Source organism: Thalia democratica, chromosome 7 (genome assembly GCF_965202585.1).
Source record: "Thalia democratica chromosome 7, ktThaDemo2.hap1.1, whole genome shotgun sequence".
NCBI lineage: Eukaryota > Metazoa > Chordata > Thaliacea > Salpida > Salpidae > Thalia > Thalia democratica.
Window position 1 is genome coordinate 39595324 of NC_139171.1, and position 144179 is coordinate 39739502.

Here is a 144179-nt window from a genome sequence, read left to right on the forward strand (position 1 = left end):
ATCTAATATAGATATTTGTAAAGGAGGCGTTATATTACTGATTAAGAATCAGATTAGAAAAACTTGCAAGCAATCATGAATCTCATCCTTCACATTATATTAGACTTCAGTAGCAGACATTATTTTATAAAAGTTTTTTTATTTTATTTGATCTTTAAAATTCTTCTTATTTAACCTGGTTTGTATTGTATTTAAGTAGTCTTTTTATAATAAAAATTTTATTAAGTTATTTATTCTACAACAGGTTTGCATAATGCCTAATAATATTAATTACGATAAACTTCCTCTTGAGTTCGCACTTTTTACCCAAAAAATAGTGCAAATTTACATTTTCCAAAATTTAACTTAAATAATGTCTATTACTAACTAAGTATGAATAAAACAAAAAATACATAATATTTAATAGCTATATAGATCTATTTTGTTAATGAATGTTAGTTTTATGTTTTAGTTGATTTCATGTTTATTCCTAACGTTATTGCATATAACATATTTAAATTTATCATTTTGTAAAAAAAATGGTAATAATTTTATAGTTTGCACTTTTTGATTATTTTCAAAGTGCGTACTCAAGCGGAAGTCAACTATATTTATTAAATAATTTATGTTTAAAATCTGTTAATAGTTTTATTTTGACCTGGTTAATTTTTTAGTTTATATTTGTTGTTTACATTACACTAAAAGTTTTTAAAGCATAGTGTTTTTGTTTAAAAGAAATTTATTTGACATATTTTTGTTATTACTTGTTTAATCTGTATAAACAAAAAAATCTTAATAACCATTAAAGTTTTTATTTCAAAAATTTTTATTTGGTTTCAAAAGAGTACAAATTTGAGGTCTCTATTTGAAAAGACTTCAAATTTTTATTTAAAAGGTTCTTAAACTCAATTTTATTTTTTAACTTGTTTTGTTATTGTTAAAAAATTTATATATTAAGGAATTTTAAACTATTAATACAACTGTTTTTTTGTTTTATCTTAATTTTAAATATATTAGCAATTAGAAAAGGTTGTTTATTTTAATAGTTTAACTTTAGCTTTTAGTTTTTCACTATTTTCTTCTGGTAAATTATTGTAGGCTAAAAACTAGAAAAAAAATATTTAAATATTATTAAATAAGCCATCAAAAAGACTGCTACAGTTACAAAATTTTTTTAACCTAATTAAAAGAAATTTTAAATCAATTATTTTCTGTTCATAGAATTAACTGTAAAATTTTTGATTTTTTTTAAAATTAAATTAAGAAAAAAGATAATGTTGAAATCAAGGTTTAGTTTCCTAAAGGTTATTCCAAGTCAAATACTATTTAATGGTATTCTACTACAAAACATATAGTTTGAAAAGTTTAAAATTAAGTTTTTAAGTTTACAAGTAACTTACTTATAATATATCTTTGCATTGAAAATGATAATTTTACTGCATTAACTGAAGCTGTTGATGAAACCACTTTTAACGTGAGATAATCAACCAGTCGATTAAACTTTCTCCATCTAGATAAGAAAATATGTTTTAATATTTTTTTTATTTTGTGTAAAATAAACTGTTCATTCTTTTATAGTTTTTTAATCTCTGGTATAGTAATTTTAGAATATGCCTATTCATAAAAATAATTCAAGCATTTTGTGCGGCTTAAATAAGTTACTTAGTATTAACTTCTAAATTTCCGAAATTTGTTATATGAGAGATTATTATAATGTCAGATTTCAGTTAAGATTTCAGATGGGTAACGTACGGTTAAGATCCAGTCAAACTTTGACCCGCTAAGTAACTTGAAAACTACTTGTGCAAAATAAATAAAATTTAGTTTTTTGATACTCAATATTTTGAAATACACTTACAATATTGTTTTCAGTTCACAATAGTATTTCCTAGATCACAATAATACTAAATTATTTTATTACAATTTTGCTGGAGTTATTTAATTTTCATATTTCATATTTTTTAAATTATGCAGCCTGCAATTACATTTTTTACGAATTGAAACTAGAAAATTTTTTATAGTAAATATGAATTGCTGACTACAAAAGGTGCCCACCACTACCCTAAAAGTTTCATTAACTTCAAAACAATTTATATCTAAACAGGATTGATTACAGATTACAAAAGGCTTTTTAATAATTAAGTATTTTAATACACTTTACTGGGCTTATAAGAAAACAAATGTAACTTATTTTCTCAAGCCCTGTAAACTACTTTGGACACAGCCCAAAAGTGCGTGCATAAGAAGTACCAGACTAAATTACATTTCGAACACAACTTTTTCGGCTCAAAAGTTTGTACTCAAGAGAAAAACTACTTTGTAAAATCGTGGGGGGCGATTATTTTTTTAATTTCTGAAAAAGGGGCGATTTAGAAAATGAGTTTGGGAAACTCTGCTTTAAATGATAATAACTTGTTTCACATAAGATTTAAATTATTAAATTTTTTCAATCATAAGTTTTACTTATTTTGATAGTATATAGTTTACTTTTGCCAAACTTTTATATAATTGAATACCTTCAATTCAGGGTTTCCCAAACTTTTTTTCATAATGCCCCCTTCACAGAATTAAAAAAGCTATTACCACCATCAACAAGATTTCCCCCTAAGACCTTTTTTTTTTGCTCTTTATCGTCAACTTCAGAATATCTAGTGTAAGTTTCAAAACTACACCATAATAGGCCTAAGACCTTTTTTTTTGTTCTTCATCGTTAACTCCAGAATATCTCGTATAAGTTTCAAATTATGGCCTCACCGCCCCCTTGTAGGCCTTTGCTGTCTCCTAAATTTTTGTAATAACCCACAATAGAGTTATACGACCTACTTTAGGAAACCCTTCTTTAAGTCTTTCAACTTATGTTAGCTTACTTAATGCAATTTACTAATGAGGTCATTGTTGTAATCAGAATTTTTGTGCGATCATAATTTACAGCAAAAAAGTTTGGATTCATTCACAGCCACAAACATAAAGTTACAGTATATTATAGTAGTTACAGTTACAAATACAAAAATATGTTTTTAAAATAGAAACTCATCGCATAAAAGTTTAAAACTTCACGATTTCTGTAAGCATTTTGATTTGTAAGCTAATCTGTTTGACATTATTCTGAAAAGTGTTTTTATTAAATTTCGACATATAAATCTAATTTTACAACTTAAATTATTATTTCCATAATCAACAAAAAATTGCTGGAGCTTCCGCTCTAAAATATATTCTTACAAAACTTAATGCGTATAAAAACAATCAAGAAGAAGCCAATTGAAACCATGCTACATCTTGCCGAAAAAATTTTCCGCTATCCATTTTTCAAAAATTTAAGTTATCACTTACAACTTATATGAAACTATACTATAAAAACTAAACTGACAACACTTAAACCGACCTTGTCGTTGTTATTTAATTTGTTACAGTTTGAACTATTACACGTGCAAAAAAAAACATGTTGTTACATTATTTACAAAAAACATCTTACAAATTTATAAAACAGAAAAATTATTCGTGAAAATTTTATTTGAGTGAATTGTCATATGCAGCAATTTAATAAACTTCTAAACTAATACACTTTTTTTTTTACAATACATATCAAAACTTCAGAAGCTTTTTTTTATCTATAGTATTCTGTAAAACTTTTTATGCATGTAGACATAAAACAAAATAATCTTATAAAATCAAACATTACCTAAAAAATTCTTAACTCAGTTTAAAAAATATACTTCTCATAGAAAAAGATAACACAACTGGAATTTTGGTACTGAAATACTTCAAAAAACAGAGAAGAGACAAATAATGGACAGCTAAATGAAATTAAAGTAAACTATTTATAACTTATTATTAACTGATTGAACGATCGTCACTGTCTTTAAAGTTTTGTGTAGCAGCAGCTTTTTCCGAAATGTTTACTTGGATTCTTTTTCATCCGAGTGTTCGGGAGAAACTTCCTGCTCGTAAACCTCCTCCTCTACATTCTCGTCATAGCGACTTTCTCCATCCCCTCCGGAATACTCGTTGTCCAACGACATCACTTCCTCCTCGTGACTCACTTCCGCTTCCGAGCCGGACATGACGTCATCGCGGTATTCCCGCTCCTCTTCGCCTCTCTCGTCGCGCGACCTGTTGTCGTAGTAGCTGTCGCCGTCTTCCTGGAACTGACGTCGCTCGTCGTGATATTCTCCCTGTGACGTCACAAGGTCGCTTATGCGCTGCTCCTTTTCGTCCAGCTGCCTCTCCAGGTCGTCGATGAGCTGGTCCTTCTCGGTGATGGAGTGCTGCATCTCCTGGATGGTCGACTGCATTCCCTCCACCTCCTCGTCCAGCTGCTCAACAAACACGTTCGTTTCTGAGAGAAAAAAATGCTGTCGAAACACTAATTGTTGTTGTATAATAATTGTATAATAAACTGTAACGTATTAATTTTTGTTTGTTTCAAGTTAATAGTTTCGCGCTTAATTAAATAAAGAAATGCCTTGTCACGTATATGATAATGATTGCTGATAATATTGAAATATTTTAAGTTTTTATAAGTTCATTAGTAACAAGATTGTAAGTTAAAAGAGGATAACTGTACAGAACACAAGCACTGTTGTTGAGAGTTGCTGGCAGAGAACATAAGTGCTTGAATAATAAATATATATTGTAATAAATTAAAGTTTTACGAAAAGTAAGGTTATTCAAAGAATTTTAAACCTTCCTGGCTCAACTTTAGTTCTTCATTGCTTTTCTTCTGAAGAGCAATTTCAGCTTCCAATTGAGAAACTCGACCATCAGACAGCTTTATGCCCAGTTCTTTGTTCTCTGCCAGCAACTGTCTACAGCGAGCTATCAACCTTTTACCCTGCTGGCTTTAAAAAAGTATGAATTAAACTTACATACAAGTAATTATTTTTTCGTACATTTAATAAAAATATTTCTTTACCTTTCAGTAGTAAATTTCCACGCACTTAATTGCTCCTCAGTTTCTTCTAGAGTTTTTTTCATCTTTTCACTTTCTTTCATGACTCTGTTGAAAAGCAATGAAATACTGGGGTCGAGAAAAGATTTGTGTATTTGAGATAGTTGGGAGTTTAATGTTGCTTTTTGAAGTTGGTAGACCTGAGCCTAAAAATATAAATCTAATTTTATAAAGAAGACATAAGGAAAATGATTAAATTTTTTTAATTATACAAATAACTATCTCTAAAAAATTTCACAAACAGTTTTTTACAATTATACATAATACAAACAGTTTTCTTTAAACTGCTTTAAACTTTTATAAAACTATTTAACTTTTTACACAGTAAATTTTTCAATACCAACATTACCTTACATTTATAAAAGTAGTAAACTAAACTGACATGTATATACATATCAGTTGAAAAGATTTTTTTTATCAATAATAATAATTATATGTATTATAAGTTTGATTGACCAACATTAAGTTCTTGAATTTGCTGCTCCTTTGTGGCAATTTTCAATATCAAAACTTCTTCTTTTCTTTTTGTTTCAGACATTTTTTCACTAGAAGTACCTACAAATTGTACAATAACCTTATACACACAAACAATAATACTTGACTACAAAATCCTTTTAAGCAAACTAGCATGACTAGTGCAAAATAAATAAATATATAAAATATCTTTAAAAATATGTTTTTTAAGAAACTTTAAAGATATGAATATCATTTATTGTAATGAGAAACATAAGTTGAAAATAAAACAATACAAATTTGTTTAAAAACTAAGTTTACTTCAAAAAAAAGTTTCCAAAAAATAATCAATAAAAACTTTAATTTAGGTCTACAAAGTTATTTATTTAAAAAGATATTATTTATAATACTACACTAGAACTATTGCAATATAACATTAAGGCAGAAGAGGTGTTTATTTTTGCAAGCTAACTTTGCTATAAAAATTTTCATTTAAACTTTTTTTTTGTTACTGCTTTCAAATAAATAACTTGTTTCAAAAGTAGTACATGATTAAGAACTTAAAACCTTTGTTACACCAGAACTTAATTTAAAGGTATATTGCACTATAATAAAAATAAAAAAACCTTCAACAGATTGTATTTTTTTTCTTAGTGAGGTCTACAACAGTGAATACAAAAAAAAAAATTTTTTTTTAATATGTATTTACAACCTTATTTTTTAGAATTTTACTACAAAACTAAAGTTTAAATCTTTATAAATATATATATCTTATTTTAGATTATAATAAATAGCTTTAAAAATATAAGAGAACTTTTTTAATTTATATTTAAGATTAAAATCTATTACCCTAAAGTTCGTACTAAAATATTTAAGCTAACTATATATTATAAAAACTAGACATATATAGATGACTATACATATATTAGGAATATATTTTTTAAATCAACAAATGTCAAAGTTATCTATGCAAACTTCAGAGATGAATATTTACTTTATAAAAAACAAAATTTTTTTATTTGTTTACAAAATAATGTTTATTAGCGCAACTTTTAAAAAATTACAAAAAATTATTGTTACATAAATATACTTAAAAATATTTGGATTAGCCTATTTAAAAAACTTTTTCTTTTGTAAAACTAAATCCTATGTTTTGTGTTGTTGGTTCTTATTTTTAGTTTAATTTTGGGCTATCGTTTTTCTTTTTAATATGTACTCAAAAAAACAAAAAAAAACAAAAAAAGTAAAATAAAACTAAAATAAGAACAAAAAACACAAAACAAAAATTTACTTGTACAAAAAGTGTTTTTAAATAGGATAGTCAAAATTTATTTAATATTTTGCAATATGGATGATTATATAGATATATATATATAAAATTAAAATACACAAAATAAACTTTAGCTTGGGACAACTGTTTCTGCATTCAATATGTGTCTTCAGCCAAGTATTTTATTCAATGAAAAGCAAACTTGTAGAAACAGCAATAAAATTATACAAAATTAGCCTTAGGTACTACTTAATTATAGAATAGTTAGTTGATTTCAGACAAAATTATTGATAGAGTTTTTAAGTAAATTGTTTTCGGTAATGTAGACAGCTAGTTTGTAATTCATTTCTTTTGTTTAGAGATTTTGATTGTTTAATGTTTAAAATTTTTATTTTTTCCACATTGCATAATTTGTTACTGTATTTGTTTTTAGTTTATGTTAATATTTCCCAGTGAATTTTAGATTAACTTTGTTATTTTTTAGTTTCCAAATATACTGTGATAAATTTGTTGCATTTCTATGTTTTTCATGTTTAAAGCTGTATTGTGTACATATAAGTGTATCAATAAGAAAGAATTTATACCTTAATTGCTTTATGTATAATTTTTTGTAAATTTTGCAAAAGAAATCATGAACTAAATTGTACTAATCCTAGAACAGTTTTAATTTTTAATTAGTTTTCTTAAGTTTGATTACAAGTACATATTTTTGATTTAAAAAAACTGAACTTATATATAACATTTTTAAACTATTTAACTTTATAAGAATTTGGTATTTTGGATAAAAACTCAAATATTTATTTAGAAAAAAATTACTATGACATTCAAAATGTTTGATAAGTTATAGCTATTTTTGTGGAAAAAAAAAGCTTCTCTTAAAACAAATTAACATAAGAATTTATTTTTTTATTGTAACTAAAACTAGACTATTTGAAATTGCAAAAATTGTTGGAATGTTTATTTAATTTTTTCATTGATATTAACTTATTAAGCTTTATAACTTATGTGAAAACTTAGTAAGTTGTTAAAAAATCATAAACTAAAAAAAAACCTTTTACTGCAAGTTTAGTTTCTAATTCTTTTATACTTTTTCTTTGCTTTTTGACTATGTTGATTAATTCACTCTTATCCATTTCTTCCAATGGAGTTGCTGGTTCAACCTTCACCCTTTTTTTAGTAAGATTTGACATGTTTTAATGACCACAATCTAATACAACTAAAAATCTACAATTTTAAAAAAAATATCGTTAAACATCAAGGAACAAAATGTTGTTTTTTAGTTAATATGGATAAATTTTAATTAAGTAATATTAAAATTATAAAACAAGCGTGTAATAGAGTTTGAAAAAAATTATAGAATTATAAAATTACAGTTGAAAATTTATAACTAAATCATGGTTGCCACTGTCTGAGTCATAAAAACTGTCCTGAGTCATCTTGAGTTTTTTGAAATTCTTAAAAAAAGACTTTTAATCTTTTAAATTATAAAAAATCTACTTCTTTAACAAAATAAGTTATAAAATAACAAAATATTGCAACTAAGTTTCATTCAAAATCTAAAACAACTTTCCTGCGATTTTTTCAAATTCTTAAAACTATCTGGAGTTTTTTTTTTTAATATTTAGCCACCGTTTGAAAAAAAAATCTAGACATCTGGAGTTTTGATGAGTCATCTTGATATTTTTAAAAACTTTAAAATACCTTAATTTTTCATAAGTAGGTGGAAAACCTGCTAAAATTACTATACTTTTAAAACACAATTTTAGTTGCAGCAAGGTTAAGGGGAAATACTATTCATAACTTTAAAATTTATCCTATTTATTTATAGCTAAAAAGTTAGCCTGATTTTTTCAAAAGTGTGCTACTAGCCTGAGTGTGTGGTAACCATGTAGAAGGTATTGGTCAAGCCTGGGGAGCAATTTTTAGTAGTACAATTTATTGTCATTTATAAAATGTTTTTGTTTAAGTCAATTTTCAAAGTTATGATATTATTAAAAGGTTGATATAATTTATAATTAGTAGTGTTTTATACTAAACTTTTCTTAAAATAAATGCAAAACACTATTAATTACGTTACTTTTAGTTTTATTTTTTTAATCTAGTTACTATTATTAAATTTACAGCTCAACATGTATTATTAAATACTGTAAAAACTCAAGTTCAAAAATATTTTTTCTTACTGAAAGCACATAAGTATATAATTTTTAGAATTGAACTAGAATAGTTAATGTGCTTAACTTAATCATTTTAACAGTTTATTACTTTTTTCTGCTGTTGTTATAGAGATGGGTGTTGCATTTTTTTGGTTGCTTTTGTTAAAAGGTCAATAGGAAAATATGAATGTTATGGAGGATTTGGTAGATTTTGTAGTTAATATATGAAAGTGCTTACTATTTTTTAAGTACAAACTTAAAACAAGAAAGAGAAATAAAATTGCGAACACTCACAACTAAGGTCAATGGATTACTGTGGAAAAAACTATTGATAATTACCTAGCATGATGTTGCACCAATATCAAACTGAAATTTTATTTTATTCAAGGTCCATTTTAACAATAATTTTACGCTAATAATGACATGTTATAAATACATAAATAATAAAACAAAACTAATTTTTCATAAAAAAATAAAACTTGACTATTTAATTGTTTTAATTTTACAATATAAATCGATTATATCCATACAATATTTTATACCAACTACAGTACTGTAAAATTAAAGCAATTAAATGTTTATAAGTTTTATTAGTTTATAACAAAAAAAAATAATTTTACTTTTGTATTTATAAAGCTTGTGCAAAATAAAGTATCAATTTAGACTAAACATATTAGGTTTTAAACATAGATTTTTAGCCTAAAGTTATGGTTAAAATAGACATTGAATATAATGTAATTTCAGTTCGATATTGGTGCAACATCATGCTAGGTAATTACCAAACTATTTAGCTATTAAACTACACAACACTTGCTTGTAAACAATGTTTTGAGCTACTTTAACTTTTTTAGTTATAAAAAAGGCTTTAATATTAAACATTTATTTTCTCAAAATAAATAAATCAAGTAATAAATTTAAAGAGTAAAATTACATACACAAGGTCCTTGGACCAAATATTTGAGCACTTATTTTTTCGTTCAATAAACATTAGTTACATACACTCTTTTTTTAGACGAATTATTGCCAGTATTAACCTTGAACAAGAGTCTACCATAAGTTTTCTCTAGGTTTTAATTTTTACCACCATCAACATTCACATTTTTCTTTTTACTCATTTTTTTCACCAGAAATAAAAACAACAAACAGTTTAACAAAAAACAAAAAAGAAGAAATAGTTATGTCAATAAAAACAAGATTTTTTTATATAAGTGTCCACCATGGGTTTTGATCTTGAAACATTAAACTCAGATAGTTTTCAAAGCTGCATCAGGCCACTTAGATGTTCAGTGCAAATATTTCAAAGTTTAAGAACATTTATTTTTAATTTTTTTTGTAGCAAATGATATTTATGTATAAAGTTATATAGATCCATTGACAAGTTGTAAGCTTCTACTTTCCTTTTTATGATAAAAGAGATAGTAGTTAAATCTATGATTTTTTAAACTTGGGATTAGGAATACGAGTGTGAAGTTAGCTTGGTAACGTTTTTCAAGAATTTGCAAAAAATGTCCAAACTTTAAATCCAATTATTTTCCTTATCTTAATAGCTAAATAAAAACTTTTTTTTTATTCTAGAGAACGGTCCTAGGTGTTTAATTAGAAAATTCTATTGGATTGGGGCTTGACTTTTAGTGTGTGGCCCCTTAGAAAAAATGATTTTTTTTTATTAATTTTTACTTAGCTCGAATTAAAAAATATCCAGATCAATGTTTAAAAGTGAAAAATTCCCTAGAAATTACTATAAAATGTTTACAATGTCTAAATCAGGGACTTTTTGTTACGAACATCACAATTAAAAACTTTCCTGTCGGATTTTAAGAAACAAGTTATTAACAATAATGCATGTTAAATAATAGCACAGTATTTAAAAATTGAAAGTCTTTATTTTGTTAAACTTATTTTACTGAATCTAAAATGTTCTCATATCTTCTCTAAACTAATAGAAACCAAAGAGATAAATAGACTCTAAAACAGGATGTCTCAAAATTTATTTCGGCTTTCAATTAGCAGGCTAAATAACTAGTAAGGGAGTAAACAGTTAAATGAACTATTAACTCTTAATAAAAAAGGTGAATATTATTATTTTATGTTTTGTCAAGGGGTCGATTAGGAAAATGAGTTTTGGTAACTCTGTTTTAAAACTAAAACACATAGACTCTTTGCAACGTCAGTTATTTTTCTTCCTAAATCTTAACTTTTAAACGCAATTAATTTTTCGAATTTAATTTTTTCAAGAGCTGTTTTTGCACATTAGTTTTTTTTTCTTCTTGGGCAAGACGTTAAAAGGTATCCAACTCAACTAGTGTGCTACTTGACAACCTAAAGGTTTTTTGTGCACTAGTTTCTAGAACCAAACATTTTGAGCACTTTTTTGTCGTTGAATTCACTATATATATATAATCGCTTTATAAGAAAAAAATTTAATTAAGTTTTTCTTTTGCAAAATTGTAATAAAGTTTTTACATTCTGTTTACAAACAATGCTTTTAAAAAATAAAACTTTTCTGTTTTAAAAAACGTTGTTAGAATTGATAACTTCTATAAAATATAGTTTATAATACAACTTAAAACTAAATTTATTTGCTAAAAATTTCATTATAGTAAGTCCTAAACTCAAAAATCGTTATTACAAGAGCTAATATTTAAAATTTGCTTTATTAATATTCATTAAAAATATATAAAGTTTCTTGTCATACTAAAACAGATTAGATAAAAAGAAACGTAAACTATAATAAAATAAAACTGCTGGTTTAATTCTTTACATAGACTTCCTTGAACTAAATCAATTTAATTTGAACTTAAAAAAAACATCAATAAAAATAGTTAACTATTTCATATCTAAATACAAACATTTAAGTTATTCTAAATACTAAATTTAACAGTAATAAAAATTTATTAAAAAAGTATAGAGATTTAACCCAAAACTTTAAGTATTCCTTAGAGATATAAAATAATTATAAAGTAGTTATTTCTAGACTTGAATTGAAACTTAATTAGTAGTAACAAAATAAAAACTTAAATAATACGAACCATTAAAAAACAAAAACAAAATGCATTTGTAGTTATTTAAGAATGTTTTAATTAAGATTTGTATTTAGTTAGTTTAGCTTAGTGCACAAAAATCAAATTATACAAACAAGCAAAGAACTTTCCTTAAGATAGTTTATTTACAAATTGTATCTTTAACAAAATGTATATATTTAATTTTAATTAATATTATTGTTTTAACTACAACTTTAAAAACACTACAAGTTTGAAAATTACTTACACATTGTTTTAAGAATTTAAAAAAAAAACAAAGACAAGAATTGAAAGCAACTAAACGATTGTTACTAAATGCCTTGGTGTAGTTTAAATGAGACACGCGTAACGCCTGCGAAGCGAAGTATGGCAGTGGAAGAAAACTTAAAAAAAAATGTTGAAACTTTATTTTCTTTTTCTATATCAAAAAAAAAACCTGCCATTGTAGCTTACAGTTACAAAGTTGAGCCTCTTTGGCTGTATAAAATATATAAAAAGTTTGAAAGTCATAGTTGACAGCTAGAGAATCTTCAAGAATAAGCTTAATTTTGAGGACAAAATTTACAATTTAAAAAAATGCTTAACTTAATTTATGTGTAAGTTTAATTTAGTTTCTCTAAGCAAACTTAGAGTTTAATATCAATTAGTCTAGAATAGACTTAGTAAAAAGCAGTGTGTTTAGTGTTAAAAATCCCCGCAAGTAGCATTTAAATTAGTTTCAGTACTTATTACTAATATCTGTATAGGAGTTAAGTTGAAAAAATTGACACAGCCAAATCATTTACAGCTCAACGTCTAAGGCGTTTTCAGTTTATTGTGAAATTATAGTGTCTGCTCGGTTGATCAGTTTTAACTAGTGATGTACCGGACTCACTATCCGGGTCCGGGTCTGGCCGGATATTGCCATTTTTGTCTGATATCCGGATCCGGCCGGATCTTAATTTGAAAAAAAAGTCCGGGTCCGGTTCCGGCCGGATTCTAATTTGAAAAAAAAAGTTCGGACCCGGATCTAGTTAGTAAAAAAGAGCATACTGAAGAGTATTTTTTCAAAAACAAACCCTGTGTAAATTAATAAGAGTCATTTTCGTCAGTTAAAATTAAACACCTACCGTGATTGGCTCATTTTGTACACGTGACTAATTTACATTTGTTTACATTTAAACTATGAAATAAACATTTCATGAAATGCAACTCTTTACATATGTTGTAAAATTGAAAATTTTGGAATGAATACTTGCATTTTTTATTGTTTAAAGTTGAGCTCAGAGAATATTTAGAGTTAATACGGTTTAATGTACGAGCTAATGAGAATCATATGACGAAATGTTTTAAACTAAATACTGATGCAACAAAACATCAGAACATGACAGGCAGTTTTTATGTAACCAGTTAGTTAGTTTGGTGTGTAGCTTGAAGCAACAAAATATCTTGAACGTTTTTGTGAATGCTTATTGTAAGTAGTGTTTTGTTTTAAAAGCGAATATTTCAACAGATGTTTAATTGTTTAAATATTTAATCCAGGTTTATAGTTTAATAGTTTATTAAAAATTTTACAGTTACTTGTTTACTAATAGTTTAAATAAATTTTTAGTTTTTTGTTTTAAGTCTTTTGATATAGATTTAAATAGCTTCCAGTTTTTAAAGTGTTACCAAAGTAGTTAATAATTTTATATATGCTAGTATTTCTTGTTGTGTTTTATATAAAAGATTCATCACTCAAAACTGTCCTGTCTGATTAAAGAAAGTAGTCTCAGTTATAATTTATTATTTGTTAGATATTAATTAAATAAGGTAGGATTTAACTATGATGGGTAGTACTAATAAGTTAAGTGTACCACAATCAGTCCACAACTTTACTACCAAATTGTCAACCCTTGCTAGCTGTTCTACTGATTATTAGATTATTAGACCTCATTCTGACTCAAGCTTGTTTATACTCACTCTAGCTAGTTTTATTGACTTAAACAGTGGCAACCCTGCTAGTTTGAAAATTTTTGGGAATTTTAGAAAATCTTGGACTGCCTCAGGCTAGTTTAGTTTTATATAAAAACTCAGGCTAGTTTTTTTTTGATTTTGAATGAGTTTGAGCTGATCCAGTTTTAAATATTTTGTAATTTTCTAGTGTATTTTGTTCAAGAACTTGATTTTTAATTGTAAATAACACCTAAATTTGTAAACCTTGTGGCTAGCTGTTCTACTTATTATTAGATTAAAGTTCTTTTTTTCAGTTTTTAAAAACCACATTCTGACTCAGGCTAGTTTATTCTAGTGATGTACCGCACTCACTATCCGGGTCCGGGTCCGGCCGGATATTGACATTTTTGTCCGATATCCGGATCCGGTCGGATTCTAATTTGAAAAAAAGTCCGGATCCGGTTCCGGCCGGATTCTAATTTAAAAAAAAAGTCCGGATCCGGGTCCGGTACATCACTAGTTTTAACCAGTATTTATATCAGCTATCATCAACAAAGTTGAGATTTTACGCGCCACTAATAACAAGTAACAAACTTTACCACACTACCAACAACAACAGCATCCGAGACAACCTACGACTCACAACTTTACCTACAAAAGTTCGCTTCAGTACTTTGTATTTAATCCCGCTCTGGTACATCTCACCAGCAGTTTCTTTGCGACTATACGTGCCTTATGTGCCTTAGCAAGGCCGAAACCGGTCGTAGGTTGTCTCGAATGGTGTTGTTGTTGGTCTGGTGGTAAAGTTCATTTTTATGATAAAATATAATTGTGTAAGAGTTTTATTGTTAAACAAACATAGTACTAACTTGAATACCAATTTCTAAATAGCGTCTGCAAGGAAATCTACGAACTGTAGTTGATATAGTACGCATGATCAAACAAACTTTTGTTATACTTCTTTTGTTTTTTAAAAGCTATACTTTCTACATTAAAGGTGGTAAATTAAAATAAATAGTCTTAAAATGTTAGTAACGATTTTATAATTAGTTTTTTATGTTAACATAAAATAAATAAGTAGTTTAATTTAAGAGTAAAAACCTACTTAATTTTATAAATCTGTTTTACCCCTATTACAAAAGCTTCTAGAGCCGCCTGTTGAATATGAGTCTTTAAATTGAAAAAAAAAAACAAATACTTATTAGGTATACAGTACTCAAATTTTTTTTTTTAAACAACCTTATTAAACAGATTAAGAAGTTTAGTTAGGCTAATGTTTAAACTATTTTTTATTATACTGGTAATTTTTAGAGCATCTTTGTCCCTTGTTTCAGAAAATCTAGTAGAAGAACTTATTGAATCTTTCGTTTATTTAGATTATTGGTATGAAGTTATTAATGAAATGAATTGGTTAATAAAATTAAAAAAAAACAGCTTTTAAACTTATTAGCTTTCATAAGAAACTTTTTTAGAACACATACCTTAGTAAAAAAATGTTTAAGCTGAATTAAAAAAATCATAAAAATAACTTTTTTGACTTTAATTTCTAATACGAAACTCAAGTGTTTTAAGTAAAAATAAACAATTTAATATTTTTAGACTCTACAAACTTTTCTGACTACAAACTTTTAAATACTTTTGAAACTTTTTGTTCAGTTGTTGCTTGTCGAAAACTAAAACGTTTCAAACTTAGTAAAGCAATTGCAAGTTGATAATTTTTAAACGATTTAGTTTAGTTTAAAAACTACGTGATAATATTTTGGTAAAAACCTCAATTAACTTTATAAAAACAAATATTTTTCTTTGATGTATATTTTTTTTCAAGTTCTTACAAAAAAACTATTTATTTTTGATTTTGATGCTCTTTACATATCCTGTCTTTTCTGATCGAAGTTCTGTATGCTAGACGAAATGTTTTATTTTTCCACTACCACTGCTTGTGGTGTGCTTTCTTGCTTTTTCAACAAGCGCTCTCTTTTCCTCGCCAACTCATTTACCCCCTCCTCTTCCTTTGCACTCTCCTCTTCTTTTTTCTTCTTGTACTCCCCGTAAACAAACCTTGCCTCCTTCCTGACCCTACAAGCAAACAGTGCCGAGTGGAGGAAGGAAACGACGCTGCCTAGCAACCACCAAACCTCCTTTTCCTGAAGTTGCTGCTCGACCAACGCGACCATGTCGACGATTCCTTCGACGAGCATGCCGACGCAAAACGAAACTGCGCCAACTAGCGAGAACAACTTCCAAAACCTCGGGTCGCCACCGAAGTTGCACTCGAAGGCCGCCATCACTAGCAGGCTGTAAACAGTGACTGACAAGGAAAAGCCTCTGAACTCTGCCTTGGATTCGGTGTAAAAAGCGTCGAAGATTGTAAAAATTATCGAGAGGCAAGCGAGAAGTAAGCTCAAGCCATTAAGTTTCCCTGTAAAAGATATGTAAACAAGATATAGAAGTTTTTTTTTCATAATTTGGTGTTTTAATTAATTTAAAAAAATTCCAATGACCAAAGAACATCTGCTAATCAAACTTTGCAAACGCTTTTTTACACAATATAACGGCTTTATCTTTATTTTTTATGCTGTAGCCGGCTAAATTTTGAGTACTTAATTTGAATAACATTATTTGTTAGTATGTACTTTTAAAATTAATAACTCAAAAGTATGTTTTTTTAATTATAGTCACAGAAATGACCACACTAGTAATAATAAGCAGACTGTTTTATTTTGTATATTATACCTATACATAACACTTTACATATGCTTTTTAAATTCAGATTTAAGGAAAAATAAACTGTTTGAATTTATTTGCTTTATTATTATCTTAAGCCAAAACAAATCGTATACAAACTAACTTTTGCAATTATTAACATTTTTAGTGACTAGTATTTTGTAGTTACTTAAAGAGTCTTACTTGAATAAAATGTTTCTTCTTTTTTGTAACTAATCGCTTGTTCTTGAGATTCCATTTCAATGTTGAAAATTGTCAAGATTTTTTTTTATAGTTGACACAAAATTTATTTATTTAGGATACTTAAAGATTGTGTTAAACTAGATTATAAAGTTTTTATGAAACATTGTAAAACATTTTTGTCACAAATTAATGAAACTAGTGCGTAATAATTCTGAACGTAATTTTAACGATCAATAAATTAAATACTTTTTACAAAAATAATTATTCAGTTCAAAACTAACTTTTTACATTAAATTAATTATAGGTTTACACCTGATAAAACTTCTCGTATTTCACCATGGTGTGCGCTTTAATACAGAAATGGTGACCTGGTTTTGAATAATCATTTCTCATCATTCCGTATTAGCATAACTTCAAATTTTTGAGTCAACATAAAAAATAAAGTTTTATTTGTTACTAAATTAGTAAAAATTATAAATAAATTTAGTCTAACACTTTAAAACTTATTTTAAAACAGTTAAGAAAAAGTTTGCAACTAATGTTTTAATATTATTGCAACTGTTAATAAAATTGTGCGCCAACTCTTTTTTGTGCATAATAAAAAGTTTAATGATTTTGTAGCCAGTTATTTGTAAATGAAAAATAAAGCAAAATATATACAAATTTTAAATGGATTAAATTTTCTATTGGCTTAGTTATGTATAATAAAGTTTAGTTTTTGCTTTTACCACATTTAAGGAACATAAATGTTAAAGGGTAATTAATATGTAAAGAGGCGATATTGTAAAAATTAATTATTTTTGAAGTTCTTGAATAATCATTATGAAAATTTAGTTTTGGGGACCTTTATGAAAACGTTGCAGAAAATATTAATTATTTATTAAATTATATAAGAAAAATTGTAATTTTATTTCGTTAGTATTAGTAAAATATATGTTAAAATAAACCATAGAAAAAAGCATTGCTGTAACCTTATTACATCAATGACATGAAATTAAGGCCTACATTAAGATAAGCGCATTCACCACGCATGCGACAGGCACATTAATGTTATACTAATTATTAGTAAATAAATTGCAGTATATTTGTTTAGAACTAATAAAAATTGACGAAAGTCAAAATGTTAGCATACTCTGGTAGTATTTTTTATTATACTGAAATATTTTGCAAAAAAGATAGCGTTTTCTTAATTTAAAATAAATAATTTTATCTAAACTATCAGTACTACTTAATAATGAAAAAATATTGATTTGTATTTGAAATAAGTGTTTGGAAATTGTTTGTTTAACAAACAAGTTCTTTATTTCTTACTCGTACTAGACAGCAAACATTTTTTTATATTAACAACATCCATTACCAATTGAAGGTACCCAGAAGCTAAATTAACTATTATTAAAGCTATTTTTAATGAAACCTTAAATTTTTAAACTAATTTTTTTAAATATTTCGAACTGCCTAGTTTGTCGTTTGTAAGCGGTAGTATTTCGATAAAAGTCTTTCTATGTTATTTTCAAAATAAATTTTATTTAATTAATGTAAGCTACCATTAAATATAACTTTAAACATAATGGACTAAAGTTAAACAATATAACACAATGAATATAATCTTTGAACATATTTTATTACAAAAATACTCCTACTACAAATAGAAGTGAAAAACTTTAATATATACATAAAACACACATTTGAAATGTTAGGGTAAACCATGGAAAAGAAACTAATAAAACTTATAACTCATCAATAACACTGCTTTTAAAATTAAGTTAAGCGCGTTCACCACGTATGCGACGGGCAAGTTGGATGTCCTTTGGAATGATAGTTACTCTCTTGGCATGGATGGCACACAAGTTGGTATCTTCGAAAAGTCCGACCAAGTAAGCTTCGGCAGCTTCTTGCAGAGCCAGGACTGCAGAGCTTTGGAAACGCAAGTCAGTCTTGAAATCTTGAGCGATTTCGCGAACTAGGCGTTGGAACGGCAGTTTGCGGATCAAAAGCTCAGTGGACTTCTGGTAGCGACGGATCTCACGAAGAGCCACTGTTCCCGGGCGGTAACGATGAGGCTTCTTTACGCCTCCAGTTGTTGGTGCACTCTTGCGTGCTGCCTTCGTGGCAATTTGTTTCCTGGGTGCTTCTCCTCCAGTTGTTTTTTTCGCAGCTTGTTTAGTACGAGCCATCTTTAATTTTAACTAAATAACCTTTTTTATTAAAATGCACTTATTATTATTTTTTAGCTTATTTCAACTTTATAAAATATTATTAATTTCTTATTTTTCTGAATATATTTAAAATTTAATAGTTTTCATTTTTTTACTGTCTAGGAACAAGAAGTTAAGATTAACATAATTCAAATATTAAAATATTCAATAATAATTGGTCAATAGGCATCGAAAAAAATACAATTTAAGTTTTTTAATTAAAGGTAAAACAAACTTAGCTAATCGGCGTTTTGTAATACAACGAACTTCATAAAATTAACATAGAGTAATACATCTTTAAAATTATTTAAAGTAACCCTACTAATTAATAACTATAACTTAAACTGTACATGGATTAAAGTCATTTCTAATTATTAAGCCCCTGCAACTTCTATATAGTTTAATTTATATCAATTACTCATTTTAGCATATATAGTTAAACTTGAAGTAATTATAATCAACTGGCTCTGATATTAATTGCATTTGACCTAAAATACATACATGAGCAAGTATATCATTACTGCTAACGAAAATAATGTGTAGTACTATCATAGCTAATATGGATTTTTTTCAAAGTTACTTTCGAAAAGAAATACAAGTTTAATTTATTTTTATTATAGTTTGTTCAAGTTTTCCAAAACAATGTTTAAACGTTCATTCAATGTAAATAAAATAAAACAAACATACAAGATAGTTTTTTACAACCTTTAAAAACAGATGTTTTATTTTTAGTTGCTAAAGCTAATAGCTATTGACGCATTGATAGGATAAAAACTTAATCGTTCTTAACACGTTGTTTATGTATTTAGATTAGTCAGTCAAAAAATTAAAATACTAGTAGTTTTGAATATATAATTTATAGTTTATTTAGTCTAGTGTGCACAGTTTTTTTTTAAGTAATTTAGTATGATTTGCTTTTGAAAAGGTTTAAGACCACTGATTAGCTGAATATCATTGATACGAGCCTTCAAGTTAGAAATACAGCTGTACTTTTTAAAACTAACAAAATAAAATATTGGTGCGAAAGTATTAAAATTTTGGAACAAGTTTATGATTCAATTCATTATCTCAGTCTTACTGAAACTTTTACGAAATTTTAGTAATAAACTACAGAAGATTTTTAAACGACAATATTAATAAATATTTTAAAAAATGTATTGATAAAACTATGAAAGATATTAATCTACTAGATGCTACTAACTTAACTAGTAATTTGAAAAAATATATGACATAATTAAAATACTCCCGTTAAAAACGCCTACATTACGGTTAAAAACCATTAAAAAAACTTCTAAACCCCCAATTGTAGATTAATCAACATTTCTAAGTCCGAGGTAAGTCGTGTATGTGAGCTTGAATTTAACTGCATTAATAAAGCTGTGCGTTTAATATCTAAAATTAAGCAGTGGACTGATACAGACCAAGTACATTGTCTCACTGGTTTAGAAAAACAAACGTTAAGCTTTTCCAAGTTTGATGTAGTATGTTTTTATCCTTTTTTCAGCGAGGAACTAGTAATAAAATCACTAAAATTCACTGGTAATTATACTAGCGTACCTAATGAAGACTTAAGTCTAATAAAAAACGCATGTAGGCAGTACTTTATGATCAAGGAAACCTAAGGTGCAAGAAGAGAGTAAATAACACCAGCTTTTTTTTTGATGCAGCGTAGGGATAGTTTATGGGTGGAGAATTTTGCGGATTAGTAGGACTTTTTTCATTAGTCGGGTTGAAAAATATAGTTGGTTTAGAAATAATTGGGTTGTACAAGGACGATGGTCTAGTTGTACTGCCTAATTCTTCTGGCTTTTAAGTTGAAAAGTTTAAAAACAAACGCACGCTTTCTTCAAGTCTAAAGGGGTTACGAGTCACTGTTTAATCACCAATGACGACAACTGACAACCTGGATGTGAAACTCAACTTGTATGATCTCTCTTATATGCTTTATAAAAAGTAAAGTTCAAAAATTATGTTTATTAACAAAAATTCTAGTCACCAAAAAACTTTAGAAAACAAATACCAAATACAATTAATCAGTATTTGTTATTAATTTATTTATAATGATTCTAGTTATCAAATAACTTTAGAAAACAAATACCAAATACAATTAATCAGGGTAGGTGTCAAATATGCACGAAGGGACGTTTTTACGCAAAGACACTTTTGGATGACGTCAATTTTGCATGACTGGTCACTTATGCACGAAAACACTTTTGCACAAGATAAAACCTTTTTATTTTATATATTTTTTGATAACGTAATGTTTTTATTTTTACTGTTGTTGTTTAAGACCCGTTATATTTAAAATCTTTGTAATTAGTTCAAGTTTGTGAACAGTATAACTCATTATACAAATGTTTAACGTATTTGTTTTACAATCAGCATACTGTAAATAAGTATTCTAAATTTTGATAAGTTTTATTGTAAAACCACAGTTTTTTTTCCTTTTTTTTTATTGTTAGCTATAGAAATAAAATTTATCAGTTTTAAGAATACGTATAGCTATCTTACTTTCAAAATTTTTTCTCTTCAATTTTGTATATCTTTCAGTATTTCGAATCGAATAAATTTGCTGTTTTTATTTTCAATAAAAAAAGAGAAAATTAAAGTTAATAGTTCATTAAACATGTTAAGTAAAAACGGAAGTTTTAATCTTCATGTCAGCTAAGTTTCGATACTTTGTGTAATGTAGACTATGGTGTATAATTAATCAACTTCAAATAAAACATTTCGTAGAAATAGAGTATAGGAGTTAAACTTTTTAAATATTTACTAAATTTATAGTGTAACTTAATAATATCAGATTGATAAAACGGCTTAAATGTTTTCTCTGTTTTTAAGTATTTAGCTTAGTTCAATTTCAAAGTCCATTAAGCAATTAAGTATTAGTTAAAAATCAAAAGGAAGTATAAAAAATAAAGCGAGATTGGTTTCAGATAAGTTAAGTATAGTAAATCTTAGTTTTTGTTATTATATAATAATCATGGAGAAAATTAAGTAAATAGATATTTAAATTTCGAAGATACTATATCTTAAACATAATTCAATTCTTAATTTCTGCTATAAGGGAATTTCTGAAAAAACCTGTTAGAACTTAGCAGAAAACACTATTTATAAAATAGTTGAAGTGAAACTAGTTAAGCTTGGCTAAACAACTTAGTAATTTTAATTGATAGTAATTCGACAATTGAATTTGCTTACGTTTAGCTTAGGTTAAACAATATAACACAATGAAAATAGTCTTTAACGTATTTTATTACAAAAATACTTCTACTACAAGTAGAAGTGAAGAATCTTTAATATATACATGAAGCACACAAAAATAGAAATGTTAATATAAACCATAGAAAAGAAACTGGTAAAACTTATAACACTTATTTAGACAGAATATAAGCGCGTTCATCACGGATGCGACGGGCAAGTTGGATGTCTTTTGGCATGATAGTCACTCTTTTGGCATGGATGGCACACAAGTTGGTATCTTCGAAAAGTCCGACCAAGTAAGCTTCAGCAGCTTCTTGCAGAGCCAGGACTGCAGAGCTTTGGAAACGCAAGTCAGTCTTGAAATCTTGAGCGATTTCGCGAACTAGGCGTTGGAACGGCAGCTTGCGGATCAAAAGCTCAGTGGACTTCTGGTAACGACGGATCTCACGAAGAGCCACTGTTCCCGGGCGGTAACGATGAGGCTTCTTTACGCCTCCAGTTGATGGTGCACTTTTGCGTGCTGCCTTCGTGGCAAGTTGTTTCCTGGGAGCTTTTCCTCCAGTTGATTTTTTTGCAGCTTGTTTGGTACGAGCCATCTTTAATTTCAACGAAATAACCTATTTTATTGAAATATTTAAATTATTTTTAATTTATTTAGACTTATAAAAATTTAACAGTTTCAATTTTTTTATTTTTCCTGAATATATTGAATAGGTAATAGTTTTAAATTTTTTATTGTATAGTCATTATAGACTATATATAAAAAGTTTTGATTAATAAATTTTAAAAACATTAAAATAATCCATTTGAATTGGTCAATAATCACGGAAAATTACTGTTTTGGTATTTCAATTAAAGATCATACAATCTTAGCTAAACGATGTTTTTCTAATATAAAGAACCTCATAAAATTAACATGAAGTAAGACATCCTTAAAATTATACTATATAACCGTATCAAATGAAAACTTAATTCGTATATGGATTAAAGCCATTAGTAATTTATAAACCACTGCAGTTTCCAAATGTTTAAGTGTGTACCAATTATTCATTTTAGTATATATAGTAAAATTTTAAGTAATTATAATCAACTGGCTCTGATATTAATTGCCTTTAACCTAAAATACATACATGAGCAAGTTTATCATTGCTGCTAACGAAAATAATGTGTAGTACTATCATAGCTTATATGGATTTTTTTCAAAGTTACTTCTTTCGAAAAGCAAAAACAAGTTTAATTTATTTTTATTATAGTTTGTTGAAGTTTTCCAAAACAATGCTTAAACGTTCATTCAATGTGAACAAAATAAAACAAACGTACAAGATAGTTTTTAAAAACCTTTAAAAACAGATGTTTTATTTTTACAGTTTCTAAAGCTAATAGTTATTGATACATTGATAGTAAAAAACTTAACCGTTCTTAACACGTTGTTTATGTATTTAGATTAGTCAGTCAAAAATTAAAATACCAGTGTTTTCAAATATATAATTTATAATTTTCGTAGTCTAGTGTGCACAGTTTTTTTTTTCAAGCAAATTAGTATGCTTTGCTTTTGAAAAGGTTTAAGACCACTGATTAGCTGAATATCATTGATAAGAGCCGTTAAGTTTAAAATACAGCTGTTTTTTTTAAGACTAACAAAATAAAATATTGGTGCGAATGTATTAAAACTCTAAAACAAGTTTATGATTCAATTTAATTTTATAGTCTTACTAAAATTTTTATAAATTTTTAGTAAGTGACTTCAAAAATTGTTAAATAATATTTTAGTAAATATTACAAAAAACGTATTGATAAAACTATGAAGATATTAATCTACTAGATGCTAATAATTTAACTAGTAATTTGAAAAAGTATATGACATAATTAAAATACTCCCGTTAAAAACGCCTACATAATGGTTTAAGACCATAAAGAAAACTTCTTGACTCCCAATTGTAAATTAATCAACATTTCTAAGTCCGAGGTAGGTCGTGTATGTGAGGTTAAAATTGACTGCATCAATAAAGCTGTGTGTTTTAAATATAAAATTAAGCAGTGGACTGATACAGACCAAGTACATTGTCTCACTGGTTTAGAAAAACAAACGTACAGCTTTTTTAAGTTTGATGTAGTTTGTTTTTATTATTTTATCAGTGAAGAACTAGTGATAAGATCACTAAAACTCGCTGGTATTTATACTAGCGTACCTAATGAAGACTTGAGTCTAATAAAAAACGCATGTAGGCATTACTTTATGATCAAGGAAACCTAAGGTGCAAGAAGAGAGTAAATAACACCAGCTTTTTTTTTTATGCAGCGTAGGGATAGTTTATGGGTACAGAATTATGTGAATTAGTAGGACTTTTTTCGTTAGTCGGGTTGAATAATATATTTGGTTTAGAAATAATTGGGTTGTACAGGGACGATGGTCTAGCTGTACTGGCGAATTCTTCTGGCTGTAAAGTCGAAAAGTTAAAAAAAAAAACAAACGCACGCTTTCTTCAAGTCTAAAGAGGTTACGAGTCACTGTTTAATCACCAATGACGACAACTGACAACCTGGATGTGAAACTCAACTTGTATGATCTCTCTTATATGCTTTATGAAAAGTAAAGTTCAAAAATTATGTTTATTAATGAAATTTCTAGTTATCAAAAAACTTAAGAATACAAATACCAAATACAATTAATCAGGGTAGGTGTCAAATATGCACGAAGGGACATTTACGCAAAAAAATTTTTGCAGGACGTCAATTTTGCATGGGTGGTCACTTTTGCACGAAGACACTTTTGCACGAGACAAAATATTTTTATTTTATTTAATTTTTGATAACATAACGTTTTTATGTTTACTGTCGTTGTTAAAGAACCGTTATATATATATTCTTTGTAATTATTTGAAGTTTGTGAACAGTATAACTCATTATATAAATATTTAACGTATTTTTTTACAATCAACAAACTATTAATAAGTATTCTAAATTATGATAAATTTTATTGTAAAGACAGTTTTATTTCTTTTTTTTTCATAGTTAGCAAGAGAAATAAATTTTATTAGTTTTAAAAATACGTATAGTCAACTTATATTCAAAATTTTTTCTCTTCATTTTTTTATCTATTTAGTATTTTGAATTGAATAAATTTGCTGTTTTTATTTTCAATAAAAAAAGAGAAAAACTAAATTAATAATTAATTAAACATGTTAACTTAAAACAGAAGTTTTTATTTTCATGTCTGCAAAGTTTCGATACTTTGTTTAATGTTGACTATGGTACATATTTAAAAAAACTATTACATATTTAAAAAACGAAATATTTATAAAAGTAATTTGAAGAATTTAGAGTATAGGAGCTTTACTTTTAAAATATTTACTAAATTTATTGTGTAACTTAATAATATCAGATTGATAAAACGGCTTAAATGTTTTACCTGTTTTCAAGTTTTTAGCTTAGTTCAATTTCAAAATCCATTAGGCAACTAAGTATGAGTTAAAAATAAAAAGAAAGTAAAGAAAAAAGCGAGATTAGTTTCGGATTAGTTCATTATAATAAATATAAGTTTTTGTTATTATATAATAATCATGGAGCAAAAAAGTAAATGGAAGTTTATATGTTAAAGAGGCCATATCTTAAACGTGATTTATTTCTTAATTCATGCTATAAGGAATTTATGAAAATAAGTTTTGGTAAACCTGTAAGAACTTAGCAGAAAACACTATTTTATAAAATAGTTGAAGTTAAAATAGTTAAGATGGACTAAACAACTCAGTAATTTTAATTGATAGTAATTCGACAATTGAATTTGGTTCGGTTAAACTTAGGTTAAACAATATAACACGATGAAAATAATTTTTGAACATATTTTATTACAAAAATACTTCTACTAGAAATAGAATTGAAATATTTTTAACATATACATAAAACATACATAAATAGAAATGTTAGAATAAATCATGGAAAGAAACTGATAAAACTTATAACACGCCAATAACACTGCTTTAGACATTAAGTTAAGCGCGTTCACCACGGATGCGACGGGCAAGTTGGATGTCTTTTGGCATGATAGTTACTCTTTTGGCATGGATGGCACACAAGTTGGTATCTTCGAAAAGTCCGACCAAGTAAGCTTCAGCAGCTTCTTGCAGAGCCAGGACTGCAGAGTTTTGGAAACGCAAGTCAGTCTTGAAATCTTGAGCGATTTCGCGAACTAGGCGTTGGAACGGCAGCTTGCGGATCAAAAGCTCAGTGGACTTCTGGTAACGACGGATCTCACGAAGAGCTACTGTTCCCGGGCGGTAACGATGAGGCTTCTTTACGCCTCCAGTTGTTGGTGCACTCTTGCGTGCTGCCTTCGTGGCAATTTGTTTCTTGGGTGCTTTTCCTCCAGTTGTTTTTCTTGCAGTTTGTTTGGTACGAGCCATCTTTAATTTTAACTAAATAACCTATTTTATTGAAATACACTTATTATTATTTTTTAGCTTATTTCAACTTTATAAAACAGTTTAAATTTCTTATTGTTCTGAATATATTTATAACTTAATAGTTTTAATTTTTTATTGTATAGTCATTACGGTCTAAGAACAGGAAGTTTAGATTAACAAAATTCAAAAACATTAAAATATTCAATAATAATTGGTCAATAGGCATCGAAAAAAATACAATTTAAGTTTTTTAATTAAAGGTGAAACAAACTTAGCTAATCGGCGTTTTTTAATACAATGAACTTCATAAAACTAACATAAAGTAATTCATCTTTAATATTATTTTTAGTAACCCTACTAATTAAAAACTATAACTTAAGCTGTACATGGATTAAAGTCATTTTGAATCATTAAGCCCCTGCAACTTCCATATGGTTTAGTGTATATCAATTACTCATTTTAGTATATATAGTATAACTTTAAGTAATTATAATCAACTTGCTTGATATTAATTGCATTTGACCTAAAATACATACATGAGCAAGTATATCATTACTGCTAACGAAAATAATGTGTAGTACTATCATAGCTTATATGAATTTTTTTTAAGTTTCTTTTAAAAATCGAAAACAAGTTTAATTTATTTTTATTATAGTTTGTTGAAGTTTTCCAAAACAATGTTTAAACGTTAATTCAATGTAAATAAAAAAAAACAAACAAGATAGTTTTTAACACCTTTAAAAACAGATGCTTTATTTTTTAGTTGCTAAAGCTAATAGTTATTAATGCTTAGATAGTCGAAAACTTTAACCGTTCTTAACACGTTGTTTATATATTTAGATTAGTCAGTCAAAAACTAAAATACTAATAGTTTTGATAAATAATTTATAGCTTTCGTAGTCTAGTGGGCACAGTTTTTTTTTAATAATTAAGTATGCTTTGCTATTGAAAAGATTTATGACCACTGATTAGATGAATATCATTGATACGAGCCTTCAAGTTAGAAATACAGTTGTACTTTCTAAAACTAACAAAATAAAATATTGGTGCGAAAGTACTAAAACTTTGAAACAAGTTCATGATTCAATTTAATATTATAGTCTTACTGAATTTTTTACGAAATTTCAGTAAATGACTACAAAAGATTATTAAACGACAATATTAGTAAATTACAAAAAAAATACTGATTAAACTATGAAACCTATTAATCTAAATTCTAGATGTTATTAATTTAACTAATAATTTAAAAACACATGACGGAATTTAAAAAATTCGTAAAAAACGCCTACATAATGGTTAAAAACCATTAAGAAAACTTTTGGACTCCCAATTGTAGATTAATCAACACTTCTAAGTCCGAGGTAGGTCGTGTATGTGAGGTTAAAATTGCCTGCATCAATAAAGCTGTGCGTTTTAAATCTAACTTATGCAGTGGACTGATACAGACCAATTAAGTTGTCTCACTGGTTTAGAAAAACAAACGTACAGCTTTTTTAAGTTTGATGTAGTATGTTTTAATCCTTTTATCAGTGAAGAACTAGTAATAAAATCACTAAAACTCACTGGTAATTATACTAGCGTACCTAATGAAGACTTGAGTCTAATAAAAACGCATGTAGGTATTACTTTATGATCTAGAAAACCTAAGGTGCAAGAAAAGAGCGAACAACAACAGATTTTTTTTGATGCAGCGCAGGGATAGTTTATGGGTGGAGAATTTTACAAATAGTAGGACTTTTTTCGTTAGACGGGTTGAATAATATATTTGGTTTAGAAATAATTGGGTTGTACAAGGACGATGGTCTAGTTGTACTGCCTAATTCTTCTGGCTTTTAAGTTGAAAAGTTAAAAAACAAACGCACGCTTTCTTCAAGTCTAAAGGGGTTACGAGTCACTGTTTAATCACCAATGATGACAACTGACAACCTGGATGTGAAACTCAACTTGTATGATGTCTCTTATATGCTTTATAAAAAGTAAAGTTCAAAAATTATGTTTATTAACAAAAATTTTAGTCACCAGAAAACTTCAGAAAACTAATACTAAATTAAATTAATCAGGGTAGGTGTCAAATATGCACGAAGGGATATTTTTTCGCAAAGACACTTTTGCAGGATGTCAATTTTGCATGGGTGGTCACTTTTGCACGAAGACACTTTTGCACAAGACAAAATCTTTTTATTTTATTTAATTTTTGATAACATAAAGATTTTATGTTTACTGTCGTTGTTAAAGTCCCGTTATATTTATAATCTTTGTAACTAGTTTAAGTTTGAACAGTATAACTCATTATACAAATTTTTAACATACTTGTTTTACAATGAACAAACTGTAAATAAGTATTCTAAATTAAGATGATAAGTTTTATTGTAAAAACATTTTTAATTCTCTTTTTTTCATTATTAGCAATAGAAATAAATTTTATCAGTTTTCAAAATACGTTTAGTCAACCTTTTTTCAATTTTTTTCTCTTCAATTTTGTAGCTCTTTCAGTACTTTAAATCGAATCGAATAAATTTGCTGTTTTTATTTTCAATAAAAAAAGAGAAAAGCAAAATTAATAGTTCATTAAACATGTTAACTTAAAACGGAAATTTTTATCTTCATGTCAGCAAAGTTTCGACACTTTGTTTCATGTAGACAATGGTATATATTTAATCAACTTCAAATAAAATATTTCGAAGAATTTAGAGTATAGGAATTATACTTTTTAAACATTTACTTAATTTATTGTGTAATTAAAGAATATCAGATTGATAAAACGGCTTAAAATTTTACCTATTTTCAAGTTTTTAGCTTAGTTCAATTTCAAAATCCATTAGGCAATTACGTATTATTTAAAAATCATAAGGAAGTATAAAAAGTAAAGCGAGATTGGTTTCTGGATTAGTTCATTATAAAATTCTAAGTTTTTGTTATTATATAATAATCATGGAGCAAAAAAGCAAATGGAAATTTATATGTTGAAGAGGCCATATCTTAAACGTGATTTATTTCTTAATTCATGCTAAAAGGAATTTATGAAAATAAGTTTTGGAAAACCTGTTAAAATTAAGCAGAAAACGCTATTTTATAAAATAGTTGAAGTTAAAATAGTTAAGTTGGACTAAACAACTCAGTAAGTTTAACTGATAGTAATTCGACAATTGAATTTGGTTCGATTAAACTTAGGTTAAACAATATAACACTATGAAAATACTTTTTGAACATATTTTATTACAAAAATACTTCTACTAGAAATAGAAGTGAAATATCTTTAACATATACATAAAACATACATAAATAGAAATGTTAGAATAAACCATGGAAAGAAACTGATAAAACTTATAACACGCCAATAACACTACTTTAGACATTAAGTTAAGCACGTTCACCACGGATGCGACGGGCAAGGTGGATGTCCTTTGGCATGATAGTCATTCTCTTGGCATGGATGGCACACAAGTTGGTATCTTCGAAAAGCCCGACCAAGTAAGCTTCAGCAGCTTCTTGCAGAGCAAGGACTGCAGAGTTTTGGAAACGCAAGTCAGTCTTGAAATCTTGAGCGATTTCGCGAACTAGGCGTTGGAACGGCAGCTTGCGGATCAAAAGCTCAGTGGACTTCTGGTAACGACGGATCTCACGAAGAGCCACTGTTCCCGGGCGGTAACGATGAGGCTTCTTAACGCCTCCAGCTGATGGTGCACTCTTGCGTGCTGCCTTCGTGGCAATTTGTTTCCTGGGTGCTTTTCCTCCAGTTGATTTTTTTGCAGCTTGTTTGGTACGAGCCATCTTTAATTTCAACTTAATAACCTATTTTTTTTAAATACACTTTTAATTATTTTTTAGCTTATTTTAACTTTATAAAACATTATTAACTTCTTATTTTTCTAAGTGTATTTAAAACTTAATAGTTTTCATTTTTTCATTGCATAGTCATTACGGTCTAAAGAGAGGAAGTTTTGATCAACAAAATTCAAAAACATTTAAATATTTTGTTTTAATTGGTCAATAGGCACCAAGGAATTACAAATTATAGTTTAATTAAAGGTGAAACAAACTTAGCTAATCGACGCTTTTACAATACAACGAACTTAATAAAATTAACATTAAGTAATACACCTTTAAAATTATACTAAGTATCCTTACTAATTAAAAACTACAACTTAAACAATATATGGATTAATGTCATTATTAATCTTTAAGCCACTACAGCTTCCATATGGCTTAGTGAGTTACAATTGCTCATTTTAGTATATATAGTAAAACTTTAAATAATTATAATCAATTGGCTCTGATATTAATTGCCTTTGACCTAAAATACATACATGAGCAAGTATATCATTACTGCTAACTGAAATGATGTGTAGTACAATAACTAAAATGGATTTTTTTTAAAGATACTTTTGAAAGTAAATACAAGCTTAACTTATTTTTATTATAGTTTTTTAAAGTTTTCCGAGACAATGTTTAACCGTTTATTCAATGTAAATAAATAAAAAAAACATTCAAGATAGTTTTTAACAAACTTAAAAACAGATATTTTTTTTTAGTTTCTAAAGCTAACAGTTATTGATGCATTGCATTGATAGTCCAAAAACTTAAACCGTTCTTTACACGCTGTTTATATATTTAGATTAGTCAGTCAGAAAATTAAAATACTAGTAGTTTTGAATATATAACTTATAGTTTTCGTAATCTAGTGTGCACATTTATTTTTTTCAAGTAATTTAGTATGCTTTGCTTTTGAAAAGGTTTAAGACCACTGATTAGCTGAATATCATTGATACGAGCCGTTAAGTTTGAAATACATCTGTACTTTTTAAAACTAACAAAATAAAATATTGGTGCGCAAGTATTAAAACTTTAAAACAAGTTAATGATTCAATTTATTATCTTAGTCTTACTGAAACTTTTACGAAATTTCAGTAAGTGACTACAGAAGATTATTAAATGACAATATTAGTAAATTACAAAAAATGTACTGATTAAACTATGAAAGATATTAATCTAGATGCTTTTAATTTAACTAATAATTTAAAAATACATGACAGAATTTAAAAAACTTTCGTAAAAAACGCATACATAACAGTTAAAAACCATTAATAAAACTTCTTGACTCTCACTTGTAGATTAATCAATACTTTTAAATCCGAGGTAGGTCGTGTATGCGAGGTTAAAATTGACTGCATCAACTAAGCTGTGCGTTTTAAATCTAACTTATGCAGTGGACTGATACAGACCAACTAAGTTGTCTTACTGGTTTGGAAAAACAAACGTACAGCTTTTTTAAGTTTGATGTAGAATATTTTTATTCTTTTTACAGCGAAGAACTAGTAATAAAATCACTAAAACTCGCTGGTATTTATACTAGCGTACCTAATGAAGACTTAAGTCTAATAAAAAAATGCATGTATGCATTACTTTATGATCAAGGAAACCTAAGGTGCAAGAAGAGAGTAAATAACACCAACTTTTTATTTATGCAGCGTAGGGATAGTTTATGGGGAGAATTTTGCGGATTAGTAGGACTTTTTTCGTTAGACGGGTTGAAAATTATATTTGGTTTAGAAATAATTGGGTTGTACATGGACGATGGTCTAGCTGTACTGGCGAATTCTTATGGCTTTTGAGTCGAAAAGTTAAAAAACAAACGCACGCTTTCTTCAGGTCTAAAGGGGTTACGAGTCACTGTTTAATCACCAATGATGACAACTGACAACCTAGATGTAAAACTCAACTTGTTTGATCTCTCTTATATGCTTTATAAAAAGTAAAGTTCAAAATTATGTTTATTAACAAAATTCTAGTTATCAAAAAACTTTAGAAAAGAAATACCAAATACAATTGATCAGGGTAGGTGTCAAATATGCACGAAGTGACATTTTTGCGCATTAACACTTTTGCATGACGTCAATTTTGCATGAGTGGTCACTTTTGCTTGAAGACACTTTTGCACAAGACAAAATCTTTTTTTGTTTAATTTTTGATAAGATAACGATTTTATGTTTACTGTCGTTGTTAAAGACCCGTTATATATATAATCTTTGTAATTATTTTAAGTTTGATAACAGTATAACTCATTATACAAATATCTAACATATTTGTTTAACAATCAACAAACTGTAAATAAGTATTCTAAATTATGATGATAAATATTATTGTAAAAACAGTTTTATTCCTCTTTTTTTCATTATTAGCAAGAGAAATAAATTTTATTAGTTTTAAAAATACGTATAGTCAATTTATTTTCAAAATTTTTTCTCTTCAATTTTGTATCTATTTAGTATTTTGAATAGAATGAATTTGCTGTTGTTATTTTCAATAAAAAAAGAGAAGCAAAATTATTAATTAAACATGTTAACTTAAAACAGAAGTGTTTATTTTCATGTCTGCAAAGTTTCGATACTTTGTTTAATGTAGACAATGGTATATATTAACCTTCAATTGAAATATTTCGAAGAATTAAGAGTAAAGGAGTTTTATTTTAAATATTTACTAAATTTATTGTGTAACTAAATAATATCAGATTGATAGAACGGCTTAAATGTTTTACCTATTTTCAAGTTTTTAGCTTAGTTCAATATCAAAATCCATTAGGCAATTAAGTATCATTTAAAAATCAAAGGGAAGTATAAAAAAAAACAAGATTTGTTTCGGATTAGTTTAGTATAATAAATCTTAATTTTTCTTATTACATAATCAGGGAGCAAAAAATAAATAGAAATTTACATGTTTAAGAGGCTCTATCTTAAACGTGATTTATATCTTAATTCATGCTAAAAAGAATTAATGAAAATGAGTTATGAAAGACCTGTTAGAACTTAGCAGAAAACATTATTTTATAAAACGGTTGAATTGAAACTAGATTTGACTTAAGAACTTAGTAATTTTAACTGACTGTAATTCGAAAATTGAATTTGATTAAGTTTATTTTAGGTTAAACAATACAACACAATAAAAATAGTCTTTGAACATATTTTATTAAAAAATTCTTCTATAGAAATAGAAGTGAAGAATCTTTTATATATACATTAAACACACAAAAATAGAAATGTTAGAATAAACCATAGAAAAGAAACTGATAAAATTTATAACACTGCTTTAAACATTAAGTTAAGCGCGTTCACCACGGATGCGACGGGCAAGTTGACTATCCTTTGGCATGATAGTTACTCTCTTGGCATGGATGGCACACAAGTTGGTATCTTCGAAAAGTCCGACCAAGTAAGCTTCGGCAGCTTCTTGCAGAGCCAGGACTGCAGAGTTTTGGAAACGCAAGTCAGTCTTGAATTCTTGAGCGATTTCGCGAACTAGGCGTTGGAACGGCAGCTTGCGGATCAAAAGCTCAGTGGACTTCTGGTAGCGACGGATCTCACGAAGAGCTACTGTTCCCGGGCGGTAACGATGAGGCTTCTTAACGCCTCCAGTTGTTGGTGCACTCTTGCGTGCTGCCTTCGTGGCAATTTGTTTCCTGGGTGCTTTTCCCCCAGTTGATTTTTTCGCAGCTTGTTTAGTACGAGCCATTTTTAATTTCAACTAAATAACTTATTTTATTAAAATATAATTTAAACTATTTCTAGTTTATTAAAACTTTAAAGAATTTAAAAAGTGTATTCAATTTTTTATTTTTCCTAATAAAAGTAAAAAAGGTAATAGTTTTAAATTTTTTATTGTATAGATTTTAGACTATACTTAAAAAGTTTTGATTAACAAAATTTTACAAACATTAAAATAATCCATTTTAATTGGTCAATAAGCATCGAAAAAATACTGTTTTGGTTATGTCTGTTAAGCTGGGCTAAACAACTTAGTAATTTTAATTGATAGTAATTCGACAATTGAAATTGGTTAGGTTAAACTTAGGTTAAACAATATAACACAATGAAAATAGTCTTTAACATATTTTAGTACAAAAATACTTCTACTAGAAATAGAAGTGAAACATTTTTAACATATACATAAAACATACATAAATAGAAATGTTAGAATAAACCATGGAAAGAAACTGATAAAACTTATAACACGCCAATAACACTGCTTTAGACATTAAGTTAAGCACGTTCACCACGGATGCGACGGGCAAGGTGGATGTCCTTTGGCATGATAGTTACTCTCTTGGCATGGATGGCACACAAGTTGGTATCTTCGAAAAGTCCGACCAAGTAAGCTTCAGCAGCTTCTTGCAGAGCAAGGACTGCAGAGTTTTGGAAACGCAAGTCAGTCTTGAAATCTTGAGCGATTTCGCGAACTAGGCGTTGGAACGGCAGCTTGCGGATCAAAAGCTCAGTGGACTTCTGGTAACGACGGATCTCACGAAGAGCCACTGTTCCCGGGCGGTAACGATGAGGCTTCTTTACGCCTCCAGTTGTTGGTGCACTCTTGCGTGCTGCCTTCGTGGCAATTTGTTTCCTGGGTGCTTTTCCTCCAGTTGTTTTTTTCGCAGCTTGTTTAGTACGAGCCATCTTTAATTTTAACTAAATAACCTTTTTTATTAAAATGCACTTATTATTATTTTTTAGCTTATTTCAACTTTATAAAATATTTTTAGTTTCTTATTTTTCTGAATATATTTAAAACTTAACAGTTTTAATTTTTTTACGGTCTAGGAACAGGAAGTTAAGATTAACATAATTCAAATATTAAAATATTCAATAATAATTGGTCAATAGGCATAGAAAAAAATACAATTGAAGTTTTTTAATTAAAGTTGAAACAAACTTAGCTAATCGGCGTTTTTTAATACAACGAACTTCATAAAATTAACATAAAGTAATACATCTTTAAAATTATTTAAAGTAACCCTACTAATTAAAAACTATAACTTAAACTGTACATGGATTAAAGTCATTTCTAATTATCAAGCCCCTGCAACTTCTATATGGTTTAGTGTATATCAATTACTCATTTTAGCATATAAAGTTAAACTTGAAGTAATTATAATCAACTGGCTCTGATATTAATTGCATTTGACCTAAAATACATACATGAGCAAACATATTATTACTGCTAACGAAAATAATGTGTAGTACTATCATAGCTAATATGGATTTTTTTCAAAGTTACTTTCGAAAAGCAAATACAAGTAAAATTTATTTTTATTATAGTTTGTTGAAGTTTTCCAAAACAATGTTTAAACACTCATTCAATGTAAATAAAATAAAACAAACATACAAGATAGTATTTTACAACCTTTAAAAACAGATGTTTTATTTTTAGTTGCTAAAGCTAATAGCTATTGACGCATTGATAGGAAAAAAAACTTAATCGTTCTTAACACGTTGTTTATATATTTAGGTTAGTCAGTCAAAAAATTAAAATATTAGTAGTTTTGAATTTATAATTTATAGTTTATTTAGTCTAGTGTGCACAGTTTTTTTTCAAGTAATTTAGTATGCTTTGCTTTTGAAAAGGTTTAAGACCACTGATTAGATGAATATCATTGATACGAGCCTTCAAGTTAGAAATACAGCTGTACTTTCTAAAACTAACAAAATAAAATATTGGTGCGAAAGTATTAAAACTTTGGAACAAGTTTATGATTCAATTCATTATCTCAGTCTTACTGAAACTTTTACGAAATTTCAGTAATAAACTACAGAAGATTTTTAAACGACAATATTAATAAATATTTTAAAAAATGTATTGATAAAACTATGAAAGATATTAATCTACTAGATGCTAATAATTTAACTAGTAATTTGAAAAAATATATGACATAATTAAAATACTCCCGTTAAAAACGCCTACATTACGGTTAAAAACCATTAAGAAAACTTCTTGACTCCCAATTATAGATTAATCAACACTTTTAAGTCCGGTGTAGATCGTGTATGTGAGGTTAAAATTGCCTGCATCAATAAAGCTGTGCGTTTTAAATCCAACTTATGCAGTGGACTGATACAGACCAAGTACATTGTCTCACTGGTTAGGAAAAACAAACGTAGAGCTTTATAAATTTGATGAGAATGTTTTTATTCTTTTATCAGCAAAGAACTAGTAATCAAAACACTAAAACTCGCTGGTAATTATACTAGCGTACCTAATGAAGACTTGAGTCTAATAAAAAAACACATGTAGGCAGTACTTTATGATTAAGGAAACCTAAGGTGCAAGAAGAGAGTAAATAACACCAGCTTTTTTTGATGCAGCGTAGGGATAGTTTATGGATGGAGAATTTTGCCGATTAGTTGGACTTTTTTCATTAGACGGGTTGAAAATGTATTTGGTTTTGAAAGAATTAGGTTGAAAAGGGACGATGGTCTAGCTGTACTGCCTAATTCTTCTGGCTTTGAAGTCGAAAAGTTAAAAAAACAAACGAACGCCAAATTTTCTCATTTCACACATAAATATACTATTTTGCCCAAAATAATTCAGAACTTAGTGTTGAAGAATTTTCTGTTTCAGTAATAAGTAAGCTTTGTTTAATAACTTTAACAGGCATCAAACAAGAATAATGTTTCTAAATAATGACAGCCATTACTTATTGCAATTTTCAGTTGCTTAATTAACTAATAAATTAAATATTTTGTGAAAACTTAAATGTTTTTCATCTATTATCTTGAGTAAGCTAATACATCGATTGTAAGTGGTTATTTTGTCAGGTGGATGTTTTTTTATCAACTTAAAAACCGTTCTTATTCAATTGAGTAAAAATTAATTTAAAAAATATATGACTTAGTTTACAAAAATACTTTTACTACAAATAGAAGTGAAGACTCTTCAATATATACATAAAACACACAAAAATAGAAATGTTAGGATAAACCATAGAAAAGAAACTGGTAAAACTTATAACACTTATTTAGACAGAATATAAGCGCGTTCATCACGGATGCGACGGGCAAGTTGGATGTCTTTTTGCATGATAGTCACTCTCTTGGCATGGATGGCACACAAGTTGGTATCTTCGAAAAGTCCGACCAAGTAAGCTTCAGCAGCTTCTTGCAGAGCAAGGACTGCAGAGCTTTGGAAACGCAAGTCAGTCTTGAAATCTTGAGCGATTTCGCGAACTAGGCGTTGGAACGGCAGCTTGCGGATCAAAAGCTCAGTGGACTTCTGGTAACGACGGATCTCACGAAGAGCTACTGTTCCCGGGCGGTAACGATGAGGCTTCTTTACGCCTCCAGTTGTTGGTGCACTCTTGCGTGCTGCCTTCGTGGCAATTTGTTTCTTGGGTGCTTTTCCTCCAGTTAATTTTCTTGCAGTTTGTTTGGTACGAGCCATTTTTAATTTCAACTAATTAACCTATTTTATTGAAATATAATTTAAATTATTTTTAGTTAATTTAGACTTTAAAAAATTTAAAAAGTAATTCTAATTTTTTATTTTTCCTGAATATATTGAAAAGGTAATAGCTTTAAATTGTTTATTGTATAGTCATTATGGACTATACTTAAAAAGTTTAGATTAACAAATTTAACAAACATTAAAATGGTCCATTTTAATTAGTCAATAAGCATCGAAAAAATACTATTTTGGTATTTTAATTAAAGATCATACATTCTTAACTAAACGATGTTTTTCTAATATAAAGAACCTCATAAAATTAACATGAAATAAGACATCTTTAAAACTATTTTATATAACCGTACCAAATTAAAACTTAAATCGTATATGGATTAAAGTCATTTGTAAATTATAAACCACTGCAGATTCCATTTAGTTAAGTTTGTAACAATTGCTTATTTGTAAAATTTTAAGTAATTATAATCAACTTGCTCTGATATTAATTGCCTTTAACCTAAAATACATACATTAGCAAATATATCATTACTGCTAACGAAAATAATGTGTAGTACTATCATAGCTAATATGGATTTTTTTCAAAGTTACTTTCAAAAAGCAAAAACAAGTTTACTTTATTTTTATTATAGTTTGTTGAAGTTTTCCAAAACAATGTTTAAACATTCAATCAATGTAAATAAAACAAACGTACAAGATAGTTTATAACAACCTTTAAAAACAGATGTTTTATTTTTTAGTTTCTAAAGCTAATAGTTATTGATGCATTGATAGTAAAAAAACTTAACCGTTCTTAACACGTTGTTTATGTATTTAGATTAGGCAGTCAAAGATTAAAATACTAGTGTTTTCAAATATATAATTTATAGTTTTCGTAGTCTAGTGTGCACAGTTATTTTTTCAAGTAAGTTAGTATGCTTTGCTTTTGAAAAGGTTTAAGACCATTGATTAGCTGAATATCATTGATAAGAGCTGTTAAGTTTGAAATACAGCTGTACTTTTTAAACTAACATAATAAAATATTGGTGCGAATGTATTAAAACTCTAAAACAAGTTTATGATTCAATTTAATATTATAGTTTTACTGAAATTTTTACAAGTTTTTAGTAAGTGACTTCAAAAAATTGTTAAACAATATTTTAATAAATACTACAAAAAATGTATTGATAAAACTATGAAAGATATTAATCTACTAGATGCTAATAATTTAACTAGTAATTTGAAAAAAATATATGACATAATTAAAATACTCCCGTTAAAAACGCCTACATAATGGTTTAAGACCATAAAGAAAACTTATTGACTCCCAATTGTAGATTAATCAACACATCTTAGTCCGAGGTAGGTCGTGTATGTGAGGTTAAAATTTACTGCATCAATAAAGCTATGTTTTTAAATATAAAATTAAGCAGTGGACTGATACAGACCAATTAAGTTGTCTCACTAGTTTAGAAAAACAAACGTACAGCTTTTTTAAGTTTGATGTAAAATGTTTTTATTCTTTTATCAGCGAAGAACTAGTGATAAGGTCACTAAAACTCGCTGGTATTTATACTAGCGTACCTAAGAAGACTTGAGTCTAATAAAAAACGCATGTTAGTCAGTACTCTATGATCAAGGAAACCTAAGACGCAAGAAGAGAGTAAATAACACCAACTTTTTATTGATGCAGCGCAGGGATAGTTTATGGGTGGAGAATTTTGCCAATTAGTAGGACTTTTTTCATTAGACGGATTAAATAATGTATTTGGTTTAGAAAGAATTAGGTTGTACAAGGACGATGGTCTAGCTGTACTACCTAATTTTTCTGCATGTAAAGTCGAAAAGTTAAAAAAACTACGGACGCTTTCTTCAAGTCTAAAGGGGTCACGAGTCACTATTTAATCACCAATGATGACAACTGACAACCTGGATGTGAAACTCAACTTGTTTGATCTCTATTATATGCTTTATAAAAAGTAAAGTTTAAAAATTATGTTTATTAATAAAAATTCTAGTTATCAAAAAACTTTAGAAAACGAATACCAAATACAATTAATCAGGGTAGGTGTCAAATATGCACGAAGGGATATTTTTTCGCAAAGACACTTTTGCAGGACGTCAATTTTGCATGGGTGGTCACTTTTGCACGAAGACACTTTTGCACAAGACAAAATCTTTTTATTTTACTTAATTTTTGATAACATAACGTTTTTATTTTTACTGTCGTTGTTAAAAAACCGTTATATACATATTCTTTGTAATTATTTTAAGTTTGTGAACAGTATAACTCATTATATAAATATTTAACGTATTTGTTTTACAATCAACAAACTGTAAATAAGTATTCTAAACTATGATAAATTTTATTGTAAAGACAGCTTTATTTCTCTTTTTTTCATTATTAGCAAGAGAAATAAATTTTATTAGTTTTAAAAATACGTATAGTCAACTTATATTCAAAATTTTTTCTCTTCAATTTTGTATCTATTTAGTATCTTGAATCGAATAAATTTGCTGTTTTTATTTTCAATAAAAAAAGAGAAAAGCAAAATTAATAATATATTAAACATGTTAACTTAGAGAAGTTTTTATTATCATCTCTGCAAAGTTTCGAAACTTTGTTTAATGTAGACTATGGTACATATTTAAAAAACTATTACATATTTAAAAAACATAATATTTAAATAAAGTAATTTGAAGAATTTAGAGTATAGCAGTTTTACTTTTAAAATATTTACTAAATTTATTGTGTAACTTAATAATATCAGATTGATAAAACGGCTTAAATGTTTTACCCGTTTTCAAGTTTTTAGCTTAGTTCAATTTCAAAATCCATTAGGCAACTAAGTATGATTTAAAAACAAAAAGAAAGTAAAGAAAAAAGCGAGATTAGTTTCGGATTAGTTTATTATTATAAATCTAAGTTTTAGTTATTATATAGTAATCATGGAGCAAACAAGTAAATGGAAATTTGTATGTTAAAGAGGCCATATCTTAAACGTGATTTATTTCTTAATTCATGCTAAAAGGAATTTATGAAAATAAGTTTTGGAAAACCTGTTAAAATTAAGCAGAAAACGCTATTTTATAAAATAGTTAAAGTTAAAATAGTTAAGATGGACTAAACAACTCAGTAAGTTTAACTGATAGTAATTCGACAATTGAATTTGGTTCGATTAAACTTAGGTTAAACAATATAACACTATGAAAATACTTTTTGAACATATTTTATTACAAAAATACTTCTACTAGAAATAGAAGTGAAATATCTTTAACATATACATAAAACATACATAAATAGAAATGTTAGAATAAACCATGGAAAGAAACTGATAAAACTTATAACACGCCAATAACACTACTTTAGACATTAAGTTAAGCACGTTCACCACGGATGCGACGGGCAAGGTGGATGTCCTTTGGCATGATAGTTACTCTCTTGGCATGGATGGCACACAAGTTGGTATCTTCGAAAAGCCCGACCAAGTAAGCTTCAGCAGCTTCTTGCAGAGCAAGGACTGCAGAGTTTTGGAAACGCAAGTCAGTCTTGAAATCTTGAGCGATTTCGCGAACTAGGCGTTGGAACGGCAGCTTGCGGATCAAAAGCTCAGTGGACTTCTGGTAACGACGGATCTCACGAAGAGCCACTGTTCCCGGGCGGTAACGATGAGGCTTCTTTACGCCTCCAGTTGATGGTGCACTCTTGCGTGCTGCCTTCGTGGCAATTTGTTTCCTGGGTGCTTTTCCTCCAGTTGTTTTTTTCGCAGCTTGTTTAGTACGAGCCATTTTTAATATAAACTAAATAACCTATTTTATTGAAATACACTTTTGAATTAACTATTCGCTTATTTCAACTTTATAAAACAGTTTTAATTTCTTATTATTCTGAATATATTTAAAACTTAATAGTTTTCATTTTTTCATTGTATAGTCATTACGGTCTAAGAACAGGAAGTTTAGATTAACAAAATTCAATAACATTTAAATATTCAAAAATAACTGGTCAATAAGCATCGGAAAAAATACAATTTGAGTTTTTCAATTAAGGTGAAACAAACTTTGCTAATCGGCGTTATTTAATGCAACGATCTTCTTAAAATTAACATAAAGTAATACATCTTTAAAATTATTTAAAGTAACCCTACTAATTAAAAACTATAACTTAAACTGTACATGGATTAAAGTCATTTATAATCATTAAGCCCCTGCAACTTCCATATGGTTTAGTGTATATCAATTACTCATTTTAGTATATGTAGTTAAACTTGAAGTAATTATAATCAACTGGCTCTGGTATTAATTGCCTTTAACCTAAAATACATACATGAGCAAATATATCACTACTGTTAACGAAAATAATGTGTAGTACCATCATATACTACCATGTGGACTATACTTAAAAAGTTTAGATTAACAAATTTTACAAACATTAAAGTTGCCCATTTTAATTGGTCAATAGGCATCGAAAAAATACTGTTTTGGTATTTTAATTAAAGATCATACAATCTTAGCTAAACGATGTTTTTCTACTATAAAGAACCCCATAAAATTAACATGAAGTAAGAAATCCTAAAAATTATTTTATATAACTGTACCAAATGAAAACTTAAATTGTATATGGATTGATGTCATTAGTAATTTATAAACCATTGCAGTTACCAAATGATTTAGTGAGTACCAGTTACTCATTTTAATATATATAGTAAAATTTTAAGTAATTATAATCAACTTGCTCTGATATTAATTGCCTTTAACCTAAAATACATACATGAGCAAATATATCATTACTACTAACGAAAATAATATGTAGTACTATCATAGCTAATATGGATTTTTTCAAAGTTACTTTCAAAAAGCAAAAACAAGTTTAATTTATGTTTATTATAGTTTGTTGAAGTTTTCCAAAACAATGTTCAAACATTCATTCAATGTAAATAAAATAAAACAAACATACAAGATAGTTTTTAACAACCTTTAAAAACAGGTGTTTTATTTTTAGTTTCTAAAGCTAATAGTTATTGACGCATTGATAGTAAAAAAACTTAACCGTTCTTAACACGTTGTTTATATATTTAGATTAGTCAGTCAGAAAATTAAAATACTAGTAGTTTTGAATATATAATTTATAGTTTTTGTAGTCTAAAGTGCACAGTTTTTTTTTCAAGTAGTTTAGTATGCTTTGCTTTTGAAAAGGTTTAAGACCACTGATTAGCTGAATATCATTAATAAGAACCGTTAAGTTTGAAATACAGCTGTACTTTTTAAAATTAACAAAATAAAATATTGGTGCGAAAATATTAAAACTTTAAATCAAGTTTATGATTAAATTTATTATCTTAGTCTTACTGAAACTTTTACGAAATTTCAGTAAGTGAATACAATAGATTATTAAACGACGATATTAGTAAATTACAAAAATTGTACTGATAAAACTATGAAATCTATTAATCTAGATTCTAGAAGTTTTCAATTGAACTAATGATTTAGAAATACATGACAGAATTTTAAAAATTCGTAAAAAACGTCAATAACGGTTAAAAAACATTAAAAAAACTTCTGGACTCCCAATTGTAGATTAATCAAAAATTCTAAGTCCGGTGTAGGTCGTGTATGTGAGGTTTTAATTGACTGCATCAATAAAGCTGTGCGTTTTAGATCTAACTTATGCAGTGGACTGATACAGACCAATTAAGTTGTCTCACTGGTTTGGAAAAACAAACGTAAAGCTTTTTTAAGTTTGATGTAGAATGTTTTTATCCTTTTATCAGCGAAGAACTAGTAGTAAAATCACTAAAACTCGCTGGTAATTATACTAGCGTACCTAATGAAGACTTGAGTCTAATAAAAAAAGCATGTAGGCAGCACTCTATAATCAAGGAAACCTAAGACGCAAGAAAAGAGCGAATAACTCCAGCTCTCTTTTTCATGCAGGGTATGGATCGTTTACGGGTACATAATTATGTGAATTAGTAGGACTTTTTCGTTAGACGGGTTGATAAATATATTTGGTTTAGAAATAATTGGGTTGTACAGGGAAGATTGTCTAGCTGTACTGCCTAACTATTCAGGCTTTAAAGTCGAAAGGTTAAAAAAACAAACGCACGCCTTCTTTAAGTCTATGGCAGGGGTTCCCAACCAGGGGTGCTCGCAGCCCTTGGGGGTGCGAGGCAACATTCCAGGGGGTGCGAGATGGCTTTTCATTTTTGTAAGATAAATAAGGAGATTATCACTCTCTGATAAAGTTTATAAAGTTAAAAAGTACATTTTGTTATGAAAAGAAAATGGCGCTAATTTTCTGATTAAAATAATTTTATTAATACGTCATAGATCAAGAGCGCTTTTCTAGAAGTAAATTCATTTTACTAATCTCATTTAATAGCTGTTAGTTTAGAATTAACATTGCAGTAAAGCTTTATTAGACTTTTACACCTGTGAGTTTTAATCATCTATTCTTTAAATATTTAGTTTTTTTAACTGGCCATTAGTTGTTTAAAACAGTTTATGAGCTAGCATCTATTTTAATAGAAATACGTAGATAAAAATTAATATCTCCAGCAGGTTTTTTATTAGCTGTTAAGAACAGATTCTATTAAGTCTATTACATTTATAATGTAATCTTTTATTAAGCTTAGTTGTGCAGAAAGTAGAGCTTAAAGATTTAACATCAGTAAATTGTGAAGTTCACATTAATTACTGTATATTATACTATTTAAGAAAACTTGTTTTTAGCTTTTGTGAAACCAATTTTTATAGATCAGCAAAAGTATTCGATGCATCATCTTTATTTCTATTCATTCCTTTTTTGAACTTAAACTGTTTACCTTTTTCAATCTAATTTTTTTCTATTTATCTAGTAAGCATACAAACTTTCTTTTTGTATTTGCTTTTATACAAATATTTTTACAATTTAAGACTAAATATCTTTTAACTTTTTAAAATCTTAACTCAAATCTCTATTATTTTGAAACCTCATAGCTGCTAATAGTTTCTTACGATTTGGCGTATAACGTAGCTAAATCAAAAAAACCTCATACAATTGCTGAAGAGTTGATAAAGCCATGTGTGTTACAAATGACAGAAGATGTTCTGGGAAAAGAAGCTTCAAAAAAGCTTTAGTTAGTGCCGCTCGCTATCTAATAATCTTATTGAAAGTCGAATTAAAGATTTAAGTTCGGTTTTGGATCTACTGGCAAACCTCTTTTTTTGGCTTCTTACCATGAGGCGTAAAACGTAGCTAAATCCAAAAAGCCTCATACAGTTGCTGAAGAGTTGATAAAGCCAGGTATTTTACAAATGACAGAAGATGTTCTGGGAAAATAAGCTTCAAAAAAGCTTGAGTTACTGCCAGAAATAGCTTGATAATTGTGCATGAACCGTTTTCTTGAAAAAAGAAAAACTCTTGAACAATATTGGTGTTGTTCAATGAATATGTTTCCAAAACTTGATGAAAAAGCACTAAGTACTCTCATTCCATTCGCGACGACTTACTTGTACGAGTCTGGATTTAGTACTGTTTTGTCAATAAAAACTAAATCAAGAAACCGCTTGAATGCACAGGCAGACATGCGAATTGCAATCAGCAACAAAATGCCACGTTTTCAGAAAGTTTTGTGCAACAAACAGGAACAAAAAAGTCATTAACTTTAGAGTAGGTTTAAAGTTAAGTTCTTAATCTTTTCAAAATAATATTGTATGAATAGAAGTTTGATAGTTTGTTAAATACCTTGTGAGTATAACGACGTGTTATTTAGGATTTTTTTATTAAATATATAAAAGATTAGTTTAGTATTTTGTTAATGTTAAATGAAAACATTTTTGCTTTTTATAAAGATAGATTTTTTTTTTTTGTTTAATTGAAAAGTAATTTATTTTTTTAGTTAGTTTAAAAAGGAGCATGTAAAATTTCAAGTGATGAGCTCGAAACTCACTTGCTTGACCTTCAGAAAACGTTTATCGTTGCAGAGGGAAGAGTGAGTTCTATTGTTTTCTCCCTTATAAAAAATAAACAAAACTTGTTCGAATATAGTATAATATTTTATTAAATTTCAAAGTATTTTATTTTTGTTAATGTAGTACACTACCATAAAAATTAAAAAACATATTATTAGTTAATAAAATCAATAGTTTTATAAACAAATTATTAATAAATAATTATAGCATATAGTGTTAGGGGTGTGAGATCAAATTAACAGACTTTAGGGGTGCGGGGCATCAAAAAGGTTGGGAACCACTGGTCTATGGGGTTACGAGTCACTGTTTAATCACTAATGATGACAACTGACAACTTGGATGTGATACTCTACTTGTTTGATCTTTCTTATATGCTTTATTATATTATATTATATGTTTCAAAAATTATGTTTATTAATAAAAATTCTAGTTATCAAAAAACTTTAGAAAACAAATACCAAATACAACTAATCAGGGTAGGTGTCAAATATGCACGAAGGGACATTTTTAAGCAAAGACACTTTTGGATGACGTCAATTTTGCATGACTGGTCACTTATGCACGAAGACACTTTTGCACAGGATAAAATCTTTTTATTTTATATAATTTTTTGATAACGTAATGTTTTTATTTTTACTGTCGTTGTTAAAGACCCGTTATATTTAGAATCTTTGTAATTAGTTTAAGTTTGTGAACAGTATAACTCATTATACAAATATTTAACATGTTTGTTTTACAATCAACATACTGTAAATAAGTATTCTAAATTGTGATGATAAATTTTATTGTAAAAATACAGTTTTATTCCTCTTTTTTTTTATTGTTAGCTATAGAAATAAATTTTATCAGTTTTAAGAATACGTATAGCTATCTTACTTTCAAAAATTTTTCTCTTCAATTTTGTATATCTTTCAGTATTTCGAATCGAATCGAATAAATTTGCTGTTTTTATTTTCAAAAAAAAAAGAGAAAATTAAAATTGATAGTTCATTAAATATGTTAACTAAAAAACGGAAGTTTTTATCTTCATGTCAGCAAAGTTTCGATATTTTGTTTAATGTAGACTATGGTGTATATTTAATCAACTTCAAATAAAACATTTCGTAGAATTTAGAGTATAGGAGTTATACTTTTCAAATATTTACTAAATTTATTGTGTAACTTTAAAATATCAGATTGATAAAACGGCTTAAATGTTTTACCTGTTTAAGTTTTTAGCTCAGTTCAATTTCAAAATCCATTAGGCAATTAAGTATTACGAGTTAATGATGAAAAACGCGGTTACAATGATAAACTTTAGTTTGAAAAAACGGAGAAGAGACTAAAACGAAAATTATAAATAAAAGAAAACGAAATATAGTTTGATATAATCCCCCATTTAGTAGTTCAGTTTAAACAAATATTGGCAGAGAAGTTATAAACCACTAGACTACGAAAATTATAAATTATATATTTAAAAAGACTAATATTTTAATTTTTGACTGCCTAATCTAAATACATAAACAACATGTTAAGAACGGTTAAACTTTTTGACTATCAATGCGTCAATAACTATTAGCTTTAGCAACTAAAAATAAAACACCTGTTTTTAAACGTTGTTAAAAACTATCTTGTATGTTTGTTTTATTTTATTTACATTGAATGAATGTTTAAAGATTGTTTTCAAAAACTTCAACAAAATACAATAAAAATAAATCAAACTTGTTTTTGCTTTTCGAAAGTAACTTTGAAAAAAATCCATATTAGCTACGATAGTACTACACATTATTTTCGTTATCAGTAATGATATACTTGCTCATGTAAGTATATTAGGTTAAAAACAATTAATATCAGAGCAAGTTGATTATAATTACTTAAAATTTTACTATATATACTAAAATAAGCAATTGATACCTACCTAACCATATATATACGGCGGTGGTTTATAAAGTATTAATGACATTAATCCAAGTTTAATTAAAGTTCTCGTTTGGTACGGTTATTTAAAATAACTTCAAGGTTTTAATTTATACTAACTTTATAAGGTTTTTTAAATTGTTAGCATCGGTTAGCTTAGATTGTTCTACCCTTGACTAAAATTGTATTTACTTCGATGCCTATTGACCAATTAAAATGGATAATTTTAATTTTTTTGATTTTTGTTGATCAAAACTTCCTGTCTTTAGTCCATAATGACTATACATTGAAAAATTTAAAACTGTTATATTCAGGAAATATTAGAAATTGAAACTACTTTAAAAAAATTTAAAGTCGAAATAGACTAAAAAATTGTTTATAATATATTTCAATAAAATAGGTTATTTAGTTGAAATTAAAAATGGCTCGTACTAAACAAGCTGCGAAAAAAACAACTGGAGGAAAAGCACCCAGGAAACAAATTGCCACGAAGGCAGCACGCAAGAGTGCACCATCAGCTGGAGGCGTAAAGAAGCCTCATCGTTACCGCCCGGGAACAGTGGCTCTTCGTGAGATCCGTCGTTACCAGAAGTCCACTGAGCTTTTGATCCGCAAGCTGCCGTTCCAACGCCTAGTTCGCGAAATCGCTCAAGATTTCAAGACTGACTTGCGTTTCCAAAGCTCTGCAGTCCTGGCTCTGCAAGAAGCTGCCGAGGCTTACTTAGTCGGACTTTTCGAAGATACCAACTTGTGTGCCATCCATGCCAAGAGAGTTACTATCATTCCAAAGGACATCCAACTTGCCCGTCGCATCCGTGGTGAACGCGTTTAACTTCATTTCTAAAGCAGTGATTAATGTGTTATAAGTTTTATCAGTTTTTTTTCTATGGTTTATTCTAGCATTTCTATTTTTGTGTGTTTTATGTATATATTAAAGATTCTTACCTTTTATTTGTAGAAGTATTTTCGAAATAAAAATTGTTCAAAGACTCTTCTCATTTTGTTATCTTGTTTAACCTAAGTCTTATATTTTTAAGACAGTTTTCTATTTGTTATTATTTTAATTAAAGAAGAAGGTTCTACTGTTGATAGATAGTAACATCCACCAGAAAAATTTACCGCTTACGAACGATATATTAGCCAACTCAAAATAATAGATGAAAAATTTTAAGGTTTTCACAAAATATTTTATGTCATTGAAACTTGTAATAGGTTATGGATGTCGTGAGTTTGAAACATTATTTTTGTGTGCTGCCTGTTACAGTTAATAAGTAAGGCTTACTTATTACTAAAACAGAAAATTCTTCAACACTAATTTTTAAACTAATTTGAGTACACTCGTACAAATATGTGTAAATCGAAGAAATGCTAATTTAAGTTTTAAAAATCTAATATATTAATAATACTTATGTTGTATAATTAATGTATATAAAATTTATCTACTATTAAATATCTTCTTTAACACTATCTTTCTGCGAAGTAATATTGCATAATAAGTAAAGCTATCATATTATATTATAAATCTTACCACTTACAATTGACTTAAGCCAAATTCAGTTGTCATTAACAAAATTACTAAGTTGTTTAGTCCAGCTTAACTATTTTCACTTCAGCTATTTTATAAAATAGTATTTTATGCAAAGTTCTGACAGACTTTTCAAAACTCATTTTCAGAATTTCCCTTTTAACATGAAATAAAAAATAAATCACAATCAAGATATCGCCTCTTTAACATGTAAGTTTTTATAAACTTATGATCCATGATCATTATATGTAAACAATAACTAAGGCTTATTATACTAATTTATTCGAAACTATCTTGCTTTTATCTTATAACTTTCAAATAATATATGATTGCCTAATAGATTTTGAGATTAAACTAAGCTAAAATACTTGAAGAACAGATAAAACATTTAAGCCGTTTTATCTACCTGATTTTATCTAGTTACTCAGTAACTTACTAAACAATTGAAAAATATAATTCCTAAACTCTAAATTCTTCGAAATGTTTTATTTGAAGTTGATTAAATATTTACCATAGTCTACATAAAACTCAAAGTATTGAAACTTTGCAGACATTAAAATAACAACTTCTGTTTTTAGTTCACATATTTTTTAAGTTGTTTATTTTGCTTTCTCTCTTTTTCTATTGAAATAAAAACAGCAAATTTATTCGATTTTAATTTGATTCAAAATACTAAAGATACGAAATTGAAGAGTAAAAATATTGAAAATGAAATGTAAATGACTTAACGTTTGTTTTTAAACTGATAAAATTTATTTCTACAGCTAAGAATAATAAAAGAATTGAGTCACTAAACCGTTATGATTTTAAAATAAAAAAACATAATTATTATTTATGCGTATTTACAATTTTTGAATGTAAAACAAATATGTTAAGCATTTGTATAATGAGTTATACTGTTCACAAACTAAAACTGATTACAAGTATTATATATATAACGGGTCTTTAACACTGATAGTAAAAATAAAAACATTATGTTATCAAGAAATTATATAAAATAAAAAGATTTTATGTTGTACAAAAGTGTCTTCGAACAAAAGTGACCACTCATGCAAAATTGACGCCTTGCTAAAGTGTTATTGCGCTAAAATTTTCCTTCGTGCATATTTGACACCTACCCTGATTAATTATATTTGGTATTTGTTTTCTAAAGTTTTTTGATAACTAGAATTTTTATTAATAAACATAATTTTTGAACTTTACTTTTTATAATGCATATAGGAGAAAACATATAAGTTGAGTTTCACATCTAAGTTGTCAGTTGTCATCATTGGTGATTAAACAGTGACTCGTAACCCCTTCAGACTTGAAGAAAGCGTGCGTTTGTTTTTTAACTTTTCGACTTAAAAGCCAGAAGAATTCACCAGTACAGCTAGACCATCTTCCCTGTACACCCAATTCTTTCTAAACTATATATATTTTTTAACTCGTCTAACGAAAAAAGTCCTACCAATTCACATAATTCTGTACCCATAAACGATTCATACCCTGCATGAAAAAAAGAGCTGGTGTTATTTTCTCTTTTCTTGCGTCTTAGGTTTCCTTGATCTAGGGTACTAACTTACATGCGTTTTTTATTAGACTTAAGTCTTCAATAGGTAAGCTAGTATAACTATCAGGGAATTTCAGTGATTTTATTACTAATTCTTCGCTGATAAAAGGATAAAAATAAACTACATCAAACTTAAAAAGGCTGTACCCTTTTTTTAAATCAGTGAACTAATTTACTTGGTCTGTACCAGTCCACTGCTTAATTTTAGATTTTAAACGCACAGCTTTATTGATGCAGTCAATTTTAACCTCACATACACAACCTACCTCGGACTTAAAAGTGTTGATTAATCTACAATTGGGAGTCAAGAAGTTTTCTTAATGGTTTTCAAACGTTATGTTTGCGTTTTTTTACGAAAGTTTTTTGATTCTGTCATGTATTTTTAAGTTATTAGTTAAATTAATAGTCTCTAGAATCTAAATAAAAAAGTTTCATAGCTCTATTAGTACATTTTTAGTAATCTTTAATAATATCGTCGTTTAATAATCTTTTATAGTCACTTTCTGAAATTTCGTAAATGTTAGAAGTTTTATCCAAAAGTACAATCAAATATGTTTTATTGTTTATTTTTTCTATCACTGTTAATCCTAACCCTTACTTTGTCAGTCACTTTTTTGTTATATCTTTTTGTTTTTTAAATATTATTTTTTTTCGTAATTTTGTTTTCAACTTTTAGTAGTTATTTTTATTTATTTTTTTACTATCACTGTTACCACCCTTATACTCAGTTTGTAACATATTTTTTCTTCTTTTTGCTTTTTTATATTTTATCTTTTTGTTTTGTTTTTGTTTTTAGTTTTAATTAAGTTTTTTAATTTGATTTTGTGCTTTTTTTCACTTTTGTGCAAAAATAACTCTTTGTAAAAAATGACTCTTCGTCCGAAAAGTCGTTGTGCAAAAATGTCCATTGTGCAAAAGTGTCCCTTTGTGCATATTTGGCCATATGTTCAAAAATATCTTCGTGCATATTTGACCCGTTTCCAATTGGTCAACGTTTAAATAAAAGATCTAGTGACAAAGAAAAATTTTTGAAGACAAAACAGGATTACGAGTTAATGATGAAAAAACGCGGTTACAATGATAAACTTTAGTTTGAAAAAACGGAGAAAAAAACTAAAACGAACATTATAAATAAAAGAAAACGAAATATAGTTTGGTATAATCCCCCATTCAGTAGTTTAGTTTAAACAAATAATGGCACAGAAACTATAAATCACTAGACTACGAAAACAATAAATTATATATTTAAAAACTCTAGTATTTTAACTTTTTGGCTCACTAATTAAATATATAAACAACTTGTTAAAAACGGCTAAACTTTTCGACTACTAATGCATCAATAACTATTAGCTTTAGCAACTAAAAATAAAACATCTATTTTTAAAGGTTCTTAAAAATTATGTTGTAAGTTTGTGTTATTTTATTTACATTGAATGAGTATTTAACATTGTTTTAGAAAACTTCAACAAACTACAATAAAAATAAAGTAAACTTGTAATTGTTTTCAAAAGTATCTTTAAAAAAATCCATATTAGCTATGATAGTACTACACATTATTTTCGTTAGCACTGCTAACTTAGCAGTTATGATATACTTGCTAATGTATGTATTTTAGGTTAAAAGCAATTAATATCAGAGCAAGTTGATTATAATTACTTAAAGTTTTACTATATATACTTAAATAAGTAATTGATACACACAAAACCATATGGAAACTGCAGTGATTTATTAATTACTAATAACATTAATCCATATATAGTTTATGTTAAAGTTCTCGTTTGGTATGGTTATTTAAAATATTTTTAAAGATGTTTTACTTCATGTTAATTTTATGAGATTCTTTATATTATAAAAGCATAGATTAGCTAAGACTGTATGGTCTTTAAATAAAATACCATAATTGTATTTTTTCGATGCCTATTGACCAATTATAATAGAATACTTATTTTTTTTTTGAATTTTGTTGATCAAAACTTCCTCTCTTTAGTCCATAATGACTATAAAATAAAAAATTTAAAACTATTATGTTTTCAATATATTCACGAAAAAAAAGAAATTGAAACTACTTTTTAAACTTTTTAAAGTCGAAATAATTAATTTTAAATTAAACTTGTTTTTGCTTTTTGAAAGTAACTTTTTAAAAAATCCATATTAGCTACGATAGTACTACACATTATTTTTGTAGCAGTAATGATATGTTTGCTCATGTATGTATTTTAGGTTAAAGACAATTAATATCAGAGCAAGTTGATTATAATAACTTAAAATTTTACTATATATACTAAAATTAGTAGCTGATACACACCTAACCATATATATACGGCGGTGGTTTATAAGTTACTGTATATTTAATGTTTTTGAATTTTGTTAATCTAAACTTCCTGTTCTTAGACCGTAATGACTATACAATGAAAGAATGAAAATTACTAAGTTTTAAATATATTCAGAAAAAAAGAAATTTAAACTGTTTTATAAAGTTGAAATAAGCTAAAAAATAATTAAAAGTGTTTTTCAATAAAATAGGTTATTTAGTTGAAATTAAAAATGGCTCGTACTAAACAAGCTGCGAAAAAATCAACTGGAGGAAAAGCTCCCAGGAAAAAAATTGCCACGAAGGCAGCACGCAAGAGTGCACCATCAACTGGAGGCGTAAAGAAGCCTCATCGTTACCGCCCGGGAACAGTGGCTCTTCGTGAGATCCGTCGTTACCAGAAGTCCACTGAGCTTTTGATCCGCAAGCTGCCGTTCCAACGCCTAGTTCGCGAAATCGCTCAAGATTTCAAGACTGACTTGCGTTTCCAAAGCTCTGCAGTCCTTGCTCTGCAAGAAGCTGCTGAAGCTTACTTGGTCGAACTTTTTGAAGATACCAACTACTGTGCCATCCATGCCAAGAGAGTAACTATCATGCCAAAAGACATCCAACTTGCCCGTCGCATCCGTGGTGAACGCGCTTAACTTAATGTCTAAAGCAGTGTTATTGATGTGTTATAAGTTCTATTAGTTTCTTTTCTATGGTTTATTCTAACATTTCTATTTTTGTGTGTTTTATGTACATATTAAAGATTCTTCACTTCTATTTGTAGTAGAAGTATTTTCGTAATAAACTATGTTCAAAGATTACTTTCATTGTGTTGTATTGTTTAACCTTAGTCTTATATTTTTAAGTTTACTAATTGTTATTATCTTAATCGAAGAAGAACGGTTCTGCTGTTGATAGATAATAAAATCCACCTGAAAAAATTACCGCTTACAAACGCTATATTAGTAATCTCAAAATAATAGATGAAAAAACTTATTGTTTTCACAATTTATCTTATGTAATTTAAAATTGTAATAGGTTATGGCTGTCATGAGTTTGAAACATTGATTTTGTGCTGGCTGTTGAAGTTAGTAAGTAAGGTTTATTACTAAAAAGAAGATTCTTCAACACTAAATTTAAACTATTTTGAGCACATTCGTACAAATATGTGTAAATCGAAAAAAAGCTTATGTTGTATAATTAGTGTATATAAAATTTATCTACACTTGATTTAGTTATACTGCGAAGTATGATAGTATTATGAAGTACTAAAAATCTTACCACTTACAATTGATTTAAGCCAAATTCAGCTGTCATTAACAAAATTATTAAGTTGTTTAGTTTAGTTATTGGCAGAGAAATTATAAATCACTAGACTACGAAAAATATAAATTATATATTTAAAAATTTCTAGTATTCTAATGTTTTGACTGACTAATTAAATATATAAACAACTTGTTAAATCAATGCATCAATAACTTTTAGCTTTAGCAACTAAAAATAAAACATCTATTTTTAAAGGCTCTTAAAAACTATCTTGTAAGTTTGTGTTATTTTATTTACATTGAATGAATATTTAACATTGTTTTGGAAAACTTCAACAAACTACAATAAAAATAAAGTAAACTTGTAAGTTCTTTTCAAAAGTTTTTTTTTAAATCCATATTAGCTATGATAGTACTACACATTATTTTTGTTAGCACTGCTAACTTAGCAGTTATACTTGCTCATGTATGTATTTTAGGTTAAAGACAATTAATGTCAGAGCCAGTTGATTATAATTACTTAAAATTTTACTATACATACTAAAATGAGTAATTGATACACACAAAACCATATGGAAACTACAGTAGTTTATTAATTACTAATGACATTAACCCATATTTAGTTTAAGTTTAAGTTCTTGTTTGGTATAGTTATTTAAAATATTTGTAAGGATGTTTTACTTCATGATAATTTTATGAGGTTCTTTATATTATAAAAGCATCGATTAGCTAAGATTGTTTCATCTTTAGATAAAATACCACAATTGTATATTTTTCGATGCCTATTGACCTATTAAAATGGAATACTTTAATGTTTTTGAATTTTGGTGATTAAAACTTCCTTTCTTTAGTCTATAATGACTATACAACAAAAAATTTAAAACAACTTTGTTACAACACATTCAGGAAATATAAGAAATTAAACTACTTTTTAAACTTTTTTAAGTCGAAATAAACTAAAAAATAATTTAATTTACGTTTCAATAAAATAGGTTATTTAATTGAAATTAAAAATGGCTCGTACCAAACAAACTGCGAAAAAATCAACTGGAGGAAAAGCACCCAGGAAAAAAATTGCCACGAAAGCTGCACGCAAGAGTGCACCAACAACTGGAGGCGTTAAGAAGCCTCATCGTTACCGCCCGGGAACAGTGGCTCTTCGTGAGATCCGTCGTTACCAGAAGTCCACTGAGCTTTTGATCCGCAAGCTGCCGTTCCAACGCCTAGTTCGTGAAATCGCTCAAGATTTCAAGACTGACTTGCGTTTCCAAAGCTCTGCAGTCCTGGCTCTGCAAGAAGCTGCTGAAGCTTACTTGGTCGGACTATTTGAAGATACCAACTACTGTGCCATTCATACCAAGAGAGTAACTATCATGCCAAAAGACATTCAACTTGCCCGTCGCATCCGTGGTGAACGCGCTTAACTTAATGTCTAAAGCAGTGTTATTGATGTGTTATAAGTTCTATTAATTTCTTTTCTATGGTTTATTCTAACATTTCTATTTTTGTGTGTTTTATGTATAAGTATTTTCGTAATAAAACATGTTCAAAGACTACTTTCATTGTGTTATATTGTTTAACCATTTTAAGATAATTTTGTCGTTATAATCTTGAATAAGAATTTTAAAGTTGATGTATAATAACATCTTCTTGAATAAATTACCGCTACAAACGGTATATTAGCTGATACAAAATAAGAGAAAAAAAATTAATTTCACAAAATATTTTAAGCAACTGAACACTTGCAACAGGTAATGGTTGTCATTAGTTTGAAACATTGTTTTTGTTTGCTGCTTGTTACAAATAATAAATAAAGCTCACTTATTACTAAAACAGAAAATCCTTAACACTAAGTTTTGAATTATTTTGAGCAAATTCGTACAAACATCTGTAAATCGAAAAATTGAGAAATGTGATATTTCAAAAACATTTATGTTGTATCAATAAAGTCAATAAATTTTCTACTACTAAATATCTTCTAGAACATATTTTATCTGCGAAGTAATACTATATAATAAGATTAGTTATCATGATGTATTAGAAGTACTACCACTTACAATTTATTTAAGTCAATTCAGTTGTCTTTACAAAATTACAAAGCTGTTTATTCCGGCCTAACCAAGTAGATACAGGTTTTACAAAACTCATTTAAAGAAGTTCACTTTTGGCATGAATTAAAAGATAAATCATTTTTAAGATATCACCTCCTCAACATGTTAATTTTTATTAATTATTGTATTATTACCAATCTAATTCGATCAAATCTTGCTCTATTTTTTATTGGGACACGTTCAGACTCCACCCGCTTTCAAAATCCACTCGATCAAAACCTACCAGTCAAACTCGTAAACTGATTACCGATCGAGGGTAAGTGTTAAAAATAACCGTGATAGTAAGAAAGAATAAATAATAAATAATGAGGATGCAAAAAAAATATAAAATAATTTAATAAATAAAGAAAACATTTAAATAAATTTGGTGGATTTTGAACGCGGTTGGATTTTGATAGTGTACAATTTTTTATACTTATTTTAATTTTTAAATAATATTTGAAGGCCAAATATATTTTAAAATTAAACTAAGCTATAAAGTTTGAAAAACAGGTAATATATTAAGCCGTTTTATCTATCTGATTTTATCTAGTTACTCAGTAACTTACTAAACAATTGAAAAATATAATTCCTAAACTCTAAATTCTTCGAAGTGTTTTATTTGAAGTTGATTAAGTATTTACCATAGTCTACATTAAACTAAAAGTATTGAAACTTTGCAAAAATTAAATTAAAAACTTCTGTTTTTTGTTCACATCTTTTTTGGGTTGTTTATTTTGCGTTCTCTCTTTTTCAATTGAAATAAAAACAGCAAATTTATTCGATTCTAACTCGATTCTAAATACTAAAAAGATACAAAATTGGAGAGTAAAATTTTTGAAAATAAATTGTAAATGACTATACGTTTCTTTTTAAACTTATAAAATTTATTTCTGCAGCTATCAATAAAAAAAGAGAAATAAAACCGTTGTGATATTACAATAAAATTTTATCATCATACTTTAGAATACTTTTTTACAGTTTGTTGATTGTAAAACAAATATATTAAATATTTTTATAATGAGTTATACTGTTCACAAACTTAAAATAATTACAAAGATTATAAATACAACGGGTCTTTAACAACGACAGTAAAAATAAAATCATTATGTTACCAAAAAATTAAATAAAATGAAAAGATTTTATGTTGTACAAAAGTGTCTTCGAGCAAAAGTGATCACTCATGCGAAATTGACGCCATACAAAAGTGTCTTTTCGCAAAAATGTCCCTTAGTGCAAAAGTGTCCCTTTGTGCATATTTGACGCTTGACCTGATTAATTATATTTGGTATTTGTCTTCTAAAGTTTTTTGGTGACTAGAATTTTTATTAATAAACATGATTTTCGAACTTTATTTTTTATAAAGCATATAAGAGAGATTATACAAGTTGAGTTTTACATCTAGGTTGTTAATTGTCATCATTGGTCATTAAACATAGATATAGAAGACTCGTAACCTCATAAATATAGAAGAAGGCGTTCATTTGTTTTTTTTTTAACTTTTTATTTTGAAGCCAGAAGAATTAGGCAGTACAGCTAGACCATCGTCCCTTTACAAGTCAATTATTTCTAAACAAAAAATATTTTTCAAGCAGTCTAACGAAAAGAGTTCTACTAATTCACATTATTCTGCACCTATAAACAGTCCCTACGCTGCTTCAAAAAGAGAGTTGGTGTTGTTTGATATCTTCTTGCGCCTTAGGTTTCTTGATCATAGAGTGCTGACTAACATGCGTTTTTTATTAGAATTAAGTTTTCATTAGGTACGCTAGCATAACTATCAGCAAATTTTAACTATTTTATTATTAATTCTTCGCTGATAAAAAAATAAAAATAAACTACATCAAACTTAAAAAGGCTGTACCTTTTTTAAAATCAGTGAGACAATTTAATTGGTCTGTATCAGTTTAATACTCAAGTTAGATTTTAAACGGACAACTTTATTGATGCAAGCAATTTTAACCTCGCATACACGATCTACACCGAACTTAAATTGTTGATTAATCTACAACTGAGAGTCAAGAAGTTTTCTTTATGGTTTTTAACCGTTATGTATGAGTTTTTTCACGAAAGTTATCTAGTTCTGTCATGTATTTTTAAATTATTAGTTAAATTAATAGCCTCTAAATTCTAAATTAATAAATTTCAGAGTTCTATCACTACGTTTTTAGTAACCTTTAGTAATAATTTCGTTTAATAATCTTTAATAGTCACTTTCTGAAACTTTGTAAATGTTAGAAGTTTTATCCAAAAGTACAATCAAATATGTTTTTTAAATTTTTACTATCACTGTTAATTCTAACCCTTACCCCCCGTCAGTAATTTTTTTTTTTTGTTTTTTTAATATTTATTTTTTTTGTAATTTTGATTTTAACTTTTGGTAGTCATTTTTATTTATATTTTTACTATCACTGTTACCCCTAACCCTTACCCTCAGTTTGTAACATACTTTTTCTTTTTTTGTTTTTTTAATATTTTATCATTTTGTTTTTATCTTGTTTTTAGTTTTAATTTAGTTTTTAAATTTGATTTTATGCTTCTTTTTCACTATCGTGCAAAAATAATCTTTGTAAAAAGTGAACCTCCGTCCAAAAGTGTCTTTGTGCAAAATCGTCCTTTGTGCAAAAGTGTCCCTTGGTGCATGTTTGGCCATATATGCAAAAATATCTTCGTGCATAATTGACCCGTTCCGAATTGGTTAACGTTTAAATAAAACATCAAGTGACAAAGAAAAATGTTTGAAAACAAAACAGGATCACGAGTTAATGATAAAAAAAAGCGGTTACAATGATAAACTTTAGTTTGAAAAAATAGAGAAAAACTAAACAGACCATATAAATAAAAGAAAACGAAATATAGTTTGGTAAAATCCCTTATTTAGTAGTTCAATTTAAACAAATATTGGCAGAGAAATTATAAATCACTAGAATACGAAAACAATAAATTATATATTTAAAAAATTCTAGTATTCTAATTTTTTGACTGACTAATTAAATATATAAATAACTTATTAAAAACGGTTAAACTTTTCGATTATCAATGCATCAATAACTTTTAGCTTTAGCAGCTAAAAATAAAACATCCATTTTAAAGGCTCTTAAAAACTATCTTGTAAGTTTGTGTTATTTTATTTACATTGAATGAATATTTAACATTGTTTTGGAAAACTTCAACAAACTACAATAAAAATAAAGTAAACTTGTAATTTCTTTTCAAAAGTATCTTTTTAAAATCCATATTAGCTATCGTAGTACTACACATTATTTTCGTTAGCACTGCTAACTTAGCAGTTATACTTGCTCATGTATGTATTTTAGGTTAAAGGCAATTAATATCAGAGCCAGTTGATTATAATTACTTAAAATTTTACTATATATACTAAAATGAGTAATTGATACACACAAAACCATATAGAATCTGCAGTGGTTAGCAATTACTAATGACATTAATTCATGTAAAGTTCTCGTTTGGTATGGTTATTTAAAATATTTTTACGATGTTTTACTTCATGTTAATTTTATGAGGTTCTTTATATTATAAAAGCATCGATTAGCTAAGATTGTATGGTCTTCAAATAAAATACCACAATTGTATTTTTTCGATGCCTATTGACCAATTAAAATGGAAAACTTTAATGTTTTTGAATTTTGGTGATTAAAACTTCCTTTCTTTAGTCTATAATGACTATACAAAAAAAATTTAAAACAATTACGTTTTCAATATATTCAGGAAAAAAAAGAAATTGAAACTACTTTTTAAACTTTTTAAAGTCGAAATAAACTAAAAAATAATTAAAATTACGTTTCAATAAAATAGGTTATTTAGTTGAAATTAAAAATGGCTCGTACCAAACAAACTGCGAGAAAATCAACTGGAGGAAAAGCTCCCAGGAAAAAATTGCCACGAAAGCAGCTCGAAAGAGTGCACCAGCAGCTGGAGGCGTAAAGAAGCCTCATCGTTACCGCCCGGGAACAGTAGCTATTCGTGAGATCCGTCGTTACCAGAAGTCCACTGAGCTTTTGATCCGCAAGCTGCCGTTCCAACGCCTAGTTCGCGAAATCGCTCAAGATTTCAAGACTGACTTGCGTTTCCAAAGCTCTGCAGTCCTTGCTCTGCAAGAAGCTGCTGAAGCTTACTTGGTCGGACTTTTTGAAGATACCAACTACTGTGCCATCCATGCAAAGAGAGTAACTATCATGCCAAAAGACATCCAACTTGCCCGTCGCATCCGTGGTGAACGCGCTTAACTTAATGTCTAAAGCAGTGTTATTGATGTGTTATAAGTTTTATTAGTTTCTTTTCTATGGTTTATTCTAACATTTCTATTTTTGTGTTTTTAATGTATATATTAAAGATTCTTCACTTCTATTTGTAGTAGAAGTATTTTTGTAATAAAATATGTTCAAAGACTACTTTCATTGTGTTATATTGTTTAACCTTTTTAAGATAATTTTGTCGTTATAATCTTGAATAAGAATTTTAAAGTTGATGTATAATAACATCTACTTGAATAAATTACCGCTACAAACGGTATATTAGCTGATTCAAAATAAGAGAAAAAAAAATTAATTTCACAAAATATTTTATATAATAGTTTGAACACTTGCAACAGGTAATAGTTGTCATTAGTTTGAAACATTGTTTTTGTTTGCTGCTTGTTACAATTAATAAATAAAGCTCACTTATTACTAAAACAGAAAATCCTTAACACTAAGTTTTTAATTATTTTGAGCAAATTCGTACAAACATCTGTAAATCGAAAAATTGAAAATTGTGATATTTCAAAAACATTTATGTTGTTATCAATAATGTCAATAAATTTTCTACTATTAAATATCTTCGAGAACATTATTTTCCTGCGTAGTAATACTATATAATGAGAATAGTTATCATGATGTATTAGAAGTACTACCACTTACAATTTATTTAAGCCATGTTCAGTTGTCTTTACAAAATTACAAAGTTGTTTAGTCCAGCTTAACTAGTTTTACTTTGTTAACGAAAATAAGCTAATTTAACCTAACTTTTTTTTATAAAATAGTACTTTCTGTAAAGTAAAAACAGGTTTCATAACAACAACAGCATCCGAGAAAACCTACGACCGGTTTCGTCCTTTAGGACTATTTTTTTTGACGAAAAGGACGAAACCAGTCGTAGGTTGTCTCGGAAGCTGTTGTTGTTGGTCGTGCGGTGAAGTTCATTGTTTATTATTTCTTAAAAGAAAGAAATTTATTTTTATTTATGTATATATTTTACTTGTAATTAACGCATAACCGCGTTAAACAATAAATCAACCGACTGTAATTCCGGATTGTTCGAGAACTTGTCGTAATTTACTTAAGTAATACACAAGATGTACCAGTTCCAGAATGGTAAAGATATTATTACTGTGACTCACTCAAATATATCCTTATTATCAGACAGAATCACGTAATTCTAGTAAATGTACTGCTTAAAAGTAGCTTTGTAAATAAGAAAGAAAGAATAACTAACCTGACCTTTAAACTTTATCTTGCTAGAATTATAGATAGGATCGTAGGAGCCTGCTATAACAAAAGATTTATCTGTTGACACTTAAGTTTTTCTTGCTTACTGCTCTGTTAGTCACATAACTATAAGGTGTGTTAGGCTATTAACATACACAGTTTGAAGGATAATAGGAGCTTGACTAGTTAGATTAAGAAACTGAGGATAATATATACGCTATTTATATGTGTATGTTTCCGTTAAAACACCTTCTAGTATAATATAATACCTTCAAAACTAATAAAAGAGTTCAATCTCTGCAGGTGCACTTTTGCACGGTTGAATTTCACTAATATTTTTTTTTACTATCACTGCTACTCCTAACCCTTACCCTCGGTCAGTAATATTTTTTTTCTTTTTTATTAATTTATCTTATAGTTTTTTTTTTACTCTGGTGCAAAATTGTCTTCGGGCAGTTTTGTCCCCTCGTGCAATTTTGACCCTATTAATACAAGCTATTAGAAATAAAAAATAAATAAAACTTGAGTACTTTACATACAAACATTTATAATCAAATCAGCTGGTGCTAGTATGAACGAAGGATAAAATTTTATAAAGTTTCTTATTTAAAATAACATTTAAAAATTGACTTCCATTCAGTTTTCAAGTTACATTTATATGTATTTTAACTCACTAAAATGTTCCCTGAAGAAAATATTATACTTTATCCGTGGTATATAGATTGATAATTAAAAAGTTTTTTTTTTCTTATGCAGGTTCCTTAGACCAAACTTGTTGAGCGCTTTTATGTTGTTTAATAAACGATACAAAATTTGACAAAAATTTACATACCAAGAATTTGTTAAAATATTAGTGTCAAACTTTTATTAGATGTTTAAGATATTTCTATTTCATACCATATAAAAGTTTTTTAATTGTTATGTCCTAAAAGGTAAAGATATAAAATAACAATTCGAAAATATAAATTAAAGCGTTTGTTAACAAGAATCTGAGCGAAACAAGTTCACTGGAAGTATAACAATAACAAATTAAACAGTATTATTTCTTTATTACACTAACACATGTTTTTGTGTGTTAACGGGTTAACACACTTCAGCTTCTATTCTTTGCTTACAGTATTTATTTTTTACAGAGCTCTATTGAAGTTTGTAAACCCGTTAACACACAGAAACATGTGTTAAAGTAATTAAAAAAGAATACTGTTAAATTTAAGATACAAAATATGTATCAAATTATTCGAATGTTATTAAGGTTATACAGTTTGCATGTATTAGAACTATTTTTAATCAAATATATTTACATACATTTCTTATTGCCGTTTAATTTCGTCCTGTCATAATAAAGAGTATGAACTCTAAATGTGTATTTATTTTTCTTGCTCAGGCCAATAGGTTCATAATTGTAGTTAAATTGCATTTTTTACAATTAAAAACTTTAAGAACATGAACTAATCTTTCTCCTATATTTTGATTGACTCTATTTTTATTTAACGGAAGCAGTTAATTTTAGTCTTTAATAAATAATTAGCATATTCTATATGCATTAAAGTATTAATTAACATTTAATGGCACGATCGCTATAAAGTGACTGATGCTATAAAGTTTTGAATACTTGTTATGCACGTTTGTTTAAACAACCTAAAATTTATGTCAAGTAAAAATACTTAAAATTTCAGAAAATTTAAATCGTATTAAAACATTTAGTGACAACTAATTAAAAAACCTTAACTAAATGAATTTTTTGTAGCAAAGTAATGTTTATTGCAAATAAAAAGAAAATTAAAGCTATAGTACAAAAAAACACAGATAAAACGTAACTCATGTGTTTTATGCAGCTCTTTAATTTAAGCAGCTAAACATTTTATAAAATACTAAACTTTTAAATGTATTTAAGTGGAAATATAAGTAAACAAACTTAAAATTTTATTTTTTCTAAAAGTAACAAAAACTACACACAATATTTTTACAACTTCGTGGCTTCAAGAAACCAAAAGTTTTCTAAATCACTAAATTTTAAAAACAGTTTAAGAAAATATTGCTATAAAACTTTCAAATTTATTCATATAAAAATCATTGTAGTTCAAAACTTCAAGGTTGTAATTATAGATACATTTCAAAAATATCAACTACTTGAATGCACAATTTCTATCATATAAATTATAACAATTAATTATATAAATTTGTTTAGTTAACTTGAGAAAGAAATTTATCATATTAGCTGCATCAATTTTTAATAATAAAACTTCTCTAATTAAATATTTTGGAATGAAAACAAGACTAAGTTTTTTTGAGTTAAGTTAAAAACTTTTTTTACTCTTATATTCAAGTAAAATTCCGTAATTTTATTACAGTAAACTTAAAATACTACATAATTTAATTAAAATGAAGCTAGCATATAACTAAAAAACTCACAAGTAAAAATAAACAAGCAAATGTATGCAAAACATATACACTCTTTAATTATGAATAACAATTTAACTATTCACTAAAAAATTAAAAAAACAATCTATGCTATTTACACAACTTTTGCGCTTATGACTTAAGAACCTGTTTTTAACTATACAAAATTACACTAAAACATATAAAACACAGGTTTAATCTAATTCGGCAGATTAAGCATTTTTTAGTAAACAACAAATTCGAACTCTATCGTTAAAAGGCAAGAAAAAAGTTCATAATTTTCTAATATAGTATATTTTTCAATGATTTTTTAAAACAGTATACCTTAAGCCTTTTTAATACAAAATTTCTTAAAAATTAAACAAACATATTAAATTTCATATCAGCTTTTTTAATCAAAAAACTATTTGATATTATTAGCATAAAAAAATTATTAAGTTTACAAAACTTTTGTAATGCAAGCTACATAAGCTTTAGAATAATTGTTTTTGGACTGCAGTTGTATTTTGTCAAATTTAATAATGTTTTTTATCTTCAAACACTCATAAACAATAGCCAAGGCCAAAACTATTTGTAAAACTTTAGCTCTTTTCTAAACTAAATAATTTAAAACAATCAAGTCCTACGTTTCATTTAAGAAATAATAAAACAAACAAACAAGATAATAATTTTCCTAATCATTATTCTACAGTTTACGACAAAAGCCGAGTCAAAACTTAATTAAACTTGTTTTTTTTTCAGAAATGTTTCAGCAAGTCCTTGTGGTGCTCGCTGGCGTGCGCGTACATCTCGTCGCAGCTGCCGAACGCGAGGTCGCACGGGCGGCACCTGACGAACTGTGACGTCACAACGGCCTCGTGGCACATGTCCATGTGGGCGAGCAGCTCGCAGCACGTGTCGAACGCGCAGTTGGTGCAGACGAGGCACTCGAAGTTGCCGCTGCCGGAGGAGTCGTGGGAGCTGATGTGCTCGTTGAAGCTGTCCTCGCAGTGGAACCGCTGGCTGCAGTGGGCGCACATGAAGTCGCCGTCGTTCTCCTCCCGCGCCACCACGTTCACGTCGATGCAGGGCGACTTCAGGTCCGGAGGCGGATCCTTGGCTACCTTCGGGGTGAAAGCTGCCGATTTGAACGGCACCATCGAGTTGCCGTTGAAAGGCGAGCTGTTCGAAGTTTTTCTGTTCTCCTCCTCGCCCGAGTTGCACCTGTGCATGATCAGGTTTCGCTCGTTCATGAAGGACTGTCGGCACAACTTGCAGGAAAATCTGAAAAAAGAACCATGAAACGAACCTTTCAAGTGACTTATAAAAGTAAACAATTATTTTTATGAACATTATTATTAAAAATAATTGCAAAGATTACTTGGCGTGCGACTTTGAGGTTGAAGTGAAGGTGTGAGATCTCTTGTTGCTGCCAGACACGTAATCTTCGGGGAAGCCGCACTGGTTCGCGTAGTGAGAAGTCAGGTGGTCTTTGCGAGCGAATCTCTTCTTGCAAGCCGGGTGAACACACTATAACGAGAAATTTTATGAGTGATTTTACATATTAATCTAAATTACGACGCTGATAAAGTACTGATGTTAGTTGGTTTGTCCTGTAATGCTATTGGCATTTTCTCCTTTCTTATTATGTAAATAAATTTAAGTTTTTCATCTAAGTTAAAAAATTTAAAGCATAGCTGAAATAAAATGTAAATTTAATTTGTAAATGGATAAAAAAGTATTAGCATTTCATATAATATTTGTGTAATACATTTTTCAAAGATTAATAGTTCAGAATTTGTAGTCAATATTTATTTTACTTCTTTAACTTTTAAAACATTAAGATGTACATGCGTACAATTGAAAACAAAAATTGCACAAAAAAATAACTACGTTTTTAATATATACTTTTTTTTATTTTTAACTTACTTGAAATGGTTTGCTACAAGTGTGCTTTCTCAGATGCCTGACCATTTTGCTGTGATCTTTAACAGTGACATTACAAAAGTAGCATGGTATATTTTTTGTAAAACCAAAGTTGTGTGCCATTTCATGAGCTAGTTTTCCTAAAATATAGATAGTTTTTCATTAAAGTGAAGCTTTTCAAAAACTATACCTAAATTACAACAAAACTAATAAATACTTCAGTATATTTTATATATTTTTAAATCTTTTTAATTTATCTAAAATATTTCTAAAAATTTAAAAGAAAAACTTCAATTAAGTTGTTGGGAGAAGACTAAATTGTAGTAAAATTTAAGCTGCATTTTTCTTTAATAATTAATAAAATTATTCTAGAGAGAGACTTAATTAATTTAAAATCATTTTAGCTATAACAATTTTGTAAAGCTAAGAAATATTAGTTTGAAAATTTTTTAATTCTGCAATTACGCAACAGAACCATCCTAAGATATACGCCAACTTAGTTAAAACACCAACTGCCTTAAAAGACTAAACTAAATCTTTGTAGAACTAGTTTGGGAGTTGCAATGTTTAATTTTTTTAATTTATATCATAGTTAGTTAACTTTAATTAGCTAAATTTTTTAAATAGTTTAATAAACTTTTTCTTTTCCTCTCAAAAAAGGTCAATTTTTTGTCAAACTTTTATTTCATACTTTAATTATATTTCTTCAACTTAAATAAGCACTTGAGCAACATTTAAAAAAAGTAAGAGTATACAGAAAATCATTATAATACTAACAAAACTTGCTTGAAACAATTTAAAAAAAAACATTTAAGTAAAGTAAACTGAATAAGAAATTTTATAAAAAACTAAGGCAACCCAACAAACCTTCAATAAATTCAAATGTGCGAGGGCAAAAAGCACATTCAAATACTTCATCGTTTTCATAAAATTGAGCAATCTGACGGATCTTGTCTAAGTCGTAATCCAACTTAATTGACTTTACTTTGGAATCCTCGTCACTTGGTCGCAACGAAGATTCAGTGGTGTTGCTGCTATAATTTTTTTTATTGACTATATTATCTGTAATTGCTAAAACTTTGGATTTATTGCTGTAAACTTCCATTGAGCTTTTACTTTTTTTAGACATTAACTTATCTGCTAATTCGGTCATTTTAGATAGTTTGTTAGGCAGTGTATTTACTTTTTTTACTTCAATTGAAGGAATAGCGCTTATAACAACTTTTTTCGAACCTCTATTAATCAAAGAAGCAGGTAGCGCTTCAATTTCAGACTTGCTTAAGAAAAGAGTTGAAGTTCTAGTACTGTCTAGATTTATAAATTGAGCAGGTTTTAAGTTGGTGTTAAATACATGTTTAGAGTTTTTGATAAACTGACTATTACTTTGAGTAGTACTTAACTTGCATACTTTAGGACTGATTCTTTCTGCACTGTGTGGTAAAGGTCTTTTTAGGGATAGTTTAACTGTAGACGAACTGTCTAGAATGTTGACCTGATTTAAAGAAGACCTTGCTGCTTTTTTAGGACGTTGAAGCAATTGTGAAAGTTCCGAAGTTCCTTCTTGGAGTTGTGTTTTGGGACTAATAGCAGGTATAGAACTTGGAGAACTAGTACTTAAAGAATGCTTTGTAAAGCCATTTTTCGTTGAAGAAGAACCATATTTTACTACAGATCTTTCACAATGATGACTCAACTTCTGATTCTCACTGTTGAAAACTTTTTGACAATAAACACAAAACCAAGTATCAATTATAGTACGGGACGGACTTTCTTCACGATCGACAACAGTGTCATCAATAGCTCTCACCATGTTGCTTCCATCGTTTTCGAGCAAACTTGCTTTGTCTTCATGATAATATTTAAAATGTTTTTTTAAAGCAACCATGTCTTCCAAAACATCTCCACAAAGCTTACATTTACACGGCACAGCTTGAGTGCCTACACAATTGCGCTTTGCAATCAAGTTTGAAGTGTCAATTTCACAATAAAAATGAGCTCTGCACCTTTCACAAGCACATGCTTTACTATGAGATACAACTGCCTTGATATGACCTCTTAGGTGATCTTTTCTTTTAAATCTTCTTCCACACAATAAACAGGGGAAAGGATTAACTTTAACATGTATCAACTTATGTCTTTTAAGTTTAGATTGCTTTGAAAATTCCTTACCACAAGTTTCACACTTAAAGGACTTTGTGACAGTTTTAGGCTGATTTTTTTGGTTATTTTGTACTGGTGGAATTACATAATTTGCAGCTTTGTTAGCAGAAAATATAATATTTTTGTTAACTAGAACTTTTTTTTTGCTATCCTTTGATATCAAGTGAAAATCTAGAGATTTCTTGCTTTGGTTACCTACAGTTGTAGTTAAATCTAATTTATAACTATTTTTATTATTTAAAGAATTACTAGTGTCTTGGATACTAGTAGACTTTGAGCTTTGTAAATCATTTTTTGTAGAAGAGTTTTCATTAGATACTATTTCAGGTTGTTTTTCATAACTTATGTTTAACTGTTCTTCTGAATCACTATCTAGTGCAAATTCTTCAAATGACTCATCACTTTTATTTAAGTTTTTACTAGTTTTTGTTAGTTTGAACTCTTCATCTTCTAAAAGATGATTTTTGTCTTTTATGACAGAACCATTTTTTATTTCAATTTTGTTTTCGAGTTGAGTATTTACTTCCGTTGTTCCATGACTACTTGAACAGCTTTCAGTAACATTTTCAGTTTCTAAACATTTAAAGCTACTATTTACATTTTTTTCAATTTGATCAATAGAGTTAAATTTATCTTCAACTGCATCATCTTTATCTTCTAGGAAACTGTCATCTAACAAAAATGTCTCACATTCTTCTAAACTGTTACTGCTAGAGTCCAAAAGCTGAGTAATTGGTTCTTCTGTATCTACTTTCTCAGCAGTGGAATCTAGAAAAAAATAACTTAAAAACTAGAATAACAATAAAATATATTAAATGTAAAAAATTTGAAACATATAAATGGTCATTATCTAAAACATTAATCTAGCATAGTATTTAAAATAATAACAACTGATTTTTACAAACATGTTGCTACCACATTTTTATTTTTTATCTGGATATTTTAAAGTAAGAAAAATGTCACTTTTGTTTCTAATAATAATTAAAATCAAGATGTTGAAAAGTTTTGTCTTGGTACTAATTTCTATTATATATTTATATATAAATCATTCACTTTGATAGTTCGAAATTTCTATTTATATTTTGCTAAGCAGCTCATCAGATAACCGTTGCTAAATATTAGATAAATATCTAACTGTAGCTTAGAACTAAAATACTTTAAATTCAATAAGTTTTTCCGTAAATTTTAAGTTAAGTTTAGGAAAGAAATTACAAGATGACTAAAATAACTTGAGATTATAGTACTAAAATTGATTTTTATTACAACTTGTGAGCCAAAAATTTGTTAACAATGATGTTATAACAGTTAATGTAATTTTAAAGTTAATAATAATTGTAAAACCAAATTTTAATCGATTTTAGTCATAAATTGTATCTTAAACTTAAATTTAAATTGGCAAAGAATATCTAAATTAAAAACTCTAATCTGAACACAGACTTGTTTTAAATTTGAATCTTTATGACGTTACTATTTTAAACAAACTTTAACTAAGTTAAACTTATCTGATGAGCAGCTTAGCAAAAATATTAATAAACTTTTCAAATTTTTAAAAACTTTTTGAAAAAGAGTGATTTATGTTTAATTTTTTGGCTAAATTAGACTAAGGTCATAGGAGGGGTCCGACTTTTTTTTTTAATTCTAATTAACTTTGGCTTTTAAAGCCTGTTTTTTTAGAATTAAAAAATATCATTTAACTTTTAGATATTTTATTTTTTGTAAAAAGACGATAAAAAAATCTTGAATCTTAGAAAAAACTCTTTAAAATAAGATCAACTTGTAAAAAACATGGTTTACCCCCCCCCCCCTATGGCCTTAATTAACAAGTTGATTACTATTAATAAAATACTAGAAAGCAAGCTTCTAGAACTGTTCAAATTTAAATTAGATTTGTTAGTACAAACTTGGTGTAATACTAGTTTGAAATCATTTTCCAAAATATGGTAAGTTATTTGTCAAACACTACTGAAAAAAAAATATGTTGATTACTTTTTATAATCTTTGAATATTTAATTTAAATTAGCTTTAAACATTAATTGTGTACGTATATTACGTTAAATCTTAAATTGGATTTTTTACAGAAATTAATCAAAGTTGTGTTAGTTTTACAAAATATTATTAAAAGAGAGGCTTATTTAGTTTTAAAAATGCTAAGAAAATACTTGCATTAAACTTATAAAGCCAAACATGTAACTTTTTTGGATGCCTTTGTATACATAAAATTTTTTTGTAAAACAAGGTCTAGTAAAAATAAACATATTGAACATGTATAACTATCAAAAAATTTTTGAAAAAACATACCAACAATTTATTTTTGATTCAATACTAAATATGGTTGTACAACAATGACTGCTGTATTATATAAAATGTAAAATAGTCTTGATCTAATTAATTCCTAATAAAGTTTAAGATCTTTACTTTATAATCATTCCTTATCAAAAAAATGAAATAATAAACTCAAAATAAGTTTGAACTACATAAGTGATACAATGTGAAAAAAGTGTTTATTTTTTTTATAGTCTTTAACTAAATAGATTTAATTTATAAACTTACTAATTGTTTACAATTATTATTTTTCAAAATTAAAAAAATTTTATGTTACAGTATAATATATTTTTTTGATTTGATTTAATATTTCTTGCATGATTCAAGATTAAACATTAATGATCAAAACAATATTTTTTTTTACTTTAAGATTTCAACAAAGGTTTTTATTTAAATTAAGTAGCAGGTATTTCACAGTAAGTCTGAGTAAACTTAAATTTTTGATAACTGTCTAAATATCTAATTATTTGTGAAATTTTGTTACTAATATGTATTATGGTAATCTTAAAAAATGTAGAAAAACTACAATGACTATTGTAAAAATTGTATTCATTTTAAATGATTTGTCTTGTTCTAAAAGTGCTTCAAAATTTTCAAGTAAATAATTCAACTGTGTGCTTTTTAAGATGGTAAGAAATTAATACATTTCTAAAAAACATTGAAATTTATGTGCAATATAACAACTATTTTAAAATTACTTATTTAAAGAAATACTAAGAAGATAATATCAAAGTTACCACTCTTTAAAGCAAAAATGCCAATCAAAGTGACCAAAAAATAATATGAGCTACATCAACCTAGTCTAAGTCATCCTGAGTTAATATTTTTTTAAATATTACTTGACAAGCTTAAATACATCAAAATAAAAACATAAATATTCAAAAATAAACATTTACAGTCATAAAAACTAGCCTGAAGTTCAATAAAATTATAGAAACTAGTCTGAGTTTTCCAAAACTTTTAAACTATCTTGACTAATCCTTAGTAGCTTGAGTACATGTGGCAACCATGCAATATAACATTTAAATTTAAGCAGGTTTACATTTCTGCAAATCTACAGAAACATATACTTATGTGAGAAAAAAAAAGTTTTTATTTCAGCTTGAAAAGACTCTGCTTTCTTAGGCTTTTAGTTATTCATTTCTACTTAATGCACTTCTGAGAGATAATTTTGACATATATGTACTGTTTAGCATTTTTAGTGTTGTAAAATTAAGCAAATTAAATACATCCAACTTGTAACATTTAGCACGTTAAAGCTTTAATTTGTCAAAAAGCTGCATTGTAAAATTGATTCTAATGGAAGCTGTAGCTTCAAAAATCAAAATCATACAATTTTGTGCTACAAAAATTTGCATAACTTGTTGTTACTATTGACTACGTTAAATGTTTGATTTTAAGACAATATAAGTGTTTTTGAGTTAAGTTGTGATTTTTTTATACTTATTTTTAATGAAAGTTTTCTGGGTTTACACAAGTGGCGTGACAAAAAGAGTCATAGGGGGTGTGGATCAAAATAAATTGTCTTGTATACAGTTATCACTCGTACTTCAACATTCCATTTTTAATATATTAACATAACTAAATATTTTCAGATTAAATTCAATAACATTAGAGGTAGTTTAGATTGATGTGTTACAGCTAGGACGTGTTATTTCAGATGTTTTAATTTTTAAAGATTCGTAACTTTTTTGAGCTAGCTACGTCCCTGGTATACATTATTTAAGATCAATTGATTTAAAATTTGGTTGTTAGATTCAAAAACTTAATAAAACCTTCTTTCAATTGATCTTCATTAGTGCCTTCTTGTTCAGAAAGGTCATTGTCAATATCACAAAGCGGAGAAAAAGTTGCACTCAACTTGGCATTAATCTCATCAGTATGAAGAAATTTGTCATCTGAAAATATTTAAATGTTTTATATAATACTTATAAACTAAATATATGTTTTCATTTTTTTTAAATATTAAGGTCATACAAGGTCTATCTGGTCTTTACGTATTGATATTATTTTGTAGATTTTAGTCAAACTATAATGCTATTTTTACAAAATATTATATTTTAAGTAGCTTTAAAACATAAGTATAAACATAAGATAGTTTAGGAGATTGAAAATAGTTTGGCTCAATAAAATGACATTACTTCTAACCACCTTAGTTTAAATCACTTTTAGCATATGTTTTCCTTTTTTGCTTGAGGTTATAGAATATATTGTTTTTTAAAAGTTTTCAACCTGCCATGCCTGACTTTTCTCTCAAGTAAATATTATATAATAATCATGATTTTTTGTTCAAAAATGTTAGACTGTGACCCTAGAGACAGGTATACAGCTTAAAATTTGAATAATTTGTAACATCATCAATAAAATTTTCAATAAATTTATCAATTTTATTCAGTCTTCCTATGTTTCTTTTTGTAAAATTTTGATTGTTCAGTGTCAAATGTTTGATGATATTGTTCATATATTTCAACTATTAAATATAAACTTTTTTTTTAACTTTTGAGAGAAGTTATTGTTCCACAAGACATACTAATTTACTGTAAAGGAGCAATATAAATATCAATGAAACAATTTTAAGTTTAGAGTTTGTTACTTAACACTGTGTTTAATGCGCTTAGGCAATAATCACATTAAAGAAAATTGTTAAAAAGGTTAGCCTTATGTTTTATTTTCATCAAAAGACTTATTTATGGATAAATTATAAGTCTAAAACAAGAGGAGTTCCTTTAAGCAATTATTTAATTGTTTATAGATTATCTTTGCAGGTAACATGTTGTGGTATTTTGCTAATATCTTTTGATACTGTGGAAATGTAAAAATATTTGGTGACCCTTATAGCTGAAATATAACTGAAAAACTATAACTGAAATCCCTCTCAACGCCAGCTTTGGTAATAAATATTTTTATCAGAACAATCTTTATCAAAGTCAGTAAATATTTTGGAGGCTTGAATATAAAAACTTCTTTAGTCTAAGATTTTCTACAACAATAAAAAAAGCTTAATCAGAAAACATGCCTAACCCTTTAGAAAAATAAACATTCAAATTTCCTGGGCATTTTGCAGGAACAAAAACACATTTTTCTGAAATTTTCCTGAAAACACTAAATAGGTGACCACCATGTCTATACTACTAAACTGAAAACTATTATAGTTGAAGTAGCTAGAAAAAGATACAATTACTCAACATGAAAATTTAAATTAAGAAATCAAACTAATATGTATAAAATTACCAAGAAAATGAAAACAATACCTTGACATGTGGAACTAGTGTTGTAATCTTTTTCTGTTATGCTGCCATTCATCTTTGAATTTTATAAGCAGCATTTATGTTATAGAAAACCTCTGTATAAAATATAATTAATAACTGCAATTAATTAATTTTTTTTTAATGGCTATTATAATACTTTTTTTTAACTCAACATTATCCAAAATTTATTATGATACCATAAATGTATAAAAATGTTATAACAGTCTAATAACAACAAAAGAGTATTAACTAAACGTGTAGAATAAAATCTAAATGTTATATCTAATTAACGCATGCAAAAATTAGATAAAAGTATGAGTTATCTTAGTTTTAAGTTTGTATTAATATTTCAAGGCATATGAAACATTGATACAAACCTTTAACATATAACATGCCAAGGCAAATGAAAAGGTTTTGCTTATAAGGACTACTTTAGCCCTGATAAACAGCTTTTTGAGTTATACATAGCGCTTTTTAAGTTTTATGTTTATAGTAAACATATTTTTTACACTACCACTTCTCCCTTTTTGTTTATTGCATGTTTTGTGGTTGCTCTTGTAGAAAGGACAGCAAGAGAAATATAAACAACTGTGAAAAATTAGTTCAAAGTGAGGAGATGGTTTAGTGCCAATGGTAGACTATGGCTTTTATGGTCAAAATTAGCAGTTATAAGTTTAAAAAAGTGCTTAATATTTTTTCAAATAAACTTATAGTAAGTTTTTTTTTGAAAAGCACAATAGTCCTTAACTTATAACTAATATAAAATAGAATAGCTCAACACAGCTTTGACAAAGCAAGTTATTATAGCTTGAATACCAAAAGGGATTTCTCCACACTAATTCACTTACCATAGTTGTAAGGATTCACAACTTGATTTATTTCTTACTTTACATGTAAAAATTAAACAGTACAATAAAAAGGTCAGTAATCTTTTCTAAACACATTGTAGGGTTTCCACTCTTTAAAGCACAAAAAATAGCCTTGAAAAACCCAAAACTAGCCTGATTTAAATTAAACTATTTCAAATTATTGATAAAATAAAAAAGTGAGAGTATTACAGCTAAATGCTAAACAAATTTATTGTTCATCAAGCTTATAACTAAAGAAACATAAAATTATCAAAAGAAAAAGTTTATAAGAAAAAATTATCATAAAAAACTTGCCAGAGATTTCTAAAACTATTAAAACTAGCATAAGTTTTGTAAAAAACTTTAAACAAGCCTAATTACTGTATTACTACTTTAGTTCTATCTGAAAACATTTTAAACAGTCTTAAGTTGGACTTTAATTTAAAAAATACTAAACTAGCCTGAAAGACTAGTGTGTTGAAACAAAACCATTACCGCAAAAATTGCACAGTTGATTATAGGTATCACAATTTTATTCCTTAAACTTTTTATCTCTTTACCTTGACATTTTTCTGTTGTCTTTTTCTAGAAGAGCATGCAGAAAATGCAACAAAGAAATCAAGAGACAATATATAAATGAGAAAACCAAACATACAAAGTCATAAAACTTGTCAAACAATTTGTACTTAAACTAACTTGAATAAAAAAAAAATATTTTATAAGTTTGTAATTTATATAAATAAAAATAATCTAAAATAATTAATGCTTAAAATTGAGCTAAAAGTGGTTTGATGGCATAGGGGTCCTAATGACAGCTTTAAAAACTCTCTGAATTTAACATGGGATTAAAACAAACAGCTACTACGTATACAAAAAAGGCTACAGTTAAAAACTAAACAAAAACAGCTTCTTTTTATTGGAAAGTGTTCTCAAGAAATAAGATAACTTATAAGCATTGCAGAAGTACATGTAATATTTTGAGTACCACTAAAAAATAAAAATATATAATTTAAAAAAATTAATTTCAATTATTAATCAAGAAGTTCATTATATTATCAATGAAAACCCTTGGGTATAAAAAAGAAACTTAAATAACACTTTTTTATATATCAATAATAAAAATAAACATTAATAGGTCTTACCAAAAATAGTCTCAGTATGGAAACAATAAGACTTGGGCTTTTGGTAACCTTGAAAGTTGAAAAACCCCTTTGGGTTATGGAGCCATAATTGTCATAAAAGTCCTAATCAGTAGGTGTTTATAGAAACATCATACAAATTTAACCCATAAAACTTTGGGAATATAGTTTCCACCAAATTTCAAGGCATTTGTTTACATAAAAGACATGTTAACAGCTTATCATATCAACTTTTTAATATTTAAAAATTTAACTCACAAAATCGCAGTTTCCTTTATAAAGTTCAATAAACGTGTTTGTAAGTATAAAATACACTTTATTTTATAGAACGATAAAAACGCTCAAAAATTCCACAACTTGTTGCACCAAGAACCTTACGGTCATCAAGTCGCACACCTTGGATACCTTTTAATGTCTTTTTCAGGACAGTCATCAACAGTAAACTTATATAGTTAATACTAATTTATAAAATAGGAACTTAAACTATTTTACTTCTTTTACATATTTTTTTTCGTCCTGGAAAAGACGTTAAAACGTATCCAGCTTGTGAGCGACTCGACAACTGAAAAGTTTTTGTTGCGCACCAAGTCCTTGGACAAAAATTTTTGAGAGCTTTTTATTTTATCGTTCAATAAACAGTTAAGTACAAAGAGAATATTTTTAGTATTTGTATTTTAGATACTTTGTTTTATTGACGAACTAAAAGTTTGGAAATTTTTTATCATAATTTCCATATACTTTAGTATAAATTAAGACACATCTTTACGACTGTATAATAAGTCTTATACACTCATACAGTCAAATTTAAATGCAAGTGTTTACTCTAAAAAAGTCAATAACTAATTGAAGTAGATAAATAAAAAGTTTATTTCTTGATAATTAACTATAATCGTTAAAATAAGTTATAAATACTTTTATCTTGCGAGTGATGAGCTTTTAAGGCTTGAATATACTTAAAAAATTGCAAAAATATTTATAAACTTTCATTAAGCTTGTACTTACTTTATCTTTAAGCTATGTTTGTTTAAGAGACTAAGAGCAGAACAGCAGAGAATTAAAGTTTATCCTTCAATTTAAGTTGTTATAAACCAATATTTTGTAATTAAATTCTAACTGTTATACTTTATATTTTAAAAGTATTTGCATAAAACTGCTTGTAAGATTATTTTATAAACATTTAACAAATGCAGCACTGAGGGAGGTTTTTGTGAACTAAACATGTCTAGGAGCTTTTTGGTAAGCCGACATACTAAACTTGTTTTTAAGTTTAGTGTATCCTCGCTAATCTGATCATGTTGGGCAAGCTTTTTTATGAAATTATGGAAGAATTAGCCTTTGACCGATATGAACGAAACATCGTTTTTTTAGTAGTCTACCTTTTTTATTTTTTGATTTACTCATAATAAAACGCACACTTAATTCTCTAATAATTTATTGTACTTTTAATTTTTTAACAAAGCCATCTCTAAACGATAAGTATTTTAATGAACATTGAGGTCAAGGTGTAATATATAATTTAGATAGTACACATTTTTACAATCTGTTAAAGTTAAAATTGAAGGTGAGTCATTTACACACCAAGAACAGGAACAATAACTATCGTTCGCTATGTTTTAACGTGCAAGTAAAAGATACTTTTTTTATGAAAATTAACTTTTTAAGGAGCAAATAACCCAAACGTGACTAACTTGTTAACTTAAGTGATTTTCATACAAGGTCGAGTCTGATTATGACTCTTAGGGTCCCTATCTCGGGAGATTTGGTTTATAAAAGAATTAGGTTTGGAACTCAAATGGTTAATGCCCTTTCTAACTTATTTTATTTATTATTTTTTTTCTTTTTATTAAATTTTTCCCTTTCTAATAGTTTTATTATTTTTATTATTTTATTTATTATATATACTTTTTTAATTTGTTTCTTGTACATAAAATTTGATAGTATTGTTTTGTCCTCATTGACAGTGTGATTAAACGAGTAGATGTATTATTTTTCTTTTGTAACTCTATTTAGTCGTTTTTGTTTACTATATATTAATTGTCAATTTGTTTCAGAAGATGGAGATTTTAAATTTAGAAGTAAAAACTTCATTTTTTTTAGACATTCTGGTTATTTAATTTTATTTGTTAAAAATTAGTTTTAGGTTTACAAACAGTTTATTTAACTCAATAAAATACTTTTATTATTACTTTTTTTTTCAGAATATTTGTGAAGATTTATTATTTTGTTTTTCAAATTTAGCTGTGTATTGTTAGAAGTGATTTTATTTTAAGTGGTTTAAACAAATTCTATCAATTATTAGTGCTAGATTTTATTGTTTAAAATTGAATCGTTTACAAATCTATAAAACAGTTAGACAAAGTTTTATATATATATATTTTTTTTTTTTTTGCTCTATTTTTATTTACCTAAAAACACATACACTAGAAATTTAAAGACACTTTTTTAAAATACATGGCGCTCTTTCAGTTTTATGACATTACTGAATATTTTATGTATACTGACATTACTAACTCTCCCAATTTATTCAATTTTGAGATATCTGTTGCATTTTTTGTGGTTGCTCTTGTAGAAAGGGCAACAAGAAAAATGTGAATGTACATGATCATAAAAATAGAAATCTAGGGGAGGAGACGGTGTGGAGCCCATGGTAGACTATGGTTTCCATGGTCAATAGTGGCAGTAATGGGTTAAAAAAGGGTGCTGACCATTTTTAAACTTAAAAAAAAAAATTGTATATACAGTTACTTTCTAAGTTTTTGTTTTTATTTTTTCATTATTGTTTTAAAGTTAGCTCAAAGAATTAGTTACAAGTAAATGGTGTGCAGCTCGATGACCGAAAGGTCTTTTTCCACACCAATCCATCGACCTTAGTTGTGAGCGTTCACATTTTTCTTTCTTTCTAATTTTGTCGAAAAAAAATTGTGTAAGTATTTTTATTGTAAAGATAAAGAAACTAAGTTTAAAAATATAGTCGAATGACCTTGTATATAAGAATACCTTACGGTCATCTTATGATTATAAGTTACAAATCAATTTTTTCCAAACCAAACCTCAGTGACCTTTGAAGATAACCTTAAATAAAAAAGTTTCACGACAAAATCAAGTGTCTTTCTATAACCGATATTCTTTTAAATAGGTCTTTTAACTGTCCAGAATGTTGATGCGATCACTTGTTAGTCTGCTGTAAAAGTTGTATTGACATGAACATGCACGTGTCAAAAAATTGGCTCGGCAATGACGATTAGATATTGCAGCAATGCATGACAAGAATCAGTTAAAGAAATTTCATTTTTGATGTGATATGTCCCTTCATCCTCAAAAACAACTGTTTCTTAGAATTAAAGTACGACCCAAAACACCAGAGTACCCATAAATTTTTAAAGAAAATATGTAAGTAATGACAACGAAGTTTAAAGAAAACATTCATTTGCTGCTTTCTTTTATAAATGTTATGCGAAAGGTTCATATTAACTACTGATATAAATCCATGTAGCACGAGTCTTAATTGACAATGTGAAGATAAAAATATATATCTGACAGCAGTTGTCTTTACATAATTTAATTAGCTACTAGTTACCTTTTACCGCTAGTTAAATTTAATAGTAACTTTTGAGATATAAACGATACAACAGGTTCCTTATGGGAGGCGCAAATTAAAATGGCGAAATAAGACTATTTCACAGAAATCTATCTCCTTCTTCAGTTTTTGAGTAATTGTTTTAAAAATATCTTAAAATTAATCTTAAACAAATTTTGAACAGCTTGTAGGAAACAGTTTTTTAATTTTTTCAATTTTTTTTTTTAAATAAATAGATAATTTTTTTTTAACTTTGGTCATGAATTTTTTAAAATCCGCTTGCTACAAGTTGTTTGTAATATTAAACAGTACATTTCCTTAAAATTTGAAGTAAGTTGCTATAAAAATTAAGGAGAATATACAACTTTAGTGAACTTTTCAAAATTCAGAGAAAATCGGCCTTGAAAATTTTGACTCCATACTATTGTATTAGTTTTTTTTTACAGAACAGGTTATATCTTAAAAGTTGTTTGAGTTTTTTTCATTCTATAAAAATTATCTTAAAGTTTATACTCTCAGCTTTTAAATAAGAACCAATATTAGTTTTTGTAAAATATTATTGAACTTCCCTATGCCTTTAAATGGGTTTATCTTCTTTATTCAACACGGAATACTGTTACTGACGATGCACTTAAACACGTTGATAGTCTGCCAAACGTATGGATATCTTTGATATAATTTCAATTATTAAACAACTAAATAAGACTACTACTGAGATGTTTTTTTTATAAAAGCAAAAGCACTTGAATGCTATTATATATCCTACTGATTACCCCTTCTACATGACATTTTAGTTAAATATTGGAGACAATGATGGTGCCAAACAATACATGCTGTATTCTAAAATCATAAATTTGTTTAAAAAAAGGTTTCAGGTCGATAGCAACGACCAAAGAGGAATTTCCCTTCTTTTTGTTGCTGGTAAAGCTTTTGCACGTTTAATTCTTCCTCGACTGAAAAAGCTGACTGAAAAGCTATCCCGAGTCGTAATGAGGGTTTTGTGTCTAAATGTTCTACTACTGATAGAAATTTCTCTGTACGAAAGTTGCTAGACAAAAACAATAAACAAAAAAATATGTAAACATAGGTTTCATTGACCTCAATAAAGCATTTAGTAAAAATTAAAGAAGTTTTAGAAATTTTATTGCAGATTGAATGTCCTTCAAGTCAATATTGTGAAGTCTTATCAAACAAAAATAAGGGCAATCAACCAATAAATTGGTAACACTTCTGATTTATCTTAAATCAAAAAAGTTTTTAAGCAAGTTTGCGAGCTTGCTTCAATTATTTTCGATTTTTTTTTCAATGTACTTAAAGCACGCTTTTGGATCTTAAACTAAGCTGCATACAAGCATTGTTATTCGCCTTTTTTGTCTTGCATGTCTGAGAGCAAAGTAAAATGTAAAAAAAAAAACTTTTCAGTACGAGATTTTTCTGATGATGCTGCTCTTGTAGCTCACTCTGCCCTAGATCTTCAGACACTACGGAGTGAGTTTTCATCAGTATGCTCTAGTTTAGTACCACCATTAGCTTTAAAAAGACTAAATTCATAAACAAAGAAATAAGTTTTTTACTATCAACCAAAATCTATGACAAAAACAACTAAAAATTGAAAAAAAAGCTTTGTATATCTTTGCTTAAATGTTTCGTTAAACTCGTCATTAGTCACAACAATCAGTTATATCAAAGCGCTCGTCCGACTGAAAGAGTTTAAGATAACAAAAACTTAAACTTTTACACAAATTCTATACGTTTAGTTTGTCTGTGTATGCAGTACTATACTTTATGTAGCTAAACGTGGACATTGTGGAGTGTGGAGTGGAAAAATATCAACACCTTCGACCTATGATGTCTTTATCGTATCCCTAGAGTTAGAAGGATACAAAAGATCACCAACAATGAAGTTTTGAGATGTACTGGTCTCAACACAATGTAGTTTACCCTCAGTACGTGCAGGCTTCGATGGCTTGGTCATGTTCTGAGTATCGCCGATAATATTAAAGTTTTTGTTTAACCTTACATTGGTCGTTGGAAAACGCAATTTTAGTCTGCATTACATTAGAATCTTGCTAACGACCTAGTCATATGGCAAATAACAAAAAAAAAAAAACAAAGTAGACGAAGAAATCAGAATGAGTTCTTTTATTTATGTCTATATATTTGTTTTAAGTAATTTTGTTATGTTACTGTGTTTGTTTTGTATTTTATACGTGCTCAATTTTATGGTAAAACACGCACAGCAAATTTTGGCTGATAGCAGGCCTCTAATTACTTAAAATTGTAGGCTATTATTGTCGTTAGCTGTTATGTTTTATTGTTAATGAAAGCTTTAATGTTAATTTTTTAAGAAAGCTACTTCGTATTAACTATTATTTTAGATTAATAGCATGTATTTCAGTAGTCGCTAACTTTTAAAATAAATTTCTTAAACAAGAAAATCTGTTCTAATCACACGTTGAATTTTCTATTCTAACATAAAACAAAACAATTTTAACTTCAAAAATAAATTATTTGTTTAAAACGCACAAAAAAAAATTTTTTTTTGCCTTATACTCGAGATCTTTAAAACTTGTAAAAAAGGTAGTTATTAACTAGTAATTGAACATGTACTAAAACAAAATAAGATTTTACGTTTTATTTATTTGAAAATACAGTAGGCAAGTAATTTTTAGTTTAGTGGTGGGCAACTATTTTACTCAGCAGGCCAGATATATTTTCTTACTAGAATGAAAATTCAACTCCTCTGACCAAAAACAACATTCACGTATTTTAAGCTGTAAGAATTTTATAATGATTGTTGTTCAGATTTTCAATTAAACATTCATCTCAATATTTTGTTGGTGATGTTATTTCAATTCATTAATTAATTCTATAATGAGTGTCACAAGGTAAAATTTAAAAACTTTAATTACAATTTAAATTTAGCAACATCGTATTTGATTATTTTACATCAAATACTTTTTATAATTTTTAGTAAATATTTGCTTCAGATACTATTTAACATGTTTTTCTCTAATATCTAGTAACTAAAACGTAAAAAGGTTTTACGGATGTTAAAAGAGATATATAATAATTAAGACTAAAAAATTCTAATATAATTTTAATAAATAATAAAAAGTCTACGCTTTTAAAGCAACTGTTTAGAGTATTACAAAAATAAACTGTTCATATTATTTTACTTAAAATGTTCAAGCAATGCATAACATTTAAAATTAGTAAGATTACACTGTTAAATCGTATAGATTTAAAAATAACTTTAATTATAAAAGTTTAAAAATACAAAAACGAGTTAATTTAGATTTAAATTAATGTCTAATTTAAAACTGTTCAACTGTTACAGCTAGCATACTTCATACCTGCTATTTCAACTTACATCAGAACGTTTTTGCTGTTTAACACAACCATTTACACTTTACTTATTTAGAGGATAAAATGATAAAATAAGCATCGTTTTTGGTTCTTTAAAACTTTATATACTGTTTTATCTCGTACTGCTAGAAATATATTTCAAATTTTAATATATGTTTAATCATTTGGAGAAAAGATAACTCATGCTAATTTACATCTACATAGAATTCAATAAATAACTACAGAACAATAAAGTTTTTTAACTTAGTGTAGTAAACGTATCTAAAATTCACAAAATTTTAAACATATAATCAAAAAAATATAAAATAGTTTAGACAAATGATCAACTTTAATAAGTCAACACTTCAAATAATTTAAACTAACAGTTTATACATAAGTATAAGTTTAACCATGAAAAAAAAAGTTCTTACAAAAGTCTTTCAAAAGAGCACATATAAATACATTTAATTTTTAGTTTGAAAATATAACATCAACATTCTAAAGAAATATGTAAAAAATGATTAGCATTCAATGAGAAGAAAAAGTTAGTTTGAAAAGACAAATAAAAGCGAAGCACCGTTTTTTTTGGAGCATGATTACTAAAAAATGTAAACTATTAAAAATGTGTACGCTATACTTCAGATGAAACTTTGAAAGAGGTATACGAAACAGTAAAAGCAACACCAAATGAAGTAAGTAGTGCAAACATCTCAGCATTGTAAATGACAGAAACTTTTTAGTCTTGTTGAAAGAACTAAATGGATATAAGTAGAACAAGATTTATGATGTTATGAGCTAGTTAGTTATCGAACTTTAAACTTAAAAATAAACAAAACAAGAGTAAAAACAAAATAAAATTAAGAAAATTGGCGTTTTGTTTTAGAAAATTTTTCAGGGGCAAGCAAAGAACTGACTGTCAGGTATCCATGGTTACTAGTCAACTCATGGCGGGTCCCCCCGCTTGTAGTGCTGCAGTTTCTTTCTTTTGGAGATTTTTTGACTTCTTTAGTATCTGAAAAACAAAAAGTTATTTTACAGTACATAAAATGGTTGGTACTGTTTTTTAGTTTATACGAAAAATTAACTTGATAACTTAGTCATTTAGTACTCTAAATTTTTACTTTAATGACTTTAACTTTAATGTAGTAGTTGTGTAACAATTAAGTAATTTGATTTGAGCAGCAACTATTATTCTTAATATAAAATTAAAACTTTTTTTTACTAATTTGCGTACTTTCATCTTTATCACAAGAGTTGACATCATCTTGAGCATACTCTCGCAAAACAGTAAGTTGATTCTTCCTGTGGTTTTTACGTCGTTTCTCCAGTGCCTTCCTTACACGGGAGTGTCTGGGTGCGTAAAATTAGTTTTAATAAAAATATGCTTCATTTTAAAGCAAAAACATGTAAAGTTAAGGATTGTTAGAGTCTTAAAAAACCTTAGCACACAAGAACACAGATAAAAATTTAATTAAAAAATGTCATTTTAAAACAATAACTACAATCTTTTAATTATAAATAAGCTAATTATAAAATTTTGTAAAATAGAGAAAAAAAATAATTTGAAAAATTATGGAACATAACAAACCTCTGAGCGAGCAATGTAGGGTTCATGTAGTTTGATGGGCTGTACTGAGTGTTTAACAGTGACTTTTCCTGCTGCTTGTCCGACTGAAAACAGTAAAAAGTATAAAATAAAAAACTTATACTTGCACTTGAAAAATTGTTTAAAAAATTATAAAATGCCCTTTGAAATTAAATTTTTATAAGGCGGTAAAAAAACTTGTTATATTTTTTAAAATAAACTTTTTTATTAACATTTACTTCAGTAGTTTTAGAATAGCAAACTAACTTGTTGTAAATTAGTCAGCTTCAGAGGCTTCTTTTTAAAACTACTATGCGATTGAGTGCTTTTTGAGGAGGTCAAGTTATAACGGTTTTGATTAGATGATTCTAACTGTAGTAAATATAGTAGGAAAATTTTTTTTTTAAATACTTCTGTATCAATTCTTAAAAACTTAGCTAAGTACAAATGATATTAAACTAAGATATCTTAAGATAACTTAAATGATCAAATTACTATTCCGTTATACATAAAATAATCTATTAAAAGTTGGAAAAGTCAAACGAAAGCAGCAAAAAACAAAAAATATCTAAAAATATTAAATTCACTAGCAAACGTGATAATTTTTTTTTTTGTTGAGTATGGTTCATGTAGTATTTAACTAAAGATGAATTTATTTTTAAAAGCCCATTGCCAAAATAAAATTTAGCACCTAGCAACTAATTTTAGATAAAATAATACTTGTACTGAAGATCCATTGTAAGACGTGGCTCTGTTTAAAACTGAAGATTCCTTTTCGCTGGTCGCAACCAGGTTGCCGCCATCAACTGAAGGTGGAAACACTTCATTAACTTTCACCTCTTCACCCACAAACGGTCTAATCTCCACATTGTCTGAATTCGTGGACTTTTCTAGTTCTGAAGGAGAATTTTTTGCCTTTCTTATTTAACTTCAAATATAAATCACTAACTCTTTAACACATGATAAAAGTAACGTTTTAAAAACTCATGATGTTTCTAATTCTAAACAATGACATTTCAAACCTGAAAACAACTTGGCGCTCGCTTTCATTTGCGAGGGGGCCCACCACTTGTCTTTGTTGTTTTTGTGTTTCAGGTAAACATGCTGAAGCAACTGCATCACGGTCGACAGGAAGCAGAATGTTGAAAACAAAACTTCCATGACAAAAGAACTTTGGTTGGTCAGTTGGGAATATTTTATTTTCTCGCTCACACACAACTTTACTTCTTCCTGGTAAAAAATAAAAAGTTGTGTTTCTTACACTATTTACTAGTCGTTAAAGGTTTTAGTAATGGTATGTTGGTCATTTATCATTGTTTTGTAAGCTGAATAAAAAAGTAATATAACAAGTCGTAAAAAATAATATTTAAACAAAACCATATAGTAATAAATAAGAAAAAATTGTGTAAATTTACAAATATTAGTGTTGTTAACCTGTTCAATATGTAGCAGTTCGTTGTGTTGATTGCTGAAAGTAGTAGCGACGCTGAAGGCACCGAACACCCACAAAACCACGAGAGTGACGAGCGACAAGCAGCTTTCATACAACTGGTTGCGTTGCTCTTCCACTTCCTAGCAAGTAAAAACGATTGTTTGTGAAAAATTCAAAATAAAATGGTTGAGTTTATTTATTAGACGAAAGAATTAAATGTTAATATCAGTAAAACCCTACCTTAATAATAAGCTGGTGTTTAATGTTTTCAAATAAGATCTAAAGATTTGCTAATATCTTGCATGTTACAAATATAAAAAAGTATCGTTTTTAAAAACATAGTTCTGAAAGTCAAACTTTGCTAATCAGGTTATACTAAGCTTAAAAGTGAAAAAGAAAATCTAATGTGTTCATCTACCTTTGTCAATTTTATTGTAATTTTCGTTGCAAGGTTGTTGTGGTTATTGTATGTATTAGACAGTAAGTTGCTGCTGGCATTATCGAAATTGTCGACGGTTGATTGGTTGCTTGGAAACAATCTGTTACCATGCGAGGATGTACGGCTCATGTTCAAGTTTTTTGAGCTGAGCATCTTGCAATTTTCACTTCTGCAATCATAAATATTTACAAATAGAAGGTAAACCATGTGCTTGATTAAGCAAACTCACAAATATATAGTGGTTCTGTTCAGAGCTGGTAAGCACCTCATCAGCTTGTACAGTGACATCACAACTATGAATGCAGCCGGCATGAAAAAGGCAAACAATGACGTGTTCCATTTCAACCAGCAGCTAATAAATGCAAACGTTTTTCTCAAACACTTATAAAAATTACTACAAGAAAAACATGTTATACTTTAAATCAACTGTTATATAACTCTCTTCCATACTCAAGAGGCTTTAAAAGTATAACTTATAATATTAAAACACAACAAATATAAAAAGATCTTTTTTTATTTATTTAGTTAATTTACTAAAATGTTCACACACTTTAATGCAATCGACAGACTACTAAGCTGCTTTTAACAGCTTATAAAAGAACTTAAAGCTACACGAAAAATTAAAGATAAACAATTTCACACTTTAACTATAAGTTATAAAGACTAGTTTATTTTCAAAACGGGTTAGCATAAAAAAATCAGTTTTTAAACAAACTATATTCTACTTAAAACAAAGATGTTTTTAACTATGTAACTTACAAGTTATGGTTGTCCCCAAGATAATTGTCGATGTTGGTACTCGCGGTTATGCTGCACACAATCGCTGCCGGGCCGCAAGCTAACAGGTAGGTTCTGCTCAGTTAAATTATTGGCTTCAGAAAGTCATTGAAAAATGTTTTTGATAATTTTTTATAACTGTTGGTAATGTCAAAAATAAAAAATAACATTATTTGTATTTATTATAAGGTTTTGTCCACTAACTAATAACAATCAAAGAAAATATAATGAAAACAGGTAGGTCTGCTTCGATAAAAAAAATACTCACCCAAACAAAGGCTTGTTTTTGTTGTTAGAATTATTGGAGCTGCTGTACGGAACTTTACAACTCTGTTCAATTATGTGGATTTTTTTGTAAATTTTTTTCAAATGTATTGCTATCCACATCAAGCAGCTTAGAATTGAGTAATGGATTGCAATACCAAAACCGCTGCACATTTTCTACAAAATCAAAAATTTAAACCTAATAAAAAACTGACACTTACACTAAATTTTAACTTAAAACCCTAATTTTATAAGTTATTCTATGGATAATTGACAAAATAAACAATTGAGGATAAGAACAAAATTTTATAGTTTAAGTATATACAAGAATGTTGATCAGTTAAGCTTTATTTAATCACGTTACAGAAGAAAAAAACTGCAGCAATCAAATAACTAAAACAAAGAATACATCAGAAGTCCTAAATAACTTTTGGATTTTTTGTATAACAGAAGCATTTTCTACCTGTTTATCTGTTCTCCAGAGTCCAAAGCAAAAAGATGCACAAGCAACTATGAGGTGAAATAGAATGGCAATCACCATGTGTTTGTCTTCTGTGCTTTCGTATGACTTCCTATTAATTAAAATTTACTACTAGTAAAACAGATTATATGGGTACTCCTTCGTGGAAGTATAAGTTTAAAATATTGCAATATCATTGTCATTAAAACACAGTATAACTGTAAATTATCTCTTCTATACATACGAGCTTATGAGTAAAAAACCTGTTAAATAAACAGATGTAGGAGAAGATGATGATGAAAAGCGAAGTTACAAACATACAAGTGGAAATTACAACCAGAACGTTAGGCCTCAAATGATACATTGAAAGGTTGCGAGCACTATCAACTTTCTACAAATAAAACTTTTGTAAAATTGTGTATTACGCTTGTGTGACACTTTTATTCAGTTTGAGTAATGTTGTAAACTAGAAATGTTACTAATGAGTGGCAGCTTAAACGTTGCTAACTATAATATACAATACAGTTAAAAGGATAGTAAATAGGATACATTTTTTTTTAAATAAATTATAAACATATTTTTCTATTCAAAAAGTTTAACAATTATACTATTGTTCCAAAACAAAAAACTCACAAAAGCAACAGTGTACACTCCTTGATGTTTACAACTAAAACCTTGCAAAGATGATTTGTTTTCAATATCTAAATCTAACAAAGTACAATCACCACCAGACACTTGCTTCCAGGAACTATTACTAAATTCCAACACCAAGTACTTTGATCTACACTTGTGGACTGTGAAAGGGTAAAAGTTTTACAGTAAAGAAAAATAAATTATGCTCTTGAATTAAAAAAAAAAAAAATATATATTTTTCTATTTTACAGTTCCTACAACAAGAATAATATGTTTAATAATCCATCAAAAAAACTGAACGACTGAATATTCCAGTAGTTTTGTTAGGGACTTCAAACCAATGGTTATGTCTTTTCAATTAAAGTTGATAATATTGGACCATCATACCACAGGCTTTCGGTAGACTAGTAAAACTAACAAAAACATTAAACTTTGTGATGATTAACAAACAAATTTTTACCATGGTCGTTATCAACTTTGAAAGTCGCAGTGAAGTTGAGGTCGAGCATTTCAGAGTGGACTTGGTAAACCGGCGAGACGAGGTAGTAATCCTCGAACACCTTCTCGTTGTGCTGCAGGTTTTTCGATATCTTGCTCACGTTCATGCTTTTCACCGCGGTGAGCGCTCTGAACTCGTCTCCGAGTCGCACCGTCGCCGGTTGAAACAGTTGCGCGTTTCTGCGCGATGCAAAAAGTTAGGTACTAATTATTTTTCCCAATCACACTCTTTGGTAGCAAGATTTTACATGTTTTCTTAAATTTTTGTTCATATGTAAGTTTCCATGAGCCAATCTTTTAATTTTAGTTATCATAGCGGTAAGTTAAAATAACTTTAATAAAAAGCTTTGAAAGGTGTTTTAAGAACATAGAAAATACTTACTGGAAAAGGAGGACTAGCAATGGTGCTTCTAAAGTCTCGTCTGTTGACCAGCTTGTTTTTAAGTTCTTTTTTAGTTTACTTTGAATGTTCAAACCGACGTCCTGTTTATCGTTGAAAAAAATGAACGTTAATGCAGTTTTTACTTAACAGTAGATGAACTTATATCAGTTTCATTAAATCTATCAATAAAAAAAGAATCTAAAAAAGAGACATACTAACATTTAGATGTAAAACAGAAATTTCTAACTATTTTTTTTGGAGTATTCATTACACAAGGTTTTATTTCAATGTGGTTTAAACCTTACTTTTGTTTATAATAAGCTCAAAGTTGAAAAATATTATAAAAAGTTAATGTAAGCAAATAAACAGTTTCTAAGACGAAGTTTAGGATGTTTTTCTTTAAATTTTGTAGTGTGTAAATTGAATAGTTACTAGATATTGACGTTATTGATAAACTTAAATATTATTACTATAATTTTTTTACTAGTATCTTTTTCCAAATGTTCTCAGAATACTTACTTGTACTTATAGATCAAAGAAGTTTTTGTAAAAACATTAACAATAATACATTTATATATTATGCTGTGTGTCTTAAGATTATCTGTTAATGTCTATATAGTTATTTGAAATTGTACAAGTTAGCTAGGTTGAATTTTCTTATTATTTTTTATAAGTGTTATATAACTTTATGGAAACTTTATTGAAGTATATGGTAAACATTTTATCAATTTTTTTTAAATCTTTTGCTAATGACGGGAATAAAAAATTATTCAAATCAAAATAAAAAGAAATTAAATTTTTTTAAAATCCAAAAAAGCAAATAAACAGTTTCTAAGACGAAGTTTAGGATGTTTTTCTTTAAATTTTGTAGTGTGTAAATTGAATAGTTACTAGATATTGACGTTATTGATAAACTTAAATATTATTACTATAATTTTTTTACTAGTATCTTTTTCCAAATGTTCTCAGAATACTTATTTGTACTTATAGATCAAAAAAGTTTTTGTAAGAACATTAACAATAATACATTTATATATTATGCTGTGTGTCTTAAGAGTATCTGTTAATGTCTATATAGTTATTTGAAATTGTACAAGTTAGCTAGGTTGAATTTTCTTATTATTTTTTATAAGTGTTATATAACTTTATGGAAACTTTATTGAAGTATATGGTAAACATTTTATCAATTTTTTTTAAATCTTTTGCTAATGACGGGAATAAAAAATTAGTCAAATCAAAATACAAAGAAGTTAAATTTTTTAAAAATCCAAAAAAGCAGATAAACAACTATGTTAATTATAAACAAAATGTTCGTTAACTTGTTTTTTAACACTCGTAAGTTTTTGAAAACATAACAAAAAAAATTATATTTACCTTTTCAACAGATTTCTCTGTTATACTTGAGCAAGAAAAACTGCCACTAAAACTGCAAGAAACTTCATATTTTTCTTTTGTTTTATCTGCTAAACTAAGAAACGAGGAATTCAAGAAAGGAGATAGCTGTTAAATATTAATTTGAAAGTTAAGTTATATAATAAAATGTAACTAAAACTTCAATGATTTAAACAAATTGTATTAAAATTGAATGTTCATAAAAAGTTTTTAGAAAGACTACATTAGAAATTTAAATAAGAGGTTTTAAATGGTTTATTAAGTTTAAACTTAAAGCTTATTATACAAGCAATTTCAGTCTTTACTAAAGTAGACTTTTAGTAAAAAAGGTGTACTTTTTTAATACTTATAATTCAAGTACAATTAAAATCTGATAAAAACTTACTTTGTAGTTTCCAAATTTTTTTGGAACTTTATCTGTAATTATCTTTCTGAAATTTTGAGTTTTTTTATAAGAAATAGATTTAAAAGTCAAATCCATTTCTTGGAACCTCAACAAAACTTTTGCATAACTCCAATACATTTTTTTCTGTAATTTTTTTTTTATTATATGAAAAAGTTTATTTTAAACTTTATCACGTAGAAAAAATTGTATAAAATAAAACATTTTAAACTTGAACTATGCAGTATGTTATTTTTTAAAGATTATTTAGATGTTCATTAATACAATAAAAAAAAAGCTACTGTATATAAAATGTTTTAATTTTCTATATATATAGAGTTGTAAGACTTTACCAACGTTCACTTTTTGTAAATAAGATGAACAAATAGCATTTTTTAGCAATAACTTATACAAAAAATATTTACAAGATAAGTTAAAACCAAGCATTAATATAATTTTGAGATGTTTTGTATTAAAATACATATTTCTTGTGTCTTCTCTAAAGCATTTAGATGTAAAAGTTATATAATATCCTGTCAAAGTTTCAAAATAACTGACTGATTCAGACAAATACTCAATGTCTTTTTTGTTACAAAACTCAAACAAGTCAGTAACAATTTCAATAACTGCTGCATCATCAAAGGCAACTTCCAACTTTTCGATTTTGTAAAAAGCGTGCGTACAGTTTAGAACGAGGTTTTTGTACTCATCACTAGAATTGTAGTTTTCGGTGACATTTTTTGAAATTTTCTGAAAAACAGATACTTTTTAATTTTTAAAGAGTATTTATTTATGAATTTTATTTTATTTTCAAATTATACTATATATTCGAAAGAGTTATCAAAAATAATAAAATACGTTGAGTTCAACATTGATAACTTACAGTTTTCATATTTTAAGATGGACAGCAACTAATTAAATATACATCAAACTAACTGATATGAGACTTGGGGATTTATTTATGTAATCACATTTGTTATAGTCGGCATCAAACCACGAACCATCATAATTGCACTTTCTTTTCGCTTTATATTGATCTTCGTACAGATACACATCTTCGTATGAAGAATAGTCATATGAATCCTATCATTATAACATACTTTGTTATCATCTTTAGACTAGAAAATAATACAACTGTATGCATTACTTTTTTATATTTTTAAAGCTATGTTTTTTACTTTTTTAAATACAAAGATGTTACAAATGCTAATACAGTTGTATTTAAAATATATTCATTTACAACTTATGCAAAGTTTTATGCAAACCTTTCTAAAATAAACTTTTTAAACTACTCCAAGCTACATACTGTTACCATATACACTAAATTTAAACTTTACCATGTTGTTCGCAACACAGCTTTGACTGCTTTCGTATCCTCCAACGACTTTCTTCCAAGGGTAATTCCCTTTACTGGTAACATCTTCGACTGACATGCAGTACTCGCTGTAGGACGGGAGAGCGTGAATTTTCGTTGATTTTTTTGCCCGCAAATTTATACTGTCCGATTCAACTACGCATTCGTAGTTACCTGATTTTGACACAATTTTAATTTTACAAAGGTAGCTTATAAGTCTGTAATTTATTTTCGAACGGTCTCTGAATAGTTTTGTTTTTCTGAACTGTAAAGTCTTTAGCAGAGTAGTTAGATAAAAAATTTGACACAATAAATTTCACTACCAAAGTTTTGGTTAAATGACAATTCAAACTCTTATAAAAATATAAGTAGACATATTTAAAATAATTTGAAATTAAAAAAAACGAATGGACTAAAGGTCTAAATAGGAATATGGTGGTGAAAAAGATAAAAAAAATATTTAAAGAGATAATTTAATATGACTCTGAGTTATCAAATTTAAAAATTTCAGACTTCAAATTTGCGTTTTTATTTCAAAATATATAACTGATTGTAACACCTGAAGTGTTATAAGATAATCGTAGTTTTAGTCGAGTAGAAAGCTAAACTCTAAATAAAACCAAATTAAACGTTTGTACAAACCTGAATGATTACGTAAAACTGGGTTCATTTCATATTTAATAGTTTTGATTGATCCAATTTGTATTGTTAAGTTATTATCTTTTTTATAAAATTCACTTTGTAAAATTGTTCGACGGTCCAGTTTTAAGGATATTTTCTATAATATTAGTTGTTGACTAAATTAATTTTTAAAAGAATAACTTTAAAAAGAATTAACCATTTAGTAAAAAAAAAACAATAAATTTAAAAGAAATTGGCATCTTATAAAAATTTAAAAGGACATTTTATTTATGAGTCACAAAAAAAATTGTTATAAATAAAATTAAAACTGCCCTTTACATAGAATATCGGTTCGTTAATACATTAATTGATAAAGAAAACTAAAACTTTTTTATTTATAAAAATTGGAGTTAAAAAAATATTAAAAACTAACAGTATCTAGAGTAAGCATGGTAGCATAACAGGTGACAGCAAACACATCGTCTTCAAAAACAATTTGGCTTAATGACGGTGTTATACCAAAATCCGGTAAGCCATTCAATTGTAAATCTATATGTTGTAGTGAATATAGGTTTTGAAAAATTAAAATATTAAAAAATATTTTAGCCTGTCGTTTTGTCTAGCTGTAAGTTAAAATGTTCAAAACTCAAAGTCATAAAAAAGAAGAGGTTCTTCGAAACATTTATAACTTTTTTTTTTCCTTTGAAAAGTTAATTTTTATTACTCGTAAAAACTACACGTTCACATACTGCTTAAGGCCATTAAACATAATTGGAAATTTGAGTTTTATTAATTGAATTAAAAAGTATAAACGTTTTAAGAGTGAAAAATATTGTAAATTAACGAATTGATACTATAATAAATAATATTAAAAACAAAGCACAAATTGTCTAATAAAACGTCAAATGTAGTTTTAAACTAATCAATAGTCTAAAAAGGCACAAAAAAGGGTAACTAAAGTGATCCGTACCGCAAGATGTATCCAACGATCTGAGGGAATTCAATTTGTCCCCTTTCTTGTCGGATGGCAAAGTGCAGCTTCCTTTCAGCTTGAACTTGTCTTTTATTTCCCTTTTTTGGTTCCATTTCCATTTTATGAACTTTTTCAACAGGCAGTTGCAAACAATCGGGTTTTCTGATACGTCCCTGTCATTATGAAAAAAAAACATAATGGAAAATACAGTTAAATAAACAAGTTCACTACAATACAAAAAAAATCTTTATAAAATAAGTTTAGACTAACAAAATTATTTGTTTATTTATCAAATGTGTTATTATGTAACATTGAGATTTAATTAGTTCGTATATCTCTGTTGAAAAAATCTGTACTTGATAAAAATGTTGTAAAAAAAAAACTTAATTTACATTCTTTGCATCATCCAAAGACTTTTTAATTTTTACAAAAGCTTACTTTCAAGAAAAACGACCTTTTTTTAATATCCTCATAACTAAAAACAATTTTTAATAAATTTAAATTTTTAAAAATTCTAAAGATAATTTAAATAAATCATTTGGTCGTTTTATTCTATACAAAATAAAATTAACAATAAAGGAAAAGTTTTAAGACTCTTTTCAATGTATAGTTAACAAAAAGCAGAATGAAGTCTACATTTCTTTTATAAATTGTAAAAATAAACAATAAAGCTATAATTGATATTTCTGAGGACGTATATATTTGAGTTTGTTACCTTATTTCAAATATTTAGCTTAGTATAGTAGTAGTATCTAAACTTTTAATTATATTTATACGAATAACTATTTAAAGTTGAAACAAAAACAGGCTTTAAAAGCAAAACTTAAGATATTATATAAACTAGAATATTAAACTGCATGACGGACTATTTCAATCCGTATACTTTCTACCATCTTATAATTATATACTTATTTATAACTTTTTGTTTCCCTTTCACAATTTTTATATTTGAAAGTTTACTTAATTCACTAATCAACAATAAGTAAACATAAGTTAACTACAAAACTTTTTCATTGTCTGAATCAAAATATGTAATGTTGACAATGTCTTTATAAAAACCTATCAAACAATTTACTGTAATAATTAACAGCATAAGTTTAGGATGTTTTATATTTGGTTTTAAAAATAGTTTTGATTCTATAAAATATAAAACAGTTTCAGTAAAGTAAAGTTGTAGTGATACCAAGAAAAGAATACATAAAAAATGTATAGTAAAATTGTAGATTAAAAAAATTCAGCTTAAAACAAAGAATTTTGACCATTTTACTGGAAACTAATTTATAATAAGAGATTAATTAGTTATTATATTAAATCTTTTTATATATAATTATAAAACTTAATTTTACTTTTTTTAAGAACTTTTTTGTATAGTATAACAGTTTTACAAACAAAACATTTTATTAAACAGAATTCATTAGGACTTAAACAAAATTAGTTTCATTCTGATTATAAGTGAACATTTTTATTAAGAAATTTAAACACTTTTAAACTTACAATTTTCTCAATTTTTTCAATCCTTTTAAAGCATTTGGGTTGATAAATGCTATACTGTTATTTTTCAGGTCACTGAAAAGTATATAAATTTATTAAAAATACTTAGTCGAGAAAAGAGCACAATATCTATGATTAACAAATTCATAATAACTTTGTACGGATTACATAGAATAATATATGTACATTGTACATAAATGGATACTTAACTACTTCAGTTAATAAAAAAATCTATTTTAATAACTAAGTTACAAAAACTAAAGTACTGATTAAAACTTTGATTAGAAATTTGCTAAGTTTGTAAAAAAATATGTTTACAGAGATATTTTACTATCAATAAATTATTAGAATTAAGTTACATTATTTTTAAAAACATGAAAACTAACAGTATAAGGACATTTGAAAATCCCTCAAAAGAATTCGGTGCCAAGTATTTGATTTGATTTCGTGATAAATCTCTGTTAATTCACAGGTAATTAAGAGATCTCATACATTTATCAACACTTTTCAAAATAATTTTTAATATTAAACTAAAAACTTATACTTGCAGATATATAAAAGATAGAAAAACATTAAAACTTTGCTACTTTTAGTTTTTAAGTACTTTTATAAGCAATCTTACTACAAAAGATTACAAAAATTATAGAAAAAAAAGTACACTTTAATGATAAAAAATTAAAAGAACAAAACTTCAACTTGCATTTTTTTAATCTGTGATTTATCGAATTGGTTGTTGTTTCCAAATAAACTTGAATTTATGTTCGAAATTTTTGAATTTGACAATTTTCTGAAAATTTTTTAAAACATCAATATGTTTTTTTATGATAATAATAACAAGTATGTTCATTTTATAAAACCTATTAGAATAACTAAATAAAATACTGTGGTGTAAAAACCGTATAAAACAATACACTTAAATTTAAAATTAAATATTATTAATAAAACTTAAAAAGTATACAAATTAACTTCAGCGTAATTCTTAACGCTAGATTTTATATTACAAATATTGAGTTTAAAAGTAATATAATTTAAATATGTAATAAACAACATGACTAATAAAAGAAAAAATATTAATTTTGATATTTCAAAAGTATATATGTTTAATATCATTATTGAGAACGTGTTTCATAATTTTATTTATTAAACAAGCAAATGTAATAGAAGTTATGAAATTTTTATAAAAATTTGAAAACGTTTAACTTCAAGTACTTACAATGAACTAAACGGACTAGGTACATCATTGTTCGAAATAATTTGTTCAAATTGATGTTCATTTTCACAAAGCAACTCTTTTGTTATTCCAGGTGTGTTGGTTTCATTAAAAGGTGCTTCATTATTATCAAAAACATTTTGATACTCCTAAAGTAAGTTTTTTAAAATTTCTACTAAAATTTATAAATATTACTACAAAAAAAATCCATTATAAAGTTAATAAATTAAGTAAGTCTTAAAATTAATGTAGTTTTAATCATAGTAATAAAAATTATTTTCGTAATTACATAATTTAATATTTTTAAAGTAATCATAACCTTTCAATACAGTCATAATTAAAATCAAAATGACTGTCAACAGAAACAGAAGTTAACAGAAAAAGCATATTCCAAATTTACTATATTTATAACATTATGTATAAAATATAGTAAATGTTCAATCAAAAAAGTAAAACTTATTCTAAAATAGAATTTTGACTAAGTGTAACTAAGTTTAAAACAAAAACTAGCCTAACTTTTGAAAATAAGTTACTTCAAACAAACTTTACTATCCAAAATTATCTAAGTAGTATTTAAACCAAAAGCATTAATTTAATCTTTTAATAAAAACATTATGTTTCCTTCAAAACAACTAACTTTTAGATCAATTTTATACAATTTCAAGTAGCCAAAACTATAAAAAAGGTTACTTTAAAACTATGTGAACTAAAGTTAAACCAAAAAGCATAATATTAAACTACATAATATTATTAAACAATACTACTAGAGAAACATTAATTAACAAAAAAAAAATATATACAATAAACTTGCCTACACAATTAAACCATATATTTTAAAAAGATTAAAAACATAAACAAGACACAAAAAAGACTTGTAAACTTGCATTATCAAAATTACAAGGTTGCTAAAGTCCTTTATAAATATTTTTCAAGTTTTTAAAAGTACAAGTTCTTTTTTCCATTTTTAGTATATAAGTATATTGTAGGTAAAAAACCGTCTAAATTGTGTATAGATACTAAAAAGATAATGTAGTGCAACATAAAAATGTTTTTTATAAAAAACAAAATTCTAAATGATACAAAAAAAAATCACTGTATATGATATATTTTTTGCATCAAATCAAAGTTTTATCATTTGACTTGTAAAAATTGTTTAAAATTCCAAGTACTCATGTGATCATTTTTTAAATTCCAGGTCTTCCGTGTTTTTTGCAAAGTTGACAAACTCCAGTTTTTTTCAGGATCTTTGGCAACCGAAATAAGCTGGCTTATATCAACTAATTTTGTTTATTTACCCAATAAATGTTATATAACTATGCTTAGAGTTTCTTCATTTATAAAAATTATTTGCTTTGATAATTTGCGAAAGGCAGAAAAATGTTTTATTTGTCAATAATAATTATAAAAAAATCCAAACATATACATATATATTTATCTAATTATATAAAAACTATAATTCATACAGCTGAAATATAAAGTTTCGTGTACTCCTCAGTAAGCTACAGTTATTACAATAGTAAACAGAAATTTAGATTTTGAAAATTTTTATAATAATTGTGACGTATTAATGATACAGTTTATTGTACAGTTAGCTGAATTTGAAATAATACTCTGTAGTTGTTAATTTATGCATTTTAGGAAAGTTTAGAAAGATTATTTTAGAAAAATGTTTTAAGCTATTAGAAAATTTTATTTTTTGGAATGTTGGAAAATGTTATAAAATACTCATGTTTGCCGCTTAAATTTAATTTTGTTTTAATATTTAGTTGGTTTTAATTTTGTTAAAAAAGTATTTTTGACAATGGATACATATGTTTTGTCTATCGCTTTTCTTGTTTAGTGTTACGTTTTTATCTGATTTTTCAATTTCTATTTTTTCTAGATTACAAAGTTTGCAGCCGGATTTAGTATTGAGTTTTGATTTTGTCCTGTTTAATATTTCCCATTTAATTTTGTAGTCTGTATTGTTATCTTTTAAATTTCATAAGTAGTTCGCTAGTTCTGTTGTATGTCTTTTGTTAATATTGTTGAATGATGATTTGTCATACATATATACTTCTATTGTTATGTAAATGCTAAAATAGAGAGGCTCTTTACAATTTAAAACATGGCTACACTCTCTGCAATATGGAAAAACACAAGATCTCAAAATTAAACTCAAATCTAGCTTTAAATAAACAAAATGGACTTTTTAGTAATTGTAAACATTTTTTAAGCTTTTATTCTAAATAACTTTGAACATTTATGCAAGCTTAGTTTGTCTTATAATTTTTAATGATTTATTTAGTGACGCAACAATCCTTAAAGTTTTTGCTTAATTTCATGTACACTTTGACTTATGTTTTAAGATATTATTACAATAAACGAACTGAAGATCTGTTTTGATTAACAGAACAGTGAAACAATTGTATTTGAAAACTTAGTGTTTTATTAGTATATATCTATATATAAGTTAATTTAAAGATGTAAAAACTTGAGGAACTCGAGTTTTGTGCCTATGCACTCATCAACTTCAAAATAAGTTCAAAGTAAAGCACAAAACAAAACGATCAAATTAAAGTTTGGAATTTAAGCATAAATAGATTATAATTATGTTGATGTTTAGTTATCAACTTATTTTTATTACTTAGTTTTTATTGTATATAAATATATATATATAGAAATAAGTTGATTAACTTAATAAACTAAATTTTTCAACATGGAGCCCACCTTAAGGGCTTTTTAAATAAAAAAGTTTTTTTCAAGATGTAAAAATTTCAAGTTTTTGTTAAATAATAAATTTGTTTATTATAATGTTACCTAACATCTAAATATTGTAAACAACAAATAGTCGCACATAAATGAAATGTTAGAGATCAAAGAAATAAACAAATGTGCAATTGTTAACAACAAGAATGTCCAACTGAAGGTAACATTTGACAGCAAATTTATTTTATAAAGAAATTGTAATCACAGAAAAAATTAAACCTTTGTTAGTTTAATTGTATTTTATTTTTCAAAAACTATTTAACAAAAAAAAGGTTTTGTAAAAACTAATTAATGCTACAAATATATTGCAGTATATAAACTAACTTTTTTTAGTATACTTAAACTAATTTTTGTATATAAAAATTTTTGTGCCTTAATTTTTCCAAAATAATTTGAGTTCTACTTTTTTATTTAAACATTACTTTAAAATTTTTAATTGGTACGTAAAAAAGTTACTTTATCTCAAGAAAACTAATACCAGTGCTATAAAATGTTTTTTTTTTTTACTTAAAATTATAGATGAATGTTACGTCACTATATTATATGTTTTCACTTTTTTATACTAAACTAAAAATGCTCTGTTCATAATTATAATATCTACTTGAAAATGACTTATTGAAACTAGTATTAGATTTTTAAGCAAAATTATTGCAGATTTCTTTTATAATTTTAGAAGTATAACTTCCAAAATTAATAATTAGGATTAAGAAAAAGAAATCCAATAGAAAAAAAATACTGTGCTGGAAGGAAAGATTAAAGGTAATTTTTAATTAATTTGTATTCTGTAATTATAAGTTAATTAGAATTTTGGCTTGCTAATTATTAATATTCTCAAAAAAATCCAAAAATTAAGTTTTTGTTTCTAGTTACGGGTCTAATGTTTTGACTTTATTTAAAATAATATGTTAAAGCATTCAAACATTCAAAGATGTGATAACCATGAATTAAAATAAATTTTTAAAACCTTAGTAAAAACTCAGTAAAAAGTTTTAATTAACTTGTATCTTATTCATTTATCACTAAACTTTACTAAACACGATTCATAACCAATGTAATCATATAATTAATAGATATTTTAAATTGAAAATTTTATTGTTTATTAGAAGACTTTATGAGTACTTTTTATTTTTACTTTCTGTTAAAATAAGAATTTGTATTTCTTATAATTACTAAGATAAACTTATATCTAAAGTTATCAAAAGTACTTGTTTAACTCACCCTCAATTTGATAGAATTGCATTTGCAAAAGTCATACACAGTGTTTTTCTTTATACATCCTTTGGAATCAGATACATAAAATTGAGTGAGAATAAAAAATGACAAACACAGTAGGTTCATTTTGTTATTTTCTTGGTTAGTTTTCAATAAACATCATTTACATTTAATATACCGTTTATATATTTGACTGTGAAATAAAAGCAATAGTTTATAATTTTTTAAATTTAAAAATACACTGCTTTTGAAAAGCTGGAAAATAAATGTATAACTAAAACTTAAATATAGTACAGACAAGATATTAACTAGTTTAAATCTAAATTAAAATATACTTTTAATAACAAATTTAAATCATAAATTTTAGACAATAAGATGATAAATTCTCTGTATACTGAGACCTAGGTAATGTTTTTACTGAAACTGATCATTTAGTTGAAATCAAAAAGACTTGCAGTTGTCAATCCACAAAAAGTAAAACCATCATAAAGTTTTTAATGTTTGAGGAATAACATCCTGATTAACAAAACTAGCTAGAGCTTATGAGAAAAAAGAAAAACATAACATATGACCTAAATAATAACAAAACAGGCTTAATAAAATGTTTAAAAAACTTGATTTTAAGTTTAAAAAGTTTGCCTGAGATTAAAAGGTATCTAAACAAGCCTAAATTTTGTGAAAAAAAGACACACGTGAGTCTTTCAGAGTTTAAAAAATTTCAAACTACCACCCAGACGCCTAAGTTCTCCAGAGTAGCCTAATTGTATGGCAACTCTGCAATGTTTGCAGATTAATTTTTAAATGTACAATCATAATAGTACTATTTGTTTTGTTTTGGTTTTTACTTAGGTGTTTATGAAATTACAAAAGTTTAAACTTTAGCTTACATGAAAAGTATAGTTGCATACAAAACTGGGAGACCAAAGTGACAAAAATTGTGAGAAACACTTGATTTTGATTCCACAACATTAAACTCTAGAGACTTTTCAATGACATCTTAAGAGCACCTACATCATCAGGCAATATAAAACTTTAGTTATGTTGCAATTATTTTTGTTTTCATATATGTCAACTAGAGGATTACAATCTTACAAACCCTTAACACTTATAGTTATAAATGATATAATTGTCACTATGCCACCAAGCCATATTTCATTGAAAATGCTATTTGTTAAATTAAAAACATATAAAAAGTTTAAATATTTAAACAGCTGCTTAGTTTACATTTGTAATCTAAATCTTTACATTGTTTGACACCTTTTTCAGACAGGTTTGAATAAGTTTTCTTTGGAAAAGTTGTTGTACTAAGTAATATAATATAATATCTTATAATTTGCTCACATAATGGTCATTAAATTTGTGCAGAAAAAGACATTTATTACATCATCAAACTACAAACAATTTACTGTAAACACTGTTTAGACCTAGTTTAATTATAATGATAATAAAAACTTTTAAAATAGTTTTACATTTTATAAATATATTTAAAAAGTAGTAGATTAAAGTTTAAAAAAGGTAAGCTTGACCATCGAAAACATGGTCTACAATGCTCACCACAATGTCTCCAGCCTTTGACTTTGATTTTTACCATCATTTTTCTTGATACCTATTGCAGAAAGAAATAGAATAGCTAGATTTATGACGAGCATAAAGTTAATTTTATAGGCAAATTTATAAATTTTTCAAAAAACATAAGACTTTAATGTCAATTATTTTCCTTATCTTAAAAGCTATCTAAAATTTTTTTTTTATTTTAGAGAACGCACCTTTGTCTTTAATTAAAAAAAAAAATTTGGTTTGGGGTTTGAATTATTTCATGGGGTCCCTCAAAAAATAAAGGTTTTTTTTTTCATTTATATGGTATTAAAACCAAAAATTTTTTTTTTTTTCCATTAGTTTGCATGTTATTTAAACTCCTAAATGTTTATTTTATAAATAATATTATTATCTTTTACGATTTGGCCCTAAAGCAAAATGATGTATATTACACTATCATTTGCCTTGGCCATTTCCTAGATAAAAAAAATGATAAAAGGAAAAAAAATAATAATAAGAATGTGAATTACAACAAATTTAATTAAACTAAAATAATTAAAATTTAAAATAATTTTTATATTTTTGGTTTTAATACCATATAAATGAAAAAAAAAAAACCTTTATTTTTTGAGGGACCCCATGAAATAATTTAAACCCCAAACCAAGTTTTTTTTTTTTTAATTAAAGACAAAGGTGCATTCTCCAAAATAAAATAAAAATTGTTTAGATAGCTTTTAAGATAAGGAAAATAATAGACATTAAAGTTTTATGTTTTTTGAAAAATTTATAAATTTGCCTATAAAAATAACTTTATGCTCGTAGATTTATGATAGATGTTTAAATGTTTTTTTATAAAAAGAAATTGCAATATGAGATTTAGTATGATTAGGTTTATAACAACTACATTAGAGGTAGCATCAACATTATTTATAGTAAAAGCTTCTGCTTTTAGGGAATTTTAGTATTTCTGAAAAAATATTAGTTTTTGAATGAATTTCACTGGGCTGAATATTCTACACATGTGTCGCTGATTGGCTGATCTATTTTCATAGAGATAAAACTATCCAACCGTAAATTTTGATGCTTATATCATATTTTGGAGCCACAAGTTGTTACAAGTTAGCAAAAGACTTAGTTTAAATTCAAAAATCTGTTCTCAAATATTAAACCTTACCAGTTTCAGAAATTTGTAAACAATTTAACTGTAATACATCTGTAGGATGAGAAAAAATTATTAAATAATAATTTAACTTAATAATAATTATTTAATTAGGATTATTTATTTTTACTGCTAATATAAGGTTATGAGTGGTGGGGTTCATTGTTTTGGTTTAAAAATTCACAGTAATTACCTAGGATGAAGTTGCACCAATGTCAAGGTGAAATTATATTGAATTTAATGTCTTTCTAACCATTATTTTAGGCTAAAAATAAATGTTTTATGCTAACTATGTTTAGCCTGAAATATACTTTGTTTTAAACAAGAATTAAATACATAGTGCACATAAATAAAATTTATTTATGACAAACTAAAGTATTCGATTGATTATGTTTTACAATATCATAATCTATATAAAAAATTGAAATAATTTAATTGCTTTATATTGTTTAATAAAAGCAATTATATATTTAAGTTTTATTAATTTATGAAATATAACTCAATTTATGTACTTATAAATATAAATTTTTAGCCAAAAAATTATAGTTAAGAATACATCAAATACAATATAATTTCAGTTAGATATTGGTGCAACATCATACTAGATAATTATCAAATTCACATTGGCTTTTATGTAATAAAATATATATAGGATTGCCACACACTAATGAGCTCAGAGAAATTTCAAATAATAGAAAATCTCAAGGAAACTCACAAAATTTTTAATTTTTTTAAACTTTGGGAAATTCAAAGCAGTTTTAAGATTTTTAAGAAAGCCTCAGGAAATTTTTTAAATAGTTTATTAAAAGTATTAAGGATTTGAAAAAAACTCCAAGAAGGTTAAGGTTACCCAGAAGATTTTATGACTCAAAGAGTGGCAAACAAGTATATATTAGGATTTAATTTTTATTATTTCTTGAAGTATTAGCTTATAATATTTACAGTTATAGTTAGTTTTAATTAAGTTCAGGTTAAATGTATAAAATAAAGTTCACAGGGTAACTTAGGCCTCTGATTGTTTTTATAACTTTGTTTAGGATCTAAAACATTGTTTGAACAACAGATATCTAATTTGCCACAAGAACTTTTTGTTAAGGGTATAGGGGGTTAAAAGCCAATCACTTCCATGTTTTTGTTTATTTATATAACTATGATTCTTCCATTAAATAAGCAAAAGGAAATTACAGTTGAGGCCAGGGGGTTGCATCCATGTAAGATACTCACTAAATTTTTAAAACATATATGTTTTATATTTAAAGGGTATCTTTAAGAAGTACGCATCCGTGTAAGGTACGCACAAATTTTTCAGAATATTTATCTATTACATTCAAAGAGTATCTTTAACAAGTATGCATCCGTGTAAGGTAAGAATAAACTTAGGGGCATAGGGGGGTTAAAACACTTTTTTTAGAAATAAATATTAGTTAAAGGTCAGTTATTCATTAAGAAAAAGTGTAACCCCCCTGTAAATATAAATTTAGGGGCATAGGGAGGTTAAAACACTTTTTTCGCAATGTGATCTTGTTTTGTATAGTTTTTAATAAGCTACAAGTTGCTTTTTTCAGACTTTAAAAATTCAAAATATTTTTTGAGATATAGCCGGTCAAATTCTGAGGCAACAATAGGTTCCATATTGGAGGCACAACTAAAACAGCAAATAACTAGAATTCACTGAAGATATACCTCGAAACATTTTTGAAATTACTATCACAAATTTTTAGGAAATGTTCCTTGCAATATTTAAAAATACTGGTGCAAGGAAATATTAAAAATATTAAAAAATATATATAAAAAATAAAACAATTTTTTTTGTGTTTTTGTTATGAAATTTTTATTTTTTATTTTTTTTAAAAGACTTTTCTAAACATTGCAAGGAACATTTTCTAAAAATTTGAGGTAGTTACCTCAAAAAACCTAGGAGAATATATACAATTAGTGATTTCTAGTTATTTGCTGTTTTAGTTGTGCCTCCCATAAAGAACCTAGTGTTGCCTCCGACTTTGACCGGCTATATCTCAAAGATTGTTTTGAATTTTTAAAATCTGTAAATAGCATCTTGTAGCTCAGTAAAAACTATATAAAATAAGATCACATTCTAAAAAAAGTGTTTTAACCTCCCTATGCCCTTAAACTTATCCTTATATTACACGGATGCGTACTTCTTAAAGATACTCTTTGAATGTAACTGATAAATAGTAATTGGCTTTTTATTTATTTTTTATAATTATATGTGGTTACTTACATAATTATATAAATAAATAAAAATATGGAAGTGGTGGGCTTTGAACCCTAACACAGGTGTTTATGAGCAAAAATACACTGCTTTAACTTCTCGTCCATGTTGTCTGTGGTAAAGCAGCGCATTTTGCGTTTATTAATGTAAAAATTTTAACAACTTTTCAAAAGTTTTTGCATTGAATAATTCATTTATTAATAAATACTAATTCAATAAAAATATGATAACATAATTAATTATGTACCAATTTTGTCAACATAACAAATCAACTAAATTAACATTTAAATTAATTTAATCGTTATTTTTAATCAAGTATAATACTTGCTATTTAAAAAACTACAAAACAAAATTATACGTAATACTTACAACAAGTTAATACATAAAACAAACAAGATAATTGACTTAAATAAACTAAACAAAAGTAATAGTTACTTTAATTTAAACTGTTATGCCTAAGTATAAGCTTAATATTTTAACCTACAATTAATAAAGTTTTTTGAATCCTACGCCTACCCCTTACACTCATTTTATTTCTCAACTATATGGATCTCATAAAATTTACTCCTTTATTAAACTAACTCTTAATTATTTTTAGAGTTTTGTTTTACAATAATTTTAAAAATTTTTCAACTGTACTTTTATGTTTATTTTCGCAAAAAAAAATTATTTTAAGTTTATATTAAAAACTTGCTTGAATATTTTTTTTACTATTTTTTGTTTATATGTGTTAAATATCTCGAATCAAGATGTTTTGTAAGCGTTTAGTGTTATTTTTTATTTAAAATTTTGTTTTATCTGAGTGTTTTCAATGATTACAGCTTAAATACAAATGAAAAATATTGTTATATAGTACAAAGAATTAATAAAATTCATTACTAAACGGGTTATCAACCAATGAGAATTTAAAATAAAGTTTTTGATTGTACGAACCTTGATTTAATTCCTTTGGTAAACCTGTTTTGACCATATATTTAATATTCTGTCATATATGTATTAAAGGGTTATAAGTAGAATTCAAAATGTTTTTAGAGTTTTTTCTTGTCTCTTAAAACGTGAAATTTTATTTATACATAATTTTTCTACAAACTTCTCATCAAACCATCTTTTAATAATATTTTGATATTTACATACAAAAAATTGATCTATATATGACGTTTAAACGACGTTTTATTGTTTATTTTATATACAAAATGTACTAAATACCATTGTTTTTATTGAAACTGATTAAGTTATAACGTTTTTAGGTTTTCTTATTTTTTTCTGAGTTTTAACATAAAAATTTAATCACTATTGATTATTTTATATTTTTTTACCCAAAACTACGTTTCTTTTAATTGTTTATTTTAAAATTTACGTAAATTTGGTTTTTTATAGGTAATTATTAAAAAATTATTAATACTTAGTGGTTTATAAAAACACTAATTAAATTATTAAAAACTAACTGTTTTATGTTATATTACTTAAATTAGTTATTTTTCAAGTTAACTTAATACATCTAAGTTTAAAATATTAGAGTTTTTTTAGATTTTTTTTTAACAATATGTTTGCTTTTTTAATGTTATCGCATCATTTTGTCCCTGGTTTCGTAATAATTTAAAAATTTTAAAAATTTTTACGCTTTTTAGCGCTACAAATTTTAAACAAATCAGCGACGCATTGGTGGAATATTCAGCAGATTTTCACTTATTCTTTTCTTGATGTATTGACAAGTAAAAGTAATAATTTAGATTTATCGATAATGTTTTTCACCTAATGATCATTAAGAAATTAAAAAACAAATATAGATTTTTTTCTTAATTTAATTAAAAATTTGTTAAACTAAGAGTAAGACGTTATGCATAATATTATTAAATTCAAACCAAGTTTTTTTAATTTTTTAACTATATATTTGCCTATAATACTTAAATGTAAGATTTATTTCATATTTATAAATAAGTTTTATACTATCAAAAAAAGTCTAACAGAGCTAAAGCTTGGAAATAAATATGACGAAAAGACGAGCTCAAGTTAAGTTAAGGTTTAGTTTGTTCTTACTAATTCTGAGACCGTTAAGAGTTAAGACTTTAGTTAAGACTGTCTCATCTCAACTCTCAATCTATTGAAGGCTTGTGGTCTAATGGTCGAAGTGGCATAAAAAAACCTTTACAGAAGTTTTACAGAACACACAAATGAAAGTTTTGTTGGTATTTTAAAAGTTCTTTAAATAAAGAGGTGTCACAGAATCTTCTAATTACGTTTCATCTTTTCTCTCAACTTATAAATTTAGCAAAATTTTCTTTTTTTTAAGGTTTTTATAAGTGTCTAGATTAATAAACACACAAGTTATTTATTATTAAATATTAAATCTAAAGAAAATAAACTCTTATGCAACCATCGGTGTACAAATAAGTTTACTGCTGAATGATCTAACGAATGAAAAAAAAATCTTTTTTTGTTCTACATTTTTCTTAAGGTATCTTTTTTTTTCTTTAATTTTTATATCTGAAAAAAAAAACATTAAATTGTAGATCTTCCATATTCAATCCAACCTAACACAGTTTAAAGTTTTTGTACTTAGGGACTTCACCAAATTCAAATTTTTTTATGATCATAATAAAATGAACAAAACAAATGCTAATAAAATGCTAAATAAAATGTGACATATAATTTCAACTTTTCCTTTTTCACATGTTGCCCTGTTTCAATGTTAACTATTTTTATTCCTACATTATTAGTTTTTAATTCTGTTTAATAAATACATTATATTTCAGAAGATTGAGGTTTTAAATTTAGAAGTAAAAACTTCATATTTTTTAGACATTCAGGTTATTTAATTTTATTTGTTAAAAACTAGTTTTAGGTTTACAAACAGTTTATTTAACTCAATTAAATACTTTTATTATTACTTTATTATTTTGTTTTTAAATTTAGCTGTTTATTGTTAGAAGTGATTTTATTTTAAGTAGTTTAAACAAATTCTATCAATTATTAGTGCTAGATTTTATTGTTTAAAACTGAATTGTTTACAAATCTATAAAACAGTTAGACCAAGTTTTTTTTTTTTTTTTGCTTTATTTTTATTTACCTACAAACACATATACTAGAAATTTAAAGACACTTTTTTAAAATACATGGCGCTCTTTCAGTTTTATGACATTACTGAATATTTTATATATACTGACATTACTAACTCTCCCCATTTATTCAATTTTGAGATATCTGTTGCATTTTTTGTGTTTGCTCTTCTAGAAAGGGCAACAAGAAAAATGTGAATGTACATGATCATAAAAATAGAAATCTAGGGGAGGAGACGGTGTGGAGCCCATGGTAGACTATGGTTTCCATGGTCAATATTGGCAGTAATGGGTTAAAAAAGGGTGCTTACCATTTTTAAACTTAAAAAAAAAAAAAAAAAAATTTTTGTATATACAGTTACTTATTAAGTTTTTGTTTTAATTCTTTCATTATTGTTTTAAAGTTAGCTCAAAGAATAGTTACAAGTAAATGGTGTGCAGCTCGATGACCGAAAGGTCTTTCTCCACACCAATCCATCGACCTTAGTTGTGAGCGTTCACATTTTTCTTTCTTTCTTTCTTTCTTTCTTTCTTAGAAATCATTTTTTTATAAATACATAAGTAGAAATAAAATTATTTATTATAAACTTATACACCTTAGATTATTTATAATAATTTCACTTAAATCTTTATTTTTGTTTATATAGCTTGTCTAAAACAAAGTTATCTTTTTAGACATATAAGTTTAAAACATTGATTTTTAGCTTAAAATTTTGGTTAAAAAAACATTGAATATAATCTAATTTCAGCTTGATATTGGTGCAACATCACGCTAGGTAATTACCACAGGGTTGCCACTTTACCTGGAAATACCTAGAATTTAACAATTTAAGCAAAAAAAAAACCTGGAAAATCTAGAATTTTGAAGAAAATCACTAAAAAAAAACTAGAATAACCTAGAGTTTTGACAATTTTCACATGATCAGTAGTAAAATTTTGATTTGACTCAAAATATCTATCATACAAATAAAAATTTTTGTCATCATCAAACAAAAAAAAAAAACATATTTAATGTAGCTTTACAGTATCTTTTCAATGTTTTTATACTATTTAACACAGTTTCTTACCTTAAACTTAACTTTAAACTAAAAACAGGGTTGCCACATACTCAGGAAACTCAGGGAATTCAGGGAAACTCAGGGAATTTTCAAGTTAAAGAAAATCTCAAGGAAACTCATGGAATTTTGATTCTTTTTTTAACTCAGAGAAACTCAGGGCAGTTTTGGTTTTTTCTAAAAATTTTAGGGAAGTTTAAAATTTTTTTTTTAATCTCAGGGAAATTTTTTTCTAGATCTAGAATGAGATTTAGTTAATCAAGTTTTAGTATTTTGATCAAAAAAGTTGATTTTATTTATTTTTAGATGCTTATTTAGAAATTTTTTAGCCTTGCTTCTAGTTCTTCAATATTCTTACAATGAACACTGTAATTTTTTAATAAATAATAAAATTTAAGGATTTGAAAAAGAATCAGGGAAACTCAGGGAAGTTTTTGGTCACTCAGGGAAGATTTTTTGACTCAAACAGTAGCAACCCTGTAAAAATAGACCTAAAAATGTGTACTTTTGAAAACCTGGAATAAATTTGGATTACCTGGAAAAATTTTTGAAAAAACAAGTGGCAACTGTGTTACAAGTTTTTTATAGCTTTTGTTTGAAAATCTGCTTTCTAAAAGTTATTTCTAATATTTAAAAGTACATTTCTGAATATTTGAACTAAATTGGTTTATAAATCAAAGAGGAGTTAAATTTTTAGTAATAGTTTCAAACTTTTAAGAAAATCAGACTTAATTTTTTTTGATTCCATGTGCTTGTATTAGTTTTTTTTTTAAACTTTTTATATCTCAAAAAATTAATTGATTTTTTTTATCTATAAAAAGTATATACTCTAAGCTTTTAAATAAGAGCCAATGTTAATATTTAAAAAAGAATGTTGGATCTCCCATGCCCTTAACACTTTCAAAGAAAGGCAGTTAGTTATTTACTATAAATGAAATGAATAACTTTTGGTCTTTATACCTTAATCTTAGATAGTTAGTGGTATATATTTGTATAAATATGTAGTTGAAACAGATTTATTAAAATTATCAATTCAATATGAAGATTCATGTATTTTAAAAAAAATTTGGAAATTCAGATGGTTACTTTGTTTAACTTCAAACAGATTTTCAAACTGTGATTCTTATTGAAATAGAGCAATACTTTTTTTCAAATCAAACTCTATTTGAATATAAATCACAGTTTGAAAATCCTTTTGCGGTGAAACTCAAAAACTGGTTAATTTTTTAATTAATATTTTATATATTTTCTATAGCTGCAAAGTGTTATATACACAAGTTAAAAGTTAAAAAAAACAAAGACACACAAATAAAAAAGTTTTAGTTATAAAATGAATAAGTAGTATACATTTTAAAATTTAAAGATATAAAAGTTCTAAGTTTATCTAATGTATATTTTACAGATACAAACAATTAATAAGATATACTATGTTACATATGGTTGTAATTTTCTATTTTTCTAATAGTATACTAGTAATTACTTAATCTTTAAGGATAGTCCTTATTAATTATGTTGATTATAATGACATTAGTTCAGTCTAGATTGTAACAAATTGTAACAAAGAAGTATAAACTTGATAGCATCTTAGCTAACTTTGATGTTTGTTTTCTTTTTATAATGAAGTTCATATAGTACACAGTTTAAATGTTTTTTTTTGTTTACATGGTTTGTATTTTTATATTTAAGTTTTTAAGTATAGACATATGTTTACAGTTGTAAAAAAATATTAGCTCAATGTATTTAAAAAAATATTTTTATTTTTTAGGAACCACATAATTATCAGATTTTACAATTTAATCTATTTTTAAAAGTTAATAAGCTTAAATTATTTATTAAGGCCATAGGGGGGTCTAAAACTTTCTTTACTAAAAATAAGTTTGTTATTTTTATGAAAGCTTTCAGTACAAACTATAAAGAAAGCAGAATTTATGGAATTCAATAATATTTTTTAACTTTTGAGATATCTTCTTTTTTATATTAAGTTTCTGATACAAACGTATGGACCACAAATTTTTTGGGATCAATTTTCTTGGAAATTTAAAATACCACTAAAAATCTATCTTCTTCTTCTTCATTTTTTAAGCAATTTTCTTCAAACTATCAGGAAATGTTCCTCACATTATAAGAAAAAAATGTTAGTTATAAACTTTAATAATTTTAACAAATAAAAATCTTTGACAAAAAAGTATTTTTACTTAAATTTTTTTAAGTCTAAAGTAACGTTTTTTGTTATTGTATTAAGATTAGACTGTAAAAATTTAAAGAAGATTTCTTGAAAAATATAGGAGAAGATAGATTTTAAATAAAATAGTCTTTTTTTGCTCTTTTAGTTTCCCCTTCCCATAGAAAACCTATTATGCCGCCCGACTTTGACCGGTCATATCTCAATAACTAATTTGAGTTTTTATAAATGGTAAAAAGCAACTTGAAGCTTAGTTAAAACTATAAAATAAGATTAACTTGTAAAAAACATGGCTTACCCCCTATGGCCTTAATTACCTAAGCAAATGATTTTCTACTGTTTGTTTTCATTTTAAGTTCACAGACAAATGACATCTTTATTTTTGTTTTCACTGTTATACTTATAACTTAATATTTTTATCTTTAAGGTTAGTTTTTTTAAATAAAAATAGATTTTATATAGCCCAAAGTGTTGTGTTGCTTGATGTCCAAAAGATCTTTCTATATATTAGGTTTGTAACTAAACTATTGATTATCTATTTCTTTATTGTATCATTAAACTAATTTCTATAAATACATATAGTACAAAAAAACAGTAAGAACTAAACTATAAGGAACAACATTAAGTTTATGCTGCCAACCAAACCTAAGGGCTGCAATATACTTCTTACAGGATTGCCACACACTCGAGATATTTTGATATTGATTTTTAACTCAGGCTGACTCATGATAGTTTTTAAGATTTTCATTAAAACATAGTTGATTTAGTTGCAAAACTTTGTTGAACAACTTACTTTTTATTAATTTTTAAAAGGTAAAAAATCTTTTTTAATAATTAAATAACTCAGAATGATTCATGACAGTTTAAGGTCATTTAGGACATCTTTTTTTGACTCAAACAGTGGCAACCCTATTCCTATCTTAAATACATCTTGTGCAAATCAAATAAAATTGAGCTATTAATCAACAAGTAATTGAAAATTTGCTTTTGTTGAATTATAGTAAACAGTAGTGCTTATTAAATAATTAGTTTAGCACACTTTTAGTTTTAAGAATTTAAAAAATGTTTTTATTCAAATTCTTAAAACTACACAGCTTGATAAGAAATTTTTTTAAACTTTAGAACATATGTAAATTGCAATTTTAAAAGCATCAAAGTTTACATTTGAAAAATGCATAATTTTATCTGTAATACACAGGGTTGCCACTTTACCTTGAAACCTGGAATAACCTGGAATTCGACAATTTAGGCAAAAATAACCTGGAAAAACCTGGAATTTGAGAAATTTTGAAAAAACACCTGGAATTTTAATTAATTTTAACATCTTCAGTGGTAAAATTTTGATTTGACACAAAAAATCTATCATATAAATAAGATTTTTTTGTCATCATCAAAAGTTTTTTTTTATTAAAAAACACATTTAAAATAACATTACAGTATCTTTTCAATATTTTTATACTATTTAACACGGTTTCTCATATAGAAAATAACTTAAAACTAAAAATAGACTTAAAAATGTGTACTTTTAAAAACTTGGAAGATATATGGAAAACCTGGAAAAATTTTTGAAAAAATGAGTGGCAACCCTGAATACAGGATGTACATTTAAAGTACAGTGGGAACTGTAGTTAGAATTGTAAGAATAAAAAATCAACCAATCTAAAATTTTGAATTTTGTAAAGCCTTACTTATTTAACTTTGACAAACATCTTGCATTTCAACAAAGCTAACATATCTAGCAATTATGAAACTACAAAAAACTTAAACTTGTAAGTTTCAATAGCATTTAATTTACAAATTTTAAGTTTAGGTATACTTAAAATGATAAAATAAAAGTTAGATTAGGCTAAGTGGATTTACCTTATAATTTCTATGCAAGTTTTAGTTTGAGAAATTTCAATATACCTTAAATTTCTGAGTTGATTTTTTTTACTTATTATTTGCTTATTTTATTTTTATATAACAAACAAAGTTATTTATTTATTGTTTTAAGACTATATTATGCAAACTAAGTTTCGATCAAAGACCTCATCAGTGCTTAAATAAAAAATCTAAAATGACATGTAACAGTCATGGAAAATAGTATTGAAACAACTAAATAAACAACTAGAAGTTGAGATCTCTTTATTTGTTTTCTAAATATCAAAACATATAATATAAACAAATTAATTTAGCCCTTTTTGACCATGCATTTTCTTGTAGTTTCAAATAGAAAAAATCTTAACATATTTTTTAGTTTAGTGAATTACATTTTAAATCATCATAGCAATTACTAATCAAATGTACATTTATTACTGTTTTTTTTAACTTGTTTTTTGTTGTGTATAAAAAGTAGATATTAAAATATGTTACTTAGAAATTAAACTTAAGTAATTTTTTATTGTATTTTGCATACCTTAGAAACCATAAAAGAATATGATATTTTTTATACAGTTAGTTTGACTTTATACATTTCACAGTTAAAAATGACTGAAAATGTTTGTATATCAAATGATATAAAAGTAAAATATCCAAATCTTTTTATTGTACTCGAAAGAATGGCATTAAAAAAAGAACCAAAGTCAAAATTAGAAGTAAGTTCATCAAAATTTTTAGAGTATATTATATATTTATTTTTTTTATAAATGTTAGACACATATTTCTTTCAAAGTTTAATAAAATCTTAAACATTCAAAGATTTTCATAGCTAACATTTTACTTTGATTTTATTTTATTAAAACATTTTTTGATTTGCTTTGTTTATGCCAAACTTGATAAACAAAGCAATATACTAATTAAACATTAGCAGCTGTTTGAAAATCATCTAATTGTGTTTTTAGATTTATATATTTTTCAAACTTTTTATGTAAAAATTCTGTCTTTCTTTAAATCTAAAGAATAACCTAATATTTGTTTGAGTTTATTTAATTTATCAAAAAACGTAGTTTTCTGTAAAATATACATATACAAACTTATGATTTATGTGCAACTTAATATATTATAAAAAATATGACCTTTGAGTTTTCAGATTAAAATTATTTTACAATTGACTACTTCTCCAAAAACACCTTGTGCAAAATTTTAGCTAATATGGAAAAACCTTTATAGAGTTATTTTAAATTTTCTGAAAACAACCCCAATGTAAACTGTATGGGATCCAAAAAATAGAACCTTGGAGTTTTTACTGAAAACTGTTTTAAACAAGCCAATTATCACAAAAACACAATGTACAGAATTTGACACAATTAAAATAAAATTTCACAGAGGGTTTTTCAGTTTATTTTGAAATTTAAAATTATAAAAGAATTATAAAGAATCACAGATACCAAAAAAAAAAACCTCCATGAAACTTTTTTCATGTTTTTGTAAGTTCTGCACATTGTGTTTTTGTGATAATTACCAGATGTAAAAAAAAATTCAGTAAAACTAGAAGGTTGCATTTTAGGTCCAATTTTAGGTTTACATTGTTTATTTGTGGCAATTTCAACAAAAACACATTGTGCAAAATTTTACCTGATTAAGAAAAACCTCAATAAAAGCTATGTTTGACTTTCTAAAATAACCCCAAACTTTCTGCATTTTTCATAAGCACCCTAGCATGCATCTACACCTCTCCGGATACCTTGACTATTCAATAATAGTTATACAAAAGCATAATTAAGGCCATTGGAGGAGTCCAACATTTTTTTTTACAAAAACTAACATTGAACCATATATGAAAGATAAATTTATATGCTTCTCACAGAAAAACGATAATTTAAATCAAATTTTGAAATATAATCAGATACTTTGGAAGATGTGGAACTCAAGGGACTCAAGTTTTGTTCCTATGCACTCATCAGCTTCAGAACGGGTTTGAAGTGAAGCACAGAACGAAACACACAAATGAGAGTTAAAAAATTTAGCATAAATGGATTGTGACGTGATTTTGAGACTATCTGTGTTTTGTTTTGTGCTTTAGTTTAAATTTGTTTTGAAGCTGATGAGTGCATAGGCACAAAACTCGAGTCCTTTGAGTTTTGCATCTTTAAATAAACCTTTTTATTAATAAAGCCCTCAAGGTGGGCTCAGTGTGAAAAATTTAATTTATTAAGTTAAATAACTTAATTCTATATATATATATATATATATATATAATTTATTGAAATGACGATTTTAAAAATTCTGGAACATATGTTTCATAAAGACAAAAAAGATTGTCTCTAATCTTCAGCCAGTTCAAATTTAAAATGAAAAGCATTTTGGTAATCAAAGATGCAAAAGTTTCCAAAAAAACAAAAACAATGTGACGTAAGAATTGAACATTGTACATTACAAATATTCAGCACAAAAATCGATCTACCATCTAATTAATCAAACAACTAAAATTGACAAAAACAACAGTTAATTGACTATAAAATACTTCAAAATTTATTGTATTTTAAAAAGAGTTTTTTCATATGTCGACAAGACGATATGAATTCACTCCTTTTATTGGAACAACCTTCCTTTTTTAACGCATACATAACGGCTGTTGATTCTTTTAAGCACAGCCTACAAACAGGGTTGTTACCATCTGCTATTGGCTGTGCTCTTTTTAACACCTCCCAAGTTAATTTAAAATCAGTATTTTTGGGCTTAAGGCCGCAAACATACTTCGAAAGCTCAGTTTCATTTTTGTACACACCACCTTTAAAGGATTTTTTATGGTTAGCATACCGAAATCTGAATTGAGTGGAGCATAAACCGATGTAGAACTTCTTTCCAAGGTCAGAGTTAACTGTTGCCTTGTAAATAATGTTCTCTGACCGGCAATTGCCCCCCTTCAAATTATATTTACAGCCACCAGCGCAATTACACTGATTTTTGATTAAATTATTTTTGTTTAAAATTCTTTGATTATGTGACTTAATTAATCTCTCCAAATTCGCCAAACATGAATAACTGATTTGCATATTATGTTTGTTAAATATCTTTGATAATGGCTTATTTTTGTTGAAATGTTTTTTTACTAGATTTATAAGTTCTCTGCCGATGTTTGTTTTAACTGAATTACAGAATGGGGGATTATACCAAATTATATTTCGCTTTCTTTTACTTTTATTGATCGTTTTGTTTTTTTGTTCTGTTGTTTAAAAAATTAAGTTTATCATTGTAACCACATTTTTTCATTATTAGTTCGTAATCTTGCTTTGTCTTTAAAAAGTTTTCTTTGTTGCTTGATCTTTTATTTAAACGTTGATTAATTATTTTTGGTATTTGGTTTATAATATTTTTTGGGTTGCTAGAACATTTTTTTATATACATAATTTTTGCGTTTTGCTTTTTATAAGTCATATAGGAGAGATCATACAAGTTGAGCTTCACATCCGGGTAGTCAGTCGTCAACATTGATGATTCAATAGTGACTCGTAACCCCATGGACTTGAAGAAGGTGTGCGTTTTTTTTTTTAGCCTTTCAACTATAAAGCCAGAAGAATTGGGCAGTACAGCTAGACCATTGTCTCTGTACAACCCAACTCTTTCTAAACCAAAGATATTTTTCAACCCATCTAACAAAAAAGACCTACTAATTCACATAACTCTGCACCCATGAACGATCCCTGCGCTACATCAAAAAGAGAGCTGGTGTTATTTGCTCTCTTCTTTTGCTACAGGTTTCCTTGTTCATAAAGTATTGATTTACATGCGTTTTTTATTAGACTTAAGTCTTCAGTAGGTACGCTAGTATAAATACCAGCAAATTTTAGTGATTTTATTACCAATTCTTCGCTGATAGAAGGATAAAAATCAACTACATCAAACTTAAAAAAGCTGTACGTTTGTATTTCCAAACCTGTGAACCAATTTAAGACTTGGTCTGTATCAGTCCACTGCATAAGTTTAGATTTTAAACGCACAGCCTTATTAAGGCCATAGAGGGGGGGGGGTAAACCATGTTTTTTACAAGTTGATAGATGCTTTTTATTGTTTTAAAAAATTCAAATTATTTTTTGAGATATGACCAGTCAAAGTCGGGCGGCATAATAGGTTCCCTATAAGAAGGGAAAACTAAAACAGCGAAAAAGACTATTTCATTTAAAATCTATCTCCTCCTACATTTTTCAAGCAATCTTCTTTAAACTTTCACAGTCTAATCTTTATACAATAACAAAAAATAGTTATTTTGGAATTTAAAAAAAAAATTGTAAAAATATATTTTAAAAAAAAAAAAAAAACACTTTTTTTTTTAATTTTTGTGATAAAATTTTTATTTTTTTAAATTATAAAAATTCTAAAGTAATGTTTTTTCCTTATATGATAAGAAATGTTTCCTAAATATTTGAAGAAGATTGCTTGAAAAATGAAGGAGGAGATAGATTTTAGTGAATTTTAAAATTTCCAAGAAAATTGACCCTGAAAAATTTGCGGTCCATACGTTTATATTGGAAATTAAAAAAAAAAAAGTTAAATGTCTCAAAAGTTAAATGATATTTTTGAATTCTATAAAAACTGGCTTGTAGTTTGTACTTAAAGCTTTCATATAAAAGCCAATGTTAATTTTTGTAAAAAAAAATGTTGGACCCCCCCCCCCCCTATGGCCTTAATGCAGTCAATCTTAACCTTAACTATGAAACCTACATCAGACTTAGAAGTATTAATTAATTTACATTTGGGATGTGTCAAAAAGTTATCTTTATGGTCTTTGACTGTTATGTATGCGTTTTTTAAAGGCAATTTTTTGATCCTATCATGTATTTTTAAGTTTTTAGTTAAATTTTTAGCCTCTACATTAATATCATTTAAAGTTTTATCAGTACATTTTTCGTAATCTTTAGTAATATTGTCTTTTAATAATTTTCTATAGTCACTTACTGAAATCTCGTAATAAATAGTTTTATCAGAAGGCACAATCAAATTTTTGCACTTACTTATGTCCTGCACAATCTTTGAAAGTTCATGTTGGAAACGGCTTCTACTTGTTCTGAACTCCACGTCTTGCACCATTTTGATTAGGTCTGCTTCAAATGCCTGTAGATGTTGTATTGGCTTAGGTGTGCGTGTTGTTTTGAACCCGTATGCTTCGTGTTCTTCTGCAGCCACTTGATCTTCTTCTTCGAAGAACTTTGCTTTCCACCGCATCCGTCTTACTAGGTGTTGAGTCTTCTGAATTAATGCTTCCTTATACACATCTGTTTAGCACACGGAATGCACACGGAATGAGTTTTGTGAATTAGTAGGTCTTTTTTTGTTAGATGGGTTAACTAACTTGAAGATAATTAACTTGGGAGGTGATAAAAAGAGCACAGCCAATAGCAGATGGTAACAACCTTGTTTGTAGGCTGTGCATAAAAGAATCAACAGCCGTTATGTATGCGTTAAAAAAGGAAGGTTGTTCCAATAGAAGGAGTGAATTCATATCGTCTTGTTGACATATGAAAAAACTCCTTTTAAAACACAATAAACTTTGAAGTATTTTATAGTCAATTAACTGTTGTTACGTCAATTTTAGTTGTTTGATTAATTAGATGGTAGATCGATTTTTGTGCTGAATATTTTTAATGTACAATGTTCAATTCTTACGTCACATTGTTTTTGTTTTTTTGGAAACTTTTGCATTTGTGTTTACCAAAATGTTGCTTTTCATTTTAAATTTGAACTGGCTGAAGATTAGAGACAATGTTTTTTGTCTTTGTGAAACATATGTTCCAGCATTTTTAAAATCGTCATTTCAATAAATTATTTAAAAACCCTTAAAGTGGGCTCAGTAGAAGGTGTTCAAGTTTGAATATTAACCTTATTTTATATATGTATATATATATATAAAGGTTTATTTCAAGATGTAAAACTTAAAGCACTCGAGTTTCGTGCTTATGCACTCATCAACTTCTAAGCAAGTTAAAATAAAGTACAAAACAAAACACACAAATGAAAGTTAAAAATTTAGCAAAAATAGATTATGACATAAAAATAGGTTTGAAACTATCAAAAATCATGCAAAACAAATTTTAACTTCCATTTGTGTGTTTTGTTTTGTGCTTTATTTTAAATTTGTTTGAAGTTGATGAGTGCATAAGCACAAAACTCGAGTCCTTCAAGTTTTACATCTTAAAGTAAACCATTTTATTTAAAACACCCTTAAGGTGGGTTCCGTGTGAAAGATTTGATTTATCAAGTTAGTTAACTTAGTTCTATATTTATATATATACAAAAAAAAATCAAAAAAGAACTAGAAAATATGCGTGCATATGACTTTAAAAAGTATTTTTTCAAATCATTGAAATTTCTTATTTATAGGCAAGCATACAGTAAGCTTAATAAATTATTAGACACAAACTAATTGAAAATCTTTATTCACCAAGTATTTGATTTTTTATTAGTATTAAGCCCAGTTATTAAAAAATGGATATGAATAAAAACAAGATTTTGTGATTCATACTAAGTTTGTTGATCAGTTGGCAGTTTCTTGTCTTAAAAGCAGTGAATATTGTTTGTTATCTTAAAAATAGCTTGCGAGTTACTTCTCAAGAATTGTGGTAAAATTTACTCATCTGTTTATGTCAATATTCAACTTTTTCCTCTATCTTGTATGTCAAACTAAATAGTGTAGTTGAGACGCCAGAGATTGTACTTCCCAGCTATAAAATCCTTCTACAAGATATCTTCAGAGCATCATTCTTTTATTTGTCAAACATATTGAATCCAGCGTGTTCTTTGTTTACTAGACGTTGTGATCGTAGTTTGTAGACCACATCTTTGCACCACAACAATGTTTGGCATTCTGTTCATCCAAAAAGTTCCAAGAAGCTTCCTCAGTGAGCCTAAATGGAAGACATTCGATATTTTATAATAAGCTACATACTTTTTCTAAGAATCGTTTCTGTATATAACTGCTAGTAGTCAAGTATTGTATTTTAACTTGGTTTTAATATTGAGTCCGAAGTTTTTAATTCAATTAGGAGTTGTGACTGCCAACTTTTCTGACTATATATTTGTCAAAATACATCTTGCTGCTTGTTGTTAATTCCAATTGTGTAAACATGTTAACCTCTTCTAATCGGTTGTTTTTATTAATAGTGATTTAAGTGATATTAACCTACGTTGTTGCTTGTGATAGGACTTCTGATTTTTAATACTTGTAGTGGCTTTTAGAATTTTCTAGCGGATTTAAAGAAAATTTGAACATGTGAACTTTATTTACTAATACTAGATTTATTATTCAATATTCAGTAAAAATCCTGTAAATAATACTAAAGGTGCAAATATTTTTTCTTCATTATCCTAGGCTAGTTTCTCTCGACTTCAGCTAGTTTTTTATTAAATTATTTCAAACATAAAAAAGTCAAAGTTAATTAAATGAAAGACACAAATATTATGTATAAAGAAAAACTACAATGTAAATAAAAAGTTTAATAGACTAAATGATGAAAGGTAATTTTTTTATCAATATATAAGTTGATAAATAAAATTATTAATTATGAATGTAGCTTCTTTTTTAAAATAAATGCTATTTGTTTAGAAATAGTATGTTTATATTACATTTTTCAGAACGTCAAGTATGAAAAGTCAAAGAAGGAGTGGCTTAAGTATGAAAGTACATATCAAAGTATACTTAAAACGATTCAGTCTCATTTAGAAGAAATTTTAAAAGGAAAATTTTCTACTGAAGAATGTAATGTTAGTTTGATCATTTGAATGTTATAAATTAATATGAATTTAAGTTATTATAAAATTTAAAGTTTTTTTTTTCGTTAGTTTAAACCAAACTTCATTGTATCAGTTTCTTCTTTAATATTATGTTTTCAATTGATCAAAATTAAGTACTTTTATTAAAGTAGAAATATATATTTTTTGTAGATAAAGTAGTGTTTTATAATATAGCTAGCTTAATTTATGTATAGTAATTTAGAAGGTATGGCCTAAAAAATTATCTGCTATTTTAATTTAATAAAAATAACTTTTTTTACTTAATTGTTACTGTAGCATCTTTTAAGTAAGATTACTGGTCCACAGTTTTATAACAAGAGTTTGTAATTAATTAGTTCTGGAAATCATTCGAAAAAGTTTACATGGCAAGCGAAGTTTTATCAAGTGATAATGAATCGATTCATAGTGTGCTTGGAGTCACTAAACAATCTTTAGAAGCATATATATCTGAAGAAAAAGTAAACTTTATTATTTAAAAAAAAAAGTACATTTAATTAGGTTTTTAAAATAAAATAATTTGTAGACGTTTTTATTCTAATAAAACTAAATTAGTTTTAAAGTGCATTAAAAATTTTATTTTATAAACTACATATAATCAAGTATGAATAATTAAAGCTTAATTTTAAATCCTGTTTTAAAATATTTAAATGTAAGCATGAATTAATCAGCTAGAAAAACTTATAAAAGTTTAAAAATGATTTAGTTTTTTTAACAAGAAGTTTTTCTCACGTACATAGATTATGATAAATTGTTTGTTTTTAACTATTAAAATAATTATTCATAAATAGCTTAAAAGTTTATATATTTTCTTAATAAATTGCATCTATAAATTATTAATTAGATCTTGTAGATGTTAAAAGTACAAAAATTTCAACTGTTAAAAAAGTATTGATAGTTTACCTAAATATTATAGAGTGTTTCTTAATCAAATCTGAAAATTAAACACAGAAAAGTTGGAGTAGAAGTTCAAAAGAAGAAGTTGAAAGTTCAATTTGCAAACATTTAGAAAAAACGTGTTTGAAGTTGACTGAATACTATGATGGCACAAACTACAGTGGTTTGGTTTTTTTAAAGTTTTAAAACTATGATACGAAGTGTAAAAACTTATGGTGTCATTGTATTATTCTAAATATGGTTCATAATTCAAAGATATTCTCCCTTTCTTTTAAACGAAAAATATGTTTTTTATGTATTAAATTGAACACATGTTCTTTTTAAAAAACAGACCATAAAGAAATTCACATAAATAGAAGCAGAAATATTAGTGAAGTTATTAAATCAGACAAACATAAGCTTATTAAATTGCTAAATGATGTGAAGAAGTGTAAACAAGAATCAGTATCTTATTTTATTGACATACTCATAGTTAGTTTATTTCCTCAATTTCATAAACTGTTCCTTTTGTCGTTATTATTATTCTAGATTCTTGTGTTTGCTAGTTTTTAAATCAAATGCTTTTTTTGTAAATATTAGTTTAATTTAAGATTTCTCACTATTTTAAAATTTTTTTACCCTAAGATATAGATCAAGTTTTATATTTATAATTAGTATGCTGCAAAACAAACTCTTTGAAAAAACTTGAACTTATATAGTTAATAAACTCAACTAGTCTGTCTACTGCATACTTATCATATGCAGTAGACAGACTAGTTGAGTTTATTGAAAAAAAAGTTTTAAACTTCGCATACTTTAGTTATTAAAAAAATGCTAAATTCAAACAAAGCATATTGTATCAACAATTTTTTTTTAATAGATTTGCAGTTTAGTTCAAATTTTTGTTAATAATAAAAAAATAATATTTTAGTATTAAAATTAAACAGAAAACTATAGTAAATTACAAAACAAGTAAATTATAAACAATGTTTTAGCTTTTGAACACATGTGGTACTCTTATGGAGAAGCTTATGAGCAAATACCAATTGAATTATATTCCAAAAAAGCAAAAGGTTCAACTAAATCTACTGTGTTCTCAGCTTCAAAATATAGCGCTTAAAGCAAAGTATGTTAATACCTGAATTGCTTTAATTAGTAAACCCTAAAGAACAAAGTTATTGCTATTTGGATCTGTATTCTTTTTTTTTTGGGAATTTGTTTAAATAACTTAACATATATGAGATTTATTTTGTTTTTAAAATTGCCTAATATTACAGAGTTGCCACACACATTCAGGATAACTCAGGCTAATTTGAAATATTTAGAAATTTTTTATTTGATTTTTTTTTCGCAAAACTTAAGCTTGTTTTGATTTTTTTTTTATCTCAGGCTATTTTCAATGACAAATAATTTAATTTTCTAATTGTGTTCATGTTTTTATAAAGTCTTTCTATTTTATTTTGATATTTATGGTATTTAAATTTTATTATTTGTAACATTTATTAAATTTTAGGCTAATAATTGTTTTTTTTTTAATTAAACTCAGTCCGACTGTGACTAGCTTGATCTAAAGCACGTTAGTTTTTGATTACTTAGGCTGAGTTTTTTGCCTCAAAGGTTAGCAACTTTAATATTAGTTTCTATTTTCTAGTGTTTTATTTTTTACATTTTTTTAAACATTTTTTTGAAAAAGATAACTTAATAAAAATATTTGTTTGAAGTTTTGCTTTTTTTGATAGCAATTTTTACTACAAATTTAATATTTAAAAGTTTTTATAAAATTTTTATTGTTTAATGGTTGAACTTTTTAACAGTTGTTGAAAGTATTAGAAAAAAATAGTTTTAAAACAAGCAACATTATTTTTGTACTAAAAGTGTTGTTTACAATATTCCGTTTAGATGTCATTTATAATTCGTTTATACTCCTGAAACGTGTTACATCCAATACATAAAAAACCTTATTTAAATGTCCCATCATTAGACTCAGGACTAACTTATACTTTAAATCGTACAACATTAAGTTTGTTTTTAATGTGTTATAACAAATTTTGATTTTACAGAGTTTTTATCTTTATACGAAAATTAAAGCTTTCGTAGAGTGTAATATGTTGCTACAACACACAGTGCTGAGTTTAAAAATTTTATTTTTTTAATATTTGTCTGTATATTTTAATTTCATTATATAACTAAATCTTTTTTATATAAATTTTTTAATAAATAAAAAATAAGTAGCTTTGTTCTTACTTTAATCAATCGCTTTGTCAAATAATTAGTTAAGGCACCTTTTTAAACTATTCCGTTTTAATTTTTGGTTTAAGGCTATAGCAAGATACATGCAGGTTTTATTTCCTATATTGAAATAAAATATACAAAACTAAACTAAAGATCTGATGGACATAATGTGACAATTATTCTTATAAGATAGGTTCAGTTACATAAAACTTTTCTTAGGTTTTTTGATTTAGTTTTTAAAAACTAACGAAACATAACTTGTACGTTTTTCAATATAGATCTTTATTTATAGAAAAATTGAATTAACTTCTATAGATTTAACTGTTAAAGACTAAACAAAATATTTTGTCGAAATTATCCACGAAGCAATATTTTACAACATGTTTATAAGCTAAAAAAATGTGAACAAAAGCTCAAAGTTTCACTATAACTAACAAAATATTGAAGCCTATAAAAATTTTAAAACCATTTTAATAGTTTAAAAGCATCTTTTTAAATATTGATTTTCTTCAGATCTACAAAATACGACGTTATGAGTGAAACTTATACGAAGAAACATGTACAAGTGTTAAAGGAAATGAAGTGAGTTATGAAATTCAAAGAATTTTATAGCTTTCTACTTTAATTAAGTTATTTTGTTTGTTATAAAAATAAAACCATTGGGACTTTTTCTTTTACTCGTGCGATTTCTTGAATTCAATTCATATTATTATTTAATATTATAGTTTAAAAGTATTGAAGTTAAGCAGCTGAAAATACTCATTAAATTGATTTTTTCTCAAAACAAACAAAAATTTTGTATCTTTTGAATATTTTTGTAACTAACAGTTAACAAAAAATATATATAATAAAGTTTGTACTTAATCTTATATTAATACATTAAAATTCATAAAAAGTAAAATATACACTTATCAAATTTGGTTTAAATGTTGTAATGTTAATAATTTAATGATAACCGCCACAAATTTTGTACTTTGGACAATTATAATCTTCCTCTATGAATAAATTTAAATTAGCCAAACAAGTATCCAATTTTCCGTTTCAAAGTCCATTTCAATATTTCAGCCAAAAACTTTCAACTCAAAAAAGCGCTCTCGAAGGGGAAATACGGGAAGTGAAAAACAAAGTTGAGGTCTACCAAACGCTGGGCAGCGATTACGAGTCGATTGTTGCTGAGTACACTGACACCGTTGAAAAGCTCAACAAGCAGAAGTGGTTGTTGCAGCAAATTAGCAACAGAAGCTAGTTTTGATTGAGAACCAATAATGGCCATCCGCTTGTTTCGTTGGTTGAAAAGTTAAATAACAAAAATAAATGAAGACTCAGATTTTCTATCAACTGATTTAAGTTGCTGCTAGATTGAACGCGTTGAAGAACAATAACTTAGAATTTGTCATTTGTTACACGCTTTAAATAAAGTTTTATAAAGAATTTTTTTAGGTAATATTGCGTATTATCTTTTAGTTTTATATTATTTATACATATTTATCTTATAAAATTATAGTTTTTATTTTATTGATAAAATTGGTTATTAACTTTCTATTGGCTTAGAGTAAATGTATAGTTTACCCAGCTACAACTTAAAATTTATAATTCAGCTATTATCTATTTAATTTCCGTTTATAAACGTAATAAGAAGCTTTTGTTACACTTAAACTTATTATCCAAGCATGTCTTAATTAGTCTCTAAGTTTGAAAACAATGAAGTCGATTGTTCTTTAGTATAATAAATTTTGATTAAACGACGGCAATGTTGTTTCTTTCCGCAAGTTACCTAATAAAAAATTATACGAGCTTAGTAGTGGTAACAATATTTGACTTAAGACTATAATTTCTATTAAGATTTTTTTTTAACTATGAGGGCCATATGGTAGAGGAGAAATCACTTTGAAAGCGATCAAAGTTAGAGAGTTCAATTGGTTCTTCATGGGAAGCGCAAACTAGAAAGGTGAAAATAGACTATTATACAAAAAAATATTTCCTCTTCAGTTTTTTAGCAATTTTTTTATTTAATTTTTCAGTCTAATCTGCCAATAAGTTTCAAACAACTTGTAGGAAACTATGTTTTTATTTAAAAAAAAATGAACAAATAAAAAAGTTTTTATTAATTATGGTCAATTTTTTTTTTTTGAATGTCTGAATTCTACAAGTTGATTGTAATATTAAAAAGAAATGATATTAAATATAATTTTAATGAATTTTTCAAAATTTCGTAAAAGTTGGCCATGAAAAATTTTGATTTTTTACGGTTGTATCGGATTTTGTTCTTACAAAACTAGTTATACCTTTAAAAAAAGTTCTTCTAAAAGATCAACATATAGTTAAAAATAGCTTTTAAATAAAAGTGAATGCTACTTTTTGTAAAAAAATGTTTAGCCCCCTCTCCCTATGATCTTATCTGCATTTTAAGATACAACAATATCTAAGCTCTTTAATAAGAAAAATTTATAAGTCAGTAATAGAAGTCTAAAAACGATAAAGATTATTACAAAGTGAGAGTAAAACTTTATATATTTAACATTTCCTAAAACAAACCTTTGATAATAAATATCTTAAGGATAATGTTACGTTTGAATAATATTTTTCGAAATGCTTTAAATAATACTACTACAAATGATATCGAGACAAATTTCAAAGCAAACACTTTTCGACAATATAAAGATTTTTTTTTATTACTACTTAATGTTTTAGGTGCTAATAGTATTGTTTATTGAACGACAAAAAATTTAGTCCAAGGACCTGGTGTAAAAAAAAATTAATTATTGAGTCTTACACCAGAACAGCTTAATGTCATGTTCAGGACAGTACTCTGAGCATACTATAACATAATTCAGTTAAATAATAAATTAAACATTTCTGACCAATAATTGTTTATTGAATAAAGGACTTATAAATTCAGTAAATAAGATAATTTCAAGCTATTTTCATCGGGTGGGTGTCACTTTTGCACGAGGAGACACTTTTGCACGGCGACTCTTTTGTACGCAAGGTCATTTTTGTACGGCGTCACTTATAGCATGACATTGCATTTAAATGGCGACATTTTTGCTAAGCGTCACTTTTGAACAGCGTTATAATTTCACTAAAATATCTATGCACCGCAAAAATTTTAATTAGTGTATTAATTTTGAACGGAGCTTCACTTTTGCACGCTTCTAATTTCAGTTTTTTAATAAAAATTTTAATAAATTCAATATAAGATTTATTTTCATCAACTTAAATAGAATTCGCTTTTAAACGCAAATTACTTTGAATGAATAAAATGTGATAGTCTTTTAATGAAATTTTAATGTAAAGTTTTTATTTGAAGTTTTACCTAGAACAATATAATTCTACTATATTTTACCTTAATCATATTTTAATTTAAATAAACTATATATATATGTTTTTTTTAATTTAAATCAAACAATTTTAAAGTAATTTCAATAAAAATAAACTGAATTTCGTTAACTTTTAACACACCAATCTGGTCTCCATAATTAAAAAATATATATTAACCATATGGAATCTGTTCATAGAAAATATCTAAGATTAATCTTCAACTGCTGCAATATTTCTGATATGTATTACCTTAATAGACTAAGAAATCTTAATATTTGATCATTAGAATAAAGAAGACTTGAATTTGACCTAATTACTTTTTTTAAACTAGTTAACGGTGAAACTAGTCCTTTGGGCGTTAGGTTTTTATTTTTGTTTATTAGTTAATGCATTTAAGTAATTGATGTTAATCGTTCAACATCAAAGCGTAAATAAGTATGAGTTTGTGGTTAAAAATTTTGCTTTTTATGTTAATCTATAAGTTTTATAAAAAGTTGTGTTTCTATCTTTGTTATATTTTAACGTTTTAATCTTTTTGTATTATTTTTATTTTTTCGTTACAGTTTAAGTGGCCTAGGTTTTGATGCTTAGGTCCATCATATGAACAATAAACTTGTAACAGTAAAGTAAAACATATAAAAATGCATAGTTCTTAATTAACAAATTAGAATTCAAAATAGACTTCAACCTTTAGTATTTTTCTATCTTAGTTTTAAAATAAATTAAAAAATATAAACATTAGTCACTCATTTAAAAAAAATTTATTAATTAACTTCGTTTTGCTAATCATCAGAATAAACTCGCTAAAAACTGATTATAATATAGTAATATAGTGATTTAGTTATAAACAGTAATTTTGAAATACACAGCTAAAAATTCTTATGTCATAAAGCATTTATAGTCTGTTTAAAATTGTTTAATTAGAGTTGAACTATACTCAGCTGACTTAATGTTTTTTTTAACGAAACTGTTAAAACAAAAACATTAAAGATAGTAGAAATTTTACCTAAAACAAAATTAAATAAAAAGTAATTTACAAAAATACGACAATAAACGACAACAATAATACTGAAAACACGCTATTTATAAAGTTTTAAATTGTAAAGTATCTTTGTTTGCAAATTTTCGGCTCACGAGTTCTAATAAACAAAGAAGTTTAATAAACAATGTTCAAATAAATAAAACGAAGTTTGTTTTCAAATACTAAAACGAAGTTCTAATAAACAAAGAAGTTTTGCTTATTAGAACTCGTGAGCTGAAAGTTTGCAAACAAATAGATTTTTACAAGTTATAACTTTATAAATAGCGGGTTTTTAGTATTATTTTTTTTCATTTATTGTCGTATTTTTGTAATGTACTTTTTGTTTAATTTTGTTTCAGGTAAAATTTCTACTATTTTAAATGTTTTTGTTTTAACAGTTTTGTTTTACAAACAACTTTAAAACAGCTAAGTATAATTCAACTCTAGTTTAAAAAAATTAAACAGACTATAAATGCTTTATGACATAACAACTTTTAGCTATGTATTTCAAAATTACTGTTTATAACTAAATCTACACTATATTAAATAATTTTTTAGCAAGTTTATTCTGATGATGAGCTAAAGAAAATTAATTAATAATTTTTTTTTAAATGAGTGACTTATGTTTAATTTTTTTAGTCAAAACCAGTAATAAAGCCAAACAAATCAAAAATAAATTAACTTTTTTGTCCCTTCTGTGAATTTTTAAAAAATAATTTTGTTTTATCTTTTAGTTTTTTTTTTTTGTTTCTAACATTAATTTTTACTGATTAAGATTTAAATAGTTGGTTGTTTGTCGTTGATATAAGTCTGTTGTAAAATTTTAGTTTTTCGTTTTTTTTTTATGTTACAGATTCTGTACTAGCTAAAAAACATTTAATCGGTCTGCATGCAAAAGTGATGTTCCGTGCAAAAATGGCATCGTGCCAAAATGTCGCTGTGAAAAAATGTCACCAAAAAAATGTGACGTCATGCAAAAGTATCGTAATGCAAAAATGTCGCCTTGCACAAGTGACTCTGTGTGCAAAAGTGTCCCCTCGTGCTACAGTGACACTCGTGCAAAAGAGTCTCCGTGCAAAATTGTCAACTCGTGCAAAAGTGTCCCTCTGTGCAAAAGTGACCCATTCCCATTTTCATCAGCTGTATACTAAGCTAACATCAAATAAGATTAACATTAATAGAAACAAAATAACTAAAGAGTAATAAAAGTAAAAAACTTAACTTTTTATAAATAAATGACTATAAACTTTTTAAATTTACTTGTAATTATTTAACCTAATGTAAAATTAAGAAACATAGATATTAAGAAATACATATAATATATAACTTTTTAAGAAAATCATTAAAAACTGTATAATTGTAATCTTTTCACATACAAAAAACAAGTTTTCTTACTGAAGTACAAATAGCTCACACTTTAACTAAATCGTAAATGTCATTGAAACTTTTATTAATCTTAAACTATAACTGGTTGCTCATGTTGGATTATTAACTAAATGTTGTGAAATAGACAAAATTTTTGAAGAAATTAAAGCTTTAATCCGTATAACTTTATTTTCTGAATTATAAAAACTCTCTATGCTCTTTAAGAATGAATTTTAACCACTTTCTTAGTTGTCTTCTCGTCATCCCTATATAGTTACTTTATAAAAGCAGCTAAACTGATATATTACCATACTGTTTTTAAAGTTGGATGTCATTTCTACTTGGTGTTATTAGTAGTTTTTACTTAAAATTGTATATTTGACTCGCTGCATTATAAGTGGTTTTGATCAGCTGTTTCACTTTTCCTTAAAATTTCAAAGTTAGTTTATAAATGGGAGTTTTAAAGTCACTAAACATTTTTCAGGTCTTAATGTATTATGCAAATTAGTTGTTTTATTAACTAGTTCTTGTGGATACCCTTGTTTAATTACAATTTAATCTGATTTGCTGTACTTAAAAAACCTGGGCAACAAATTTTATTGTGCAGTGACACAAATTTCTAATCAGGTTTACTTTTTTCTTTAAACTACAACAAGATTTAGAATTCAAATAACTACCAATGAATGTATTTCTTATACACTTAGTTGATTGTACTAAAACGAGCGTACCAGATGTCTTGCCTAGTGGACAATGTTTTAAACGTTGCACGGCAAAGACAATGCTGACGTCACTAATCATTGCCAGCAAATGGTTGCTTCATGCGAAAGCATGATAAACCGTTTGTAGATTGACGACTACAAGTTTTTCGGTTGTGACTGACTGATGAGTCCTAATAAGGACGAAACCGGTCTCAGTCTACCGAAACTTGTGGTCTGATGATCGAATTGGCATGATCAACCCTTTTATACACTTAGACGTTGAAATTCTCCTAATATTTTCACGTCTAACCTGTAAATCTGAAAGAAAGCTCAATTCTTTTGCCCAGGTGAATTCGGTAGAAATGTAAGCGTTTTTCAAGTAATCAAAGTTGTACATTTTTGCATCAATAATTAAATATGTAAATATAAATTTCACTGTTCATTATTTTTGTTTATCTAAGTTATGTGTGACCTTTTATGTATTTTTATCACTTTGTTTAATCATGGGGTATGCAAATTTAAATTGCACTGTTTGTTAATCTCATTAAATAAATAAACTGTAACATTTCTGTTTTAAATATAAGATTTAATACACAATTTGTAATTTCATAATTGTTTTTTCTGGTTCCTTTAGTTTTGAAGTATTTAAATTTACTATGCTATAAATTATCTTTAAATATACTAAACCTGTATTACTAATTTTTTGTTTGTTTACTTAATTTCAAACTAAAAAAAAAAGTATTTTAAACACAGCGTGTTTCGCCTAAAAAGTGCGTACCATACTGACAGTGCGTACCTAGTAATTAAGTGCGTACATAGATGACAGGTTACCGTATATAATCAAGTGATAAAATTGTTTTGTGAAGTGTTTTAAAAACCTCTGTACGTTTTATTTGCAGGTTTTTTTTTTGTACTAATTACTTTTAGCTTTTTTTTAATAAATGCATTTTGTAATTGAACAACTCTGATCATCTTGCTCTTAAAACTTTTTTTTTATTAAGAGCATTTACAGAAATTTTCAAAATAATAAAATAAATTCTTTAAAGATAAACTTTTTTAACAATTCAACGAAACTAACAATGGTATTTATTTAGCTTAAATAAAATCTTTCAAACTGTTTGATTAAATAGTAAACATTTTACATAATAAAACTATTGTGTTTTAATAAACGACCCACATTTTCAAAGTTTTAAAACAACATGTGTAAAATACTACTGTTTAAAGATGAATATTCTGCTAAAACAACAGTATAGTAGCTGTTGAAGTTGGTTACGTAAAATTGTTTAGATGACTTGTTATGTTTCATTTTAGAACAAGTAAAGATTATGCAATCGTTCTAAAAAACAGTAGTTTTATTTCTAACACAGAAAAAATTAATTCGACTGATAGCTTTAGTACAAAGTATAATAAACTTTATTATGATGCCATTTTATGAAATCGCTTCTACAGAAACAAACTTCAAGTTAATGAAGAAAATGAGAACGAAAAGAGCCATGAACATTTTATCGGTTTGTTTTGAAAATTTTATTTGTTATAAACCTTGTTTGTTATTTATGTTGATTATATAGATACAGATTATCACACATGCTGTAATATTTTTAAGTTTTATTTTCATTGTTATTCTAGGTTGTTGAATTTTCAATCCAAACACTTCATTGTTGTGAAGATATTTTTAATGATAAAAGACATTAGATTTTACTTTTTATCAGCAACAGCATACATTTAGTTTCTACTTAAAACAAAATCATCTTAAGCTCGAAAATTTTCTTAACTTACTTTGCTTTAGTAAAGTTTAAAGTATTTTTTTCAAGTTTTTAATTAAAAGTATTTTTTTATAAAACTTAAATACAAAATGTTGGTAACAACAGTTTTCTTGATTTTTAAATCATAAAAAATGCATTATACAATTAGATTAGACAGTTGCTGTATGCTTTGGTTTATTTCTAGATAAATTAGTTTAAGTTTAGGAACTTGACAAAAATGAAAACCATCATCTTGAAAACATATATTGTGCAATATTTTTTACAGCAACTGGTAATGTTTCTTTCGGTAATCTGCTTCACACTAGGCGTCATTGAAGTATCAAAAGCTGGTAAAAAATGTCAAACGATGGTTTACAATTTATCAACTAGTCACATTCATCCATTGTTGGTTTCAAGTGTACAAAATGTTGAAGAAAATTGCTACGATCAAAATACATACGGTCAAGGCATATGGTGCTCTTTTGTGGTGAGTTGTAAATAAAAAAAAATCTAACTTGAAACGAATGTTATAAAACTTACCCTATTTGATTAAACTAAGACATTTATTTAAAACTTTTAATATCATTATATAATCAAAGTTTTCTTTTTTCTTTTACATCTATAGCAAATGTATATTTTTGTTTAATCCAAAGCTTATTATCGCAAACTAGCTAAAACATAAATCTTTTAGATACATAAAGTTAATTAAAATGTCGCTGCTAAACTTTTTACGTTTACTCTTAAAATATAGCACGTTAGGTAATTTTTTAATAAAGTTTGTATAATTAACCAATATTATTAAACTAATTTTAATAAATAGTCTTTACAGCTTAGAAAAAGTTTATCTGTTAAGTTTTTTGAGGACTATTTTTTTTAAATTTAATTGTTTTCAAACACAAAATATTTTAATTAGTTATTCAAACGAGATAAAATTAAGAAAAACTAATAGTTTTTGCATAAAAGTACAACTATCGATAACAACTGTATTATCTAAAAATATATTTTTATAAATTAATACACTATGTAATTAAATACTTTTTACTTAAGAAATAAACCTGAAGAATCTAAATTTAGTTTTATACAGAAAATACTTATATTAAGTTTATATATTTGATTCATTTCAACAATTTTAAAGTACTAAACGATATTTTTCTAAATTTTTTAAGCCCTTTGTTACTGGAGTTTTTGGAGCAACATTTACTTTGAAACCAAGGAAGTTTATAAAAGTGAGTTTTTTAATCTACCTCCGAGAAATTTTTCTTTAGTTTTATTTATTAAGTTTGTATAGATTTTATTTTTTCAGTTCAAAATTTATCTTTATTACAAATGATTAGTGCTACAAACATAACTACTTTTTTAACTTTTAAAATTAGCCATTTTTGAAAAAAATAGTTTAACTTTACACCCCAAAAATATATTCTCTGTAGTCTTTTCAACATTGTACTAGTTAAATTTCGTTAATAATGGTTTAGGTCCACCACATTATACTTCTCTGCGTCATTTCAAGTGTATTTACTCAAACGATGGCACTTCTCAGTATAAAACTTCTTAATAAGGTGTGTTTGTTGTATTACAAAAATGAGTCTTTTTAATTGTACTAAAAAGTTTCTTAAATTTATGCTTGTTAAGAACATTAATTTATCCAAAAATAAAGTTAAAACTTTAAGTTCATCTTAAAAAAGTTTTAATATTTATTTATTATAAGTTTTTAATTAAATTATGCTTCTGTTATTTTTCTGTTGCAAGAAGAACAAGTTAAGCAAATTAAAGCTTTAACTAGGCTTTTTGTCTACTGTTGTCACGTAATAATGTTTTCTCACTGGCTTAAGTTAAAACATGTTCTGTTGAAAAGGGATCAACTTAATTAAAAACTATCATTACAACATTAAAGCAATGAACTGGTATTTTATAGTTTTAATTCTAGAAATTAAAAATAAAGATAAATAACCACTTAAAACTAAACACTGTTTTGTTTGAATAGTAGTGTAGATGGAAATGATACATTCAAACCTATACTTGAAGCGAATTTATCTTGCTAAGTTGGTTTCTAGAAGACAAATTAAATACAATAAATTTAGACAATTATTTAAATTTAAAAATTTTTAATTTGTGTGAATTTTCGTTATACGTTTTATATGTTTTACCTATTGTACTGTTTCATAGAAAAGTTTCAAATGGTACAAAATGCTTTAGTTGCGGTTAGAATTTCTCTTTATTGTATACTTAGAAGGAAAAAGTTACAATTTTTATTTGACTTTAAATGGTTCTATAAGCAATTTTTTTTCAAATTTTAGAAAGTTCTTTGGCATACAATTATTTTAAATTAATAACAGATAACATAAATTTTTCAACGCCTCTGAAATAAGATAACTAAAAAGATATAAATGATTAATAATTTGTTAATTTCTAAACTAAATAAAGGTTATGGATATGATGCTTTAGACAAATCTAATAACTTGAACAAAATGATTTTTTAAGTTTTAAATTGTTTATTTTTTATTCAAATTCTCATAGCTGTGTTTTTAATTAGTGTTTCCGACCAATGTTTTGCTAACAAAATTTTTTGATAGTATAACTTTGATCACCAGGAAACAAGTTCTCGGTATAACCAGGTTTTCGTTTACTCGTTAGTCAGTTGTAAACTAAAAAAAGCTGTAGTCATCAATCAACACATAGAACACGACAAAAATTCAACTGTTAAAATTTTGATCAAAGGACCTTGTGTATAGAAAGACCTTTCCGTCAATCTACCGATATTTTTTCAGTTACGACTGTCTAACGAGTTTCAATAAGAACGAAATCCGATTTTCTGTTTACCTATAGATTGTGTTCTGATAATCCAAGCAGTATTATTAAAACTTGTTGTTAACAATAATTGGGCTTTTCTCACAGCAAATTCAATTTGACTCTGAACACTTTCACGGACGCTCTGTTTATGATTAATGTGTAACATAAAAAAATGTTTTTATAACTAACTTTTATTGATTACTTAGTTTTATTAAGTTTAACTTTTAATTATAATGATTTCTGTGTAATTCTTTATAAAATAGCGTAAAACTTAGTTAACTGTTTATTTTGAGTTTCTAAAATACCTTATCTGTTTGAATAATTATATATGGACTTAAATATTTTAAGTCACAATTGTTATCTAAAACAGTAAAAAACAATACTTAAGTTACTTTGCAACAATTCTTAAGAAATCAGTTTTCTTTAGCAGTTAATTGAGTTAAAACTTTTAAACATGGTTTTTCAATTTTATTTTACCATTTAGTTTTTATTATTAGAATGGGTATTCGGAGAGTTACAAAACTTAAAACTGTAAATACTGTTGCACAAATATAAACTTTTTTTAGAGAAGAAACTATTTCCGAGTCACGCAAATAATACAAATATGCAGTTCAGAAATCATCTGCGCTTTTCTTACTTTGATAGCAAGCATGACACAACGAGTGAAGGTTCGTTAAAAATATCAACACTTTGAAAGTTTTGACTGTAGCATTTTTATTATTTTATACATACTGTGTTGTTCAATACAAAATAAAAACCTTCTTGCAAGTAACTTTTTTAAGTCACCTATGTATTTATAACAACTATAATTCCTTGATGAAGTCGTAAAGCTCACCTTGTAAACTTTTACGTATGTATAATTAAATATCCCCAAATGTTTTTGTAAAAGGTTCAGATACTATATTCAATAACTAAAACTAGCTTATTAAAATATAATTTAAGGTATATACTATATACTGCTAAATGCAGGTATAAATAGTAGTATTCTTCTAAACACTTAAGTCGCATTAACAACAGTTATTGGTTTCCTACTCAGCTTTTGTTATTTTTGCTATTGTTGTGCATCCTTTTTGTTTAAAACCCTTTCATTAGCATTTTTTAAAGTTTAATAATGTCTGTAAAACAAAATAAAACGATAACTTTACAAATTTTTTGCGACATAAAATTTTGTGAGCACATTTATGAACTTTTTTTATCGAATTTATCTTTAATTACATAATTACATAAATAAAGCATGATGTAAAGTTAAAATAGAAAAGTCTAGTTAGATATTTGTAAACTTCTAAAAACAACTTTCTTGGTAGTTATAAATTCTGAGAAACGACTTAAAGTTAGTATTAAGACCTACAATTATGATATCTTTAAATAATTTTAAATTGTTATAACAAAGATTGTACACTTATAGTAAGGTAAGCAAACCCAGCAAAACTTTAACTTGATGTTTTCAAAGTATAAACTACTATTTTTAAAATGGTTGTTCTAATAATACAATAATAAAAAATTATTATCATATAACTTTTATAGCAATAATAATAAAAAACTAAAAAATAATCAATGGAAGTTTTAAGTAGCAAAATAAAGGAACAAAAATTAACTAATTTTTAAAACTAATGTCTACTTATTGTTAATATACTCAACAAAATAAGTAAATATCATTTTTTTTAAACCACGTATGTTTGTTTGTGGTTTGAATATTTAAAAATTTTTAAATCATTTTTTAAAACTAATTTAATTATGGTTTTTTTAAGGTTTTTGTAAGTATAAAAACTTTAAACTGCATTTCATAATCATATATATAATGTATACATATAAAATATATTTTTAAGGTATATGAAATTAACATATAGTACTATAAGTTTTTTTTTTCAAATTTTAGAAGAGTAAACTTAAATAAGTAATTTAGCAATAAAAAGTATGTTATCTACAGGCCTTATCATAAAAGAACAAAATTCATCAAACATATATAAATATTTAGAAAGTTTCATAAAGCATTAAAACTAAATGTATGTTGCAGCTTAATATAGAAAGATGTGCAACACCAAATACAGACCAGCAAATTCAAGGTAACCTTCCAAGTTATAGAGAGCTTGCAGGTTACACAGTTTAATAGTTTTATAGATTTAATGTAAAGTTTTTTTAACATACAAATATATATATTCATTGACAAAAGTTTTTCAGTTTAGTAAGATTTTTATTGAGGTTTTTATTTTATTACTTGTTATTAAACTTTTTTTTTGCACGTTTTTTCTTTAATTTACAATATAAAAGAAGTTCAAATACGAGCTAAAAATACGCGCAGAAGTTTTATTTAGTTTATAAACACTTTTACTGCTTATAAAAATAATTAATTATTAGTATTAAATTTACTCATAATAAGCTTAGTTGTTGTATAATAGTTTAGTTTTGGGCTAACAATTAAGCACAGTTTTTTTTTAGTTATAGTAACATTTTTAGTTTATCAATTCTAAACTAAAACTCACTTTAATAGTTTATAAATCCTATACTTACAATTCTAAAACAACCTTTATCTATTTGAACCCGACATAACAGACATGGGTAGTTTTACAATACAATTGACATGCATGGAAAGTGATGGGAACTTGAGCAAAAAACAAAACCATAAAACACAACAGCCACCAGCTTACTCTGAGTAAAAAATTGTGATTTTTTCAATAATTTTGTTTGAAAAATAAAATAGCTTTTATGATCCTTTATACATATTTTTAAAAGTATGTTTTCAGTTTATTATTTGTTGTTTTTTGTTTAATCCATATATTAGCGATACTTTTTGTTTACCTACGTTAAAAAAATACTTTTTGTAAGCTATCTATGTCAAATATGAACAAAAGTTGTTTTTTTTTAATTTTCACTTAATTTAATTTCAAATAAAGTTTATGCTTTAAATTTTTAAGATGTTATGAAAAGGTAAAATAAATGGCTACTAAAATATTTTCTACAAAAATTTTGTAAATTAAGCTTCTTTTATTTACATTTCAGTTCTACTACACACCTAAGTTAGCTTTTATACCATATATAAAATAATCATACTTTCATTTTACAAAAGGTGATAAATGGTTTTTTTATTAGTTAAAAGATTAAAACTTTTTAATTAATTTAATTGAACTTTTAAAATTAGTTGTTTTTAGTATGTTTAAACTATGTCAAGAACAAAACGTTAAAAGGTATCCAAGTGGTGTGCGACTCGATAACCGAAAGATTTTTTGTGCATCTGGTCCTAAGACCAAATATTTTGAGCGTTTTTTTTTGTTGTTCAATAAACTCAATTGCTACATGAAAGCTTTTTTAATTTTAGTAAGTGTTGTAAAATCGTTACAGAAAGTCAACATTCATGCTTTTTATTAATATTTTAGATGTTTATTTTAAGTATTTAGTGTTTAAAAAAGTTCGTCATAGATAAAACATTTGTTTAAAAGAAAACACTGAATAAATAATAACTTAAATAAGTTTTAAAAGAACGTGAAAATCTTAAAATGATGCCTTTATTAGTCATTCAAAAAGTTTAGTCAAAAAAAAATGCAATAATTATGGTATACAAATATTATTAGTTAGTTTCTTTCTCAATATAAAACTTCATACATGTTGAATTTAACCGAAATAAAGATTCTTATTCTATTTAACGAACTTATACTATTTAATCACATTTATAATTCATCTTTATAAAAATTATTTACTTGTTTAATTGTTGCATACATAAAACTTAAAATGAAATTTATATATACCATAAACTAGTATAACTATTATTTCTAATATAAATTTTGAGTCAATTGGAAAGTGATTATGATTTACTTATGTAATTAACATAAAGTTGCTTAGTAGTAAAAGTTATAAGAAAATTTTAAAAAGCATAACAAAAGCATTAAACATGTTTAAAGTCTCACTGTCACGTGTATAAAGATTTTATCAAATTATAAAACTTTTTTTAACAAAGATTTATTTTACACTTAATTAAGATTAAATTTTTTGTTTAGTTTTAGTAGTAAACTTAATTAATTATGAGCTACTTTCTTAATAGTGTTTTTTTACAAAAGAAAATTCTATCTAAGTTTATCTTAACTTATTTGTTTTACTTAAGGTTTACAAACATTTTGAAAACATAAAGATTGTTAACTTAAATTACAAAAAAAATAAAAGACCTTTAATTTTATAGCCAACTGATTTCGATAGAAATAAAACTATTTAAACTGCCAAAATATTGAAGAACATTATTTTAGTAACTAATGTTAATAAAAAATATTATTTTCAAACAACAATTGTTTTTTTTTTGTAAAGAACACACTATACTCATATTTAAAGGGTCGGCTGCAGTAGTAAGAACACAAGTATTACTTTACAAGAAATATGATGATAGTGTAAAAAAAATCAAAATTGAAAAAAATAAATTGTTGTAAAAGGTCTGTATCTTTATGAATTAGATAAATTATTTATTTTTAAATTTCGTTTGGCTGCAGTAGTAAGGTTTCTTCAATTTTTTCAATCATAATATTGTGAATATGAGGTAAATTAGTAATTCTTAAACCCTATGCCTAAACCACTTATTCAAAATTTTAAATCTAAACCGTTACCCTAACACACCTTACCCAAACATAGAATAATTAAAACAAAACAGTTTTATTAACTAAATCTTAAATAAGTAGAAATCAAACTTTAACAAACCGGAAGCGTCTAGATTTGAAGCTGACAGATGTTTAAGCAGTTTCGCAAACTTAATCACTGAATTTAAAAAATTGGGATTAGTATAAGTTATAAGTATTTGGGAATAATTGTAAACAGAAACTTTAACTGGTCAGAACTCATAAAAGCTATAAAAACAAAATTAGAAATGACATTGGCTGTATTATATAAAACACAAAATAAAAAATGTTTATTGAACGACAAAAAAACAACGCTCAAAATATTGGTCCTTAGGACCTAGTTTACGAGAAAAAAAATCTTTTTTCAAGTCGTAAACCACTTCGATACAGTTTAACGTCTTGTCCAAGACAAGTATTTATTAATAAAAATAAAATTATATTTAATCTTTAATTCTCTGTTTATGAGCAATGTTAAATATGGTGTGCTGGGGAACAGCAAATAAACAAAAATATATATTATTAATGATCTCATAAACAGAGCACTTAGATGCATACTTTACTTGAAATATGATGATAGTGCGAAAAAATTAAAATTGAAATTACTTTTAAAAGTAAACTTATAATAACTTAACCTACTTTTTTATGAAAATCTAAAAATATTTTGCTTGTGTTTGCAAAAATTGCTTGTTTTGTAATCGTTAAAAGACATTTCATATTCGGTCAATTCCAATTTCGACAGTAAAAGCTCTTGAAAAATGTTGAAAGGGCAACAACTCAAAAAGTAGTATTTATATGAAAAATTAAATATCTTAATCAGGTCTAGCTAATACGTACAAACTCTTTTAAAATTTGAAAAGAAAAATAATTAAAAATATTTCTAAAAACTACTACAAAAACTACATTAGAAGAAAATATTTTAGCCATATCTCCAAAATATATTGAAAAATGTTTAATAAAAAACAAACAGAAACGTTTTTGTAGGTAATAATTAAACCTACAAACATGTTTTTATTTTATTTGTTTAAGTATAAATTACTTTTTGAGTTGTGGCCCTTCGAAATTTTTTTAAGAACTTGAACTGTTTGAATTTGAACGTGCACCCGTTTTGTAGTAGTACATTTTTAGGCTTACAAAAGTAATACAAAAAAATATTTAAAAAAAAGAAAGGATTTTCTTGTTAATTTTTACTTATTATTATGTTCTGTCATGGAAAATACGTTAAAAAGTATCCAAGTGATGTACGACTCGATAACCGAAAGGTTCTTCGTGCACTAGGTCCTAAGACCAAATATTTTGAGCGCTTTTTTTTTTCAATAAACAACATATTTAGTGCGAAAAGTTTAAGTTTTTAGTACTTTTTTTCTTTATTTAATTTAAAGTTATATAGAGTAAAGTTTATCATTCGATTTACATGTTTAACAATTTTTTTTTTGGTGTACCATTTAAATATTGATTTTATAAACTGTTTTAATCACATTATCAAATAAAAAATTAATACTTAAGCTATTATCATAGAAAAGTTATAAAATTTAATGTAAAAATGTTTCAGCTTATTTCATTTTTACGTTCTTAAAAGAAGTTAAACCTATCTTTAGATTATTTCATGTTCGGTATTAGGATTGTTTATTTCGTTTTATAAGTTATATTAAAATTATTTTTTTCTTGGTCTGAAAATATTTTCTACTACTGTATTTTATTTTTCTGAAGTTTTAGATTTTGACTTTATCTTAATTTCTATGTTTTTAGACAAATTTCTAAATACATTTAAAAAAAAGTTTCTAAGTAAATATGTTACTTGGTTACTTTTCCTTAATTTTTTTATATTTTTTCTATCATTTGTTTTATTTTTTGAGTCTTAAACTTTATACAAATAAAATGATTTTAAAAGCTGTAACAGATAGTAAAAGCATGTGGTATTAGACTCGATAATCGAGTCGAGAGGTTTTTTTGTACACTAGGACCTTAAACCAAAATTTTTGAGCACTTTGCTTTAACCGTTCATTAACCAAACAGTATGGTATATAATTTTAAAATGAAATCCACTACACTGTTTTTTCTTTCATATTTAGTTTAAAATGTTTATTAAAACCTAACTAAATAAACTTTCATCTACTGCAAGTTGTTATAAAATACGAAACAATATATATAAAAACTTAAATAATTTTTAAAGTTAATTCATGCACATTTAACATATTTTCATACACAACGACGACGGCATGAATTCTAAAAAAAATGGATTCGCATTGATTTTAATTTCATAACAGGGTCTTTGTAAATAAGTCTCTTTTAAATCTAGCGGCTTAAAGTATTTGTTTGCCGTTGATTGTTTAAAACTGAATGCATGAAGTAGCGACTATATAAAATTATGACAGCATTGCCTTGCACAGTAGCAGTATGCAAAATTTGTATTAAAAATCATTGATCTTCTAAATGACCAGTAATTTATCCTGATACTATGTAAAAACATTTTATTTTTCCTAAATTTATTATTATATATACTTCTTTTACTAGAATGAAGTAAAACTAGATGAAAAAATTCAATAGACTGTTATTGTTATTCTTATTGGACTTTTATTTGTAGTAAAAGCTAAATATTATTTTTTGAGTCAATCAATAGTAGCGTTTAAGAGAAAAAAATTAACTAAATCATAAACGAATTAGACATAAAAATACTTTAACCAAATTAAGAGAGTTTTTATTCGTATAACTTTTACTTTTTGTAAAACAGTTTCAAAAAAAGTTTCAAAATATAGTTTTTTATTTTTTAACAATTTAGTTTTTGCCATGAAAGGTTACGTAATTGTATTACAAAAAACGTATACTATTTTTATAAACCAAAATAGAAATTTGAAGCCTATTTTTATAAAAAAGTACCTGTTTTTAATTTAAAGTAAGCCTTAATAAAAAATAGAAGTTGTTTTTTAAAATTAATTTATTCGTATAAAATAATTTCTTTATGATATATAATTAAAAACATAGTTACTAGATTTCTTTGAAAAAATCGCCACACAACATCTTGAATATGTCATTTTAAGCTAAAACAAATAGACGTTTATTTAGCATAAATATTTTTCTGTTGCTAGAGTTCTTATAACGATGACTTGAAAATTTTAGATTTAAAAAAAAAAATCTCAATATAATATACATGTCAGATTTGCCAGAAAAAAATCAGCACTGAAAGCTATATAAAAGTTTTGTTATTTGAGCTTAAAATGTATAATAAAATAGTTTTTGTTATACAAAAAGATAAATAAACCAAATTTTAAAGCATGGTGACTAAAAAATAAAGTGTTTACGTAACCAAAAAGACATTTACTCCCGTATTGGAAATCGATGAGTTGGAAAAATAACACCCTTTATAATTTCTTTAAACTATTATTTTATTAAAGCTGTTGAATATTAGTTTTGTTTATTTAATTTGTTGTTATATTTCATTTTTAACTTATTGAATTTTTTAAAGGTGTTTAAAGAAGACGCAAAAATTACATATATTTTATAATATGTCATTTAAAACATTTTTGCACTTTTGACACTACCAAGTACCATTTTCCAAAACTAACTTAAAAAAAATATATTTTTGTTTTCATTTTGAATAATATGCTCGATGAATAAATCAAAATAACATATATTTAGTACAAAAAAGTACTAATATTAAACATATTTCAGATTTGAATTCTTTTATTTAAAATCAAATTTGTTTAATATTAACGGAAATTTTCTAAACGTAAATATGATAATAAACAAAATAAATAAACGTAACTATTAAATAATTTGATAACTGCTTGAAGTTGAACATGTAGGATTTTTATAATTATATTCCATAGAAAGAAAGCTAAAAAGCTAATTAAAATTAATTTATGCCGTAGTCTTTGATTACATATATTTTTTTTAAAGTATTTACTTTTCAATTCTACTCGTTTTATTATTTTAACTAAATTATTCCCTGGTAAGACTATTTTATATTTAGATTAAAAAAAAAGTTAGTTTCAAGTAAGTTAAAAGAAATTAAACTAGATAAATAGTTTAATTTTATTCGCTTATTATTGCTTTACTTTTCTATCTTAGAAAAAGTAGTTCCAAAGTTTTGAATTTCAAACAACAGTTTCGCGGATGAATATTTAGTCGTTTCGTTGGTAATAGTTGCCTTCACAACACTAAAGCCATAGAAACC

The 144179-nt window shown here is 26.4% G+C and overlaps 17 protein-coding genes and 1 pseudogene across 20 annotated transcripts in view; 7 read left to right on the top strand and 11 right to left on the bottom strand.

Moving 5' to 3' along the window:
• Positions 1-3583: 3583 nt before the first annotated feature.
• On the bottom strand, positions 3584-7868 carry LOC145840719 (uncharacterized). The gene is made up of 5 exons (XM_082948045.1): positions 7702-7868; positions 5388-5482; positions 4892-5073; positions 4663-4817; positions 3584-4315 (listed from the first exon to the last, which is right to left on the bottom strand). The coding sequence occupies exons 1-5, from the start codon at positions 7838-7840 to the stop codon at positions 3876-3878; spliced, it is 1011 nt and encodes a 336-aa protein (XP_082804171.1). The 5' UTR covers positions 7841-7868; the 3' UTR covers positions 3584-3875.
• A 10539-nt stretch (positions 7869-18407) lies between these two features.
• On the bottom strand, positions 18408-18818 carry LOC145840511 (uncharacterized). Its single transcript, XM_082947796.1, has one exon. It carries the CDS (start codon positions 18816-18818, stop codon positions 18408-18410), a length of 411 nt encoding a protein of 136 aa, XP_082803922.1.
• Positions 18819-22213: 3395 nt separating this feature from the next.
• On the bottom strand, positions 22214-22639 carry LOC145841362 (histone H3-like). The gene has a single exon (XM_082948724.1). It carries the CDS (start codon positions 22637-22639, stop codon positions 22214-22216), a length of 426 nt encoding a protein of 141 aa, XP_082804850.1.
• A 3393-nt stretch (positions 22640-26032) lies between these two features.
• On the bottom strand, positions 26033-26443 carry LOC145840562 (histone H3-like). The gene has a single exon (XM_082947863.1). It carries the CDS (start codon positions 26441-26443, stop codon positions 26033-26035), a length of 411 nt encoding a protein of 136 aa, XP_082803989.1.
• A 3360-nt stretch (positions 26444-29803) lies between these two features.
• On the bottom strand, positions 29804-30214 carry LOC145840535 (histone H3-like). The gene has a single exon (XM_082947828.1). It carries the CDS (start codon positions 30212-30214, stop codon positions 29804-29806), a length of 411 nt encoding a protein of 136 aa, XP_082803954.1.
• Positions 30215-33538: 3324 nt separating this feature from the next.
• LOC145840610 (uncharacterized) lies at positions 33539-33949 on the bottom strand. The gene has a single exon (XM_082947923.1). The coding sequence runs from the start codon at positions 33947-33949 to the stop codon at positions 33539-33541; it is 411 nt and encodes a 136-aa protein (XP_082804049.1).
• A 527-nt stretch (positions 33950-34476) lies between these two features.
• Positions 34477-34887, bottom strand: LOC145840536 (histone H3-like). The gene has a single exon (XM_082947829.1). It carries the CDS (start codon positions 34885-34887, stop codon positions 34477-34479), a length of 411 nt encoding a protein of 136 aa, XP_082803955.1.
• A 2335-nt stretch (positions 34888-37222) lies between these two features.
• LOC145841363 (histone H3-like) lies at positions 37223-37648 on the bottom strand. The gene has a single exon (XM_082948725.1). It carries the CDS (start codon positions 37646-37648, stop codon positions 37223-37225), a length of 426 nt encoding a protein of 141 aa, XP_082804851.1.
• A 3375-nt stretch (positions 37649-41023) lies between these two features.
• On the bottom strand, positions 41024-41437 carry LOC145840537 (histone H3-like). The gene has a single exon (XM_082947830.1). It carries the CDS (start codon positions 41432-41434, stop codon positions 41024-41026), a length of 411 nt encoding a protein of 136 aa, XP_082803956.1. The 5' UTR covers positions 41435-41437.
• A 6478-nt stretch (positions 41438-47915) lies between these two features.
• Positions 47916-48326, top strand: LOC145841364 (histone H3-like). Its single transcript, XM_082948726.1, has one exon. The coding sequence runs from the start codon at positions 47916-47918 to the stop codon at positions 48324-48326; it is 411 nt and encodes a 136-aa protein (XP_082804852.1).
• Positions 48327-53115: 4789 nt separating this feature from the next.
• LOC145840567 (histone H3-like) lies at positions 53116-53526 on the top strand. The gene has a single exon (XM_082947868.1). The coding sequence runs from the start codon at positions 53116-53118 to the stop codon at positions 53524-53526; it is 411 nt and encodes a 136-aa protein (XP_082803994.1).
• Positions 53527-55148: 1622 nt separating this feature from the next.
• Positions 55149-55559, top strand: LOC145840563 (histone H3-like). Its single transcript, XM_082947864.1, has one exon. It carries the CDS (start codon positions 55149-55151, stop codon positions 55557-55559), a length of 411 nt encoding a protein of 136 aa, XP_082803990.1.
• Positions 55560-60062: 4503 nt separating this feature from the next.
• LOC145840613 (histone H3-like) lies at positions 60063-60472 on the top strand (annotated as a pseudogene).
• Positions 60473-64459: 3987 nt separating this feature from the next.
• LOC145840482 (uncharacterized) lies at positions 64460-73861 on the bottom strand. The gene is made up of 6 exons (XM_082947757.1): positions 73750-73861; positions 72274-72396; positions 66884-68944; positions 66020-66156; positions 65472-65620; positions 64460-65374 (listed from the first exon to the last, which is right to left on the bottom strand). The coding sequence occupies exons 1-6, from the start codon at positions 73799-73801 to the stop codon at positions 64849-64851; spliced, it is 3048 nt and encodes a 1015-aa protein (XP_082803883.1). The 5' UTR covers positions 73802-73861; the 3' UTR covers positions 64460-64848.
• A 9166-nt stretch (positions 73862-83027) lies between these two features.
• LOC145840382 (adhesion G protein-coupled receptor A3-like) lies at positions 83028-100692 on the bottom strand. The gene is made up of 29 exons (XM_082947628.1): positions 100518-100692; positions 96555-96700; positions 96042-96128; positions 95728-95799; positions 95345-95416; positions 93848-94023; positions 93311-93426; positions 92899-93034; positions 92240-92430; positions 91839-91985; positions 91461-91652; positions 90906-91049; positions 90503-90628; positions 89129-89229; positions 88709-88926; positions 88249-88409; positions 87879-88006; positions 87619-87727; positions 87160-87332; positions 86874-86966; positions 86344-86466; positions 86094-86283; positions 85678-85815; positions 85266-85473; positions 84964-85139; positions 84511-84615; positions 84247-84329; positions 83893-84008; positions 83028-83670 (listed from the first exon to the last, which is right to left on the bottom strand). The coding sequence occupies exons 1-29, from the start codon at positions 100635-100637 to the stop codon at positions 83516-83518; spliced, it is 4002 nt and encodes a 1333-aa protein (XP_082803754.1). The 5' UTR covers positions 100638-100692; the 3' UTR covers positions 83028-83515.
• A 13478-nt stretch (positions 100693-114170) lies between these two features.
• Positions 114171-126023, top strand: LOC145840937 (HAUS augmin-like complex subunit 4). The gene is made up of 8 exons (XM_082948293.1): positions 114171-114305; positions 121219-121347; positions 121713-121835; positions 122326-122434; positions 122603-122742; positions 123246-123376; positions 124996-125064; positions 125548-126023. Exons 1-8 carry the CDS (start codon positions 114198-114200, stop codon positions 125726-125728), a joined length of 990 nt encoding a protein of 329 aa, XP_082804419.1. The 5' UTR covers positions 114171-114197; the 3' UTR covers positions 125729-126023.
• A 5046-nt stretch (positions 126024-131069) lies between these two features.
• Positions 131070-138706, top strand: LOC145840547 (uncharacterized). Of its 3 annotated transcripts, none has more exons than XM_082947844.1 (8): positions 131070-131234; positions 132255-132395; positions 132916-133116; positions 133796-133855; positions 134102-134185; positions 135983-136084; positions 137431-137509; positions 137967-138706. In XM_082947844.1, the coding sequence occupies exons 1-8, from the start codon at positions 131139-131141 to the stop codon at positions 138068-138070; spliced, it is 867 nt and encodes a 288-aa protein (XP_082803970.1). In that variant the 5' UTR covers positions 131070-131138; the 3' UTR covers positions 138071-138706. The 3 variants fall into 3 exon arrangements, with proteins under 3 accessions (XP_082803970.1, XP_082803972.1, XP_082803971.1); XM_082947846.1 differs by having other exon boundaries at positions 131143-131251; positions 132337-132395; XM_082947845.1 differs by having other exon boundaries at positions 131168-131251.
• A 5455-nt stretch (positions 138707-144161) lies between these two features.
• Positions 144162-144179, top strand: part of LOC145840975 (DNA-binding protein RFX2-like) — an 18392-nt gene continuing 18374 nt past the window's right edge. For both annotated transcript variants that reach the window (XM_082948332.1, XM_082948335.1), the window contains exon 1: positions 144162-144179. This exon is cut by the window's right edge and continues 26 nt beyond it. The gene's annotated coding sequence lies outside the window, so the exon portion shown is untranslated.

What these genes read in the sequence shown, in the direction of transcription:
- LOC145840482 (XM_082947757.1), bottom strand. Translation starts at nt 73,801, where the DNA reads ATGAATGGCAGCATAACAGAAAAAGATTACAACACTAGTTCCACATGT. An exon ending in CACATTTGAATTTATTGAAG is followed by an intron (nt 66,157 to 66,883) that starts GTTTGTTGGGTT and finishes TCTATATTTTAG; the next exon opens with GAAAACTAGCTCATGAAATG. An exon ending in ACCTCAAAGTCGCACGCCAA is followed by an intron (nt 65,375 to 65,471) that starts GTAATCTTTGCA and finishes TTCTTTTTTCAG; the next exon opens with ATTTTCCTGCAAGTTGTGCC.
- LOC145840547 (XM_082947844.1), top strand. Translation starts at nt 131,139, where the DNA reads ATGATCAACCCTTTTATACACTTAGACGTTGAAATTCTCCTAATATTT. An exon ending in GCATATGGTGCTCTTTTGTG is followed by an intron (nt 133,117 to 133,795) that starts GTGAGTTGTAAA and finishes AAATTTTTTAAG; the next exon opens with CCCTTTGTTACTGGAGTTTT. An exon ending in GCATGACACAACGAGTGAAG is followed by an intron (nt 136,085 to 137,430) that starts GTTCGTTAAAAA and finishes TGTATGTTGCAG; the next exon opens with CTTAATATAGAAAGATGTGC.
- LOC145840536 (XM_082947829.1), bottom strand. Translation starts at nt 34,887, where the DNA reads ATGGCTCGTACTAAACAAGCTGCGAAAAAAACAACTGGAGGAAAAGCA.
- LOC145841363 (XM_082948725.1), bottom strand. Translation starts at nt 37,648, where the DNA reads ATGGCTCGTACCAAACAAACTGCAAGAAAATTAACTGGAGGAAAAGCA.
- LOC145840537 (XM_082947830.1), bottom strand. Translation starts at nt 41,434, where the DNA reads ATGGCTCGTACTAAACAAGCTGCGAAAAAAACAACTGGAGGAAAAGCA.
- LOC145840562 (XM_082947863.1), bottom strand. Translation starts at nt 26,443, where the DNA reads ATGGCTCGTACCAAACAAACTGCAAGAAAAACAACTGGAGGAAAAGCA.
- LOC145840511 (XM_082947796.1), bottom strand. Translation starts at nt 18,818, where the DNA reads ATGGCTCGTACTAAACAAGCTGCGAAAAAAACAACTGGAGGAGAAGCA.
- LOC145840567 (XM_082947868.1), top strand. Translation starts at nt 53,116, where the DNA reads ATGGCTCGTACTAAACAAGCTGCGAAAAAATCAACTGGAGGAAAAGCT.
- LOC145840719 (XM_082948045.1), bottom strand. Translation starts at nt 7,840, where the DNA reads ATGTCAAATCTTACTAAAAAAAGGGTGAAGGTTGAACCAGCAACTCCA. An exon ending in AGCAAATTCAAGAACTTAAT is followed by an intron (nt 5,074 to 5,387) that starts GTTGGTCAATCA and finishes TTATATTTTTAG; the next exon opens with GCTCAGGTCTACCAACTTCA. An exon ending in ACTAAAGTTGAGCCAGGAAG is followed by an intron (nt 4,316 to 4,662) that starts GTTTAAAATTCT and finishes TTTTTCTCTCAG; the next exon opens with AAACGAACGTGTTTGTTGAG.
- LOC145840937 (XM_082948293.1), top strand. Translation starts at nt 114,198, where the DNA reads ATGACTGAAAATGTTTGTATATCAAATGATATAAAAGTAAAATATCCA. An exon ending in AACCAAAGTCAAAATTAGAA is followed by an intron (nt 114,306 to 121,218) that starts GTAAGTTCATCA and finishes TACATTTTTCAG; the next exon opens with AACGTCAAGTATGAAAAGTC. An exon ending in TTTCTACTGAAGAATGTAAT is followed by an intron (nt 121,348 to 121,712) that starts GTTAGTTTGATC and finishes GTAATTAATTAG; the next exon opens with TTCTGGAAATCATTCGAAAA.
- LOC145840563 (XM_082947864.1), top strand. Translation starts at nt 55,149, where the DNA reads ATGGCTCGTACCAAACAAACTGCGAAAAAATCAACTGGAGGAAAAGCA.
- LOC145840535 (XM_082947828.1), bottom strand. Translation starts at nt 30,214, where the DNA reads ATGGCTCGTACCAAACAAGCTGCAAAAAAATCAACTGGAGGAAAAGCA.
- LOC145841364 (XM_082948726.1), top strand. Translation starts at nt 47,916, where the DNA reads ATGGCTCGTACTAAACAAGCTGCGAAAAAAACAACTGGAGGAAAAGCA.
- LOC145840610 (XM_082947923.1), bottom strand. Translation starts at nt 33,949, where the DNA reads ATGGCTCGTACTAAACAAGCTGCGAAAAAATCAACTGGGGGAAAAGCA.
- LOC145840382 (XM_082947628.1), bottom strand. Translation starts at nt 100,637, where the DNA reads ATGAACCTACTGTGTTTGTCATTTTTTATTCTCACTCAATTTTATGTA. An exon ending in GCAATTCTATCAAATTGAGG is followed by an intron (nt 96,701 to 100,517) that starts GTGAGTTAAACA and finishes AACTTACTTTAG; the next exon opens with GAGTATCAAAATGTTTTTGA. An exon ending in AAAAATTTGGAAACTACAAA is followed by an intron (nt 90,629 to 90,905) that starts GTAAGTTTTTAT and finishes AATATTTAACAG; the next exon opens with CTATCTCCTTTCTTGAATTC.
- LOC145841362 (XM_082948724.1), bottom strand. Translation starts at nt 22,639, where the DNA reads ATGGCTCGTACCAAACAAGCTGCAAAAAAATCAACTGGAGGAAAAGCT.